The sequence below is a fragment of the Balaenoptera acutorostrata genome, chromosome 17 (assembly GCF_949987535.1).
Source record: "Balaenoptera acutorostrata chromosome 17, mBalAcu1.1, whole genome shotgun sequence".
NCBI lineage: Eukaryota > Metazoa > Chordata > Mammalia > Artiodactyla > Balaenopteridae > Balaenoptera > Balaenoptera acutorostrata.
The window spans coordinates 65,007,398-65,151,576 of record NC_080080.1 but is presented as its reverse complement, the minus strand read 5'-3'; the positions used below and the strand labels follow the sequence as shown (position 1 = coordinate 65,151,576).

Below are 144,179 nucleotides of genomic sequence, written 5' to 3'. Positions count from 1 at the left end.
TGCTTCTAGATGCTAAGAGTCAAAACAAAACAGTGCATCCCATAACATGCGATAAGAATTCCCACTTTGCCATCCTCCCCCCACCCGGCCCCCAACCGGCCAAACTGGCAGTTGTTACAGCATGCTTACAGAACTGGTCTTATTTTATGTTCTGAAAAATGTCATTTCACCTTTCAAGTAGTGTTACGTTGACCCCCATTCCCTGTGGAAAGATTTCATGATCTTAATCTTATAATCGTTAAGATGACACGAAAAAGAATGGGGAGGGTTGTTTTCCCAGTTTTTGTTCTCTCCTGTCTCCCTCTGGTTTTACCTGAGAATAATCTTGGGGACTTTATGGGACCCTGATAGCCCAGGGATGGTCAGTGTGTCCTTGTCATTTCTTAGCCCATCCTTCCCCCAATGTGACTCTGAGTACAGCCTATAGACAGTGCAGGTAACCTGCCCACACGCTGTCTCCCATCCTGCCAACCAGGAAGAGGAGGGGGTGAATGCCCAGGGCCGGCTGTACCACGCCTCTGTAGGTATGTGTATAAGGGACTCGAGCATCCATGGATCTGGGTATTTGTGGTGGTAGGCAAGGGTGGGGTTGTGTGGGGGAGTGCAGTGTCCTGAATCCAGTCCCCAGCGGGTACCGGGGGACTCCTGTAACCCCCTTCACGGACATGGAGGGTTATGGCTCCCCATTGTCCTTGAGGTGTTCCACTATCTATTTCTATTCTGCTTTCTATCTCTTTTCTTCCTCTTCTCTATTTTCTGTTTCCTTCCCCTCCCTCACTCCTTTTGTTCTCTCTCTTCCTGTTTCTATTTGTCTCTCCCTCTCTCTCTCTCTGTCTCTCTTTGTCTCTCTCTCTCTGTCTCTCTTTATCTCTGTCTCTGCCTCTCTCTTTATCTCTGTCTCTGTCTCTGTCTGTTTCTCTCTCTTTGTCTCTGTCTCTCTCTTTGTTTCTGCATCTCTCTCTTTATCTCTGTCTCTGTCTCTCTCGCTGATGATGGGACAGCATTCTGGACATGGATCTAGAGAACAGAGATAAAATGTTGCAGCAGCAGAAGGAGTACAGAACATGGGGCTAAGGTTCAGGAAACCTGGATTCCCTCCCTGACTTTGTCATTAATATTTGTGACAGGATGAGATGAAAGATGTGAACGTGCTTTGAAAAATAACTCACAGTACAATTGTCCATTCTTCCCCAGCTCCTGCTCTCAAAGTGAGATGAGGACACCCAACGACCATAAGAAGTCTCGTCAGCCACCCTTGCTGTGCCTGGCGTTGGTTCGGGGACTCCATTCAGCATGTAGAACTATTTTTGAGTTTTGAAAGGCCCAACTTAGAGTGAGAAGAGCTGAAGAATTTGTACAATCCCAGACACGGGTGAAACCTGAGAATGCAGTAAGTCCTGAGCTCAGCTGAAAGTCCAGATCAATATCGTCATTCTGGAGTCGCTGTTCATTGAGCTCCACGCGGAGGATTATGGTCACGGTGAGTGATGGGACTGTGGGGTCCAGCTCCGTACCATGAAGAGCATGACACAGACACACGTCGTTACCCCTAATTACATTCTTTTCTTAAATTTATTTTAATTGAAGCATAGTTGATTTACAATGTTGTACTAATCTCCGCTGCACAGCAGTGACTCTGTTACACACATATACACACTCTTTTTTATATTCTTTTCCATTATGATTTGTATTAGGATATTGAATACAGTTCCATGTGCTATGCAGTAGGTCCTTGTTGTTTATCCAGTCTATATGTAATAGTTTGCATCTACTAGCCCCAAACTCCCACTCCATCCCTCCCCCATCCCCCCAACCCCCTTGGCAACCACAAGTCTGTTCTGTGAGTCTGTTTCTGTTTCGTAGATATGCTCATTTGTGCCATATTTCAGATTCCACATGTAAGTGATATCATATGGTATTTGTCTCTCTTTCTGACTTACTTCACTTAGTATGATAATCTCTAGGTCTATCCGTGTTGCTGCAAATGGCATTATTTCATTCTTTTTTATGGCTGAGTAGTATTCCATTGTATATATGTACTACATCTTCTTTAACCATTCATCTGTTGATGGATGTTTAGGTTGTTTCCATGTCTTGGCTATTGTGAATAGTGCTGCTATGAATATACGGGTGCATGTATCTTTCTGAATTATAGTTTTGCCCAAATATATGCCCAGGAGTAGGATTGCTGGATCATATGGTAGTTCTATTTTTAGTTTTCTGAAGAACCTCCTTACTGTTCTCCATAGTGGCTGCACAAACTTACATTCACACCAACAGTGTAGGAGGGTTCCCTTTTCTCCACATCTTCTCCAGCATTTGTTATTTATAGACTTTTAAAATCATGGCCATTCTGACCGGTGTGAGGTGGTACCTCATTGGAGTTTTGATTTGCATTTCTCTAATAATTAGTGATGTTGAGCAACTTGTGTCTACTGGCCATCTATATGTCTTCTTTGGAGAAATATTTATTTAGATCTTCTGTTCATTTTTCGATTGGGTTTTTTTGTACTGTTGTTGTTGAGCTGTCTAATTACATTCCTGAATGGGTCACTACTGATCTCTCTGATACGGGCCTATCCCCAAACACATGCCACAGGGAATGAAAGTAACTTTTATAAACTGCTGTGTGCATGCTTACTGTAATCATTCCTTCATTATCCCCATACATTCAAGTCCTCTTTTCACTCTCGAATTTCTCAAGCCAACGGGTACAAATAAATAAAATGGGACACTTCGGAAGCTGAATGACCTGCTGCAGTTTAGGGCTTCAGTGAGATAAAGCAGAAGTTGTCAAAGTGTCCACCAGCATCAGCATTTCCTGGGAACTTATTATATAGTAAGTCCCCTACATACGAACCTTCAAGTTGTGAACTTTCAAAGATGTGAACATGCTCAGAGAAAGGACGAAGAGAGACAAGAGGAAGAAGAAATAACTGAAGAACTGAAGAGATTCACAACGCAGGAAATGGCAAGGGGATTTTCTTTATTTGAGGAGGCACTGTTAGTTTCTGAGGCACAGGACCCGAATGTAGAACAGTACACGAAGTTTGCAGCAGCCATTCAGAATGCAGTTCGTGTCATCTATGACGAGAAAAAAAGAGCTACTACCCAGACATCACTGGATCCCTTTTTCAAGAGGGTAGATAGAATTGAATCCATCAAGAAACCAGAACCTGTGCCATCAACGTCAGGCATGAGTGAAATTGCAGCTTGGCCTCCGTCTCCTATTGCTGACGATCCTTCAGCCCTACCATCTCCCACCAATCAATAGCTCCTACCATCTCCTCCCTCCGATCAGTAACTCTTCTGGTCTCTTCACTCGATGTCAGCCCCTGGATGCCAGCTGTTGTACTGTACTACTGTACTTTTCAAAGTACTGTACTGTAAGATTAAAAATGTTTTCTTTATTTTTTGTGTTTGTTTTTTATGTATTATTTTTATTTATATATTACAGTATAGTACTATGTAGCCGATTGTGTTAGTTAGGTACGTAGGCTAACTTTGTTGGACTTACGAACAAATTGGACTTATGAACTTGCTCTCAGAATGGAACTCGTTCATACGTAGGGGACTTACTGTAAATGCAAATTATCAGGCCTCAATCAAGACCTACTGAGTCAGAAGCTTTGGGAGATGAGCTCCAGCAATCTGGAGTTTATTCAGCCTGCCAGGCGGTCCTATGCACATAAAGCGTATTCATTTTCTATCACTGCTGCAACAAATTCCCACAGATGCAGTGGCTTAAGCAATACCTATGTGTTATCTTGCAGTTTTACAGGTCAGAAGTCTGACATGGGTCTCATCAGGCTGAAATCAAGGTGTTATGCAGCAAGGGCTGCATTCCTTTCTGGAGGCTGTAGGGAAGAAACTGTTCCCTTGCCTTTTCCAGCTTCTAGAGGCTGCCTGCATTCCTTGACTCATGACCCCTTTCCACCATTTTCAAAGCTAGGGACAGTGGATCCAGTCCTGAGATGGCAGGTCCTCTGACCCTTCTCCCACTTTTAAAGATTCATGTGATTAGATTAAGCCCGCCCAGAAAATCCAGATGACTCTCTCATCTCAAAGTCAGCTCATTAACAAACTTAGTTGTATCTGCAGACTTAATACCTTTTTGCCATGTTATGTAACATATCCACAGGTTCCAGGGATTAGGATGTGGACATCTTGGGGAGGGCATTATTCTGCCCACTACAGTCCACCCCTCTAGCCTCCAAAGATCCACGTCTGTCCCACATCCAAAATGCATTAACTCCTTCCCAGGTCCCCCTAAGTCTCAACACAGTGCAGCATCAACTCAAAGTTTAAAATCTCATCTAGATCTCATCAGCACAAAAGTCCCAAATCTCACCATCTAAATCATCTAAATAAGGTATGGGTGAGCCTCTGGGTATAATCCATCCAGGGGCACAATTTTTTTCTATCTGTGGACCTGTAAAGCTAAAGAAGCTTTGTATTTACTCCTAAAATACAATGGTAGGACAGGCATAGGGTAGCAGTTATAGATGGTCTCATTCAAAAAAGGAGAAAAGGAAGGAAAAAAGGAATCCCAGATCTCAAGCAATTTTAAAATCCAGCTGGGCTTCAAAACTCCCCTCGGTTTCAGGACCTTGGAATAATTCTCTGTGGCTCACTGCTCTGCTCTTTAGGTCATACCTTCCTTTTTGTAGCATGTCTTTGTAGCCGAGTAGCTTTATCAGCCTGTGTCCTGGATTTTGGAGGACCAACAGGCTTCTTTCATCTCATAATCTCTCTGTCCCTTTCAGTCCAAGCTGGGAGTGTTTCCGCTGGTATAAAATTCTCAGGAACCTGGGTCTTCCATGTAAGTCATGGTGATTCACTCCATTAGACAAGAGGATCCTCCAAGAGGATCCACCTCAGATGGGTGGAATTCTTTGTACTTAGACTTTGACTTGGACAGGTTGAAAATGTGTCTCAGACCAGACAGCTGGCACTATGGTAGAGCATCTAGCCCAATGCTTAGAATCCAATAGGAGCCTAATAAATACTCATTGTAGGTAGATATGACTGAAATTTGTATTGCTGGCAAAGAGAAGATTGAAATATAAACACTATGAACACAAAGACAAATACAAAGAGATAAAAGCAATTAGAATATGATAACTATAGAAGACAAAGATGTTCCAGCATAAGAATAAGTGGTATCCCTGAATTAGACAGTCTGATACATGGATTAGTAAAAGTATCCTAAGATATTCGATGGGGAAATTTTCCTGAATTGGAGGATAAACTGAGTCTGCAGATCAAAAGTTCATATCATATGCCAAGAAAAATGCATACCAAACAATGAAAATGAGATATACTCTGGTTAAGTTATTGAAACTCACAAATTAAAATCTCTAGGGATCCAGGAAGAAGAAGACAATCGCCTACAAGGGGAAAAATTAGATACTGAAAAATATTTTTAAAAAAGAGAATAAATGTAAGAGAAAAATCTCAACATGAAATAACTCAGGTAATATTGTTTTTTGATCCCTGCTTTAAAAATATCTGATGAAATTCAGGTATCTGAAAAAGAAATCAAAATAAAGAACACAGAAATGGAAAAGCCATAACAAAAACACTATTGTTGAACTTTGCTCCATTTAAGTATACAGTTAAGACAAATATTTAGGGTATTTGGGGTTGCAAAATGGATATAAATGCTATGAACTCTGCCTAACAAAATAAAAATAATGTCACAAAATCGGGGGGTGGGAAGTGAGAACTTTGAAGACATTTTCATAGTAAAGCAATGACTGATACTGCCTAAAACTTTAAATGTAATTACAAAGAAAATAAAGACCCAAACTTCTAAGTGTTAAGAATGGCACACCAGACCCACCCTTAGAAGGTTCACAATATACCTGAAGGTTTTAAAGGAGCTGAGTAGCCACAGTAAACGAGCAGAACAGAGTTTCTCAAATTAACCACAGAATACTTTTTCATGGGATGTTCCAGAGAACATACTTCCAAGAATGCAGCTCTAGTCACAAGTAGATGAGATCCAGCAGGAATTATGCAGAGAAGTGGGGCTGTGTGATCCAAAAAAAAGGAAAATGGAGCAATCATAGTCTTCAAGTCTGTGACGGATTATTGTTAATAAGAGAGTCTGGATGGTCTCTATATATACTAATAAAGCAAGAAGAAATAGACTACACTATCCAATCAAGTATTTATTGAACGTCAATCATGTACTCAGAACAAGGTGAGCACCTCGGGAGGTGAAGAAGTAGGGGAAAAGATCCACGGTTAAGGCATTCTCACCAGGAAATAAAACAAGCCTCGAGAAACACTGTAAAGCCACATAAAGTGGTGTCATTAAACTCCCTGTTTCTTGTGAAAACATAATGCGATAAAGATCATGGGGGTGGGGTGTGGGAAGGGAGAGCAGTGGGAGGGGTGATATCAGGGGAGCTTTGTGGAGGGGAGGGACCTGAATGGGGCTTTTGAGTGAGAACATGGGCACCCAATGGGAGGGGAGCAGGTGGAGGGCATTCAGGGTAAGAAGAGCAAGAGGTAGGTCTTGAGAATGAATAAGGCCCTTCCTTGTGCAGGGCATCCTGACTAATAAGACAAAGATAAAGCCAGAAATATTTGGGCTGAATAGCAGGGAAACTGGATTTAAATTCTTTAACAGCAAGGACCGCATCTTACTCACCATCTCGTCTCTAATATTCAGTGAAGTCCCTGCCGCTGAAACAGCACCCAATAAATACAGGTGGGATGACTGGAGCTTTCTTAAACCTAGGGCTTGCTGGCTTTTAAACTGTTAACAAGGAAGTTGTAACAGCCATCAGTCAGTATATCTTGAGTGTCTACAACGTGCTGGGCTCTCTGATAGGTATGAGAAAACAGTGGAGGCAGGTAAGGATCCCACCTGCAGGGGACCCTATTGAAGTGGAGATGTTTGCCTGGAAAACTTGATGTGTCCACTGACACGGGTGAGTTAAACACAGCTTTGACTGATGTCGGAGGGGTGAATTACATCCTCTTCCACCCGTGAGAGTCTACAGCCAACCCTGGATGGTATGAATGTTCTGTGCACTTAGCAAAATGCCTGAAGAAATGCTATCATAGCTTGGTCAGGTGAGGGACAGACCCACCCTGACCCTGGAGGAGACCTATGAGCATCCATCCCATCGATGACAACATCCCAAGTCAGGTTGGGCGGGTCCGCCTGACCGCAGATAGCTCTGTGTGCATCGCGGAATCCAGTGAAGGCGCACCCAGAATGACCCATGTGTTAAGCACCGTGATGGTCTGGCGCCCTGCTGGTGACCCTCGTGATTTGTGGGGGACTGTGGACAACACTAGCCCCCATGGAATGGTTTCTGAAAAGTTTTGTTTTTGTTTTAAAATAAATGTTAAGACCAGAATCAGTGAAGATATGTCTTAAGGGGGGAGGGGTCGGAGGGAGGTACTTAGATAAGCACTCAGGGGCTTTCAGAATATTCCAGTCCTCTCTGCAGGAGTTTCAAAGTTGAACCTTGTGCTGATTTATGTCCTATAAAAGGATTCAATGTGCTTTGAACTCACAGAGCCAAATTTCATCATAATTTTTTCCCTAGATTAACATTCAATTAAATATGATGATGGAGAAGATATCCTTCAAAGTTTTATCAGTTGCCTCATCTTTCTCCTCCCACCTCCCTCCTGCCCCTTGTCCCCTCCCTTCTCGACTTAAAAGTTGGAGGATCTGAGTACATTAGAAAACGTTAGTTAGTGACATGTTTCCTTTACATGTGTCTTGAGTCAATAAGCATTGGATCATGGTAAAATAAAATACTTGGAAGGAAAACAAGCCCAATTCTGTGTCTTCATGTTATTTAATTGTTTAAATTCCTTTTCCAAATCTACCATATCTATATATCATATCTGCGTACATAACACCATGCTAAACACGCAATGCCATAAATCAAATCAATTGTTGATTTCAGTTCATTGCTTTCTGTTCTTTTCATACAGATGATAAATCAGCTCCTGAATATTTGCCCAAGAATTATCCACCTTGTGAATCATCTTATTTTCAAGAACCACTTCCTCTACTCATTTGGCATTAGCAAACACTGTGTAAGGAAGTTCGTGTTGGAGAATCTTTAGAAATAACTGAATTAAGGTTGGTGCTAAAATCCAGACTGAGAATCCAGCAATTCCACTTCTAAGAATATATCCAAAGGAAACAAAAACACTATGTTGAACAGATATCTGCACCCATGGATGAACCTTGAAGGCATTATGCTAAGTAAAATAAGTCAGACAGAGAAAGACAAATACTGTATGATCTCTCTTATATGTGGAATCTAAAAAAACCCCCCAAACTCATAGAAACAAAACAGATGGGTGGTTCCCAGAGGCGGGGGCAGGGGGTGGGTGAAATGGGTGTAGGTGGTGAAGAGGTACAGACTTCTAGGTATAAGATAAATTCCAAGGCTGCAATGTACAGCATGGTGACTACAGTTAACTTACTGTACTGTATATTTGAAAGTTAAGTGAGTAAATCTTAAAAGCTCTCATCACAAGAAAAAAATTTGTATTTATACAAGATGATGTATGTTAACTTACTTTGGTAATCATTTTGCAATATATATATATCAAATCACTATGTTGTACACTTTAAAGTAATACAACGTTATATGTCATTTATGTCTTTTTTTTTTAGTGATTCGGTTATATATCTATATATATACATTCCTTTTTTTTCAATTCTTTTCCATTATAGGTTATTACAAGATATTGAGTATAGCTCCCTGCGGTATACAGTAAATCCTCGTTGCTTATCTATTCTATATATAGTGTTGCGTATCTGTTAATCCCATATGCCTAATTTATCCCTCCCCCCCCTTACCCTTTGGTAATCATAAGTTTGTTTTCTATGTCTATGAGTCTGTTTCTATTTTGTAAATAACTTCACTTGTACTACTTTTTAAATTCCACATATAAGTGCTATCATATAATATTTGTCTTTCTCTGTCTGCCTTACTTCACTTAGTATAATAATCTCTAGGTCCATCCATGTTGCTGCAAATGGCATTATTTCATTCTTTTTTGTGGCTGAGTAATATTCCAGTGTGTGTGTGTGTGTGTGTGTGTGTGTGTGTATGTATCACATCTTCTTTATCCATTCATCTGCTGATGGACACTTACCTTGCTTCCATGTCCTGGCTGTTGTGAATAGAGCTGCTGTGAACTAAAACAACAACAGCAACAACAAAAGCAAGACCTTGCATGTAAGATCACAACACTTGCAGCCTACACAAATTTACTACCAGGAAATTTCTTAGAGAGTCCCAGTAATAAAATAAATGAGGTTAACATTTTTACAAGTTGCTTAGATCAAATGTCACTCACCTAAAGCCATTGTGACCAAACACTTATTTCCAAGGTGTCATTCCTTCGAATCTGGCATCAACAGATTGTAAGCTGGTCCTATGAAGAAGCTGGGTGGCATGCAGTGTTTTCATAGAAGTTCTAAACTACTGACAGAATGCATGTCAACGTGGAAATACTCTTTTGAAAAAAGAAGTATTTTTCTTCTACAATGATAGAAACAAGGTTGTTTCCTCCAGCAACTGGTAAGATGTTCAGTACAAAAGGTTGAGAACCATTGCCCTGATAGCCACCCAGAGAATATTGTAATCTATCCAAAGGATCAGTTCTCAGGAGTTTCTGCATTTTGGAAATAGGGCACAATACTGCGGCAAGTGGCAGCTTAATGCAGAGCAAATTTTGATGTGACAAATTCCTTTGAAAATGTGAGTCCATGATGGAAATACGTAAACCCTGAGACCTCAGGAGACTTCAGAGATCAATGAGGGGGAAAAGGACATAGCAAAAGAAGGTACAAGTTTCCCCTCCTTAATATGGATTTTTGTTCTGTTTTGATTTTGTATCCAAACAGTATTCTTTACTCGAGAGCAGATGTTCAGTAGGAACTGGAAATAGTAAGTTCAATCAACGGTGCCATTTGCTTTGTGTTCAACACACATAGTCAAAACAAAAACAAAAAAAGAGGCCTCCAGAGAGTCTTCCTTGTATGACTGCTCTCTCTTTCCAGGTGACATGAAACGAACACAGCCGCCCACACCAGCTGAGCCCTGCATCCTGAGGAAGGCGGTTCCGCCTTACGTGGGCGGGAGCGTCCAGTCTCCCACAGAGGGAAGGGGGGGGAGGTTTGCGCTGCATCTCCAGACGCTGTTTTCACAAAATGTGAGGACTGCTTTATACGAACTCCTCTTCTTAGTAAACTCAGTTCCAACGGGAATCCATCAAGCTTCACTCTTCTTTTTAAAAAGAATCCTGGGGCTTCCCTGGTGGCGCAGTGGTTGAGAATCTGCCTGCCAATGCAGGGGACACGGGTTCGAGCCCTGTTCTGGGAAGATCCCACATGCCGCGGAGCAACTGGGCCCGTGAGCCACAACTACTGAGCCTGCGCGTCTGGAGCCTGTGCTCCGCAACAAGAGAGGCCGCGATAGTGAAGAGGCCCGCGCACCGCGATGAAGAGTGGCCCCCGCTTGCCGCAACTAGAGAAAGCCCTCGCACAGAAACGAAGACCCAACACAGCCATAAATAAATAAATAAATTTATTTTTTTAAAAAAAGAACTTAACTCACAACTCTCACATTGTGCATTTTTTTTAGTCAATATATATATATATATATATATATATATATATATATATATATATATAATCTTTTTCAGATCCTTTTCCATTATAGGTTATTACAAGATATTGACTCTACTTACCTGTGCTATCCAGAAGGTCACTGTTGTTAATCTATTTTATATATAGTAGTGTGTATATGTTAATCCCAAACTCTGAATTTATCCCCTCCCCCTTTTCCCCTTTGGTAACAGTAAGTTTTCTTTCTATGTCTGTGAGTCTATTTGAATCACCTTTTGAGGATATAGCCCTCCTTCAGAAGATTGGTATGAATAATCTATGAACACAAACTATATGATGACACACCTGGAGGGTTCAGAAGAGATACTCAGAGTAGCCAAGACGGTTTCTTCTGAAAAGCACTAAAAAAGTACCTAAAAAGCTTCCTTGTGTTGGAAGTCCAAATGAGAACCGTGGTCCACCTCATCTCAGGCAAAGCATCTCAGCTCTCTAACCCTCAGTCTCCTTATGATAAAATCCTTTCCCAGAGAAAATTGTATTAGGTCCTTAATAAATCAGAAACTGTGGAGGGTCTGAGATTTTACCCCACTTGCAAGCTAACAAGTTAGCCTACCACATCACAGGTTTATGTTTATACCAACAGAAGACACAAGACCTCTGTATCTCTGGGTCAGAGACAAAGACCATTTCTTACAGCAGAAGCAGCAGCCAGAGCAATATCTCGCTTTGGTTCGCCAACGTGACAAGGACCGGATGATAGCTGCACATGCAGTGGGGTATATCAGAGGAGAGGAACTCTGAAGTTAGGAAAATCTGATTTTATATAGGGCTGCTGGTAACCTGCCCATCCTCCCCTCTAAAGAGAGAGATTACTTATTACTTGGGAATGTAAGCTAAGCTCCTCCAGGGAGCAAAAGAAAAGAGAGTTATCTTTATTACCCTGGGATGTCTCCAGAGAAAAAGAGAGACATCTCTAAGCTTTGCTATCCTGGAATGTCTCCCTCCTCATGCAAACAATGGCTATAAATGCCTTTGCTCAGAGGACCTCAAACATGTAGCATGTAGGAGCACGAGGAATCCATAGATAAATATCCCCCAGCAATCACTCGCTTGCTTACAACCCTCCACGGATTTCCTCTGTAACTAGAATAATATCCAACCCTGCCTTGTCATAACCTAGGAGGGCGACTTGATCTGGTCCCTTCCTATCCAGTCTCATCTCATTCATCTCCACTGGTCTCGTTTGTGTCTCTTGGACATATCAAGTTGATTTTCTTTCTCTCTTTTTCTTTAAATTTTTATTGGGGTATAGTTGATTTACAATGTTGTGTTAGTTTCAGGTGTACAGCAAAGTGAATCTGTTATACAAATACATATATCCACTCTTTTTTAGATTCTTTTCCCATATAGGCCATTACAGAGTATTGAGTAGCCTATCAAGTTGATTTTCACCTTGAAGTTCTTGAACTTGCCACTCCCTCTGTCTGGAACCCTATTCCCTGGGATCTTCCTGTGACTGATTTCTGATCTCCATCAAGGACACAGCTCAATTGTGACCTCCTCAGAGAAGACTTTCCTCTCCCCAACACCAGTCCCTCTCTGTCACATCACCATCTCATTGTCTTCATAGCCTGTATCATTATCTACTGTTTCGTTCTCTGTTTACTGTCCGTCTGCCCTGCAAGAATGTTAGGTCCTATCAGGGTAGAGAACTTTGTACTCAGTTCTTAACCTAGTAGCTAGAATAGTATCTGGCTTATTTCCGTAAATATTTGTTGAATGAAGGTTGAATCTGTAGAATGGAGATAATCATAGTTATTCCATAGAAGTTTAGATAAGTTATTGAATGTGAACATGCTTTGTAAACTGTAGATAAATATAAGGGAAATGTACTAATATTGGCTCCAATCATGTAGGGATTGAGGGCAGGGTATGATATAAGAGTTAGCCCTACACTGTACTCTAAATAGTCATCAGTCTACCCTAGAACATAACGTCCTCTGGCAGAGGACATATATCAAATTCAAATCAATTCAAAAACCAGTAAAGATTTGGTGCTCGTTTGTATATGCATTTTACTTTTGATTTATTTGTGAAAAACCAGGAATGGATAAACGAATTTGATGCAGCCATATTTTAAAAATTTCTTTAGAACTTTACCCAGTAGGGGACTAGACACTCAGTAAATGTAAACTAAAATGAATTGAATTAATAATCCAATATGTAAATAAAGGTTATTTTCTTCATTCAACAAATATTTATTGAGAATTTTCTGTTAACAGGATGCTGTATTAGGCTTTGGGGATCCACCAATGAAAGCGAGTTTCTGTTTTCAAGGAGCTATTTATTATCAGGTAGAGATGGATGAATGAAATTGCCAAATCTAAGGTAATATCACTATCTAGTACCATTGACTGAAGCAGAAAATTCATATTCTTTTTCTGATTTGGCTCATGACTTATCCTCTCAATGGTTCTGTTTCCCCGTATGTAAAATGGGTAGCCCTTGACGGGCTGCGTGTGTTGAAGGGTGAAAACATGCTGATCCAGACTGTCTTAATGTCCTTCTTCCAGATCCTCTTCCTTTATGAGGATAAAGGCTTCCTTCTCAGCTGTCAAGAGCTTCCATCAATGGGGAGAATAGGACCTGCCATATTTCTCAGTGCTAAGATCAAATGAGACTATATGCAAAACAAATTGTTTTATAAACCCTAAACTTCCATAAAAATGTAAATCATGGGAATTCCCTGGTGGTCCAGTGGTTGAGACTTGGCACTCTCACTGCCGGGGCCACAGGTTTGATCCCTGGTTGGGTAACTAAGATCCCGCAAGCAGGGCGGTGCGGTGAAAAAAATTTTTTTAAGTAAAAAATACACAAAAAACAAAGTCCCAACATATATAAAATTATATTTATTTTAAAAAATGTAAATCATTGTTATCCACCAGCTCCTCATCACCCGGTAATCACTGAGTACCTGTTAAGTGTGGGACACTGTGCTGGGCCCTGGAGCCGCAGTAAGAATGTCTTTTAGTAGAGTGTCAGAGACAACTTGGAAATGAGGATGGGGATCAGATTGCAGCGTGCATTGAAGTCTGAACAAGGGAATTCAGACTGATCCAGTAAGGAAATGGGAGTCATGAAAGATTTACCAGGCACAGAAGAGTGATGTGGGCAGACCATGGTGGCAGTTTTGCTATTTGCCAGGAGTCAGTGGGAGGGCCCGCATGCAGCTTGCCTGTGGTCCTGGTGGGAGGTGGTTAGAATCCAAAGTGGGGAAGTAATAGTGAGAATGAGGAAGAGGGATGGATATAAGCATTACTAGAAAAAGAATTGGATGCCAACTCATCGCTTATAATATACTACTAGTTACATGCGTGGGATCTTGGAATTGGCTTGCCTGAGTTCAAATTTTGGCTCCACCACTTACTAAGGTTGTGCATGTGAGCAATTAACTCAATCTTTCAGTTTCTTCATCTATAAAATGGGGATAATATTAATATAGGGTTGGCCAAAAAGTTCATTTGGGTTTTTCTGTAACATCTTCCAAATGAAATTTTTGGCCAACCCAATACCTACCCCATAGGGTTTAAGTACATACAAAGACCTTAGAACTGTGCCTAGAAACACATAAGCACCCAGTGAAGATTAGTAATTACCATCATTAAAGTCTTCAGAGATGGTTCACAGATTCCCATTACACTCAATTCCTCTCATGAACCTGGGAGACTTACATGTACATTGCAGATATAATGCCCTTGCCTGGACATTTCCATACTTTCTCAGTTTAATGATCTCTTTAACTTTAATGATCTTTATCTCTATATCTATATATTTCTAGGACCACACCTGCCATCTTATTATCAAAAGTAGAACTGTTTTCATATCAGAAATCTTAAGCTGCAACATTCTACTATCTGCACAATGTAGCTCTCTCAAAAACTCATTTCTACCACACCAGTTCTTCAACCCCAAAAATCTCTAGTCTCTTTGCCCTCTATTTTCTCCCAGTTGATGAACTCCTTCCTGGTATCTCTTCTTTCTCTCCTCCATCTGGACCCCATTGTGTTCTTTTGTTTTGTTTTGTTTTTTGTTTTGTTTTGGGGTTTTTTTTGGGGCCACCTCATGCGGCATGCAGGATCCTAGTTCCTTGACCAGAGATCCAACCTGCACCCCCTACAGTGGCAGCACGGAGTCTCAACCACTGGACCGCCAGGGAAGTCCCTGGACCCCATTGTTGAAAGTGTGAGCGTCTCTCTCTCCTCTCTTTCCCTAGCATCCCTGTACAGAAAGTCCCCTACATACAAACCTTCAAGCTGCAAACTTTCAAAGATGCGAATGTGTGTTCACATGTTCAATCACGTAAGTTAGTTCACGTGTCTGGCGTACATTGTCACTTGCATTCATCTACTACAAGTGGCTGTGCTTTTGTGTACTTTACTGTACAGTACTGTATAGAGTACAGTAGTATAGTATCTTTATTTCAAGCCCAGGATGTCTGGAAGCAAGTGTAAAAGCAGCGGTGTATAGCCAGTTGTGTTAGTTGGGTACCTAGGCTAACTTTGTTGGACTTATGAACAAAATTGGGCTTACAAAAGCGTTCTCAGAATGGAACTCCTTCGTACGTAGGGGACTTACTGTAATTCTGGGGCTGGTGCCCACCAAGCCTAGATCCAGGTCATAACTCCTCTTTCTAAGGCTACCCCCAGTCTGCTCGGTGCTGCTGGGGAAAAGTCACACTCTGAGGATGGATGTTGGTTGTGTTGCACTTGCTCTTGGTCGGCTCCCTCCCCCAACTTCTCAAAGATGGTCCTTAGCCTTCATCACTCTCCACAGGCTTCTTCATGAAGCCCTCTTTTCTCAGCTGATGACCTCCACTGAGGAAACAGAGATCTTCAAGGGCAATCTGTTTTAACCTCTTGCTCTCCTGGCTGCCAATTTGTCTCCAGCCATACGCATTCTTACCTATGCCAGTCTCAGAGGATGAAGAGTCAGGAAGAGTTGTTCAAGACCAAAATCTCCTCCTGTATCCTTAATGTCTTCCCATCATCTCCTCAAAAATCTGCTTCCATTGAACAACCTAGCCTAGCTCCTGAATTTTTTAAACCTTTCTCTATTTAGTGACTTTCCCCTTCAGCCTCCTCTGAAGAAGATTCTTTCAGACTCAGAGAAAAATAACATCTCTTTCAACTCCAGGTTCCCCTCTGGTTACTGTCAAATTTCTCTCTCTTCTCTTTCTCATGCAAACTCCTTGAAAGAGTAATCTACATTCACTGATTCTAAGTTTCGGCTCCTGTTTCCCCCTCAAGGCCTTGTAGTGTGACTTCTGCCATTACTCAGCCATAAGAAAGAATGAAATAATGCTTCCCCTACTCTTCTCTCTCTCTCTCTCTCTCCAATGAAGTTCTGTCAAAGCTGATGAACATTTTTCAGATTACTTTATGGGCCTCTCCTCCATTGAATACTCTTGTTCTCACTCTCCTTGAGACATTTCCCTCCCGTACTGTTCACAGTGATGTCTTCTTCAATTGTTTTCATGCTCCTCTTACCATTATTTCCTGTCTTCTTCATGGGCTTTCTTTTGCTCTAGCCATCCTTTATTTATTTCTTTTTAAATATTATTTATTTATTTATTTATTTAGGCTGCGCCGGGTCTTAGTTGAGGCATGCAGACTTCTTAGTTGTGGCATGTGAACTCTTAGTTGCGGCATGCATGCAGGATCTAGTTCCCCAACCAGGGATCGAGCCCGGGCCCCCTGCACTGGGAGTGTGGAGCCTTAGCCACTGGACCACCAGGGAAGTCCCTCTAGCCATCCTTTAGATGTTGCTGTTTTTAAGGTCTCTTCCTTAGCTGACTGCTTCTCTTATTCTACATAATTTCCCAGAGCAGTCACAGGTGATTTTATTCTTTTTTAGGGTGTTAATTACTACATATCACATGCCAATAACTCAAAAATCTACCTCTTCAGATCCTTCTCTCAAGCACCAGACTTATACACCCAACTGCCTCTGGACACCTCTACCCCATACTCCACTGACATTTGAACTCAAAGTGTCCAAAATGCAGCTCACTCTGCTTCTTTCTGAACCAGTTTATCTGCCTCCCCCCCACCCCAGCCCAGCCCTGCCCTTAGTTTGTAGCACACCTTTTATTCTGTCACACAAACTAGAAACTTGGTAGTTATCTTAGATACCACCCACAGCTTTCCTTCCCCTCATGTCCAACAATCATTTACGCTTGCCAATTTTACTCTCTAAATATTTCTCGGCTCTATTCCCTCCTCACCACTCTAGTTTGGGCTCTCACTTTCTCTTACTTCTCTTGGACCACTGTAATCATCTCTTCATTGCTTTCTCTGCCTTCAATCCTGGATCCCACAAGTCTGTTCTCTTTTCTTATTGAATCAAATCCAGGCTCTTTAATACGGCACAGAAATGTCTCCATGATCTGGCACTTGACAAATTCCCTAACTTCATTTTATTCTTTCCTGTCTCACAATTCACACTCTAGATATGATGACCTGGTTTTACTCTCTAACCTTACTCTCTTATTTCAGACTTCTAGTCTTTGCTTGGCCTAGGCTCACTGACCAGAAAGCCTTGAGCACACTTCTCTCCTACACACACCCCGCTTCACCTACTCAGGTTCACTTTGCTGGAAGGCAGTCCCTGATGGATCTTCAACCCCCCTTTATTTTGGCTTTTGTCTGTGCTCCTTGTATATGTCTCAGTCACTGCACTTACATTCTTTTATGATTTTCTCTTTGCATATCTGCTTTCTCCACTGTACTCACCTCCTCTGTGAGAAACTGTGTCTGAATGATTCTTTCATCTCCAACATCTAATCTGTTATAATTATGACAGATTAGGTGCTCAAATAATATTTTTTGAAGAAAAGACAGAAAGAAAGAAGGGAGGGAGGGAGAAATGGAAGAAGAAAGGAAGAAACAAAAGGAGGAAGGATCATTTTTGTAGTGGAAAAAAAGGTCACTTTCAAATACAACTGTTGATTAAACACAGTGATGATAAAATAGAGACATAAACACTTTGATTCTGTCTTGGTTAAAACTGGAAGAAATTATAGGTTAGCATCAACTGGATGTCTTGGGGGCAAAATCCTCTTATGTCAAGTACTAGTCATTAATAGACAGGTGGGCTGAACAACTTTTCATCCCTATAATCTCAGCAGTATAAAGAACAAAGAAATCAGACAGAGGGAAAATGTCTTATTTATGTTTGAATGATATGGGCCATGACCATTGCTACATTTCCTAAGAAGAAACAAGAAGTTTCCTGAAATATTCACAAGTTCTTCATGGGTTTTTCTGTCTAGGATGGTCCTAAAATTTAAGTACAAAATTTCTGGAATGTAAACTTTAATCTCAAAGCATGTAAAACAGGGAATTGTTTATTTGATCTATAGAACATGTTTGTTTCAGGGACTGGAATTTGCTCACTTAAATGGTAAATTAACTGTTAATCTGACTCATTATTATATAAATTGTGTGGAATTATTTGTTCACTAGAGAAAATTATTCAGGTCCCTGGGTCTAGTTTTCCTCTATGCCAATTTTGCAATGCATAAAAAAAATAAGAAAGTCTTATAACTAACTTAAACCCAAACACCATGAGAAGTCTAGTATCTTTGCAAACATATTATCCCTTTAAAATTTATTTTATTTTATTTATTTATATTTTTGGCTGCATTGGGTCTTTGTTGCTGCACGCAGGTTTTTTCTAGATGCGGTGAGCAGGGGCTACTCTTCGTTGCGGTGTGTGGGCTTTTTCGTGTGGTGGCTTCTCTTGCTGTGAAGCATGGGCTCTAGGCTTGCGGGTTTCAGTAGTTGCAGCACGCGGGCTCAGTAGTTGCGGTGCATGGGCTCAGTAGCTGTGGCTCACGGGCTTAGTTGCTCCACGGCATGTGGGATCTTCCCGGACCAGGGCTCGAACCCATGTCCCCTGCACCGGCAGGCAGATTCTTAACTACTGCGCCACCAGGGAAGTCTCCATGTTATCCCTTTTTCCCACCACACACTGTTATGGATTCAGGTTTCTAAAAAACATTACTGGAGGTCCAGTCTTTATAGTCTCTGCACAGAAATTTCTTTCAAAATGTTACAGTCTTTGTTTATTTTTAAACTTTTTAAATGTAAAAAATAATACAAATACCTTCTACTCTGCCCTGGTTGGAATTTCCCAAACATTGGAAGCAATTTGAAGTCATTCCTCTATCATTTTTTTCCACTTCAGTAATATTTTCCCCATTCCTCTTAAGGAAAAGATTAAGATTATTTTCCATTTTATGGCTTAGCTGCTAATAACAGGGCATTTAAGAACAGATATCAGGAAAAAATTAAAGAGCTGGGGAGTAGGACACCGCCGAGAGCAGGTCCCCATTCACTGTCTAATTACGTTATCATGGATGCAAAATGAAATTGCTTCTCTCCAAGAAGCATGGCCTGGTGATGACCCAATTATTAGGGGCACAGGGGAAGGAGACACCTGAGCGCTGGTCTCAGGAAGCTGTACGGAGCAGGACTCCGATTCTGTGGATTGTGTGGCAGGCGTGTGGCACGGCTCATCTGTGCTACAGTGACCACCTGAGACCGCAGCAGGCCTGGGCCAGTGGGCAGGCATCTTGCTGTGTGTTTACACCCATTAGATGAATGGCCAGTTACACAAATGATGGGCTATTCAGTTGGAAGTGGCCTTAGGAAAAATAAATAACAAATAGCTGCCTTTCTAACATCTCCGCTCTTTTGTAGAAAGGAAAGACTTAGCCTCATCGTTCTCTTTTGAAATTAGTAGATTTTAAAGATGTCTTTGATAAATTTCTTGGATTTAGGAGTAAGAATTATGATATGATTAGCTGCAATTTATTGGGCTCTTACTGTATGCTGCACACTTTACATTTATTTTCTCAACGAACCCCCTCAGTAACCCAATGAATGTTATTGCTCCCTTTCACACAGCTAATAAATGGCAGATCCAGGTCTGAACCCCCAATCTGTCTGACTCCAAAGCCCTTGCCTTGACCACAACCTACGGCACTTGCCAGATTTTAAGCCAAGTAGAAGACAAGCATATCTTCTGATCAGGCTGGCCAGCCTTGGAAATAAGCAGTCACCAGGACCATAGCTCCTAAGGAGTCTCCCAAATGCCTGCCGCCAAGTCCGGAAGATAAAGTGAAGGTGAGCCATGATGGTGGCAGGAAGGAGGCAGAACCTGTGGGACTTGGTGATTGTGTGAGCCAAGGACGACTCCCAGGTTTCTAACTGGAAGGGGTGGGGCGGTGGTGGTGCCATTCGCTGACATTGGAAACAGAGGAAGAGTAGAAGGTTCGTGATGCTGGGTTCAGACTGGGATGTGTTGGGTTTGAGATGCCTGTTGATAGTCAGGTGAACACAGACAATTAAATCTGGAGCTAAGGAGAGAGGTACACATTGGAAAATAGAAATGTGGATGTCACCAACTTATTGGGACATATGAGGTCAGAACTATGGATAAGATTGTCCTAAGAGAGCCTGGGGAATAAGAATGGGAGCCTTGGTCTGGACACCCGAATGCTACCAACGTGTACAGAATGAATAGAGGAAGTGAAACTATGAAAAGAGATGGACTGGGAATGACCAGAGAGAGGGAAAACCAAGGGGCATTATTCTAGAAACCAAAAGAAGTGAAAATGTCAAGGGAACTTGCCCACCCATCTCAAACACTACAGACAGGTCAGTAGATGCACTCTGTGCTCCCAAACACCTGCCCAAGCCTTTATTATGTCTTAACACTGTTTGTTTACCTGTGTCTCTAATTCAGGGTCAACAAGATCTTCAAGGGCAGGGCCTGGTTGTTTGTCTCTGTATTCCCAGGATCTAAAATATGTTCAGTGACTTGGGCAACTGAGAGCAGTTTCAATGAAAGTGTAGGGGTGGAATTCTGGTTGGAATGAATGGGGGAAGAGGAATTTAAAATGTGGCTAAATCTCAATTATCCACACTGAGGGAACAGAACAGAAATGTGGGTGAAACACAGAAAAAGAGATAAGCTCAAAAGTTACACTTGACTTTGAACACAGACTCCATAGAGAGCTTATATTCTTTCAGAGATCCAGGCAATCCCTCCTCCAGTCCTAGCCCTCCTGTGATGTGGCCCTGATGTCTGCAGTTGAAACCCTCCCAGGAAGAGGAAAGAGACAGTCAACACCTCAAAGGGGATGAGTCCATGATTAAGTGAGAACTGACTAGTATGGAAGGGGCATAGAAGAATGAAGCTTCGTGTAGGTAAAACTCTGCTGCTGTAGATAACAGATAACCATAAGGTGTATCATCCCTATTTTCATGATAAACAGAAGGTCTGAGTGTTTGCAAGCCAGTAAAACATTTTCAAGCCTTGAAGATTTTCAAGTACTTTAAGATTTTGGACTAATGTCATTCAGAGAGTGTTTCCTTTATAAAGGTATCATTACAATAATGAATGTTTTGCATTTGGGGAAGTGGTGTCATATTTAGAATGTTCAGCCAAAGGGGAAAAGATTAGCAGCTAGTTTTAATGACCTCTGGAGAACATGAGAATTTTCGTTTCTTGAGTCTTCTTTTTTTTTTTTCACCCCAAAGTCAAATGAAGGGTGGCGTAAGGAAAAATTGAAAACAGAAACAAGTGAGCTGGTTTGATCATAATAATTAAAAAAGTACTTCATGTACATATCAGTCTGTTTTTTAAAGTACTTCCACAGGCATTATTGGATTTGATGGATATGTATAAACAAACAAACAAATGCAGTTAGCTGTGATAATCCTCATGAAAGACATGAGGAAACTGAGGATCAGATATAGCTTCATCTTCAGTAGCACCGTGTTTGTTTGTTTGTTTGTTTGTTTTGAGAAAATGCCCAAACCAGCATTCTCTTCCTGGTATATAATGATCTTGCCACCTGCCTGCCCTCCCTCCCTTTCTACTTTCTTTTTCTTCCTTCATTCCTTCCTTTTTTCCTCCCTCCCTCCCACCCTCCTTTCCTTCCTTCAGAAAACCATTAATTGAATACTCTGCCATTGTGATATTGTGATATAATAAGAAGTATATATTTTGTTCTTCATCCCTGGCTCCTGAAACAGCTCCAGACTAATAAAGGTGAAAGGAGCATCTTTTGTTATTCATTAGCCGCTTTCCACCACACCCCAGTTTATGTTAATGAGGTGACTTTTGGAAAGGCCCAAAGGAGAGGGGAGGTGGGTGGAGGGCTGGTTTCCAGGGCAACCAACCACCTGATTAGAGGGTTGGAATTTTCAAACCCACGTTTGGCATCAGAAGTAGTAGCAGGAGAGAGGGAAATGGAGTTTTCTTTTTAGTGGAGAACTATACAGGGCACTGAATCTCATAAATATCTTACTATAACCTGTGCTCCCAAGTTCTTCTATCTTCAAATAGACGTTCTTCCCGGAAGATGTGAGCGTTCATGGTAGTCCAGGGCATGGCCCTGGGTCCACTGACAAGTTCTTTGACCTTGGGCCAGTTGATTAAACTTTGTGTGCCTCAGTTTCCTCACGAGTAAAACAATACTTCCCTCAGAGGGTTGTTAGGAGTTTGAAATGAGTTAGTATTTGTCAAGTGCCTACCTGGCACGCAATAAACATTAAGTGTGTGTTTAATAAATAAATGAGCTGGGTTAGCTCAACACTCCTTTGTGGGAGAAGAATTACCCTTTATTCCTATTGCTCAGCAACTTGTTCACACAATAGAACCCATCTCCGAATACATGGGAGCGAGATATTCTCTTTATTCTTTCTTTCCAGCAACTAGAAGAAATTCCATAAATGAAAGTTTATGAGAACCAAATGCATATAACCAAACATCTCTCCTAAGGGCTCGGATCCAATGCCTACTTAAGGAAGAAAGTCTGACTCCTTCATAGGGAGTGCCCTTTATGCAAATCCCAGGGGGCTTTCCGTATCTGAAATGGAGAGGTTGATGATTCCAAGAGACCACTTTTTGAGATTGTTGAAGTGATTTCATCAGTTTATGCCCTTTGTGGGTGGCTGGGAAGATTTTACAATCTGCAACCAATTCTTTCCAACTGCTGGAGAAGAGGAATATTCACTCATGGTTGTTTCTACTCAGGTCCTGAGGTCACGGCATGATTTTTTTTCTTTTGTCCTTACAAGGAAATCTTGAAAACTTTCTTCAGACAGGGAACCAAAAATAGTGACAAGGAAGAAGCGTTGCCAAAGATGTGTCCTTTATCCCCCCCCCCCACTTTATTTCATTTATAGTAAAATCTTAAATCTATGAGAGTGGTTTTGCACATCCCTCCCACTAGACACTGTTTATCTCGAGGGGTAATTCATGCCCCATTTACTTCATAGCTCTCAGGATCTCTTATGTTTAAACACCTACAGCAGCTACTACTCCTTTCTGTTCATTTTTACTTACCAATAATTTCTCAGAACTTTACACTCAACCTCTTTCTGTCTCTGCCAAATTTCACCATATTTCTATAATCCCTAAGAGAGGCAGCATTGGATAAATGCTAAATCAGATAAATGCTAAATGCAAATCAGAGCACCACGGGCTCTGGGGGCAGAACATGGATTCAAGTTCTGCATCCACCACTGGCTTTGAACTTGGGAAAATCATCTGTCCTATTTCCTCACTTTTTTTTTTTTTATAAGATATTTAAAAATATATTTATTTTATTTATTATTATTTATTTTTGGCTCCACTGGGTCTTCGTTACTGCGCTCGGGTTTTCTCTAGTTGTGGCAAGCAGGGGCTACTCTTTGTTGCGGTGTGAGGGCTTCTCATTGTGGTGGCTTCTCTTGTTGTGGAGCACCAGCTCTAGGCGCACAGGCTCAGTAGCTGTGGCACGCGGGCTCAGTAGTTGTGGCTCGCGGGCTCTAGAGTGCAGGCTCAGTAGTTGTGGCACATGGGCTCATTTGCTCCGCGGCATGTGAGATCTTCCCGGACCAGGGCTCGAACCCTGGATTCAATGTGTCCCCTGCATTGGCATGCGGATTCTTAACCACTGGGCCACTAGGGAAGCCCCTTATTTCCTCACTTAACAAATGTAGGTAACAATACGGATGGCTGCCCTTCCTTCCCCACAGAGCTATTGAGAAGGTCAAGTGAAATGATGTAGAAGCACTCAAAAGCTCTATTTAAAAATAAGTTACATTTATGCTTTATGCATTTTTACGTCTGTACAGCCAATTGGGCACTTAGCAAATGCCACGTGAAATTTAAAAATATTTGTTCTACTGCAATGTGAGCGCCTTGAGTTCAGACATATCATTGGTGCTTAATAAATGCTGATGGATGATATCATGTTCATTTAGCAGTTTACAATTTCTTTTAGTAGACATGAATTGGGCACCTCCTGAATGCCTTGCACTCTATTGAGCACTAGTGGGGAGAAAAGGTGAGTAAGACTCGGACTCAGCTGGAGGAACAGAAGTGCAAACAAATCATAGTTATTCAAGATTACATATGCTAGTAAAGAGCTTAGAGAAAGCATTAGACTAGAGGCTACTGACTTATCCTGGTAAAGTTGAAGCCGACTTCACAGAAGAAGCAGTGCTCTAGAAAAAATGTGGGTGGGAGCCATTCACACACATTCCATCAGTGGCCCTTCACAAACTCTTGGGAAGTAGGCAGGGCAGTTACTATATCCCCACTTTACATGAAAAACTGGGAGCAGAACATGTCAGAGGTTTGCCCAGGAGCTCCTGGCTATGGAGAGAAACAAAGTGGGCACAGAACTGGCTCCTAATCCAGTTCTGTTTCTACCATGCCTCATGGCTTCCCTAAGTAACGTCCATGACCATGAGTTCAGCCCTGGAGGAGGTCAGGTGTTTCTTATTTTCTCAGTTAGAATGAGTCAAGCAACCCAATTCATTTAATTTATTGCATTTTCTCCTTCCATTTTTCATAATTCTCTTATTTATGAGGCCAGAGTTCTGAGTGATTCCCCTTCCAGGAATCTTCCCTAAGGAAACAGTCAGAGAGTCAGACATAGATTTATGAACAAAAACTTTCCTTGCAGAGCTATTTATAATGACAGAAAATAGGAAACAACTGAAATTTCCAACAAAAACAGACTAGTGGGCAGCCCCTAAACAGCTTTCCATGTATTTTATAATGACATTTTTAAAGTGCTTACAATTAATGCTATTTTTAAAAAAAGAAGACAGGATAAAGACTCATGATCCCAGTTTTGTTGGGTATACCTGCCAACACATGCATAGCAAAAAAGAGAGGGGCTCTCAGCAAGATGTTTACAGTGGCCATCTTGGAACTATTTGTATTTTCAATACAGTGTGCACTTTATCATAAAAAAAACCCAATAAAAATTGTTTAATAAAATGTAAAATTCACCAAGAGGGCAATAAAACAGAGACCAGATTTCTGTATTATTCATGGTTCTCCAGAGAAATAGAAAAAATAGAATTATACATATACATTTATATACATATATATATAGAGAGAGAGAGAGAGAGAGAGAGAAAGAGAGAGAGAGAGAGAGAGAGAGAGAGAGTGAGAGAGATTGATTTTAAGGAATTGGCTCATGTGACTGTGAAGGCTGGCAAGTCCAAAATTTACAGGAAACCCAGGAAAGAGTTGACACTACAGTTCAATCCAAGGCTATCTGCTGGCAGAATTCCATCTTAATCAGAGGTCAGTCTTTTTCTATTAAGGCCGTCAACTGATTGGATGAGGCCCACCCACATGATGGAGGGTAATCTGCTTTACTGAAAGTCTACTGGTCTAAATGTCAATTTCATCTAAAAAAATACCTTCACAGAAATATCTATTGTAGAATAATATTTGACCAAATACCTGAACGCTGTAGCCTAGCCAAGTTGACATATAAAAGTAACCATCACCTTTCCCCAACCACTTAAGATTTCTCACCAGTTGACCCAACTGTGTGAAGACAGGCCCTGTCTCCTCTCTGTCTTCCTGTTGTTCTGTACAGGTCTGGCTCATGGTTGAGCAGGTGTTGGGATTAGTGTGTGGGTGAGTGAGGGACCGATCTGCTAAGAAGTTAGGCAACAATACTACAAAATTATCTGCTCAGAATGTCCCAAATCTACAGCCAGGGTCACTTAAACTGGGACCAGGCCAGCCATGCCAGAGGAAGCCATGTCACACTATAAGGGCAGGCTCCAGCCACCATGATGAACCCAAACCCTACTCTACCCTTGTTTGTAGACCTACGAAAAACTCGCCCTGAGCCCAGAGACTACTGAGGACATGCAGTCTCCCCAGTGTTGTTGTCCTGCCAAAAGCAATGGTCAGGTGGAGGCAAGTGGTCTTCAGGACCAGAGATGTGGACCCTCTGGGGGCTGCCTGAATACAGGGTCCCCCCTGGTTGGCCTCCATTGTCTCAGTCCAGGCAGTGAAGAGAAGCTCTTCACTGTGCGCTACAGCCGGACAGAGTTTCCTGCTGCCTCAGCCCCTGATGAGAGTATATAGCTTCTCCAGACACCAGGAAGTTCTCGCCCATCTTTTGATATGGGCTTTGTCCCTTCAGGGCTTCTTGTTTTACTGATTAGGTCGACTCTTGGGTTGGGCTAGAATCTTCCCTGCAGCCATAGAGCCCCAGAGCTTCTGACCCTCTGCTGTTCCACCTCCATCTGGAGCCTCAGAAGGGCTGGACTCCGGGTGCCCAGTCAGTTCAGAACAGCCTGGATTGGTAAAGACGTTTCAATAGCTATAGTTACCAGAGCGCTAAGGCCAGGAAATTCAGGAGGCTGATAAAGTGATTTGAAAGAAGAATCAAAGAGCAAGGTTGGTTTCCGTATACTATGGGTGGATAAAAATCTTCTATTTAATGAAGTGATCTTGTTCTAGTTGTACAAAAGGTATTTTTTTATTTTGAAAAATCTACTACAAGGAACAAGTTCTAAGATCTCACGTATTTCATAGGAAAATTCAGACATGAGTCCTTATTAATCAACTATACTTCAATAACATAAATTTTTTTAAAAGAAAGAGTCCTTATGGAGGGAAGGAGACTATACTTTCGTTTAGGGATGGGGATAGAGGTTGTGGTTGGTAGACGTCTGACCATGTCAGTGCCCCAGTCAGTGGCACGTTTGAGGTGGAGGTGAGGGGAGCAGGCATCGCCCTGTGACGGAAGGGACCTATTAGATGGGCTGGTCCCTTTTTAAGCACAAAAGTGCTAGCATACAATCTGGATGGGAGGGTTTTAGCTCCATGTACAGTAGGTGAGCATGCCTGGCGGGCAGGTATCCCAGAAAACCAACAGCTTGAAAAGTATGGGTCACAGCTTCTGTCTGATGTGATAACAGCACACCTTGATGGGGCATTTACCAACAGCTAGGCACAGTTCCAAGTGCTTTGCATAGATAATCTCATTTAATCCTCACAATGTCCCTATGCCGTAGCTACTAAAATTCTCCCACTTTATAACTAAGGAATCTGGAGCCTAGAGAGATGGCATGATTTGATTTGCCCAGAGGGCTCAACCAGTAAGTGATGGAGCTGGGAGTTCTTCCAGCAGTGTGATCCCACAACTGTCACTCTTAAACTGTATGCTACACATACACACACACTCACATACATACACATACACAGATTTCTTGGGATGCTAAAGTCAGATGCTTTTTCTTTTCCCCTTGTGCATAAAAATGACATGCACACTACTCACTTTCCTTCCTTCCCAATCCTAGCCTGAAGCAAGTTTCTGACCCCTACCCCTGTTCCACCTCACCCCAAAATTCCAGTTGCAAATCTAAGCAGCTGTGTTCAGGTCTTGAGCTTTCCTTCTTTATGTTCCCTGCTGTGAAAGCTCTGGGCTAGGAAGTCACCACGTATTAGGATGAATGGGTGCTCTAAGCCCGTTAGATGGCTGCCCTTGGACACGTGTTTCTCTGGTGTTGGCTGAGGGGAGCAGTGTGGAGGAGAAGCAGGTGAGCCCTGGGGTCTGGAGACCTCAACTCTGCCTCCAAACAACCAACAAGGATTCTTCTCTCTAAACTGAAGAAACTGGTCTCAGCCATCTCTAAGACACTAACAAATGGTGCCTCGATGGTCTCTTTCCAGGTGTGTAAGACTGGTCAGTCTTCCTTTTGTAGCCACCAGGCTTTCCCAGGGAGCTTGATGGTCTATCTTTGGGCAGGAATGAAACACAAAGAGGTTAATTTTAGGAAACTGGCCATCCACACACACAAAGTATTCATCGTGTCCTTTGGGGCATAAAAAAGCAAGACCCAAACACTGACAGTGAATGCATCTTTGCCAAGTCTTGGAGGGGAGCTTCCTGATTTACAGGTTCAAGTTCATTCCTCAATCCAGAACAACTTGTTCCTCTTCCTCTCCTTTCAGGATATTTGTGGAGGCGAATTCTAGGAATACCTAGTCATTCAGTGAACATAAAAATGGTGTGAGACTAAATGACTAACCTTTTTAGATCCATAAGAGTTTCCTGAGACCTATCTTTGAGAAAGGTAAATACTTGCTGTTTATCTATTCTGTGCATTAAACAGCATTAGGAAAGCACCAAAGAACAAAAATAACTTCTGGGAGGCAGGCAGGTGCCCAGAGGCATTGAGTTGGAGCCAGGGGGCCATGTATAGTTAGGGAAACCACTCCTCACAGAGCTAGAAGATAGCCAGTTTTGGTTTGATGCACCACCCTAGCCTTTGGGATTTGCTGAACCTTCCTTAGAATGGCAGGATTAATGCTGTGATCTAATCCTCTTTCAGACTCTGCTGGGGTCATCCAAACCAAGAGAGAAAATAAATATGGTTAGTGGCTTGGCAGCCAGTAAGGTGGGTGGGGGGCTGATATTGTGTCATTCCTGACTAGCTGGTTTCTTGCGTTATGAAGCCCTCCTTCTCAAGCTAGGAACCCCCCAAAACTATACTTTCCAGCTTCACTCATACCTATAGTATAGACATGTAACCAGAGCCAACTATGTTATTTGTGGGGTACAGTGAAAATGGAAAATGTGTGGTCCTTTATTAAAAAAGTAGGAGTAAAAGGTACAGTTCAAGGCACTAAAATATAATTCATTTTTCTTTAAAAATATTTTATTACTCATAAAATGTACTGTGGGGTAATAGTGATACATTAATACCTACATAAATTTATAAATTGCAAAAAAAATTGTGCCATAATTTTAAATAATATTATAAGGAAAATACTTTATTAATGTAATATCTTGACTGATCTTAAGATTTTTCTAACTTGTTTTTCTAAAAATTCACCTATTAGATTCTCAGAATGTATGCTTTTAACAACATGATTTCAATCAATATTATCAAAATGAAGTTAGTTGCTCTTAGCAAATGTAAGATCACATATAACTTTTCATAATTTTTAATTTTGAGAAGGACTTTTCTGATGCCACTGCTATTGGCGTTGTTAAGAGTATTTTGTAGTCTCCGACAACACTGGGATAAATTTTTGATAAATTTTTTTGAAATACAAATTTTAGTACATCTAGAGTTGACGATTCTTGCAGAACGAATTTTCTAAAAAGGTTTAACTCCTCATACAAATCAGTTTTGTGTAAGTCTGAAATTAATTTTAAATGCAAATTTATACAATGACATTTTGATGTTTCCTCTGACAATTCCTATAACTTGTTGAGGTCATACAGGAAACCGAAAGTGGTCCCATGATTTGTGCATAATTCAAAACACACCTGTTTATACAGTCTGTCACGGTATCTTCAAATACAGAGAAAAATTAATCATAAAATTATCTTCCTTGTTAATAATTGGTTCATCCAAAGCTTCATATGAAAAGAATTTTCTTTTCCATCAAATATGGCAATCTTAAAAATTTTTAACTTTCCTCTCTAACCCTGTGGCAATTTGCTTTGCAATGTTGCAGCAGTTTTAAAAACCAGATTCTAAATTCTTTGAAGAATTCCAATGATTTCCTAATATGCTTTATTGCAATGTCTATGTGTACATAGCTTTTATTTTGAAAAAACTTAATAAGCACTAGCAGTTCCCATCCTGGCTCTCAGGCGGGAGAATCTAGATTCGATTCGATTCACTGTATAAATATTTGTATAGATGCTGCAAGAGTGCACAGACCGCCTGGTTTCCCACCATAATCCCTGCCCTACTCCATATGGATCTCTCTCCTTCTCCCAGGGAGCGGCCACTGCCACCACAGTTGCTGCTTCTTTTACTGTCGCTGTTGCCATCACCACCACCAATCTGGGCCCAGGTCCCTGCCCGGCTCCCACCGGGGAATTTCATAGTACCCAGGACTGTCCCCAGGTGAGGCCACAGACACTGGGCATCCCAGCCAACTGCTCAGGTTACACACTTCCCTCATGCCTGAGCCCATGTGTGCATATGCTGCCGCCCAGAGCGTCTCCTCTGCACTTGCACGTGCTCCATCGCCCCAGCAGACTTCACATACGAAACCAAGTTCAAAGATAAGATTATTCAGAATTTCAAGACAGCAGCAGCAGTAGACCATTAAACCAAGCATGGGCCGCTTCTGAGAGGGGAGCCCTGTGCACGAACTTGCCCAGGTCACGCACCATAGAGCCACCGTGCATGTAAACACGGGGATCTGACACACCCCTGAGAGAGTTTGATTCAGGAGTGAGCTGAGCAGAGAAACAGGTGTGGCAGGGGGCCTTCTGCTTTGCCAACACAGTTGCCCATGGAAGCAGTATGTTTCTGGGGTAGACAGTATTTCCACACCACTGCAACTAGAATGGTAGGGTAGAGGTAGCAATGCCTCGATCAAGTCCATGAGGGAGCATTATTCTGGGAGGGACTCCTGGAAATGTACCCTGGAGCCCATTTCTCTAGATCCTCTGGGGTCCTATGGGCCATCTACTATCTCTTAATAAATCTCTTTCTGCTTAAACTAGGTTGAGAGAATTCTTGTTTGCAACTAAGAACCCTGATATTCTGGTAAATGTTTTCTCCATTTTGCAAATGAAGAAACTAGCGTTCAGAGAGAATTTGTCTATGGCCCATAGAACTAGTGAATGGTACAGTAAAGGTTCAGACCCAAAGCCTGGGATCTTAGCTACTGCATTGCATCAGTTCTTCTTCATACAACATCAGAGAGCTCACTAAATCATCCTCTATACTGCATCATAACTTTGTACCGAATATTCGTTAATTTTTTCCTTGAATAACATCTTTTTTAAAAAATAAATTTATTTATTTTTGGCTGTGTCGGGTCTTCATTGCTGCGCGCGGGCTTTCTCTAGTTGCCGTGAGCGGGGCTACTCTTCGATGCGGTGCGCGGGCTTCTCATTGTCGTGGCTTCTCTTGTTGCGGAGCACGGGCTCTAGGTGCGCAGGCTTCAGTAGTTGTGGCACGTGGGCTCAGTAGTTGTGGCTTGTAGGCTCTAGGGCTCAGGCTCAGTAGCTGTGGAGCACAGGCTTAGTTGCTCCGTGGCATGTGGGATCTTCTGGGGCCAGGGCTCGAACCCGTGTCCCTTGCATTGGCAGGCGGATTCTTAACCACTGTGCCACCAGGGAAGCCCCCTGGATAACATCTTTTCCTTGGGGGAAACTGCCTCTTCTGCCCTTGAAGGTACTGTCAATCACATGCCTTGACTCCTCCCTCAGTGAATGGGAGGTATGTGATACAGTCTGGGCCAATCAGAATATCCCATCTTCCTAAACACAATAATGGGTCCAGTGCTGGACTTTTGACTCAAGCAAGGTCATTCAGAGTCCACTTTGGAGGACTAATATGCAAGTTAGTTGGGGTCATTTTTCTATCCAAATGGAGTAAGAAAGTAACAGAAAAAAGCAGAGCCGAAAGACACTCCTGATGATATCATTTGAGCCCCTGGATCTAGCCATTCCTAAGGCTTAGTAAGTGAGCTGATAAATTATTTTTACCTGTGCTACTTTGAATTGGTTTTCTTGTCTCTAAACATTAGATACTTCGTATAGCAGAAGGGGCAGCAGGCTTGAATCATACTCTTGGCTACCACCTGCTGCCTGCTTCCATAAATGCTTCCATAAGACTTACACTCTGACCCAAATAGCTCCTCACCAGGGGCCATTTCTCTCCCATTGTTTATTTTCCATTTCTGTTCACAGTGGAGGTCACATTGAGCAGAAATTACTGCTACAACCATCCACTCTACATATAATTCATGTATCCTTTCTTCTCTTTACCCTCTCTCCCCAGCCGTGCCTGACTCTCAAATAAAAGGCATTACCAACCCTTGTCAGAGACAGAGAAAGGTATGAAGAACTTCTCTTTAGATTTTTGACTGTCTATTCAACCTCTGGTAGCACCAGAAACAACATGAAATAGTGCAGATGATGTGATTCATTATAGATCATGTGACTTGGTCAAAACCAGTGTCTGGCTTTCTTCAGAAATATAAACTAAAAGGTACTAAAAGGAACCACAGAAGTGATCTCTTTCAGTCTCAGTCAGTGTCAGTGTGGGTGCCTCTCACTGGGATACAAGAGACAGTTTCACAGGAACATGGACATGGAGTTAACTAGCACGGAATCAGAATTCTGCCCATCTTTCCCAAATCTAATAAGAGGAAGCATCAGACAACCAGGAATTAAGGGTCAGTCTACAAAGTCACTAGTCTGCATTCTTCAAGAATGTCAGTGTCATGAAATGCAAAGAAAGGCTGAGGAACTGTTCCAGATTAAAGAAGAGTAAAGAGAAATGACCACTAAATGCAGTACGTGATCTGAACCGGTGCCTATACTGGGGGAAAAAATGCTATAAATGTCATTACTGGGTCAATTGATAAAATCGAATTATAGCCTGCAGTTTGATAGAAAAATTGCAGCCATGTTAAGTTTCCTGCATGTGATTATTTTACCGTGATTATAACAGAGACTATCCTTCTTCTTCCCTCCCTCCCTCAGTGATTCATTATATTATGAATTTCCCTCAGGGAAATACATAATGAAGTAGAAAGGGCATGGTTGATACAACCTACTCAGTGGCTGAAAAAAAAATATTATAAGCATATATAGAGAGGGTAAATGTGGCCAATATTCAAAGCTGGTAAATGTGGATAAAAGCTCCACTGGAGTTCTTTTGTACAATTCTTACACCTTTTTTTATAAGTTTGAAATTATTTCCAAATAGAAAGTTTTCTTACAAAAGAGTAAGCCAGTCTTTCAATTTTCTTTCAACCCTCATGATTATGTCAAAGAGAAAGTATCAGTTTGGGATTAATATATCTTTAAGACTTTTCTAACACTTGCTAATCTCCCTTTTTAATAAAGAGAGCGCAAGCCTCTCGGGCTCAGTCTTTGGCAAGCAACAGTTACCAGCTAGAATTTAATACCTTAGTTTTCTTTTCATAGTATTTATTTTCTATTTATGGGAAGTGGGGTAGCTGTCCTTGCATGGTAAGATATACAACTACCTTTTAAGTAGATTTATATAATTAGAAATGAGTTAATATAAAGAAATATTTGTGTTTCATTTTAATGTAAAGTTAATAAATATTAATATAAAAGAGCAGGTAGCATTTGGAGGGTAAAGATAGGACGTTTAATCACAAATTGCCGGACATTTAGTATGCACTAATGTTTCTATTCTTGGTCTATTCTGGGTCTATTGTAATAGCTTCATCTTACAGGAAGGGAAACTGGAACTATGAACGTTGGGTGACTGCTCTACAATGACACAGTCCCTAGTGATGATGGTGGGGCAGGTATGCAAATGAGGGAGCCCTCCTGGCCACTGCCCATTCCACCACCCATTGCCATGTGACTCATGACACAGGAGTGCCAAGACCAGCTCTACAATAAGAAACACAGCTCAGCAAGGTATCATTTACCATTTACACACATGTGCGCAAACTAGTCAGCCATATTGCAAGTCAGGTAACTCACAGCCAAAGCAACCCTCACTGTTGGCTTAGACCTTTGACCTTGAAACAGTCTTGTCTCTTCTATTCTCATTTTCCAAGCGCCCAATGGAACAGAAGGAGTCATTCCTATATAGTTTATGGACAAACTCAAACATTCTCTTTCCAAAGCAGTGATATGATCCTAGGATCCTGGAAGCTTGAAATAAGAGCCAGTTCACTCTTGTCAGTGGCTACAGAAATAGTTGAGTGGGGACTTCCCTGGTAGCGCAGTGGTTAAGAATCCGCCTGCCAATTCAGGGACACAGGTTCGAGCCCTGGTCCAGGAAGATCCCACATGCCGTGGAACAACTAAGCTGGAGTGCCACAACTACTGAGCCTGCACTCTAGAGCCCGCGTGCTGCAACTACTGAGCCCCTGAGCCACAACTACTGAAGCCTGTGCACCTAGAGCCTGTGCTCCGCAACAAGAGAAGCCACCGCAATGAGAAGCCCGCGCACCTCAATGAAGAGTAGCCCTTGCTCGCCGCAACTAGATAAAGCCCGCACACAGCAACGAAGACCCAACCACCCACAAATAAATAAATAAATTAATTAATTAATTTTAAAAAGGAAAAGAAAGAAATAGTTGAGGGAAGCAAAGCTGGGTGTTCCCATGTCCTGAGGCCCCAGCCCTGTCCCCAGCTCTCACACTCAAAATTCCTGGAGCTGACAGCTAAAATACTTCCTTTTTTTCTCGTGTTCTTGCTCTCACACAATGCTATTTTCCATAAATCTGTAGGTGGGTTTTAGTTGCCCTTTGGTGAAAAAGCAGAGCTACTGGGGTTGAGTCAATGTGTATGTATGATCTAGTCCCTCCGCTGCTGTCATCATGGAATTCAACCTCACGAGCAAGAGGAGAATTCCCTCTGCTTACAGGGGTCCCAGAGGAAGGCGTGTGACAGCTTCCTTGGTCTCATCCCGGGCTTGACCACTCTGACTAGCCTCCCTCAGGCCACCTGAATCCACCTGGGCACGAGTGTGTGTGTGCCTCTTCTGTTCCTTCCTCCGTGGACAGCAAATGTCCTCCAGTCTTTGTAAAATAATCTTTATGTGTTTGAAGGTGATCACTAATCCTCCTCCTCAACTATCTCTCCTCAAAGTGAATGTACCCACTTTTTCCATCTTCATGCATAAAATAACACTTTCCAACCTATTCATCATCCTCATGGCTCACCTCTGAGCTTCTGTGTTGTTTTCTCCTGTCACTCTAAAGTTGTGGAATCCAGAACAGAATACAGTGTCTTGAGGGTATGTGCAGTCAGTGCGAAAATGCTCAACATTCCTGCTTCCTTGGGAGGACTGACCCTCCTCTGGTCTGCAGGTCCCTCTGGACTCTCCAGGCCTGAGCAAATCTGTTCTGGGGGCTTTGGTTGTTCAAGTTCCATCCACGCAGCATTTTAAGTAAGAGGTAGTGTAGGAGGGTCCTCAGAGATACACCCTATAACTTCGTAAGTGGGGAGTCCAGTTTAGTACCAGGTCACTGCTAAAAGGCTGACCAGACCTAATGCTCCCCTAGAGAATCAAACTAAGGGAAAATCAGGCATTCAGGTCATTCTGGAACTTGACAAACTCCTACCAAAGTAGCCTATTTATGGGAGGCTGTTATGCGGAATGATATTAGGGACATTAAAAAAATCACAAAGATGCCCCTCTCCCCAGCACTAGGGGAGAAATTCTACACTGTGCCTGAAAATTTCAATTTACTGAACACATATGAGCTTCTTTTTTTTTTTTTTAACATCTTTATTGGAGTATAATTGCTTTACAATGATGTGTTAGTTTCTGCTGTAAAACAAAGTGAATCAGCTAAATGTATACATATATCCCCATATCTCCTCCCTCCCTCTTGTGTCTCCCTCCCACCCTCCCTATCCCACCCCTCCAGGTGGTCACAAAGCACCAAGCTGATCTCCCCATGTGATGCCGCTGCTTCACTAGCTATCTATTTTACATTTGGTAGCGTATATATGTCCATGCCACCCTCTCACTTCGTCCCAGCTTATCCTTCCCCCTCCCCATGCCCTCAAGTCCATTCTCTATGTCTGCGTCTTTATTCCTGTCCTGCCCCTAGGTTCATCAGAACCATTTGAACACATATGAGCTTCTTTTAGCAATTCCATGTAAGAATCTTGCCCTGCCCACCTTGCAGGAATGCACTAATATATGGTGATATCCTTTAAAAACTGTAAAAGCAGAGAGAGGAGAGAGGGAGGTGGGGGTAGAGCGAATTTTTACACAATCTGTGTCTGAGGTCATCTCAGAACTGCCCCAGCCCCTGGCTGTCATAAGGCAAGTTCAAGGACCCAAGGACTCACCTAGCAGGGTTAAAGATTCAGCCCCAGGACTTCCCTGTGGTTCAGTGGTTAGGAATACGCCTTCCAATGCAGGGGACATGGGTTTGATCCCTGGTCAGGGAACTAAGATCCCACATGCTTCAGGGCAACTAAGCCTGTGTGCTGCAACTAGAGCCTGTGCACTGCAACAAAAATCCCACATGCTGCAATGAAGATCCCATGTGCTGCAACTAAGGCCAGACACAGCCAAATAAATAAATAAATATTAAATAAATAAATAAATATTAAAAAATAAATAAAAATAAACTGAGTTAATTTAAAAATAAACAAATAACAGGGAAAAAGAGAGGGGTTTAAAAAAAAAAAAAAAGATTCAGCCCCAAAGTTCCCAGACTCCCTCAGGGTTGAAGTGGGGTTGTCAAATGGCTGCATATTAGACAGTCTACCCAAAAGGCAGGAAAAATATCTTTTAAACAGAGTTTTATGCTTGTCATTGGAGGCCAGTGAGTCTAGACTTCTCACTTTTTGCATGGGGAAACAACCCAGAGAGAGTGACTGGCCCAGGAGCATGCAACAAGTAGTGGCAGAGCCAGGACTAAAATTGACCTCTCTTTCCTTGGTCATTTTGGCCCTCTTTGAAAATACTAGAGCAGCAAACCACTAAGTAGAATGGGAGAAATTCCTTCGTCTCTCTACCTGGACATTTGAGATAGATGGGGCGTGCCAACCACAATTTTCTGGTTCAGCTCAGATGGCAGATGCAGGATGGGTAAGTGGGAGGCAGGGTTGAACCCTGTGTGTGTACATTCTGACTTCTCTCTTTGCATTTTGGTTCCATTTAACAATGTGTTACCTCTTCACAGAGTAGTTTATATCATTGCAGGATGCCAAGAATGACATCAACATCTATTAAAACCTAATGTTTCACATTCTCAACTGTAAACATTAACATTGCTTAGTTTCCAGATATAAACTCACAGGCATTCTGAAGTTGGATGGTTTCTTTCCAAGAAAGTTGATGTTACTGTAATGAAATTTACCTAATTAATCTCCTTAAGGAGGGAAGGAATCCAATGATGACTGTTAGTAAAGACCTCAACGTTCTTCTTGTAATCAGAGCAAAGCAATCTGTGGATTCATTTTGGGAGAGACCATAACTTTCCAAATAAATATTAGTAAAGCTCTGCAGACAGGGTTCTTGAGCTATTTCCCCACTTGGCTGGCTTACTTTCAGCTTAACGAGCCCTGTGTAAACTTCTATAGAACCTCTGGATATATTTATATTCACCTGTGACGTTGGACCTCAACATCTAGGGTATTGTTCTTGGTGCCAAGAACTCATATGAAAGGTAAATTTGAACCAGTCATTGATGGAAACTCTTGGTTTGCCAGACTTCAAAGCCATCCCCTACCTGGGGCATCATCTGCATGCCGTGTGCCTGGACCCACCTCTTGATACCTACACAATATTTTGGCTGCACCAAGCAGTGAATATGAAGAACAGCAGCAGTCAGCCTCTGCCAGGGTCTTCCCTGGACCCCGATGGAGCCATCTACATATATGTAATCAAGAATCTCTCCTTTTGGGGCTTCCCTGGTGGTCCAGTGGTTAAGACTCCACGCTCCCAATGCAGGGGGCCTGGGTTCAATCCTTGGTCAGGGAACTAGATCCTGTATGCCACAACTAAGAGCCCACATGCAGTAACTAAAAATCTCACATGCCACAACTAAAGGTCCAGCATGCCGCAACGAAGATCCCGTGTGCCACAAATAAGACCCGGTGCAGCATACGATGTCACACCAGGGTATAGGAAGCCACAGTGGGGAGTAAGGAGAACATTCCCTGGTCTCCCGGTCCTGAGTTCAAGAGGGCGGCAGAAGTGGCACCCACAAGAAAGAGTCTTCTGAGAGACAGCCTCTGTGAAGATGTTGAGGGAATGGTGGTGTTTATGAACCCTGGGGCTGGGGGTCTAACAGGTATGAAGGGAATCACTGGGTTGGAATCTTGGGATGTTAGGTCAGAGCACTATGGGTGTGATGGTATGGAAGGGTTTGGAAGGTTATAGAAAAAGCTTAGGAATGTGGCAGGAATCCAGTTTTTAAAATTGGGACAGCTGGTCATGGAGAGACAAATAGCCAAGGGTAACTTGATCTTCAGCACCCGAATACGGAGCTGGATCTGTTTAAGTCCTTGCTGATTCAGGACCTGACCGGACTGGGAAGGGAGGTGGGGCTGGGTTTACAGGTGGCAGGTGGGACAAAGGGTGTCAAGGCAGGTAACCTGCCAGGCCTGACACTATCTCGGCAAAGAAGGCCAGAGAGTCTCAGAAGGCTGGTGACCTGAGTAGAATTTTGAAGAACAGAATCTCTCCGCCACTCCCCACCCCATCCAGGGAAAAATATTGTTTAGGTCTTGCTATGGTAACATCCTGGAGTAATTCATCCTATGGCAGTCATCCTATGCTCTCTGCAGCCTCCACTATCCTTGTGAGGGCCCTGAAATCTGGGACTGGGCTCAGCCTTTATTGTAATTTCTGGTCTCATCATTTATATCCCAAGTGGGATTGTAAGCTCCATGAGGGCAGGGAACAGATCTATTTCCATAGATCAAGTTCCAGCACAATGCTGGCACTCAGTAAGTATTTAGAGAAAGAATGACTAACTCTGGCAGGTAACATTATTATGCTCAAGTATTCAATTCCTCCTTCCTTAGAGCACAACCGTTTGGGATTGGCCATGTGACTTGCTTTGTCCAACAAAATTCAAGTGGGCATGACACACGCCATTTCCGAGCAGCGGACTGAAGGAAGAGTGCATGGCTTGGCTCAGCCTCTTGTGCTTCTGTTCTCTGTCACAGGGCTGCGGGTTGCAGGTAGGGGTTGCTCCTGCAGCCCGAGTCCCAGAACAGGAAGATGCTAGAAGCCACCCCATAGTCAGCCCACAGCCTAGTGCAGAGCTGTGGCCATTCCACAGCATGATGGAGAAGTCAACGTTTGTAAGCCACCGAGTCTGGGAGTTGTTACCATGACAAAAGCCCTGAGGTTGGGGGAATAAACTATCTCCTGTTTGATTTCTCCCGAGTGCTGTCACAGCTGCCTTCAATTCCTCCATCTTGCCAAAGCTGAGAACAGATGGCAAATGCACCTGCCTTGCCCCCCATACCGTCAAGCGAGCAGTCTTTCCGCTGTCCTCTCCAAAAGAACACAAGCTTCCACCATCCCAGAGAAACCTAATGGTTAACTGTCAAGGCTGCCTACCATGAAAAGTGGCCTGAAAGCAAGTTTACATATCATATTTTAAACATTTACACAGTTTTAAAATAAATACAAGACTGAAGCTGGCTCCAGCCCCCTTCCTGTCTTCACCTGCCAGTGAAGCATGTTCTCTCCAGTTCTTCAAAAAGCCAGAGTGGTACTCAGGGGCTGGAGGTGGAGTGTTGTCTGCAAGTGATGTGATTGAAAGCTCAGTGTCTTCTCCCTCTGCACCAGGCTTCGAGTTATCTTGGGAAGAACTTGGAATATAAAATGTACACAGACTTTGCACAGAAGGAAAGGCAGACCCAAAGAAATCCTGGAGACACCGTACTCTTCTCAGTTCTCTTATTACTCCCTGGAGCTACCGCTACCTATTTTGAAGAGAGGTGAAAAAAATGCAGACAGAGCTATAAGAAACTAAATAGCTAAACATTTGGGAACTAAACAAAATGGTTCGTGTTTTTATCAGACTCTGTAATGACATCCCCCTTCCTGGTCTCAGCCTCCACCAATGTGCTGATAATTTCAAACTCTACCTTTCCAACCTCGACTTTTCCCACAGGGTGCAGATCCTTAGAGCCACTTGGCTGTCCACAATACTTCAAATGCAATATGTTTGAAATGAAACCTTGGGCATCCCCTTGAGCATGGGCTTCTTTCTCTTCAGTTTCCCTATTGACTGATGGTACCCCATCCACCTACTTGTCCAAGCCAGAAACTGGGGATCTTGTTGAATGCTTTTCTCTCCCTCAGCCCCTGAATTCATCTCATTATCAAGTCCTACGGTTCTACCCCAAATCCTTTGTGGGAGAAAGCTGGCTATAAATAATTCATACCTCCATATATAAATAAAGGCCCTACTTACATTATCTCTGAAATGTCCCTAAAACTCCTTACCCCTATCCTACTGTTAAGGAGGAAGAAAACTTTCCTCTACCCTTCTAGGTTCTTCTGGTTGGTGTAAGACTTAATTCGACATGAGACAGAGTAACAGGAGAAAATTAGATTTAATTTTGCACATACAGAAACCCCACACACATGAGAGGGTCAGAGACAGAAAGGTAAAATGAGGTCTATATGCCACCTGAGTGAGAAATGGTATAGGAGCCTGGGGCTTCCAAGGAAAGAAGGTCCCTCACAGGACGATAAGAGGAAGAGCAGATGCTTGGTAACTAGATATTTGCCCTGCCATACAGATGGGACCACTTGGATAGAATTTATCTCCGGTAATAACTCTTGGCTGGGAAAAATCCCCAATTTAAATTCTTGTAGGTAGTTAGGGGAGGGGCAGTAGTTTCTCTTGAACCCACAGGGTCTCGATTGCCTTTAGTTCAAAATAATCCTCATGCAAGAGTGATACATTTGGGGGAGGCTCGTTCTGAACCCCATATCACTCAGGGTCCCTCACCCTAACTGTCTCAGTTCATCTCAACTCCTGCAAAAATCTCCTAACTGGTCTCTGCCTCCAATCTGGCTGGCTGCTGCCCCCCTGACCTGTAGTCTATCCTTCAGACCAGAGTCCTCTTCCTAAAACACAAATCTAATGGTATCATTCCCTTCCTGGAAAGCTCACTGTGGCTTTCCATTGGCTAGAGAATAAAGCTCCACCTTTGACTGGCTCATGGAGAACTTTGCAACCGGCCTCTGGGTATTTTCCAGGCTCATTTCTTACAGTGTCCAAGCTCTGAGCATTGGGCACACGCTGTGTTCTTTCTTCCTGGGGATGCTGTGTTTACCTAGAGGACCCCTGCTTATCGTTTATGCCTCCACCCAAGAATCCTGTCCTCTGCAAAGGCTGTCTTACTGCTCTCACCCCTCAAAGACTTGGGCAGCACCCTTTCTCCCCCAACTGTCCAAAGCTCTGCTACATTCACAACAGGATTGCTTCTCGTGTTGTGTTCACACGTCTGCCTCTCGTATCGAGCTGTGAGTGATGTGAAGGTGGCACACTTGCCTGAGTTATCGCTCTAAACTCAGGGCCAGGCACGCTGCATACATGCTGTCAACATCACAGAATAAATGGAGGAATGAATGTAGGAGTAAGTTCTCTAGTCATAGGCTAAGTGTCCTCATGCGGATAAATGACTTAGCATATTAATTTTCCTATCTGAAATTGAAAGTCAGAATGAGAATCAACAAGTCAGGGCTTTTGCTTTTTTTAAGCAATGTTCCAAATAGAAGGACAAAAAATTATGCTATTGCAGCATGGTTTCTAGAAGGACGATGGCATTTGTTATAGGATCAGAACATGAGAATACAGATACGCTGGCACATAGCATTGATGTCCCAGGGCAGTAATGTTAAAGGGGAGATATTAGGTGTTTAGAACCTAAGCTTGTTCCTTTGTCATGAGAAAGCATAAAAGCTTATTTGGCAGGGCTCCCCAGACTTCTCTTTTGTGAGGAGTATCGTCCCTAAGAGCATGAACTTTGGAGCCCAAACTCTCAAGGTTTGAGTCTCAGCTCCAGTACTTATTAGATCTGTGACTTTAGGTGAGTAACTTAAACTCTCCGTACCTCGATTTTCCTGTCTGTAAAATTAGTATGTTAATAGCACCTACCTCGGGACTTCCCTGGTGGCGCGGTGGTTAAGAATCCGCCTGCCAATGCAGGGGACACGGGTTCAAGCCCTGGTCCGGGAAGATCCCACATGCCGCGGAGCAACTAAGCCCGTGCGCCACAACTACTGAGCCTGCGCTCTAGAGCCCACGAGCCACAGCTACTGAAGCCCGCGCGCCTAGAGCCCGTGCTCCGCAACAAGAGAAGCCACCGCAGTGAGAAGCCCGGGCGCCGCAACAAAGAGTAGCCCCCTGCTCGCCGCAACTAGAGCATCAACGAAGACCCAACGCAGCCATAAGTAAATAAATAAATTTGTAAAAAAGAAAAAAAATAGCACCTACCTCATAAGTTACTATAAGGATTAATGGAATGAATGCAGATAAAGTACTTACTACTTGGGATAACACAAGAGCTAGTTAAGCCATATATTTTCCCCAAGATGTTAGGATGCATTTTCAAAGTATCAGAGATGGTTAGATCCCCTTTCTATGGCATTTCTCCTACATAATCAAGGCTTTTGGGTATTTTTATCATTCTTCATCATTAATTATTGTCCACAGTTTTACAAAATCCACACAATTTTCACAATGGCTATATGAAGATTTAGAGAAATAGAGCCAAGATACAGAACTTCAAGGAGTTTATCCCCAGCTCCCCTTCTTAACTAGCCTCCAACTTTTGTTCAAGAGGGATCAGGCCCGGAACAGTGAGTGCAGGACACCCAGAGGCGCACCACGACGTGTGTGCCAGTGTCACTGTGCCATCTAGTGGACGCAGGGTTTAGCCACTGTTTTGAAGCCCTCCCAGAAGAGCTGGATTCCAGGGAAGGGTTTAGCCATAACTGTTCTGGTCCATCTGGCCAGCTTCCAGGTGATCTCATAACACCGCTCCCTTGATGTGCACCATCAGCGCTAATCATGTGGGACGTCCGGAATCCCTCGTCTAAGGTGACAGCTCTACCAATGCATTCAGCTTGTCCATCCCCCGTCACAACCATCTTTGCAGAAGTGGGCAGAGAAGAAAGGAATGAAAACGGACAGGACAGTATTTATAACAGTGAGAAAGAAGCCAGCCAACATTCACCTATGTTTTAATAAGGATCTACCAAACAAGCCAGCCAGCAAGACATGCCAACGCTTAGTAACTTTTTGACCTTCATTTCTGGCTTCAATGCATCTTGGCACAAGGCAGCCTGGGGCTGACAAGGGCTGAGCCAACTAAGGCCTGAATCCCAATTTATTGAAGTGTTTTTAGAGGCGGCCAACTGCTCTCTGCAGGTGATTAAAAGCTTATCCCCAGAAGGCTAGTAAACACTCCCCCACCAATAACTCAGCTCTGGCATGCAGGGCAAGGGGTATTGAACACCATAATGGAAGAGAATATCCACATAAAAACCCAATCAAAGGCAAGGTTTGCCTTTGAGGGGCACTTGGAGGCCAATAATCCACCTCGTCTTTATTTTCTATTCAGAGTTCTTGGCCACCATGGCCAGGCGGACCAATATTAAACTTGAAAGACAATAGGTTTGATATCAACAGCTAACTGAAATCACTTGCTTGGGCCTGTTCAACACATTCTGGCAACAGACATGGCAACGGGTGGGTTTGGCTGTGCCTTGTCCAGAATGCAGGTACTTTGGGCGTTCCATTTATTTCATGGTCCTTCAAAATTTTAATACTATCATGAGAAAGAAGAAAGTCTCTGGGACACTATTTATCCCAGAAAAATTCCAAATCAAGGAGAGGATTTAAGTAGGAAAAATCTAAAAATATTTCAAAAGAAAAGTTTAAAAGAAAAGGGAGTATGTAGTGAGACATATAGTACAAGGACAAAGTCTGGACTTGTAGGCAGAGCCCCATTTTCCCCCTTTTTTGCTAGTCCCCAAGTTTAAAGCTTGTTCTTTTTAAAGGCCAATTAGAGAAAATAAACTGAGTCAAGGCACCATTTCTTAAAAATGCCAAAGAGAAGCAGCTACTGAACGATGTCGTTCATACTGCAGAAGTTGAGAGGAGGGAGCAAAGTCTTGTCCCATCTCTTGTGACTAGCTGTCCTGAGCAAGGAAGGTCCGTTTAGGCTCTGCTGGTTGGCCCTATGTGGACACATGTCCTTGAGCATCTAGAACCCAGAGAGTAGGACCTCAGTCCACACACCCCAACCCCCAACCCTTCACTCTACCCAACAAACAATGCAGGTCCTGGAGAGGTCAAGGTCCCTCAGCTAGTGAGTGGCAGAGTTGGGATTCAAGGTTCCAAAGCACATGTTCTTAACTTCATTTCATTGCTTTTGCAACAGGAACCTGTTCTGGAGGAAATTCATTCATTCAAAAAATTTTGAGCGCCCACAAAATGGGAATCCCTAAAATTTTGCAAAACCAACAGGTTTGCTAGAGGAGACATCAGCAGAATACTCAGCACATGATCAGAGAGAGCTTGGAGTATTGCCATATTGGCTAAGAGAGGGCCTGGCATGTTGGTTATGTTTGGAGTCAGATCCTTTTGGATGCAAGTCCCAGCTTCAGGATCAAACAGCCATGTGACCTTGGGAACAGCAGTCAAATCTCCATTTCCTCATCTGTAAAATGAAGCTGATAAAAGTACCTAATAAGAGTGATTTGTAAAAATCCAAATAACAAATGCTGGAGAGGATGTGGAGAAAAGGGAACCCTCTTACACTGCTGGTGAGAATGTAAACTGGTGCAGCCACTATGGAGAACAGTCTAGAGGTTCCTCAAAAAACTAAAAATAGAGTTGCCATACGATCCAGCAATCCCACTCCTGGGCATATATCCAGACATAACTCTAATTCAAAAAGATACATGCACCCCAATGTTCAGAGCAGCACTATTCACAATAGCCAAGACATGGAAACAAACTAAATGTCCACTGGCAGACGAATGGATGAAGAACATATAGTACATATGTACAATGGAATATTACTCATAAAAAAGAATGAAATAATGCCATTTGCAGCAACATGAATGGACCTAGAGATTATCATACTAACTGAAGTTAAGCCAAAGACAAATATTACATGATATCACTTGTATGTGGAATCTAAAATGTGACACAAATGAACTTATCTACGAAACAGAAACAGACTCACAGATATAGAGAACAGGCCTGTTGTTGCCAAGGGGGAGGGGGGGTGGGGGAGGGAAGGATTGGGAGTTTGGGATTAGCAGATGCAAACTATTATATAGAGAATGGATAAACAACAGGTCCTACTGTATAGCACAGGGAACTATATTCAATATCCTGTACTAAACCATAATGGAAAAGAATATGAAAAAGAATATATATATATATATATATATATATATATATATATATATACACTTTGCTGAGTCACTTTGTTGTACAGTAGCAATTAACACAACATTGTAAATAAACCATACTTCAATAAAGTAAAATTTTTTAAAAAGAGTGACTTGTAAAAATTGAGTGAGATAAAGCATATACTGTGCTTAATGCATGGCCCTGGCCCACTGCAGGTATCCAAAAATATTAGCTGTTATCATTTTAATAAGTACATGTGAGTAGTAATGATTAAAAACAAAATCATAGGAAAAAACGTCTCTGCCTCTAAGTAGTTAGTGTCTCCAGCCACTCTAGGGTTGGCCAGGAGTGAGGTATTTTTAGCTGTGGGCATGAGACAGAACTGACCCAGTGCAAACGCAAAGTACAAGAGGAGACTCCAGCTTTCTGGCCACACACCATGAACTCTTGCTTGATAAAAGGCAAACTTTAGTTGTGCCTGCTTTTTGTGGGGTTTTTTAATAAATTTATTTATCTTGGCTGCGTTGGGTCTTCGTTGCTGCGTTGCTGCGCGCGGGCTTTCTCTATTTGCGGCGAGCAGGGGCTACTCTTCGTTGTGATGCGCAGGCTTCTCGTTGCGGTGGCTTCTCCTGTTGTGGAGCGTGGACTCTAGGCGCGGGGGCTTCGGTAGTTGTGGCTCACGGGCTCTAGAGCGCAGGCTCAGTAGTTGTGGCACACGGGCTTAGTTGCTCCGCGGCATGTGGGATCTTCCCAGACCAGGGCTCAAACCCATGTCTCCTGCATTGGCAGGCGGATTCTTAACCACTGCACCACCAGGGAAGTCCCAGTTGTGCCTGGTTTTTCGTTATCAGTGTGTCCTGAGAGATTGCAGTGAAACCAAACTTTATACACAATCATGTTTTAAATGCATAAGGGAATTTTCCTTTTTAATAGACTCTTTACAATAAGTTCTTTTATACTATAAGTTATTATAGGTTTTTAAAATGCAAGTGATTGTTCAGTTTCTTTAAAACAGGACATCCTGAAAGATTTTAAAATTGCCATTACATCAACAGCAGTTTTACAGATGTAACAGAGTGGGGGAAATGGTCATCTTAACATCTGGCCCCAGTACTCTAAACACATTGATAAGCCATTTGGGCATGGAAAATGAGACCCTGAAGATTCAACCAAGTAAGAGAAGTGGCCAAACTTCACAGGGTTATAAATTAGCAGGCATTTGGGGTGGGCAGAGAGACGGGGTTATTAAGCAGCTTTTTGCAGTAGAAAAAGAGTTTTGAAAACTAGGGTGGCCATTAATTTTATGTGTCAACTTGGCTGAGCCATGAGGTTCCCAAATATGTGGTCAAACATTATTCTGGATGTCTCTGTGATGGTGTTTTGCATAGATTAACATTTAAATCAGTGGACTTTAAGGAAGGCAGATAGCCCACCATAATGTGGATGGGTCTCATTCAATCAGTTGAAGACCTGACTAGAACAAAAGACTGACACGCCCTCCCCCGACACACCCCAACAAGAGGAAATTGTGCCAGCAGGTGGCCTTGGGACTTGAATTGCCACACAAGCTCTTTCTTTGGTCTCCAGTCTGTCAGCCGTCAGACTCAAACTGCAGACTTAGGACTTACCAGTCTCCATAATCATGAGTCAATTCCTTAAAGTCAATCTCTAGATAGATAGACAGATTATAGATTATAGATTATAGATATATAGATCAATCTCTATCTTTTTCTCTCTTTCCACACACACACATACACCCACGCACACACACATACACCCACGCACACACACATTCTATTGGTTCTGTTTCTCTGGAGAATCCTGAATAATTCAAACAGGATGTCTAATATTAAATGTGAAGTTGTAGTGCCCTGAAGTCTATCTCTATGCCAATCAAACACATTCAGCCTGCAACTCACCCACACGTCTCCTTCAAGTGGTTTTGTGTGTGTGCATGTGTGTGAACTAAAGAAAGGGGCTAAGTTCCATGTCTGGCTTGTCACAGCACAGAACAAAAATAACACTTGTAGATGGCAAGACGACCCTCAACTTGAACCAGGTCAGGAGAAGCAGGAATGGGGAGCCAGAAGAGTCCCTTTCTTCCACCTCCCCGGGAATTTGCACACCGTTGGGGAGAGCAATAGATTTCCACAACGTTCAAGCCAAACTCAAGGAGCTTCTAAGAGATGGAGCAGGGAATTGCCCTCCCCACCCTTCCCCATCCCCACCAACAGGGACATCCGAGTTCCATAAAAACCAAAACATTTTTTCTTTTAAATTCCGATTTCAGCCAACACTCATAGAAGCAAAGCCAAACGATAAAACTTTGCTAGCGATCAGAGTTTGCTTCTAATTATTCATACTTCTCTCAGAGATTAAGAAAAAAAGAAAAACACCAAATAAACCAAAACAAATAAAATAAAATACTAAGAGAGGCAATACACAAAAGAATAAGTGAAGCATCTTGATTCTGTAGAAAATGGAAAATGCCTCCCAATGTGGTTCCACTGCCTGTGCTACATTCCCACGGGGTGCATCACTGGTTCCTCTTCCTGGGCAGGAATGGAAGGACAGAGCGGGGAGAAGAGCCATCTTGGGAAATTAACTGCTGGTGTGGATGCCGCCCAGCACCAGGCTGGCATGGTTGTCCATTCCCTGGAATTAGCAGAGAGAACCAAGGTCCTTAAGATGGCACAAGATGACAAAGATACTCAAACTAACCAAAAATAATTGAAAAAAATTACATTCTAAGTACCTAGGGGAGGGATAAAGATCAAGGTGAATTTCAAATTTCTGTGTCTTCAGGGAGGAAAAAATGATCACTTGGACTATCCCTGTAGTCCAACAGAATTCATTTCTAAAGTGTTTATTGACAGGTGCTTGGATTAGACTTCAGTATACTAGGTGTGTATTGAAACGGTGGTCTTTTATAGTTGCTGGGAAACAGAAGTAGAATTGATGGTGTTTGGTGCTCTCAGACAAAAACTCACCCTCCTCCATCCAGCTTTTCTCATCATTCTCTCAGTCAGAAAGTTTGCGAGGGGCGTAATATTATTCTCAACTGCCTGAAAAAAAACCCATACTCACACTAATTTTTTTCCTTCGAAACCCTGTTACACAGTGCAAGTCTGTATGTGATTCAGGGGGCAAATGAAGGAAATGTGAGATTTATTAAAAATAAATGTATTTATTTATTGTTTATTTATTTGTTTATTTATTTATTTTTGGCTGCGTTGGGTCTTCGTTGCTGCGCTCGTGCTTCCTCTAGCTGCGGCGAGCGGGGGTTACTCTTCGTTGCGGTGCACTGGCTTCTCACTGTGGTGGCTTCTCTTGTTGCGGAGCACGGGCTCTAGGCATGTGGGCTTCAGTAGTTGTGGCTCACAAGCTCCAGAGCGCAGGCTCAGTCGTTGTGGCGTACGGGCTTAGTTGCTCTGCGGCATGTGGGATCTTCCCGGACCAGGGCTCGAATCCGTGTCCCCTGCATTGGCAGGCGGATTCTTAACTACTGCGCCACCAGGGAAGTCCCTATGATTTATTTTAAAACCCAAAACAACATATTCTCAGGGGTAAGTAGAAAGGTCACCACCAATAAAAACATCTAATCAGCCTCATTATTATGTTCCTTTAGCCACATTTCTCTTACTTAATAGAGCATGTCTCCTCTGAAGAAGCATTAAATTTCACAATAACACATGCAAAGACCAAGAAAGGAATCTGTGTGATGCAGCCAGGACCCAACAGGCCAGGAGCATCTGCCTCAGAGGGAGAAAAAGGAGAGGGAAAAATTTAAAGAGGACGATCAAGACTCTGATATGTGCACATATCTGCCAAGCTTAATAAAGTTTCTCTAAGCTACCCATGCATGGAACTACAAGAAACCTTGTTATTGAGCATCCCCATACCTCCCAGCAGTGGCAGACTCCTGCCTGGGATCAATGAAAGATCTTAGGCCCAAGATTCCAGAAGCAATTGGCAGTCTTATTTACCTAATAATCAAAAGAGTTAATAGAGTTGTACTATCTCAAGTTTCTCTTGAATGAAACACAGTGTTTTTGTGACTTATGGATTCCTACCAAGGCTAGATTAAAATCTTCCTTCAAGGGATTATTAAAGTCTTTCCTCTGTGTCCTTGGCCACTGCTTCTCTGTCTCCTTTATGCTCCCTCCTCCATCCTATGTCAAATGGGTGACTTTTTCTATCATCTCCTTTCCCTGGGTAACCTCGTCCAGTCCCAGGACTTTAAATATCATTTCCACACTGTTAACTCTCACAGGTAAATTGTCAGCCCAGAACTCTCCTCTGAGCTCTGGACTTGAGGATCCAACTTCTGACTTGATACCTCTACATGATCGAGGACCTCACATCTCCAACATAGAAGTCGATTTGCCCCCAGATCTGTTTTTCTATCAGTAAGTGGCCCCAACATTCATTCCTTTGCTCAAACTAAGCCTAGGAGTCATCCTTGAGTCTTCCCCCTCCTCATTCAGTCCATCATCAAATCGTCTTAGTTTACTTCTAAAATATGTCCCAAATCCCTCTTTCCCCTCCGGCACCACCCTTGTCCAGGCCACCGTTCTCTCGTGACTAAACTGCTTTGTTAGTCTCCTCAATGGTCTCCCCACTTCCACTCCTACCCACCCTAGAATGCATTCTCCACATAGCAGCCAGTGAGAGCTTTTAAAAATGTAAATCAGATAATATCACTTGGTTGCTTAAAACCCTCCAGGAAGCTTCTGCTTCTGCTTAGGATGCAAGAGAACATAGCTTCCCCAGCAATGAGAAAATGGCAGATAATCTACAAAATCATAATTTTCTTGAACACATCAAGGAGTTGAGGTCACAAGGCAACTGTAAGGATACAGATATTGTTTTGGGCAAAGAAGGAAGAGGTGGCTGCCATACAAGTGGGTAGAAAGAAATTATCTAACATTTTGACATATTCTTAAAAGCCAGTGTGGGCTAGCTGATCAGTTTGGAATAGGTAGGATCACCAGACGCAAGAGAACTCTGCACTTGCAAGCTCTTTACCACTGGCCTGTAGCCAGAGCTGATGACAAAGATTGGAGAAAGAGCAAGAGACCAGAGAGAGACCCTCTTAGTGGTACAGGTGTAGCTACAGCCCAAGTAAAAGGCTAAGATTCTCAGACTGGATTAAAAAACAAGACCCAGTGGACTTCCCTGGTGGCACAGTGGTTAACAATCCACCTGCCAAGGCAGGGGACACGGGTTCGAGCCCTGGTCCAGGAAGGTCCCACATGCCGCAGAGCAACAAAGCCTGTGGGCCACAACTACTGAGCCTGCACTCTAGAGCCCAGGAGCCACAACTACTGAGCCTGTGAGCCACAACTACTGAAGCTTGCGTGCCTAGAGCCTGTGCTCCACAAGAGAAGCCACCGTGATGAGAGGCCCGCACACCGCAACGAAGAGTAGCCCCCGCTCGCCGCAACTAGAGAAAGCCCACGGGCAGCAATGAAGACCCAATGCAGCCAAAAATAAATAAATAAAAAATAAATTAATTAAAAAAAAAAAAAAACAAGACCCAAGTATAATGTTGTCCATCAGAACCCCACTTTAAAAATAGGGAAACACAAAACTGGTTCAAAGTGAAAAGATAGAGAGAAGATATGCCATGAAATTACTACTCAAAATAAAGCATAAGAGGGTACATTAATATCAGACAATGTGGATTTCAGAAAAAAAGGAATATTACCAATGATAAAGGGAGACATTGCATAATGATGAAGTGGTCAATTCATCAAAAAGATGTAATGATCCTCCATGTGCATGCACCTAACAGAGCTTCAAAATATGTGAAAGCATAAACTGATTGAACAAAAAAATATACATAAATATACAATTATAATTGGAAATTTTGGTACTTCTCTCTCATTAATTGATAGACAAGTAGACAGGAAATCAATAAGCTATAGTAACCAACGCTATTAACAAATTGACCTAATTGACATTTAGGGAACACTTTAACCAACAGCTGCGGAATACACATTCACTTGATATGCTTATGAAACATTTGCCAGGATAGACCACATTCTGAGTCATAAAAAAAGCCTCCATGATTTTTTAAAAATTAAAATCACACAAAAAGTCTGTTCTCTGACCACAATAGGTTAAAACTAGAAATCAATAACAGAAGCACAGCTAGAAAAATCACTCAATACTTCCTATTAAACAACATCCTTCTAAATAATCTTTGGTTAAAAGAAGAATTCACAAGAGATATTAGAAAATATTTTTAATAAGGTGAAAAAGAAACTGTAACATACCAAAATTAGAGGGATGCTACTAAAGCAGTTCTTAGAGGGAAATTTATAACACGAAATGCTTATATTAGAAAATAAAAAGATCTCAAGTCAATAATGTAAGTTTCAACTACGTAAGAAATTAGAGAAAGAAAAGTAAATCAAACTCAAGCAAGCAGAAGGAAGGAAAGTGCTTCATGATTTTATTATTATTCTCTTATTGCTGGAGCCAAATATTGGTGTGACGGTGCTCAGGCCAATGTTTTTACGTGAGTGATAATGTTCATAAACATCATTTAAAAACTTCAATTCCAGAGACTTCCCTGGTAGTGCAGTGGTTAAGAATCCGCCTGCCAATGCAGGGGACATGGGTTCGAGCCCTGGTCTGGGAAGATCCCACATGCCATGGAACAACTAAGCCCGTGCACCACAACTACTGAGCCTGCGCTCTAGGGCCCGCGAGCCACAACTACTGAGCTCGCGTGCCACAACTACTGAAGCCCGTGGACCTAGAGCCCGTGCTCCTCAACAAAGAGAAGCCACCGCAATGAGAAACCCGTGCACCGCAACAAAGAGTAGCCCCCGCTCGCCGCAACTAGAGAAAGCCAGCACGCAGCAACGAAGACCCAACACAGCCATAAATAAATAAATTTATATTAAAAAAAAAACAAAAACCTTCAATTCCAGACTCATTGCATGTACATTTGCCTGACTTGCTACCTATGGGTCCCTAAAGAAAAGTATCTCCAACATCCATCTCAGAGAAAGGTATAAGTAGACTGTTAAGAAATATGTGAAGAATTGAAGTGAATTTCTCACATTTTTATATAAGGAATGTATCTAAAGACTAAAGAACAGATTCAGATCAATTAAAAAGAATTTATTAGGATCTGTAATCTGAAACCTTTTAAGGAAAGGTTTAGGTTCTTTCACTCTGACAAAACTAAAGTGTGCGTTTTAAGAAATGAATAAATAAGATGTTTGCACTTTTACTTTCCACACTAATTATCACTTTAATTAAAGTCTTCTGCCTTCTACAAAAGTATGAACAATAACTCCTAAGTCTTTTAGTCAATATTTTCATATTCCAACAAAAGCAAGCAGGATCTGGGGGTTTGTTTCACACTTGATTATCAAAATCTGATTCATAAATTTGCTACCAAGTCTTTCCTATGGTAGATACTACCTTTTGTTTTGACTTCAACTTTGGCTCTTCATTCATTCTAACGTGTCCACGAGGGCAGGGTGTTTGCTAAAGGACTGAATGGAGGCCAGGCCTTGTAGGGCATAGATACTGTCAGTAAAAATTCTACCCATTCAGACACATGGGGGACAAGTTTAACCATGCCGTGAATGTGGTACATCCTAGTGATTAAAAGTCCTGGGTTTGGAATCAGGAGGACTCATGTTTGAATCCCAGCTCTGCCACTCACTTGCTGTGTGAGCTGAGGCAAGTTACTTAACTTCTCTGAATTTCATCTGCAATATCATATTTATACTTACATCACAGGGCTGGTGAAAAATTTTAAAAGATGATGGATATAAAGCATTTAGCATCCTAATAAAATATGGGCTTAATAAATGATAGCTATTATTAAGTACTTATTGAAGGGAAAAGTTTGTGGAATTTTTTTATTATATATTTATTACTTTAATATACATTTATTAACTAAACTACACATGATGACTATCATAATGTTAGACAGAATTATCAACAGACATTTCTGAAAACCTGTTTAATTTAGGGTACTCTGTGCCCTAGGCTAAAGAAGGGGTGAATAACTAGTTGAAGAAACAGGGTTTTTTTTCTTTAATTTTACTTTCACGTATTCTTTCTCTGATGCTCTTCCTTTCTTTATGTAGATCCAAGTATCTGATCTATATTGTTTTCCTTCTCTCTCAAGAACTTCTTTTAATATTTCTCACAAGGCAAATCTACTGGCAACAATTTCCCTCATTTTTTGTTTGTCTAAGAAGGTCTTTATTTCCCCTTCACTTTTGAAGAATAATTTCATGCGGTGTAGAGTTCTAGGTTCGTGTTTTTTCCTCTTGACACTTTATTTTTTCTTCTTTTTGCGGGGGCGGGCACTGCACTGCGCACAGGCTCTTAGTTCCCCAACCAGGGATCAAACCTGTGCCCCTTGCAGTGGAAGCGCGGAGTCTTAACCACCAGACCACCCGGGAAGTCCCGAAACAACTCTTAATATAACCTAGTAAACATCTTGAAAGGATCTCCTTGAATGACCATGTAAAAATGACTTGAATTAGCATTTCAGTTGTTTGTCTTTCTGCTAGATCTTATAAGTATTTGGAAAAAATTTTTTCCTGAGTATTTTACTTATAATCTCTGTTATACTACTAAGGGCCTATGAAAACTCATCTTATTGCAGAGAGTACAAAATTAAATTCTAACTAGTATCTGTGTGAATGGCACAACATTTCAAATGAGCACGGTCTGAGTGATGTGTGTTTTCTCTTCATGTGCGTGTGTATGTACGCAGCGTGATGTTTATACACAGCACACGCGGAGACATGACAGAGTCCTCGTAGGAGATCCACGCACCTTGGGGTCAGTCACTTTTAATCAAATTAATGTCAACTTAGCGCAACAAAACCTTCTCCACTGGGTAAAGGTATGTGCTAAAGGCTGGTGGGCCCAGGGGCTACTCAAATTAGAGACACCCTTCATGCATTTTACAGTTGCACCATCTTAGTTCCCCGACCAGGGGTTGACGGTGGAAGTGCAGAGTCCTAACTACTGGACCATCAGGGAATTCCCTGCTAATTAATGTTTTGGACGTATAGAGCTCTGGCAAAGAGGCTGATTCTCACGGAGCGTTCTCTGGTGGACAGCTTGGGGCAAGACACGGGCTCAGAAAATGGACCTTTTTCAAAATTCTGGGTTATGGTTGACTATTGACTGCCCCAGGATGAATAATATGGAGCTGGGCCCGCTGCAGTTTATTTTGTCAATCCCCTGGCATGATCCCCCTCCTGCGGGTAGAGTCAGTAATTAGGAATACAAGTCAGGGCAGAATTAGGTATTCATGAGGATTGGAGGAGGCAGCGGCTCAGAGGACCTTCAAACACAGTCTCATGACTGAAACACCAGGAGGGAGCCTGGCTGACTAACAGAGAACAGCCTTGACCTTTCAACCCTACAAATTCAAATGCAATTTGTCATCCAATGTAAAATGAATTTGGCCATGTGTAGTCCTGTGGGAGGGAGAGATCTTGTCCCAGAAAAACTCAAGAAACATGAAAGAGGGGCATTGAAAACTAAAATCCACAAAATGGTTGAGAACACACATCATTATGCTCATAATACATTCCTTTTCCAAGATAATGGCCAGCCCTGTGATTCCTTGGGCAGTACAGACTCTGTTAACACAGAAGGGGCCCAAGTGGGGAACTGATGCTAATTTTCATCTCTCCTTGGAATTGGAATTATGTTTTTGTATTTATGTTTCATTATCTCCTCTTGTCATTTAAATTAAGCCATTCTGTTATGAGTACGTGCTCTACCTCTCGTTGTGATCGCCAAAGAGGAAAGGTTGAATTGCCAACAGTCTTTCTTTTATTCCAGAAACTTGTTCTTTCTTTGAGGACCTTTCTGAGTGGGTCAGGAGCCAGAACTGGATAGAACTCATCCTCTGGGAGAGGCTCAGAGAACCAAACTTGAAATTGACACACCAAATCACTCAAACTCTGTGAGGAGATGTCCTGGGGGTTCCAGAACCTCCACCGTTTTTTCAACCGCTCTAGCATTAGCCCAAAGCGCATTCTCAAATTAAGTTTCCTTTTTTTTGCCATAGTTTCTGATTTGCTTAAGTGTCGTCATTAACTGAGTAGCAGATACAAAGACTGGAACGGACTGGAAGCCCTATGACTTACGACACGCATTAAGTTTTCCATTTGGCATTTGGAGTTCATTATTAATGTCCATTTGAAAGCTTACAACTATGAAATAGAGCAACCTTGAAAATAGCTAGAAATAATTTTCCAGTGGATTCTTTGCACGCACATACTAATTCATGGAAGTTATTTGAATGATTAAGAGTAAAGAAACAAAAACTTCTGTGGATTTACTCTTTGTCCTATCTATTTTATCTTGAAGTGTTTTTTTAAAATTTCTTTCCTCCCAAGATCAAGAAAATATTCAAGAGTCCCACCTCCATTTGCCAGAGAGCCTTCTTATAAATGATCACCAGTCTTGCCTCTATGTAATTGTAAAAAGAAGATCCTTCTACTTTCTAGAGTTCTGCTTGAATGGGGAGCTCAGTGTCCAGAAATTGACCATGACCCAAAGGAATTATTACGCTCTTGAATATTTGGAAAGATAAAGCTTTTTCTAAAAAGAGTGGTCATGAACATTATATTGCCGTGCTTTCTTTCCTACTTTTACTGATATGAAGTTGTGTTTAAACTATAACACGAAGAGATTTGCTGCATATCTTTGTCATAAACCCTTTTTATGGGGGGGGTCCCCAACTTCCTCACCTCCCCATACACATCTCATGCCTTGGTCACAAATTACTCACTATCCCGCAGTAATGACCCACACGGTCAGACCTCCAAGCCGTTGAATATACTGTTCCCTGGACATGACCTCTTCTTCTCTTCTCTATGCGCAAAGCCTCCTCCCAAAGTTGAGACTCTCCTCGAAGTCTTACAAGCAAAATTAGCCCTTCTCACTTCTGTGCTCACACGGAACCTTGTGCACACTCCCATTTCTGCACGTGGACTTCAGGATTAGAACTGTTTGCTTGTGGGTCTGGCTTTCCCTCCATGAAGGGACAAAGGAACAAAGCATCTCTGCGTTCCTCACCCCTGTCGCAGTGCCTATCCTGCTACCACCCATAACACAGCTAGTGCTGAATCGTGGAAGTGAATCTGCAATCATCAGGGGAACCCATCCTTCCGTCACGCTATGGGCCCGCAACGTGGCCACCCCTGGAGAAAACAGTGCTCTTCATTCGATAAAAATATTGGGATTTGCTTGCAACAGCTCACAAATCACATCTTTTTTTTTTTTTTTTTTTGTGGCTGCACCGCGTGGCTTGTGGGATCTTATTTCCCCAACCAGGGACAGAACACGGGCCCTCTGCAGTGAAAGTGCATGCCCAGCCCACCCCTGTCCCCAGGCTGTCTCCTCATCTGGTAGCACCGCGCTGAGTCTGTCATTTGTGCTTACGGGGTAAATGTTCCCGTCTCCATCTCCATGCGACTGCCTGTGCGGAAAGTGAGCCTCAATCACATTGGGACCTGAGTCTACCAGTGCGACTCTTCCCTCATGTGACAAAATCAGATGCTACGTATGTTCTGTTTGGTAAACAAATAGTGACGATGCATTAAGATACAGCATCAAGACACAATGACGTGCATTCCAGATCGTTCTAGACTATAAGCTGCTTGAGTAGAGTGTAACCTCACAAAGGGTCCTGCATCCTGGCGTGATTAAGAGCATGGGCTTTGGTGTAAGACAGACATGGGTTCAAATACTAGTTCTAGCATTAACCAGCTATGAGACCTCAAGAAAGTTACCTAATCTCTCTGAGCCTCATTGAAAAATGGGGATAATAATAATAACAATCATACCTGGCTCATTGGGCCGCTGTGAGGAATAAATGAAACAATGTTGGTTAAATACTTAGCATCTGACATCGACAGGGCAGACGACAGCAGTAGTTACTAATCTGCGCATCTTCTAAACGTCACCTGCTTTGGACCCATCCTCAGCTCACAGGCCTCCAAGGAGATGTCACACTTCTTCTTAGCAATCTAACAACTCTTAAGGTTTGCTGTTCTCAGACTTCTAGTAATATTTCCTTGGCAACTAGGGGAGTGGGGGTGAGGGAGGAGACAGCAAAAGTTGTTGTTTTCAAGACAGAGGCAGAATATAGTAAGTCACTCAGTGACTGGCAATTTCAAGTGCACTGGTCATACGTGTCTTTCTTGTATCAGGGTTAAGCACTGGGCAATAGGGCTGTGAATAAAGGGAAAAAACAAATAAACAAAAACATTGTAAGGAGGAGAAAGCCACTAGAGGGCTGCCAGAAGGGGTGTGTGGGAAGGAATCCTAGATCCTCTGCTGTCTTCTTGAACCAAAATAGTAACAAGAGTTGGATATTGCTGTTCTTTACATGGAAAGTGAAGGCGAAAAGAAGGGGCCAATGTAAAAGTTCATTTAAGAGAATGTGTATCAACACTTAAACTCTGATATGAGCATTTACTTATTATCTTTCAAACACAGAGCTAGGGACATACTCACTTTCCCCTGAGTTCACAATTGTGAACAGGTCATTTAAGAAATCAGAGCCACAAGCCTGGCGGGAGAGCTCAGGAATGCTCAGAAAAGTCTCCCCCAACGCACTTGTACCACCACCCCCATCTTACCATCAGCAGTTATCAAGAGGACTCGAGTTGGGTTCCTCTCCCCTGCCTGTGCCCCAGAGGGCAAGCCATGTCTCAGTGGGAAGCACCAGAGTCTCCCTTCCCTGTGGATTCCTTAATCTGATTCCTTAAGATGATCCAGAGGTGTGAACACACAGCGGTAGCCTGTGATTTTCTTTGTTGTCAGGAGCCTGCAAGCCTCCTTTCATCTTATTAAAATTATACCCTTTCTGCCAAGATTGAAAAGAAAATCAGGAATTGGTAATTGTATCCCACTCAACCCCTTCCAAATTGGGGAGAGCGTCTGATCAGCCCTTCTCGGGTTACCGTGCTGTTCACGTAGGCCGTCTGTTTCCACACCACCCCTGACACTCCAAGGTGGGAACCATCCCCAAGGATTAAAATAACATAATTAAACACCAAGTTGCAGACATGGGGTTCGGAGCTTTACATATATTATTTAACTCTCCCAATACCCCCAAGAAGTAGGTATTGTTATTATTCTGGATTGTTTTTTTTTTTTACATCCCCCTTTTCCAGGTGACACTTGGGGAGGCAAAGATACCTGACAGTTAAACAGCTAGCAAGTTTCAGAGTGGGGATTTGACCCCAGGCAGCCTGACATCAGATGCCACGTGGTTAACCCGTATTCTCACATGACTCTCAGAACTCCATCCAGCTGGGCAAAGCTACTCACCATGTTGCTGGGAGGTCAAAGGCCCAGGATACTGCACATTCCCCAACTGCTCTGACAGCAACACAGGTGGCACCCAGCAACCAGTCGGCCATGCGGGGCTTCAGTCTGGCCCCCAAGGCCCTCTCCCTGACCCTCGGCTGGATCTCAGGAGGCACTAGAAGTTATTTCAGGCCATAGCCACACCCTACGGCTTGGCTTGCCAAGAAGTAGAAAGGGGTAGATGAGTTCACCTGCAGGGTTGACAAATGTTCTCAGGCAACTGAAGCTTTAACTATTGCATCTTAAAGAGGCAGCTATCAGTTTCAGCCATAGCAGAGCCATCACTGAGACGGTGGGTGGCGATACCTCTGGACTCTTGGCGGACGATCTTCCTTCCTCTGCCCTTTCTTGCACTGCCCTTTTCCCCCTTCCGCTGCCTTCCCCTCCGTCCCCTGTCCACCCAAGCACTGCAGGGTTAGGCCCATCACTTCTTCAACAACTTCAGTGATCCGGATGCTCCAGGGTCCAAAGGATCCTGAGAAGTTCCACCCAAGAAAGGGATGCAGACACCCAGGGGGACCAGATGCTTCTCCTTACACTGTATTGTCAGTGGCGGTCAGTTTCCCCTTCCCGTGTGTCAGACTCTCAAGGACACGGACTGTGCTCATTCTTCTTTGGATTTCCAGTCACTAACTTAGGGCCTGATACATGCGAAATCAATACATATTGAAGTAAACTGATTAATTAGTAATTTTCCTTGAAGATTTCCTCATAACTGTATTTCATTTATTGGTTTCATATACCCTCCATACCAGAAGGGAAGTCTCAAAGAAAGTTAGTGCTGTGTATTTACCTAAGTTTACAACATTTATGCCATCCCATCACACAGCTATCCACGCTCACCCATCTGCATTAGCGTGTAAAATCCTTGAAGGCAAGAGCTGTATCCTGCTTCCCTTTAAATGTCCTCTGCTGTGCTTTGCACATGGTCAGCTTGGCGGTTGTCGAGTTGATTTAAATAATCTCTAATAAGCGGAAACCCTATGCTTAGATGGAAATGCTCACCCAAGGCCATCTACAACTTATGCTAAAGTTGTATAGGAGTAGACTTCTAATTTTACCAAATTATAAAAAAGACTCCTTAAACAGCTTTCACAGGAATTCAGGGGATTGAACTACATTGTAACAGGAGTGTCCTGTCTTCCTCTCTTGGAAGGCTCCATTCCCAAAGTGGAGGCCACATCTTGCCACTGTGTGTGGAGTTCCCACCGCAGTGCGTGACCAGGACTCTGCTTTCAGCCCTATTCAGTCTATGTACACATATCAGAGTGCCTGCATTTCCCTGAGAGCCTGCAACTCTTTCTCTAAGACCAATTTCCATCATTGTTGAAGTCAGGTTTTGACTAGATATCCTGCCAGGGGTACCATGTGGATCATTCATTTTTCGCTTTTGTACAAAGTGTCAGAATTTTTTGCCTATGGGTTAGGATGGCCAGAGTCAAGCCAAGAAGAGAGAAGTGAAGTAGGAGAGAAGAAAGGAAGTCAGTCCTAAACAAAACACCAAGAGAATGCAAGATTGTCGATGACAGGGTATTAATGCCACTGAATTGAACACTTAAAATATGTATATGTATAACTGATACATTTTGCTGTACAGCAGAAACTAACGCAACATTGTAAATCAACTATAATAAAAAAAGATATTAAAAAAGAAAAAAAAAAACTTCCAAAAATACTGAATCATCAAAATGTTGGTGTTTCCTCTTTCTGCCATTCACTAGAAAGGGAATTTTAGTTGTAGAAATGCATACATTGAATCTGCATGGTTTTAATGAATGGGATTGAAAATTTAATGTATATTAAACTTAATAAAATTGAGACAGGATGTGTGCTAAAAAAAAATGGCTAAGATAGTAAACTTCACGTTATGTGTATTTTACCACACACACAGAAAGACTGTCCAAACAAGACCTGTAGTGGGGGGATGGATAGCTGCCCAGAATTGTTTCCAGTGTATGTGCCGAATCTTCTAACGTGTAAATCAATTTGTGAATGTATTTAATCTGCTAAAATACATTTGCAGTAAATGAAATTGACCTGACATGCGCCAGAGATGTCTTGTCTTTTCTTCCGTCTTTTCTTCCATCTTTCTGTTGTTGCCAAAACACCACTCCATAAGAATGGACTTTAAGTCTGTCATATCCCTCAGAGTTACCAATTTTAGGATAAGGTCCCTGGTGGCCTTATTTGACCAGATTCAGTTTTTTGGAAGATAGGATTTTGGTTTCTTTTCATGAGCACATTATCTCAGCTTATACTCAGGTTTGTGGAGTTGTAGAAAAATTACAGACTGATATCTCTTTAGTTTCAGATTAAAAATGTAACACAAGAAAAACACGCCATGAATCAAAAGCATTCTTCTCCTCACATGTCCATTTTATGTAGGTATCAACTTGTATTCCGAGGAAGGTAAATTATGCCTGTAACTGTGAACTCATACATTTTCTATGTTTAGCTGAGTAGTTTGATGGAATCACCAGGCACTGGTGGCAATTTCTATACTTCTTTAAACACAGGCATCAGTCAGGACACAGACCGTAAGCATTCTGAAAAAGCCATACATTAAGAGGGAAGAACTGCTCGAGGAATCACAAATATTTATTCTAAAGCAGGTCTTAGTTCACCTTTCTTCTGACTCGGGGTGTCTGCTGACATCAGTCATTTATTCAACACCCCAAACCCATTCCAATAGGAGCCAGTTCGTAATTCCAATTGGCAGTCCACCCTTATTTTCAAAGGAGAAAAATCCAGATGGAAAAAACAAATAAATGTCAAGCACTTGAAATTATATGGCTGATTACATGAGTCTACAATGGACCTAAAGGAGATTTAGACAGTGTTTCTGATGGCAAGGTACAGTGGAGCTGCCTGTCAGTAAGCGTGTGGCACCAAGGGAACCCTCTGCTATCCTCATCCATGAAATCATCCATATGTAACATCCCTGTGTAACCTCATCTTCCAAGGTGCTAATGAAATTGTGTGAGTGTAAGGGCTTTGTAATCCATAAATCACTATATAGATGCCAGTGATTATTTAAATTTTAAACTGTTCCTTAGGGTTCTATAATATTTCTATTTATTTTCTGAGGTGGGAAAGCTAGACTGTCACTCTGAAGCTTCATGCCCTACATGGCGTGAGGAAGGAGGAATTAACGACAGTCGACAATGTCCCCACAGCCCTCATCTAGCACCCAGCACAAATGGCCCATCCATTAAATGTTGCCGATGGGTGAGTCTGAGTAGGGCAGGCAGGGACCTGCCCACAAGCACTTTTTGAATTGGAAGGACATTCAAGATGACATTTTCAAAGAGGGTTGTACTGTGACGGAGAAAGCAGGGACCTGGGATTCAGGTAAACCCAGGTTCAAACCTGGGCTCTGGGACCTGTGAGCTGTGGAAACTTGGGTAAGTTATTAAATCACAATTTCTTTGTCTATAAAATGGGAAAATAATACCTTCACCTTGCCGGGCACAGTGGAGAATAGCTGACCTAGAAGAAACACTAAAATCATCAACAGCCAACACAGCTAGGGGAGAAAAAATAATTCCACAGATTAATCAGAAAGAAAATAGAGGGGCTTCCCTGGTGGCGCAGTGGTTGAGAATCTGCCTGCTAATGCAGGGGACACAGGTTCGAGCCCTGGTCTGGGAAGATCTCACATGCCGCGGAGCAACTAGGCCCGTGAGCCACAATTACTGAGCCTGCGCGTCTGGAGCCTGTGCCCCGCAACAAGAGAGGCCGTGATAGTGAGAGGCCCGCGCACAGCGATGAAGAGTGGCCCCCGCTTGCCACAACTAGAGAAAGCCCTCGCACAGAAACGAAGACCCAACACAGCCATAAATAAAAAATAATAAATTAATTAATTAATTTTTTTAAAAAAGGTAAAACTAACATAATTAAAAAAAAAAGAAAATAGAAAAATATTGACAAATCTTATTTTCTGACTCGCCAGATACTGAAAACAGATAAAGATGATCTCAGGCATGTCTGGTGTTCCTGAAGTAGAGAATTCAAAAATATGGGACAGAAGGAGTAAGTATTCAAAGATACAATGAAAGAAAAAATTTCCCAAAAATGTAGAAAAAATGGAATATGCAGCTTTGAAAGAACATACTATGTTCCAGGAAATTTTGATCTAGGACAACACACAGTGAGTCATACTCTGATTCAGTTTCAAGAATCAAGAAAATCTTTAGACATCCAGGCAGAAATGGCAAATAATCTACAAGGGATTAAAAAATGGTGAAGAATCAGATTTCTCCACAGCAACAACTAATGCCGGGAGACAATGTAATAGTGTCCATAAAGCTCTGAATAGAAGGAAAAAGGTTATTTCAATTTCTTGATATTTTTCATAATCTCTCAACATTTCAATGGTAATCCTCAGACCTAGTTGCACATTAGGATCCCTGGGGAGATTTTAAAATTTACCCATGTTCAGTGGCCACCCCAAACCAGCTAGATCAGATTCTCTGGGAGTAGAGCCTGGACTATGGTGTGTCTCAAAAATGCACCAGGTAACTCTAAGTGCAGGTGATTCTCAGGCAGGCTACTCAAAGTGTGATCCGGGGATCAGAGTATCAGCATCACCTGGGAGCTTGTTAGATGTGCAAATTCTCAAACCCACCCCAGACCTATAAGAATCTGTATTTTAACAAGCTCTCCAGATCTGGATGCACGCTTAACTTTGAAAAACCTTACAGAAGAATCTCTCTCTCTCTTTCTCTCTCAACATTTTGTTCACTTTATTAATGTTATAAAGATTTGCTGGTTCTGCAAAGGGGTTAATTATCTTTGGGTGCGGTGACTTATTGTCCCATAGAAGACCCTTTATAAGTGTGAGTGACTAAGTGAAACAGAGACCAACCCTAGTGGAGAATGCAGTTCAAGTCCCAAAGTCTCTGTGTAGTACTTATGCTTAAGTTTCCCTTGCAACAAAGGCAGTATCTGGAAACTTTTTAAACTCATCTTTAGAAGACTAGGTAGGTTTTTCTAAGTTGACAAATGTTTTCGACCAGAACCAGTAGTTTCTTGAAGAGGAATATTTTAGGAAAAAAAAAAATCTCTTTTAGGAAAGAAGATCTAGACCTATATTATAAAATATTTTAAAATTAATAACATTTGGATTTTAGCAATGACTTCAGTTTCACTTATTTCTTTTACAAGAGTAAAATTAACTTTATTTAAACATAGGATGCACAGAATGATCTGTTTTAATACAGGTATTTCTGTATCTATCTGCATATATGCAGAGAAAGATGTTTACCTGATGTTATTTATGAGTGGGTGAGATTTGAAGTGCTTTGTAAACTTTTTATTTGTACTTTTCTACGTTGCTGACATTCCTAAAAATGTATACTATTTTCCCAAAAATACTAAAGTTATTTTTCTAGTAAAAAACAAAAACCCTCATTTCATTAATTTGCCCAGGATGATCAGGATCTGTGTACCAATTCACATCAACCAAATTCACAGAGACTGTGAATCAGAATCACAAGATATTAATTAACATACCCATTCCTTAATCTAAGACATGGCATCTGCTTCATGGTGACTATATGTACTCAGGAGTCTAAATTACATATTAAAATGTTGCTTGATGAACAATGTCTTCTCAGGAAATGTCTTCAGAACTATCATTGACTAATGATTTGTCCTTCACTGAAGTAATCATTCTTTGTAAAGAACTGTTTTCTCATCCTAAAATCAGGACTCTATTCTCCCATCCTAAATATTTATCGTAAGGTCTAGTTTCCCCAAATTGTGACTGATATTGCTTACACTGGAGGAATTTCCAAATCACAAATGCAAAAGGGTCACGCTGGCAACACTGTCTTCATCCCAAGCATAAAATTAACATCCACGGTAGCTACAATATCAGAAGTTGGCATCTTATCCTTATGTCTAAATCTTGGGTCTGCTCAACTGGGGATGATTTGAGCCTTCTGAGCACCAAATACACGTTGGTTTTTCTAAAAAGTTCATGAGGAACAAAAAGAGTAAATGCAGTGTAAGGAAGTAGAGCCTGTGTTGTTGGTTTTTTTTTTTAAGATTTAATGAAAAACATGTTAAGTTCAATCCCAAGATGATTAATTATCATTAGCATATCTCACTTATTAAAAAGAAATAAACATTCCACTCCTTTCTTGAATTGGCTTCAGTTGAACTCTTTCATAGGGGAGATGGGGGAGGGGTCTTTCTACTCTACTGGTATAAACGTTCCAAGATATGTTAGTGTCATAAGTCAGGAACTCAACTCAATACTAGGAGATATTTTTTTCTGTGCAAGTATTTACTATATTGCTCTAAATTTTAAGTAATTAAACCATGCTGTATCAACTAAGTTTAAGTTTTAAAACAACTATTATTCTACTGATTTTATGTATATGGGCTTTAAATCCTAGTAGGTTAGAATTCTAGTTCTGTTTCTAGCTGGAGACCAAGTGTAAAACAATCCTCAATCTACTTATTTTATAAAATAGGAATAATATCACCTACCTACTTTTTAGGGTTTTCATAAGGTTTACAAAAATATTAAATGTTTAGAGTACATGTAGGAGCTCAATATATGAAATCCATCTGATAATCAAAGGTGTTTAGAAGCGCCTATCCACAAAATATTCTCTGACATAAATTGTACCATGTTCTTAGAATGTATATATATGCGTAACTGAATCACTTTGCTGTACAGTAGAAATTAACACAACATTGTAAATCAACTATACTTCAATAAATTTTTTAAAAAGTTCATCAAATTTTTGTTTGAGAAAACCTTTTCTCCCACTTCTCATTTCTTAAATCATTGGCCACACTTGGAGGAGGTGGTCAGAACATAGAAAAGGTACAGGTAATATCTAAATCATTCTCCATCAAAATTCAATGTAGGCAGAAACACATCCACTTAAGTTTATTTGGTTATTTCCCTAGGAACTAATGCATCATGTAATGCATATAAACACACATTAATAGTGTCTTTTATACATTAATATAGAGCATGCAAGGACATAGAATATGTTCATTCTCCTACATCTGTGATAGTTTATTTTTCTTCTTCTCCTTCTCCTTCTTCATTTGTCTTCTACCTATTTCCTCTCATCCCTTATAAATTTGGGTTCTTTTCTCTCTCTACTCTTTCATTGGGGAAAACACAGCCTTGGTTATGCAAATGTTTCTCAAAGTTTTAACTCTAGTCAGTATCTTTTTCTGGAACTACACATCTGCTTTCAACTACCTGCTTGGCATCTCTCTGTGGATGTCCTGATGGCACATTAAACTGAATATACCCAAAGTTGCACTCATCCTCATTTCCCCCCAAACTAGCATCTCCTGAGAATCTTATGTCTAAGACCAGAAATAAGCTGGTTTTGATTCTTCCTCTCCTGATAGCCTATATCTAATCAAAGGATCTTAAATCCTTTGCCTTGATGTCCTAATTATCTTAATCTGTCCTTCCCATTCCTGTTTCTACATTTCTACTGAGAGATTCTTACCTCAATTTTTATAAAAACCTCCTGACTGGTTTCCCTATCTCCAGTCTCCTCCCACTACAATCTAGCCTACAAATTAAACCTGGATGAATCTTCCTAAATCACAAAAGCAATAATTTACTTTCATTGCCAAAATTTTCCATTGTGAAACAGAGAAAATACAGACTCATGCTTGGCATCTGAAGGTTCTCTACCAGATGTGATCAAGTTATGCTTTGAGCCCTATCGCCTCTAGTCCTTTGATCCCGAGGATGCATAAATAAATGACCCCACAGGGACTTCCCTGGTGGCACAGTGGTTAAGAATCCGCCTGCCAGTGCAGGGGACACGGGTCTGAGCCCTGGTCCGGGAAGATTTCATATGCCGCGGAGCAACTAAGCCCATGTGCCACAACTACTGAGCCCGTGTGCCGCAACTACTGAAGCCCGTGCGCCTAGAGCCTGTGCTCCGCAACAAGAGAAGCCACCGCAATGAAGAGCCCACGCACCACAATGAAGAGTAGCCCCCGCTCACCGCAACTAGAGAAAGCCCGCATGCAGTGAAGACCCAACACAGCCCAAAATAAATAAATACATAAATAAATAAACAAATTTAAATAAATAAATAGCCCCACAAAGCCAGATCTGGCTTGCCCATGTAATTTTCTTTGGCTTGCACAATGGCTTTATAAATTTTTAATTATAAGTTGCTTATTTTGAATTAGTTGCTAATATTTACACATCAGAAGATTTCACAAAAATCCAGATTCTGGCTTCTCATGAAAAGTTAGAATATCTGGCAACTTTGGGTCCACATTCCCACACGACAAGAGGGCTGAAGCTAGGCAGTGAATGCCTGTTTATGAATGGAGAAACATGCCCCAGGTCACCACAGCCTTCATCTGATTGGTATCATTCAATGTGCTACTGGCTTGGTGTCTGAAGGCACCTGAATTGATGAAGTTTGCCCTATATCACCTAGTGCTCCAGCCAAGTACATCGTTCCCAAACGCATAGTATGTCCTTGCTATGTTATTCCATCTTTCTAGAAATGCCCTCTCCCTCCATCTTTCATGTCTTTAAGGCCCATTTCTAACACTGCATCTTCCGTGAAGCTTTCTCTGACCTCCCTGTTGGACGTTACTGCCTCATTTTCGTTCCTCTGTTAACACTCTGTTGTTCTCTTATGGCCCATTTCTCATGCTCTGCTGGATCAGCCATTGGTGTCCTTGATTTCTCCCTGTTTTTCAGGGACTTGCATTGACAAACACTTCTCCCCCACTCCTCAGGCTTTCTTGAGGAGGGGTTTTTCCTCTTGACCTAGACCTTCGTCCTCCTCCCCTAGAGATTGAGCGAGTCTCTCTTCCCACCCACTTTCCCCTCAGGGATCTGCCTGTCTACACAGTAGAGATGTATTGTTCTGCTTGGTAGTAAAGGCCTGATTCAGCAGGTGAGCCTGAGGTGAGCAATACCTGAGTGTGTACATTTGCCCAATTCTGAAGTTCAGTGTTAGGAAGCCCACTGTTGCCACACATCTAAGCCAGGATTTCCCTTCCAGGTTTTATCAGCAAACAAAACTAATATTTTCATTTTCATCTGCTTGAATACTTATCTCACAACTGCTTTCAAGCTCAAGCAGGGAAAAGAAAGGGTTCTCATTGGGAGCCTTCTAACCCTAACAATGAGGACTCATTCTTGAATCTTCTGCAGCTCCTAGCAAACGTCATTGTACAGATAGATACTCAAAAAACATTTATCAAATTGAATCAAAAGATATAACCAATGTGCATAAAATTCATAGAATATAATTTTTCTTATGCTTATGTCCCCATATATAAACTATATAAATAATAACTTAAATGTCTGTAAGATTAACAAAATATAACATATGCTGTATATAACAGAAAATATTTGTTTCCTATTTACATTTCCATTGTATGTAAATCATTACACATCATATCATATATCAAAAAAGAAAAGAAAAAGGGAAAAGAAAGGAAAAAGACAAACCTTAAAAGTCAGTGAAGAAAGCATCACACCAAAGGACAATCAGCAGTCTCAAAGCTCTTGTTTCTTGCTCTTTTTTAATTTTCTGGTTGTTTCTTGACGAATGGTATCATACTCCAAAATGGCCATTTTAGAAAGTCTCTGTAAGTACTGAGATGGTGCTCCAGCAAGAGGATCGCTGAAGGCAGAACCTGTAAAGAAAAAAAACAAAAACTGTTATTACAATTAAATCAAGCACACATGAATGATATTCTCTAAAAGAGTATACACCAAATATCTGTTCCTCAAATCACCATGAAACACCACTAGTTCTTCATATAACACATTCTTTGAAGTAGAAATGAAAGCTACTTAACTTTCTAAAGTGACTGGGATGGCAAGTCACCTCAAAAAATATTTAACTAAAAAATGCTTAATGTTTATATTTAATGATATAAAATTAAATCTGAGTCTGTCATGTGCTTCTTAAAACACGGGATGGCTGTGGAATTTATTCCAAAATAAAAGGCATGATCTCCATTAATAACTCATTTCATACCTTACATGCTTATCAAGTTACTGTCTCCAAACAAAACGATTTCTCATAAACGTTGAGGTAAAAGAGTAAAATTATAAAGTAAAATAAGTCACTCACTAACTGAAACAGCATTAATCAAGCTTCTATTTTGAAGGATAGTAATAACAATAATAACATAACAATTATTGAATGATCTCTCTATTTCAAGTATTCTTCATCTATATCATCCACACAACAATACTATGAAGTAGGTAACTAGTACTATCTTGGATTACAGATTTAAAAAAGAGTTTAGACATTGTTAGAGGCAGGATTTAAACCCAGATGCATCAATTCGGAGTTCCCATGTAATCACAAATATTGCCCTAAATACGTAATATGTATAAATACTTCTATTTAGAAGCATACAGGCTTTGAAAATAATACACTGATCCGTATTGCTTTAAAATACTATTGTTTAACTTCAATTTCAAGTGCCAAAAATAAAAATTGACCTCAATTCTCCAGTGTGGTTGGTATTTTTGTTTGTTTGTTTTATTTGGGTGTGTAATGAGAGTGGGAATTTCAGACAGAGAGTAGAAGGGAAGAATCAATCAGGATTCCAGTTCTTAGCAGTAAGATGGACTTGACACTTAGACTCTCTGGCTACAAAATAACTAGATTCTAAGCATTAAGCAAACCTCAAAAAACTTTAAAGAATTGGTATCATACAGACCAATACAATTAAGTTGGAAGTTGTTAATAATAAGTCTTAAAATTCTCAAATATTTAGAAATGTATACACACATTCTAAATTATTCATCCATCAAAAAAAGAAATTGTAATAAACATTAAAAATACTTGTAACTAAATGATAAAGAAAATATTACAAAACTTGTGCAATGCAACAAAAGTTGTACATAGAGGGGTTTATACCCTAAAATTCCTGTGTTAGAAAAGAAGACTGAAAATTAGTAAGCTAGGTATAAGATATATGTTAGGAAAGGGATAACCCAAAGAACATGGAAGACAATACAGGAAAGAGGAGAAATCAATGAAGTAGAAAACAAACTTACAATTAGAAAGATTTTTAAAAAGACAAGAGTTCTTCACTGAAAAGACTAATAATAAAGGAAAACTTCCAGTTAATTAAAAAAAAAGGCAGAAGGCCCAAATAAATAATATGAGGAGAAGCATAGGTAGAGCAAAGACTAAACTTTATGCCAATAAATTTGAAAACTTAGACAAAATGCAAAACATTCTAGAAGATATAACTTATCAAAATTGATGGAAGGAGAATTAGAATGCCTTAAGAGTCCTAAAATTAAAATAACTGAATTAATATTAAAAGATTCCTCCAAAGAAAACAAGTGATCCAAATGATTTTACAAATGAACTCTATCAGACTTTCAAGGGAGAGATCATTCCAATTTTAGGTCATATCCTTCAGAGAATAGAAAAAGCAGAATACTCCCCAGTTCATTCCATGAGGCCATTACAGTCTTGACACTGAATCCAGACAAGGAGAGGACGGAAAGGAAAATTAGTGGTAATCTCACTCATCAACATAGATTTTAAAACCCAATAAAATATTAGCATATTAAATATGGCAGTACACAAAAAAGATAATACATCATGCCTTCAATGGGGGTATCCAAGGAATGTAAGAGTAGCTTAACATTACAAAATCTACAAATGTTATTTTTCACATTAGAAAATTAAACAGGGGACTTTCCTGGTGGTCCAGTGGCTAAGACTCCGTGCTCCCAATGCAGGGGGACTGGATTCGATCCCTGGTCAGGGAACTAGAGCCCACATGCTGCAGCTAAGAGTTTGCATGCCGCAACTAAAAAGATCCCGCGTGCTGCAACTAAGACCCCCGCATAGCCAAATAAATAAATATTTTTAAAAATATGAGAAATTTATTTTAAAAAGTTAAACAGAAAATCACAAGATTATCTCAATCAATTCAGAAAAATGTTTGATAAAACTAAACTTTCATTTATATTTAAAAAAACCCAAAACTCTCAGCAAATTAAAGGTTAAAGGGAACTTCTTTACCTTGATAAAGGATATCTACCCAAAACATACATCAAGCATCATTCTTTATGAGAAGACATTAAAAGCATTTCCTTTAAAATCAGAAACAAGTCAAAGATGCCGACTTTTCATTTCTCTTCACTATTGCATTGGTGGTTCTAACCAGCTTAGAAAAATCAGAAAAATAAAGGCATAGGATTTGGAAAGAAAGAATAAAACTGACATTATTCACATATGATTATGATAATCTACATAGAGAACTCAAAAATGTATATATACCATATATAATATGTATGTATACACAGTATAAAATGTATTATATCAAGAAATAATAAGGGACTTCAGCAATGTGGCTCAAATTGCAAAAATTAACTATATTTCCAAATATCTGTAATAGAATGTTAGAAATTTTAATTATAAAAGAATTATGGCAGACTACTAATGATCTTTTCAAAACTTTTTACTCCTTCTTCCAAAACAGAATTTTACTGAGCACAAGGTCATCCAGGTAGAGATTACATTTCTCAGCTTGCTTCAGAGCTAAGTAGAGCTTTGTTAATAAGTATGAACCAATAAGATATGAGCAAATGTGCAACTTTCTGGTCATCTTTAAATTATAATCCTCTTACCCTAGATTTCTGGGCTTTTTTGTTTTCGTTGGGATGTTTTTGATAACTGCTTCCATCTCCTCACTAGTTATAGGTCTGTTCAGTTTTTTATTTGTTCATGATTTAGTCTTGGTAGGTTGTATATTTCTATACATTTATCCATTTTTTCTAGGTTACCCAATTTGTTGATATATAATTGTTCACAGTAGCCTCTTATAATCCTTTTTATTTCTGTGATCAGTTATAATGTCTCCTTTTTCATTCCCAATTTTAGCTATTTGAGTCTTCTGTTTTTTTTTCTTAGTCTAACCAAGGATTTGTCAACTTTGCTGATCTTTTCTAAAAACTAAATCTTCATTCTGTTGATTTGTTTTCCATTCTCTATTTCATTTATCTCTTCTCTAATCGTATTATTTCCTTCCTTCTTCTAAGTTTGGGCTTAGTTTATTCTTTTTTTTCTAGTTCCTTGAGGTATAAGTTTATGTTGTTCATTCAAGATCTTTTCCCTTTTTTTATGTGTTTACACACACATAAATTACATTACCATAAATTTCTCTCTTAGCACTGCTTTTGCTGCACTCTATAGGTATGTTGCATTTCTGTTTTCATTTGTCCCCAGATATTTTCTAAATTCCCTTGTGATTTCTTCTTTGACTCATTAATTGTTTAAGAGTGTACTGTTTACTGTAGGATTTTTAAAAAAGATAATCTGTATCAAATTAGGAAAGTTCCCTTCTCATAGTTTGCTAAAAATATTTTTAATCATGAATATTGAATTTCATTAAAATATCTTTTGCAATTATTAAAGTGAACATATGACATTTCTCCTTTATTCTATTAATAAGATGAATGACACCGATTGCTTTTCTAACGTTAAATCAATCTCGCATGCCTTAGATAAATCTGATATGATTGTGTTGCATTATCCTTCTTATATATCGCTGAATTTGAATTGGTAATGTCTTGTTTAGAATTTTTACTTCTATTTTATAGGAAAAATTGGTCTATAATTTTACTTTCTCATAACGTCAAAGCTAGGTTTTAGAATCAAGGTTAGAGACCTCATAAAATGGGTTTTTAAGTGTTCCCTCTTTTCCTATTTTCTGGAATAATTTACGTAACATAGATTTTTTTTTTTTAATGTTGGAAGAATTCACCAGTGTCAATTCTGTATCAATTCTAAGTTGTGTTTTCTCTTTTTTTATATAATATTGGTAATTTCTCTCTCTCTCTGTCTCTCTCTTTCTCTCTCTCTCATCAGCCTTGCTACACATTTATTAATTTTATTCACATTTTCAAAAAACTAACTTTTGGCTCTGTTGATTTTCTCTACTGAATATTTGTTTTCTACTTCATTGATTTCTGCTCTTTATTATTTCTTCCTTTTATTTTCTTTGAATTTAATATGCTGTTCTTTTGTTACCTTCTTGAGATGAATTTTAAAATCATTGATGTTAAGCCTTTCACCTTTTCTAATACAGGTACTTCATGCTGTAAGTTTCCCTAAAAGCTATGTTTTTACTGCATCCCACAAGTTTTGACGTATCATACTTTCATCATCATTCAGTTCAAAATAATATGTAATTTCCACTGTATTTCTTCTTTGACTCGTGAGTTATTTAAAAGTACATTTCTTAATATCCAAACCTCTGTGGCATTTTATAATTATCTTTAATTACTGATTTCTAGTTTAATTCCACTGCAGAAAATATGTGCTGTATGATTTCACTTATTTGATATTTGTTTAAAAATATCTCATGATTATGCATTTGCCTATTTCCCTTTTCATTCCATTACACTTATCTTTATGTAGTTTAAGTTTATGTTAATATAGCATAAAAATTTAGGATGGTTAAATCTTTCTGTTGTATTAGCCCTTTGTCACTATGAATAATCACTCTATTGATCATAACACTTCCTGCTTTGAAGTCTATTTTGTTTGATGTTAGTGTAGCTACAAGCTTTCTTTTGATTACTGTTTGGATGGTTTATATTTTTCCATCCTCATACTTTTGATCTTTCTTGCTCTTATTTTTAAGGTGTGCTTCTTGTAAGCAGCAAATAGTTATTTTTATTAGTCTGATGGGCTTTGTTTTTTAGTTGCAATATTTAGTCCACTTATATCTAATGTATTTATTATGTTTAATTTTAAATCTTTAATATTGCAAGTTGTTTTCTATTTGCCCTGTTTTATGTTCCTTTTTACTCCTTTTTTAAAAAATTAATTAATTAATTAATTTAATTTTGGCTGCATTAGGTCTCCATTGCTGCGCACAGGCTTTCTCTACTTGCAGCAAGCAGGCGTTACTCTCTGTTGCGGTGCACGGGTTTCTCATTGCAGTGGCTTCTCTTGTTGCAGAGCACGGGCTCTAGGCTTGAGGGCTTCAGTAGTTGTGGCATGCAGGCTCAGTAGCTGTGGCTTGCAGGCTCTAGAGTGCAGGCTCAGTAGTTGTGGTGCACCGGCTTAGTTGCTCCACATGTGGGATCTTCCCGGACCAGGGATCGAACCCATGTCCCTTGCATTGGCAGGCGGATTCTTAACCACTGTGCCACCAGGGAAGTCCCCCTTTCTTGCTTTCTTTTGAAATGATTAAGTATTTTTTTTACTATACTATTTCCCCTATAAGCTTGTTACTTGTATTCTTTTCTTTTGGTGATTACCATACAGATTATCATGTTTCTTTGACATATTACAATCTACTTTAGTTATTTTACTGTTTTTCAGATAATGCAAGGATGTTACAGCATTTTAACTATATGTATGCCCCATCCTACCTCTGTGGTATTATTGTAGTTTATTTCTACATATATTTTAAACTTCATAAGACAATACTACTGCTACTGCTTCTCTTTCCTTCACAAGTTGTGCTTTCATCTTGTATCATTATTTCTTTAATATTTCTTTTAGTGCATCTCTACTGACAATTAATTCTCTCAAGTTCCATTTGAATAAGGTCTTTATTTCACCTTTACTTTTAAGGATATTTTCATTGAGCATAAAAATCAAGTTTGCCAGTTACTTTCCTTTGGCACTAGAAAATGCCATTCCACTGTCTTCTTGCTTCCATTGTCTAAATTGGAAAGTCTGTTGTATGTCTTACCACTGCTCCCTTGAAGGGACCATATATTTTTTGTTTTTTTAATATTTAGTCTTTTTACTATGATGTGCCTAGCTGTGGTTTTCTTTGTTTCTCTCCTGCTGAAGTTTCATAGAACTTTTTGTATTCATTGCTTGGTATTTTTCAATCTGTTTGGGAAATTCTCAGCCAGTACGTAAGTACTGCTTGTCCCACTCTTCTCTTGCTCCTCTTATTCTGAAATTAGAATTACACATGTGTGAAGTAGTTTTATCTTGTCACATATTGTCTTTGCACATTCTGTCTGTATTACCTGTCTTTTTTCTCTCTTCACTTTAACTGGGTATTTTTCTAATGACTTATCTTTCATTTTACTAATCCTATCATCTATTGTTTTCCATTTTTTCCCAACTTTATTGAGGCATATATGACAAATCAAAATTGTATATGTTTTTTTTTTTAGTATTTATTTATTTATTTATTTATTTATTTATTTATTTATTTTTGGCTGTGTTGGGTCTTCGTTTCTGTGCGAGGGCTTTCTCTAGTTGTGGCAAGTGGGGGCCACTCTTCATCGCAGTGCGCGGGCCTCTCACTATCGTGGCCTCTCTTGTTGCGGAGCACAGGCTCCAGACGCGCAGGCTCAGTAGTTGTGGCTCACGGGCCTAGTTCTCCGTGGCATGTGGGATCTTCCCAGACCAGGGCTCGAACTCGTGTCCCCTGCATTGGCAGGCAGATTCTCAACCACTGCGCCACCAGGGAAGCCCTAAAAATTGTATATGTTTAAGGTATACCACCGATGACTTGATATACATATACATTGTAAAATGATTACCACAGTTAAGTTAATTAACACATCAATGATCTCACATAGTTACCTTTTGTGGGGAGGGGAGAGAAGAACACTTAAAATCTACTCTCTCAGCAAACTTCGGTAAACCATATAGTATTATTATTACTATTATCTTGGTTGTGCCGTGCAGCATATGGGATGCAGGATCTTACTTCCCCAACCAGGGATCGAACCCATGGCCCCTGCAGTGGAAGCACAAAGTCTTAACCACTGGATCACCAGGGAAGTCCCAAGCGTATAGTTTTATTAACTTTAGTCACCATGCTGTACATTATGTCTCCAGAACACCTCCCCATTTGCCTCAGCCCCCACTTTCTAGTAACCACCATTCTACTCTGTTTCTGTTTGACTTTTTTTTTAGATTCTACGTATAAGCAATACCATGCAGTAATTGTCTCTCTAACTTATTTCACTTAGCATAATGCCCTCTGGGTTCATCCATGTTGTCACAAATGGCAGGATTTTCTTTTTTATGGCTAAATAATATTCCATTGGGTATATATATCTATCACATTTTCTTTATCCATTTATCTGTCAATGGACACTTAGATTGCTTCCATATCTTGGCTGTTGTGAACAATGCTGCAGTGAACATGGGAATTCAGATATCTCTTTGAGATTTGTATTTCATTTCTTTTTTTAAAAAATTAATTTATTTGTTTATTTTTGGCTGTGTTGGCTCTTTGTTGCTGCATGCAGGCTTTCTCTAGTTGCAGCGAGCAGGGGCTACTCTTCGTTGCGGTGCACGGGCTTCTCATTGCGGTGACTTCTCTTGTTGCGGAGCATGGGCTCTAGGTGCACGGGCTTCAGTAGTTGTGGCTCACAGGCTCTAGAGCATAGGCTCAGTAATTGTGGTGCATGGGCTTAACTGCTCCGTGGCACATGGGATCTTCCCAGACCAGGGATCGAACCTGTGTCCCCTGCATTGACAGGCAGGTTCTTAACCACTGTGCCACAAGGGAAGCCCCTGGATTTCATTTCTTTTGGATATATATCCAATACTGGGATTGCTGGATTATATGGTAGTTTTATTTTTAATTTTTTGAGGAAACTTCATACTGTTTTCCATAGTGGCTGCCCCAACTTACATTTCCACCAAAAAGGGTTCCCTTTCCTTCACACCCTCACCAACACTTGTTATCTCTTGTCTTTTGGATAACAGCCATCCAACCAGGTGTGAGGTGATATCTCATTGTGGTTTTAATTTGCATTTCCCTGATGACAAGTGATGTTATGCATCTTTTCCTGTATCTGCTGACCATTTGTATGTCTTCTTTGGAAAAATGTCTACTTAGGTCCTTTGCCCATTTTTAAATTGGGTTATTTGGTTTTTTGCTATCGAGTTGTAGGAGTTCCTTATATATTTTGGATATTAACCCCTTATAAAATATATGGTTTGCAAATTTTTCTCCCATTCCATATGCTGCCTTTTCATTTTGTTAATTGTTTCCTTTTGCTGTGCAAAAGTCTGTAGGTTTGATATATCCTACTTGTTTATTTTGCTTTTGTTGCCTATGCCCTATCATCTGTTAAATCTAATCTATTATTGTATTTTTCAGCTCAATAATTTCTATTTATTTTTTATAGATTCTAATTCTCTGATATAATTTTTCATCATTTTCTCTATTTTCTTGAATATATTAAATATAGTTTTTTAAATCCCTGTCAAATAATTCCTATTTGGGTCTTTTGTAGGTCTGCTGCTGTTGTCTGTTTCTTCTCTTGGTTTGTGTCATTCTTTTATGACTGATGAGTTGTATTTTTTAAAATTTATTTATTTATTTATTTATTTATTTATTTATTTATTTATGGCTGCATTGGGTCTTCACTGCTGCATGTGGGCTTTCTCTAGTTGTGGCGAGCGGTGGCTACTCTTCGTTGCGGTGTGTAGGCTTCTCATTTCAGTGGCTTCTCTTGTTGTGGAGCACAGGCTCTAGGTGCGCAGGTTTCAGTAATTGTGGCATGCAGGCTCAACAGTTGTGGTACACGGGCTTAGTCGCTCTGCGGCATGTGGGATCTTCCCAGACCAGGGCTTGAACCCGTGTCCCCTGCATTGGCAGATGGATTCTTAACCACTGCGCCACCAGGGAAGTCCAAGGTGTATTTTTTTTAATGTCTGGTAAGTTTTGATTGAATGCTTGAGACTGTGTACACAAACCTGTAAGGCTCTGGTTTATCTTATAGTTTCCAAAGAGAATTTAATTTTCTTCTGGTAGGCATATCACTTTAATCCAGTCAAAACTGGGTTTTAACACAATAAATCGAAAATGTAAAAGGATGAGCTAAAGATGAAATAAATAGCATGTCAAATGTCAAAAAAAAAATTGGGTTTTAGGCTTCTTTAAAAGCTAGTCTATTGTATGCCGTTATTATAGTGTGTAGCTCTTCAACAGTTTCAACTGAAAGCTTGTGTTTTCCAAGGGCTTTCCATCTTGACAAGCCTTAAACTCCCTTCAACTCCCACCTCTGTCTCCCCAGCAAATGCTAAGTTCTGAAATCTCTGCTCAGTCCTTTAGCCTCCAAGAAGCTATTTTCTGCTTCATGTCCTAAAATATTACCCAGCATACATGTCACTTAGAAACAGGCAAACACCTGTTGGGGAATTTGCTCACAGATATTTGGGCTCAGTTCTCTGCAGTTATTCCTTCAGAATCTCAGCCTTTTGAGTTGGAAATGATTGCTCTTGACACCTGAAAACATTGTTTTTAAAATACTTTTATATTTTTTAAAAAAATGTTTTTACTGTATATTAATATATATGTAATATATTACTTTTATACTTATTTTATATATCATAAAATATATTTAAATTATTTTTTATGATTAGCTCTTATGCGAATTCTTGTTAGTAAAGTTGGTCTGGTATAAGTTATTCCATCATAATCAGAGATGGAAGTTCTCTGGGCCATTTTTTTGAAAGGTGTGACCACATGATCCCTTCAAAATTTAAATCAGATCACATTAAAATCATTCTTTTGTTAAAATCATGTAATGGCTCCTCATTTCAATCAAAGTTAAATATAAAGTCCCTTTCAGGGCCCCACATGGTCAGATACTCCATTACCTTTCTTACCTCATCTTCCACCCTCTGAGATTAGCCATACTTGACTCCTGATGTTTTTTCCAACAGGTCAGGTACCATCCTGCCTTGGGACCTTTGCTGGCCTCAAGAGAATAACTTTTTCCCAGAGTTTAACTCCCTCACCTCTTTCAAATCTTTGCCCAAATATTACTGTCACCCACCCTATTTAAAACTGTAAATCATCCTTCTCTCCCCAGATCTCCTGATCTACCTTACCCTGTTCTATTTTTTGTTGCTGTTTCTACTGCACTTCCACCTTTTAAAATACTATGAATTGGGCCTTCCCTGGTGGCACAGTGTTTAAGGATCCGCCTGCCAATGCAGGGGACATGGGTTCGATCCCTGGTCTGGGAAGATCCCACATGCCGTGGAGCAACTAAGCCCACGTGCCACAATTACTGAGCCTGCGCTCTAGAGCCCGCGAGCCACAACTACTGAGCCCACATGCTGCAACTACTGAAGCTCATGCACCTAGAGCCCGTGCTCTGCAACAAGAGAAGCCACTGCAATGAGAAGCCCACGCACTGCAACGAAGAGTAGCCCCCCGCTCACCGCAAGTGGAGAAAGCCTGCGCACAGCAACGAAGACCCAACACAACCAGAAATAATAAAAATAAAATAAAATAAAAATTTTTAAAATAAGTTTAAAAAAATACTATGCATTTTAATATACTGTGTGATGGATTTGTTTATTATATTTAATGTTTGTTGGCTATATTCTCTCAGTAGAATGTAAGCTCCACAAGGGCAGGGATCTTTGTTTTGTTGAGAGATGTACTCTAAGCCTAAGAACTAGAACAATGAATGGCACAGAGTAGATGCTAAATTCATGTTTGGTCAATGAATGAATGAATGAACTGCCTTCTTATATGACTCTGAAGGAAAAGCAACAAGTATTGATATTTACTGAAGACTCCATATGTTGTAGGATTGGTACAGGCACTACAGAGATACAAAGGTGAATAAGACATAGTACCCAGCCCAAAAGAACCATAAAGTTGGCCTACTGGAAAATAGGCAGGCAAATATTCATTTGGGCCAAGATGCAAAACAAATGTCTTTTGTTCTAATTAACATTTATATTTTTATTTCATATTACCTGTTGATTACAGAAGTTGTTTATAGCTTATGGAAATTCAGATAAAGGAAATATCCAAGAAGTTCATGAACATTTAACTTTATGAACTTCCACAGACTAAACTTACAAAGCTGCTAACAAATCAATCTGACTGCCACTGACAATCTCAATATAAGTCTTACTTAGTAATTTTCATTTTTGTTGTTTGTTTGGAGGTGCTCTATTAACTCCATTACTCCATAAGTGCAAAATCATGGAAGTGATGAATGTACTATAAGAAGACAACTATGATTATGACAAAAATTAAAAATAAGTAAGGTTTAAAACATGTTATGCTGGTAAGGAAATAACTGTTGTGCACAGGTAAAGGATGAAACGTTTGATAGTCTGAAGGACAAGTGACAGATAACACATAATGTTAAAGATGTGATGCTTAAAACAGTGGTTCTCAATTGAGGGTGGTTTTGCCACCCCAAGGACATTGGGCAACATCTGGAGACATTTTTGATTACCACACCTTGGGAGGTGCTAGTGGCATCTAGTGAGTAAAGGTCATGGATGTTGTTAAACATCCTACAATGCACAGGACAGACCCCCACAGCAGAATTATCCAGTCCAAAATGTTAATACTGTCACTGTTGAAAAATCCTATTTAGATAATAATCAACAGAAGGTAAGAAAATATAATGACAAAATGAAAAATGTTTGACTATACAGCTCAAGAATCTTCACCATTGACTTTGGGTAAAATTACTTCAGGAAATGGCTAAGAATTTATTGGAGAACATAAATGCTAGACAAATGCACTATGTCACTTGCCATAAATAGTTCTTTTAGTATGTCGCCCCATGAATCTGTAACACGTGAAGCAAGGAATGAGGCAGTAAGTATAGATATCAGAGCTGCCAGGAAATTCTCCAAAATCTTGTAGGCATCATTAAAAGTGTAACTAACTGACTCAACAGTGTCTGTTTTTGAAAAACAAAATTCTGATTAAATGTATCAGAAAGGTGGAAGTGAGAATGTCTGATTTTAAAGCTTCAAAGGACAAACTCATACTCCAAATAGGTGGAAATGCTCCTTGGTGCTGTAAAGTCTCTTAGTCACCATGGAGTAGTTTTTTGGAACTGGAACTGTTGGCATATAGATAGGTTTTTGTAGTTGGATGTTATAGGTACACAGGTTCATGAAAAAATTAATTAGAAGATAAGACTAGAAAGGAAAGTTAGGGGAAGACGGTAAAGAGTTCAAGGCCAAGCTAAGGAGTTCATACTTTAGTCTGTAGGTAACAAGTTGTTTTTGAAGAAGGGAGTGATGTGATTAGAGGCCAAGTTTTAGGCTTTTGTTGTAGTGTTAAAGGACTTCCAAGGTCAGAAACTCTAAAGCAAGACCATTTTGCAGGTTATGCAATGGTCCACATGAGAGATGATGAGGGCCTATCCCAGGGTCCTGAGAGGTATGCCTGTTAGCATAACTGATGCCATCTTGGGTCCACACAGTTTCTCCTGTCCTCCCACTGACCTTACCCGGGACTGTACTGTGCAGTGAATCACTTCTCTGTTGTCAAGGGCTTTGTAGTTAATAGATATTGCTTAATAATCATTAGGACCAGATGACCTCTATGCTCTGTTAGCCTCCAAACAATGATGAAGACCTTCCCTGACATATTCCTGGCATCCATGAGAATAGTTACCCATTCATAAATCTTGACTTAGGACTACACTTCCTGTTTTCAAGCACATACTCCCCATGCCCTAGGGTTAACTATAAAGTTGTCCCAGTGGCCCCTCGGCAGTGTGGCGTGTGACTACACATGTTTCCAGATCGCTGTCTGCTCAATCCCACCCTGTGAGTAAGTTACCATATAATAAGCGGATCCATTGATTACATGGAGCTGCCTGCCTCGGCTTTCGGTCTCAAGATGCCTTCTCAGTTCGGTAGGCACTTTTTGTTCCCTCCATCCTCCAGCATGAGATAATAATGGTATGTATATATTGAACACAACATCCACTAAGTTTATAAACAAAGCTTAAAAGAAACATTAACAAAACAAAGACAATTAAGTCAATGGAAAGAAAGGAAGTTTAAAAAAAGGTAACTATGGAATAGTTAATAAGACATGTGGTAGGAGAAAAAGATGATCCAGCCTACCTTTTGATTTCTCCTGAAGCGGTGCCACAGTACATGTTGGCTTAGTCTTCTTTAACCTAAAATTATAGATTATCATAAATTCACTCTTACATAAATCCAGGGTACATTAATTTTTTTAAATACAGTAAGAGATAAGAAGCTTGCTTTCAGTGAAATTCACTTGTTGAAGGACATCATATGAAAATTAAATAAACGTTAAAGGAAGGAAACTCCTTCCATCACAAATAATCCAATCAGAAGCAGATACGAACCAACTCACTATCTCGATTTTTGTTAATAAATTTTGCCAGTGGATGAGTGTTAGGTCTGACTTTTCCCACCTTTATCTTATCACTAATCATGATTCAGGAAATGCTAGAGGAAGGGACTCAAGATTAGATGAACAGGGTATCTAGATATGCCAGATACCAATTATCAGTTATTTGTGCTCTTTTTACCTATTAATTACCACAATCTGAGTTTTGTCATAATTAACGTTTGTTCCTATTGGAATAGATCTAGATAATGAGTAGGTTATTAGAGGAAATATGTCACGATTGAATCTGCTGTGGGCGAGATAACCCATAAGAATTCCAAATTTCTTGCAACTTCATTAAACTTTAGAAGTCAGCTATAACTTTTTTTTTTGTTCTCTATTCAATCAAAACATATATTAGTTCTTAATCCATGTGATACAGTTTAATGAAGTCAGCTTACACGGCTGCTTGGAGGTATCCTAGCAACTTAGTACCATGGCAACATCACATTTCCTAGTTGTCAAATATGGGTACAGTCAAGATGAGCCGACCTAGTATTCACACTGAGGTTTGGAACTCAAGACCAGCCTTAATGATTGTTATGTGATAAGGTTTTAGTGGTCCCTAGGGACACTCCTCAGATTCTCTTCCACCTACTGACTGATAACTGAAATTCTACGATTCATCTCCTTAGCGTGAAGGGCTTTTTGTCCTTCAAAAAACATAGAACATCCATTTTTTTAAAACAGTGTCCAATATCAGAACAAATATCTTTGTGTATTGGCTGCATGGAACTTTTAAAGATAACACTGGCGAGTTGAGAGGTCATATTGCTTCAGTTTCATAATATTAATTTAAGGGAATTAAACTCACAAATCATCGTTTCAGGTCTGCTAGCCTGCCAGCTAGAGGCAGTTTGTCATACCGCAGGATAGTCAGCTGTAATTTTTAAATGCACTTCACCTCTAAGACTATTTTCAGTTATATTACCAAAGTATGCCTTGAGATTCAATGAAAAATTTTATCATTTAAGAAATTTAAAAACACATTAAACTTTTATCAGAGTTTTTAAATCAAATATCCACATATGGAGATTAAAAAAAAAAAGGATACGGGGTTATATACAAGACAGACAAAAATTAGTACTTCCCTGCTTTGCCAAGACTGTTCTTTCACAGGGCGTTGTTCAATATGCAGAGGAGAATAAAATACTTGTAGGCAACCCAACATGTTCTCAGTAGAATGGCTAAAATAAAGACACAGGGAAAAGAACCAACACTTACGTTCGCCAAGCAGTTCATAAGCAGTGTGACACTCAGCCACCACTCTTCCACTTTGTGTCTGAAGAACACTTGTCATAACACGAATATAATATAGTCAAATTATTCTTCATTAAATTAAGTAAATTCACACTCAAGTCAACATAAAATATTAAGGGATCATTTCACAAACAGCCAAATTGCAAATGAAAAAAATAATGAACTGAAATTGGATGAAAAAGGAAGCAAATCGAAGACTTAAAATCTAGAGGCCCAATGGGTTAATTGTTGGTGCTTTCCGGGTTTCCAGTTTCTTTAAGATGATCATATGCATTGAAAGAAGGGTAGCAACACTGGTCTGTACTGAGACAAGTCCATAGCCATAGGCAGCCCTACATACTTTTGCCCGGAGGTCAAGATTGAGCTGAGCGTCAGGGATACAGGTGTCTCGGTAACAATGGAAACTCACTGTACTTAAGTAGGTTTCATATTCATGTTTCCAATAGTGTCTCTTCTTTCTACATCCCTGCCATCCCTCCTCTTTAACTGCTACCATCTACTCCACTAGCAACTCACAATCTCTCTTCCACCATCTCTGATTCTGCCTTATTTCATCATAACCTCACTTCAGAAAGAGTAATTTTGCTTTTTATATTTTTATAGCTTGACAATCTGTCCTCGAATGATATTAAAAATGATGGGAAAAGCTTTATGTATGTTATTGTTCATTATGGTGTTATTTGCAAAACCAAAAAATGGTCAAAGCAACTTGAAAGTCCAACAATAGGGAAATTAAATAAAATTAAATAAACTATGGCTCTAACAATGAAATATAATGTGGCCAGTAAAGACTCTTTGAAGATTATGTCGTAACATGAAAAAAATGCATACGTGTAATATTAAGTAAAAAAGGGCAGAATAAAAAATTGTAAGTACACTAAAATCACAACTCCAATAAAAATCCAAAATGAAGGAGGATAGAAGAGAACCTCCAACAATAAAAATGGATATGTTAGGATGGATAAATTATCGAATAATTATTTTTATTTTTTCCCCAAATTTTCTACAAAGTTCTTATTTATTTTCATAATTTAGATGTAAACTATCCAAAACTTTTCATTTTCAGTATATTCTAATTATTTATTTATATTACCAAAATTTGTTTCCAGAGTAATTAACAAGACCAATAATACTAGTGGAAAACTCAAGAAATATATTCTGAAATTCCAATATGTGTGTGCTATGTATAACTAGATGACTTTAAAGCACACTATGGCAGGAGATAATATGAAAATATACATCCTCCCCTAAAGAGAGTTACAACTCAGACTGCTATAAATGCTTCATCTTTTTTTAGGCTGGCAAAATGAATTAGTACTAGGCATTCAATAAATACTTGATGAATAAATAAATAAATCAAAGCAGAAACCAAATAGGATATGAGACTGTCTTATTAACTTACAGGTCCCTTTGGAGAAAGAAGTTTTCTTTTAATGCTATGTCAGGCAATCTGATTTATAGTAGGAAAGGTGTTTATCATAATGTGTTTAAATGCCAGTACTCAAAGTCAATGGGACTTTTCTGGCTGACAAACTCATTTCATCTGATAGCAATGCAAGGTCTTCATTAGGCTGACATCTCATTCAGGATCTCCCCTCACACCACTTCAGTCAAACTAGAAATGAAACACAAGGTTCTCTATTCAGGGTACAGAAACCTGTTAATATTGCAAAGAGTTCATTTATTTATATTGCTAAAAATTCCAATATTCTCTTGAGCAATCTATGCTAGAGCAATAAAGATTTGTTTAAGTCCTTAAATTCCTTCTGGCAATGTCACTTGAAAACAGAAAAAAGTACCTACTGGTCAAACTGAATAAAATCGCTAATTGAGATTTTTAAAAATTAAATCCTTTATGCAAAAAATAGTAGGCAAGAAAGAATTAGATTCACTAGCCAGAAAAACCTCTACATTCAGCAGTGTTACTGTAAATAAATATTCAACAAAAGAGAATCGAAAAGAAATGACCTACCTGACAGGAGGCATCTCGGTATCAGCATGCAGGAGTCTTTTATGAACCTCTAGCGGAGTGGAACTTACACTTTTCTGGCAATTTGGCAATCCTGGTAAATATGGCATTTTGACACATTCTTTGAATTCTTCTAGACCAAATGCTGTGGTGTATTCTAATTAAAAATAGTATAATGACCATCTGTATTACTTCTTAATTAAATGTATATAATTTTTTTTACTATATACTAAAATGTATAATAAATATACCAAATCAGTCATTCAGAAAATAAAATTAAGCTACTGTAATTGAGCTAGCATCTTTCCCAAGAGAATACCTTTCAATTCCGAGGATAGGGATTGCAGGCAAGAGCTGATTAAGGGGCTAAGAACTATTAGAAGAAGGAAGAAGGCAGCTTCACAGATCTCCCATAGTCATCACTGTCCATCATTATTTTGTTTAATCAGAATTCCCAGAACATTAGATACATTCACATTGAAAGACAGGTTAAAAGCACTTTCAAGAATCTTGTAATATCTGCTACTTTAAATCCTTTCACCTTCCTGCTTTTGTGTAGATAATCAAGAGGTACAAATACATGATTATCGGAGCTAGCAGTGAGAGAGAAAAGAATTCCATTTCAGGCATTGATTTTAACTCTCACGCTGCAAAATCCCACATCAAATCTACAAACAGCAACATCTGAAGCATCAGGAGGGCTTCTTCTACTGACCTCAGGTATCACTGGTATAAGAGGTTGTTCAAATTATTCTTTTTTTAAAAAAAACTTCAAAATGAAGACAGTAAATGGAAAAATAAGATTAAGAGATTAAAGGTTTGGATGATTTTTAAACAGAATTGTTTTCTAAGCTTTCCCTACTAAGTAAATCTAGCATAGCAATAGAAATAGTATTTAATGGGACTAGAGTAATATTAAATGCTCAAAATGCTATTTTTCAACCTTTGATTATTCTTTTTTGGAAAAAATAGTTTCTCTTGATCAAAATCATGTAGAGTTTCTTTTCAGTAATTAGATTTGGAGGTAGGAGAACAGATAAACTGGTGTATCTTTAATAGGAATCTAGTAAAAACGTCGAAAAAATACAGTAACACACTCAAAACCAGGAGTGATGAAATGGCTGGGGAGTTTGAAATTTGCTGCTTTCAAGAATTCTATCTCCATTAATAAAGCCAAAGGCAAAACTCAGTATAAACAAGAAATACAATTATAATTTGAAATTAAGGGGGAAAGTTATTACACTCGTATACAAGTCAAAAGTTCTGAAATTAGTCTTTATTGAGCAACTATAAGATATAAGATATTTTCCACATAGCTCACTCAAAAAATAAAGTTTGGGTTAGAATTATTAATACAAAAAGGTGCTGTTAAAGATTTGGGTTTCTTAAAATATAAATACCAACTTGAGGTATTTAAAAACAAACATGACTTACAAAAATAAGTATGATCCAACAGAGGTAGCACTACACTGATATCAAGAGTAGTTCTTTAGAATTTGTTTTTTATCATGAGTTATAGAATTACCTTAAGTAAATTATTCCTAATCTGCTTCCATTTTTCTTTTCCATAAGCCTACGGTATTATCCTTCTTACCTAAATGTTACAAAAATTATTTAATGTCTCTTGACTGATTAAAAAAGTACATGTAAATTCAAGGTACTACTTCTATATTTTTGTAAGTAAAATAAGAGTAAAATGAAGTTACCTTTCCTCATCTTTTGTGTTTCTAAAACTCCTTTCCTCCAACTTCTCTCAAAAAGAAAACAACTGTCAAGGGAATTTCTGGTGACATTAGAAGGTTCAAATTTGATTTCAGGAGGCAGCATTGGCATTTTTTCTTCTTTTTTCAACAGTGCTGATGAAAGTAAGATGCTGCACCAGATTCAGGACACAAAATACAGAAAAACAAATTGTTTTCCATCATACAAATTAAATACTAACATAGATTTAAATGAAAAGTTTACTTATAACATGTAAATACATATTCTTGGGATTTTAAAGCAAGAGGCCTTTAAGAACATAGCTAAAATAAGTTGTAAGACTTTTTTCTTTTAAATATTTTATATTTTAATGAATTCTTTCAAATTTGAGGTTACAGATATTTGGCAATATAAAAAAATCTAAAGTTCAACAGCAAATTATCATGTACATGACAATGTAATGCTTAGGATTCTCTCAAAAATATTACCATTATGCACCATGACCAAGTGAGATTTATCTCTGGGATGCAAGGATGGTTCAACATACAAAAATTAGTTAATATGATATACCACATTACAGAATGAAAGATTAAAAAATCACATGTTCATCTCAATAGATGCAGAAAAAGCTTTTGATAAAATTCAACATACTTTCATAATAAAAACTTTCAACAAACTAGGAACTGAGAGAAATTATCTCAACATATAAAAGGCTATATATGAAAAGCCCATAGCTAACATAATCAAGGGTAAAAATTGAAAGCACTCCTCTAAGATCAGGAGCAAGGCAAGGATACCCACTCTCACAACTTCCATTCAACATAGTATTGGCAGTCCTAGCCAGAGCAATTAGAAAGAAAAGGCGGGCTTCCCTGGTGGCGCAGTGGTTGAGAATCTGCCTGCTAATGCAGGAGACACGGGTTCGAGCCCTGGTCTGGGAAGATCCCACATGCCACGGAGCGACTGGGCCCGTGAGCCACAGCTGCTGAGCCTGCGCGTCTGGAGCCTGTGCCCCGCAACGGGAGGGGCCGCGATAGTGAAAGGCCCGCACACCGCGATGAAGAGCGGTCCCCGCACCGCGATGAAGAGTGGCCCCCACTTGCCGCAACTAGAGAAAGCCCTCGCACGAACCGAAGACCCAGCACAGCCAAAAATAAATAAATAAATAAATTAAATAAATAAATTTAAAATAAAAAAAAAAAAAAACACACACAACGGAGAAAGTGCCAGGACATATGTAAATATTTCCAGAAATTCAAAGAGCAGAGTTAGCTTAGTTTTAAAAAAAAAAAAAAAAAAAAAAAAGAAAGAAAAGGCATCTAGATTGGAAAGAAAAAAGTAAAACTGTCCCTGTTTTCAAATGGCATAATCTTATATATATCGAAAACTCTAGACTCCACAAAAAAATGTTAGAACTAATAAAGGAATTCAGGAAAGCTGAGGGATACAAAATTAACAAACAAAAGTCACTTGCATTTCTATACGCTAACAACAAACTATCTGAAAAGGAAATTAGTAAAACAATCCAATTTATAATAGCATCGAAAAGAGTAAACTACTTAGGAATAAGCTTAACTAAGGGAGTAAAAGATTTGTATGCTGAAAAACTATAAAACATTGATAAAAGAAATTAAAGAAGATGCATACAAATAGAAAGACATCCCATGCTTATGGATTGGAAAACTTAATATTGTAAAAATATCCACATTACCCAAAAAGATCTACAGAGATTCAATGCAATCCTTATGAAAATGCCAATGCAAAAGAATTAAAAATTTTAGTAAAAACAATTAAAAAATTCATATGGAATGTAAATCAATGAATTTAGAATACTCCCTCACACCATACACAAAAATAAACTCAAAATGGCTTAAAGACTTAAATATAAGACATGACACCATAAAACTCCTAAAAAAGAACATCGGCAAAACATTCTCTGACATAAATTGTAGGAGTTTTTTCTTATATCTGTCTCCCAAGGCAATAGAAATAAAAGCAAAAGTAAACAAATGGAACCTAATCAAACTCATAAACTTTTGCACAGCAAGGGAAACCATAAACAAAACAAAAAGACAACCTACAGACTGGGAGAAAATATTTGCAAATGATGCAACCGACAAGGCTTAATTTCCAAAATACACAAACAGCTCACACAGCTCAACATCAAAAAAACAAACAATCTGATTAAAAACTGGGCAGAAGACCTAAATAGACATTTCTCCAAAGAAGACATACAGATGGCCAACAGGCACATGAAAAGATGCTCAACATCCCTAATTATTAGAGAAATGCAAATCAAAACTACAATGAGGTATCACCTCACACCAGTCAGAATGGCCATCATAAAAAAAGTCTACAAATAATAAATGCTGGAGAGGGTATGGAGAAAAGGGAACCCTCCTACACTGTTGGTGGGAATGTAAATCGGTGCGGTCACTATGGAAAACAGTATGGAGGCTCCTTAAAAAACTAAAAATAGAGGTACCATGTGATCCAGCAATCCCACTCCTGGGCATATATCCAGAGAAAACTCTAATTAGAAAAGATACAGGCACCGCAATGTTCATAGCAGCACTACATACAATAGCCAAGACAAGGAAGCAACCTAAATGTCTATCGACAGATGAATGGATAAAGAAAATGTGGTAAATATATATACAATGGAATATTACTCAGCCATAAAAAAGAATGAAATAATGCCATTTGCAGCAACATGGATGGACCTAGAGATTATCATACTAAGTGAAGTAAGTCAGACAAAGACAAATATTATACCATATCACATATGTGGAATCTAAAAAAAAGTACAGATGAACGTATTTACAAAACAGAAACAGACTCACAGACATAAAAAACAAACATATGGTTACCAAAGGGGAAGGGGGGGAGGGATAAGTTGGGAGTATGGGATTAACAGATGCCCACTACCATATATAAAATAGATAAACAACAAGGATTTACTGTATAGCACAGGGAACTATGTTCAATATCTTGTAATAAACTATAATGGAAATGAACTGAAATAAAAGAATACAGATATATACATTTACATGTATAACTGAGTCACTCTGCTGTACACCTGAAACTAATGCAGTATTGTAAATCAACCATACTTCAATTTAAATAAATAAATAAATAAAAATTAATATGGATCCCAAAGGACCCCAGATAACCAAAATAATCTTGAAAAAGATGAAAGTTGGAGGCATCAAACTTTTTGATTTCAAAATATGTCACAAAGCTAAAGTAATTAAAACAATATAATACTGGCATAAAGACAGACATATAGGTCAATGGAACAGAATAGACTCCAGAAATAAATCCATACATATACAGTAAACAGATTTTTGACAAGAGTGCCAAGAATACACAATAGGGGAAGGATAGTCTCTTTAACAAATGGTGTTGGAAAAACTGGATATCCACATGCAAAAGAATGAAGATGAACCCTTATCTTACACCATAAACAAAAATCAACTCAAAATGAATTAAAGACATAAACTTAAGACCTGAAAGTGTAAAACTCCTAAAAGAAAACATGGGGATTAAAGAAGGTGTGGCCAAGATGGTGGAGTAAGAAGATCCTGACCTCAACCCCTCCCACTGACACACCAAAATCACAACTATTTACAGAGCAACTATTGATGAGAAAGACCAGAAGATTAGCAGAAAAAGATCTACAATTAAAGATATAAAGAAGGAACCACAAGGTGGGTAGGAGGGACAGAGATGTGGTACAGTTGAGACCCCATAACCCCAGGTGGACGACCCACAAATAGGAGGATAATTACAGTTTGCAGAGGTTCTCCCCAGGGAGTGAGGAATCTGAGCCCCACATTGGGCTCCCCAGTGTGGAGGTCCTACACCAGGAAGATGAGCTCCCAGAATGTTTGGCTTTGAAGGCCAGTAGGGCTTAAGTTCAGGAGAACCAGAGAGCTGTGGGAAATAGAGACTCCACTCTTAAAAATCTACACAAAATCTCACACATCCAGGACCCAGGGCAGAAGCAGTAATTTGAAAGGAGCCTGGGTCAGACCCACCTGCTTATCTTGGAGAACCTTCTAGAGAGGCAGGAGTCCCCTGGAGCTCACCCTGGGGACACAACTGATGGGAGCCATTCGGGGATGCTCGTTCTACCACAAGGACAGTGGTGCTGGCAAGTGCCCTTTTGGACTCCTTCCTCTAGTTCATTAGCACTGGGAACCAGCCCTGCCCATCAGCCTTTTGACATCACTACTGGGATGCCTCAGGCCAAGCAACTGGCCAGGCAGGGAAACAACCTCACCCATCAGCAGGCTGGCTGCCTTAAGAACCCCTGAGCCCACAGCTGCCCCAGGACCTGGCTGCACACACCAGCGTACCAGCATTAGCCCTGGGACCAGCCTCACCCACTAGTGGGCAGGCACCAGCCCCAGGACCCCAGGGCCCTGGTCCAACCCACCAGCGGGCCAACACACCAACCCTGGGACACGCAAGGTCCTACAGCCAGAGACCCCAGGACCCAGCTCTGCCCACCAGTGGGCCAGAACTAGGCCTAGGACCCAGACTCACCCACCAGTGGGTGGGCACCAGCCCCAGGATCCTGTTGGCCCCAGCCTGGCCCACCAATAATTCTAAAATGTATACGGAAGCACAAAAGGTCCAAAATAGCCAAAACAATCTTGAGAAAGAAGAACAAAGGTGGAGGTATCATGCTCTCTGACTTCAGATTATACTACAAAGCTACAGTAATCAAAGCAGTATGGTACTGGCACAAAAACAGACATATAGTTCAATGGACCAGAATAGAGAGGCCAGAAATGAGCCCACACTTATATGGGCAATATGCTATAAACATGTAGGTGAAAAGCCCAGAAGGCTGCTTTTTAAAAAGACGATTCTTACCTCTTCACATATCTCTATTCGCCTGGAGAACAGAAGGGGGAACAGAAGAGCTAAAACCTTTCAGCCAGCTCTTGCCTCAGTTAGTATCACTACAGAGTGGGCAAGCAGCCTTCTGGGCTTTTTGGCTACATGTTAATAGCATCCTGTCATTCTCTTCACAGCACTTATCATAGTTTATAATAATGTATTTATATGTCATTATTTATTGTCTGTCTCTGACACTGGTATTGAAATAAAACTCGAAACTCTATTTTGCCAGCTCTTTAGTTTTGCAAACAGAATCCCCTAGGATCTGTTCCCGACCTACCTTTGCAATCTTGTCACTAGACAGTTCCCCCTCTCCCATGCTCTAATTCAGGGGTCAGCAAACTGTCCCCAGGTCAAATCCAGCGTGCTACCTATTTTAGTAAGTAAATTCGCACTGGAACACAGAAACAAATGTCCATTTGTACATATTTTCTATAGCTTCCTTTGGCCTACAAGAGTAGTTGCAACTGAGACTCTATGGCCCACAAAGTCTAAAATATTTACTGTACCTATTTTACTAAAGTTTGCCAGCCCTGGCTCTAATTCATTCAACAAGCATCTACTGAGTACTTACTAGGTGTTATGCTAGGTGAAATTTCTGAAATTTAAAATATATATGTTACAGGAATTCTACTTTCTTTTTCAATGGATCATACCTTGAGGTTCATGCACCCTATTTTAGAGGCCACAGCTATAAACAGTGGGAGCTGTTGAAGGACTAGACCTAAGATTTTAAAATATTGCTTTAACTTTGGCAATATTAGAAGACAGATGGGAATGAGAAGGCCAATTAGGAAACTATTACAATTGTTTAGGGGAATGGTAGTGAGGGCCCAAACCAAAGAAAAAGCAGACTGAGACACAAGCTGGATAGAGGTTAATGTGGTAGCATCTAGAGGACCTGGGAACTGTATATGACTGGCACCATTCATGATGTTAAGAGTTAGGGATGAGGAACCAGCTTGAATGAGAAGAGAAATTCAGCGGTGGATAAAATGAGCTCAAGGTACATGTGGTCCAGAGGTGGGAGTGGGTTTAGCCAAGAGATACAGATTTAGTAGTCATCAGCATAGTTAAAGTTCTGAGAACAGATAAGGCTGTCCAGGGCTAGTGGAGGGTATAAGTGAAAAGTTAAGAATAAGAGAAAGTCCAAGGGCACCAATATTTGAGGGACAGGCAAAGAACAGGTTGACCACAAAGAAGATGGAAAAGGAATGGTTAAAGAGACAGAAGAACCAAGATGGGGTGCTGATAAAAATCAAAGGCAAAGAGAGTTTTAAGAAAAAGGAAGCACTGAACAATTTCATTAGAGAACGACAATGTCTAAAGAGCTATATTTAAACACGAGAGACTCTTGAGCATGGGTATAGTATTTTGAGGATGAAGACAATTAAAAAAGAGACACTGAAAACACAGAAGTTGCAAATAATTGATGAAGCATTTTCCTGGAGGAGATGGAAGAGTAAGAATCAAGAACATCTGCTTTTTAAAATCCAAGATAAAAAATAAAATGTCATCATTAAACAATAGCAGACAGAATAAGGAAACAGAACCAAGAAAACAATAAATATATATTACTTTGTTAGGGTTACAATAACAAAGTATCACAGACTGGGTGGCTTAAAAAACCAGAAATTTATTGTCTTATGTTTCTGGAGGCTAGAAGTTCAAAATCAAGGCATCGACAGGGTTGGTTGCTTCTAAGGGCTGTGAGTGAAGGATCTGTTCCAGGCCTCTCTCCTTCGTTTGCAGATGACTCCCTTCCCCCTGTGTCTTCACACTGTCTTCCCTCTGTACATATTTCTGTGCCCAAATTTCCCCTATTTATAAGGACACTGGTCATATTATATTAGGGCCCACTCTAATGACCTCATATTAATTTGATTACCTCTGTAAAGACCCTATCTCCAAATAAGGTTACATTCCAAGGCTGGGGTTAGGGCTTCAACATATGAATTTGGGGGGCAGAGGCAGAGGGGCACAATTTAACACATAACACATCACAGCCAATATAAAATATGTGTTGGAGACAATTAAGAAATAAAACGCTACTTAAACAAGCAGACATAGGGAATTCCCTGGCGGTCCAGTGGTTAGGATGCAGCCCTTTCACTGCCAGGACCGGAGTTCAATCCCTGGTTGGGGAACTAAGATCCTGCAAGCCACGTGGCACAGCCCAAAAAAAAAAAAACAAGAAACAAGCAGACATAGAATGTATTCACTCCTACCAAACCAATTACTAAAGTAAAAAAAAGAAAGGATAATATAGCTATAATTGGGACCTTCACAATTCTACAGTACAATAATGACTATTGATATTCATAGCAATGTGAAGGAAAGATTCTTAGAGGTCTTTATCAATGAGAAGGCTAAGTTCAATAATATTTTAGTGTTAAATGCATTTACTATACATGAATCCTTTAAAAATTGGAAATCCATGGTAGCTCCTGTATTATTATTATTTTTCTTAACAGCTTCATTGAGATATAAATCACATACCATACAATTCATCCATTTAAAGTGTACAATTCAATGGTTTTTAGTATATTCACTGATGTGTACAACCATCACCACAATTTTATTTTATTTTTTTTGTTTTTTATTCTTGTTTTTGTTTTTTTTAACATCTTTATTGGAGTATAATTGCTTTACAATGTTGTGTTAGTTTCTGCTGTATAACAAAGTGAGTCAGCTATACATATACATATATCCCCATATCCCCTCCCTCTTGCGTCTCCCTCCCACCCTCCCTATCCCACCCCTCTATAGCTCCTGTATTATTTAGCTTCAAATGACAGAAAATCCAAAACAAGTGGCTTAAACAAGAAATTTTCCCTTAAATAAAAGCTTAGACAGACCCCCCCTCTCCCCCCACAGGGATGGTGCCAAGGTATCAGGGACCCAGGCTCCTTTTATCTTACGGCTCCACCACCCTGAACATACAGTATCTTCCTTCAGAGTTCAAGATGGCTGTTTGAATAAATGAACATTCATATCAGTGCTGATGGGAACAAGTATTATCATGTGGAACAAAAAGATACAGATCTAACATCAATATGATAAGTTAAAAACCCCAAAGTCCTAAATATGAATTGGAAGTATCAGTATAAGACTTTTATCTTAAAAGGAAAAAAAACGGTGTTTCTTAGCTCTGTCCACTGAACCTAATAACTAGATTGTGGGCCCATTCCTGACTTAAAAAAAAACCCCAAAACTAAAAACAGCTAGGGCCCCTTGAAGAAATACTTAATTCCAGGTCTGTGACAGGAAATGTACAAGATGAACCTAGTACATCTTTTCACTCCAGAAATCTAGGAATCTAAGATGACTACAATCACGGTAGTCACCAACTTGAAGAGAATCCAACTAACCAAAGCTAAGAGTATAAATATTAATAAGATATTAACTGTAATGAATTGAAATATATTAAATATGTATATGTTATATGAAATATACTTGGAAGGTACACAAATATATTAAATATTTATAATGATACTTTAAAAAAACAACACCTCACTCATCATCTTCAGAGGGTACTAAAGAATCAACTTGATTTGAAACCCGGGTCATATAAGCAAAGAATCAAGCATTTATCCACATGAATGATGATAGGGAAGTTTCTGTTCACAGAGTATCCCAGCTACTAAATGAAGAAATGATAGTATTACAGTGTTATAGTCTTGCAAATCTTAATTAATTAACGGATCTTGGCAACTGTGATGGTTAATTTTATGTGCCAACTTGGTTAGGCTCTAGAACCCAGCTATTGAATTAAACACTAATCTAGGTGTTGCTGTGAAGGTATTTTGTAGATGTGGGGAACACCTACAGCCAGTTGATTTTAAGTAAAGGAGATTACCCTCAAAAATCTAGATGGACCTTGTCTAACCAGCTGAAAGGCTTTAAAACAAAACTGAGTTTTCCCTGAGGAAGGAAATTCTACCTCAAAACTGCAATATTAATTCCTGCCTGAGAGTTTCCAGCCAGCCTGCCCCCATAATCCCATAAGCCAGTTCCTTGAAATCCCTCTCTCTCTCTCTCTCTATATATATACACGTATATATGTATGTGTGTGTGTGTGTGTGTGTGTGTGCGTATATATATATATTTCCGGACAGATACAGCAATGTTTATCAAAGGCAGCTCTTGCCAAAACAAACAAACATGATGCTGACCAAGACTTTAGATCTAACTATCAATTTAGAAAAAAATATAGAGCACAAAGGAACATATTAAATGGCATCACAGGGATGCAATCAGCAACTAACAGATTGTGGAGTTTCGACTTGTGACAAATAATCTTGTTCTTTCAACCAATAAATTGTTATAAATAAATAGAGAGATGGGAGGGATAATATATAGATTAACAGAGACGAGACATAGCAAACAGTCGCAATGTATGGACTTCATTTGGATAAACTGTTAAAAAAAAAAAAGAAGATACTTTATGAGACCATCATGGAAATCTGAGCACTGACTGGATCTTTGGTAACATTAAGGGATTACAATTAATGTTTTAAGGTGTAATAGTGGGTTTTGTTTTGAAAATAGTGGTTTGCGTTTTTAAAAGAATTCTTATCTTTAGAGAGACATACTGAAATATTTATGGATAAAATGATAAAATGTTTGCGATTTGCTTCAATACAACAGGTGTGAGAGGGCGAGGGTGGTGGTGAGAGTAGAGATGAAAGAAGGTCAGCTGTGAGTTGCTAACTGTCACAGCTCAGGGGCTGGGACACTGGATTTTATCATCCACCACCTTCTACCTTTGGATACGCTGGGCACTCTCCACGGTTAAAAAAATACCAAACTGAGCTCCAGCTTACAGAGAGAAGGAAGGGAAGAGAAAGAGGCATTCTCCCTCTCTTTAAAGTCACTTCTCGGAAGTCATACACACAATTCTGCTTACATCCCATTGGTCAGAACGTAGTCACGTGGCCACAGCGAGCTGTAAAAGGAAGTGATAAAATATCTTCCATTCTGGGCATCATGTACCCAGCTGAAAAATCAGGGGTCCTTTTACTAGAAAGACGAGGGAACAGGTGCTGTGAGAAAACTTTAGCAGTCCTGCCACACTGGCTAAGGCAAAATATCTATTTAAACATGTGAACATGTCTTTCCCTCCCTCCATGTCTGATAACATAATACAGGACCTATTTAACAATGGTCCAGCAGAATTTGAGCAAAAGGTATCAGAGTATGACAGATTTTGGGTCGTTATGTCACAACTCTTTAAAAACAGACAATAAGTCGTTGCTCTCCTAAAATTTAAAATCAAGATGAAAACTTACCAGTTAACTATAGGTCAAATACTACTACAATAACCCACATTGTAACCATAGTCTCTGTTATAGTAGAGAATTTTTCCAAGCCCAATAGAAAAATTTGAATAATCCATACAGTAGAATCTATATTGATGGTAAATAGTGGCAAAGCCACAACATCCCCCTCCATTAATGTGGGCCACAGACTCTTCCAGGGACCCTGTCACATGATAAATTCATCCATCCATCAGACCTTTCCGAGGACTTAATATATGTAAGTAGGGGCTTCCCTGGTGGCGCAGTGGTTGAGAATGCGCCTGCCAATGCAGGGGACATGGGTTCGAGCCCTGGTCCGGGAAGATCCCACATGCCACGGAGCAACTAGGCCCATGAGCCACAACTACTGAGCCTGCGCGTCTGGAGCCTGTGCTCCGCAACGAGAGGCCACGACAGTGAAAGGCCCGTGCACCGCGATGAAGAGTGGCCCCCGCTCGCCGCAACTAGAGAAAGCCCTCGCACAGAAACGAAGACCCAACACAGCCAAAAATAAATAAATAAATAAATAAATTTATTAAAAATATATATATATATGTAAGTAGATTTAAAGAATGATCTACTAAGTGTTCCTCTAGACTCTGCCCGCATGTACTACTGCCTCTTTCAATGATGCAACATCAACAATCCAGCTCATTAAGGATCACATGATACAACCACTTAATACAGCACCTGGAACGGAGTAGGCATCAGAAAGCTTTAGCTTTTACTGGATTATTCTTTTAAGATCAGCACTACTCAGCATTTTAAACATACTGCTTTTTTAAAAAATTAAGAATGTATTATATTTTATTTATTGATTGATTGGCCACTCCACACAACACGCAGAACCTTAGTTCCCCGATCAGGGATCGAACCCGTGCCCCCTGCTTTGGAAGCTCAAAGTCTTAACCACTGGACTGCCAGGGAAGTCCCTTAAGCATACTGCTTTTAAAAGCAGAATCCTTAACCAAAATGTTTTAAATGTAATAAAAGGTGGCTTCAACAGAAATCTGGTTAGATCTATCTTTATTTTTGAAAGTACTAAGAAGGTAAGAGGTACCTATTAACAGAGACTGAACACACTGAAGTAACACTAGCATGTTAATGAAAAGTTGCTGAGGTTAATACAGGAACTTTCATTAAGAACCTATAGTATCAAGAAAATCTTTAATTTCTTAGTGATGGAGAATAAAATTGTTCAGTGAAATGAAAAACAACTATTTAAAACCTCTATTTTTAAAAACAGCCTCGGTTGGGAATTCCCTGGCAGTCCAGTGGTTAGGACTCCGGGCTCTCACTGCCTGAGGGCCCGGGTTGAATTCCTGGCTGGGGAAGATCCCACAAGCCGAAGAGTGCAGCCTAAGTAAATAAACAAACAGATAGATAAAAAAATAAAAACAGCCTCGGTCATTGCAGTAAAAATTCATTCTTATGGAAGAATTCCTGGAATTAGAATTGTCCATACTCCCACATCCACAAGCCAAAATCTAAAGACGAGGAAGGAGATAAGTGAAAGTCATTGGAAATTTAGTAGGGTAAGCATAGGTTTTCAGTCATGTCTATACATCTGTATAAAAAGAATATCTTGGGCTTCCCTGGTGGCGCAGTGGTTGAGAATCTGCCTGCCAATGCAGGGGACACGGGTTCGAGCCCTGGTCTGGGAAGATCCCACATGCCACGGAGCAACTGGGCCCGTGAGCCACAATTACTGAGCCTGCGCGTCTGGAGCCTGTGCTCCGCAACAAGAGAGGCCGCGATGGTGAGAGGCCCGCGCACCGCGATGAAGAGTGGTCCCCACTTGCCGCAACTAGAGAAAGCCCTCGCACAGAAACGAAGACTCAACACAGTCATAAATAAATAAATAAATAAATAAATAAAAGAACATGAATTTCTAAAAAAATAAAAAAATAAAAAAAAATAAAAAGAATATCTTACTGCTGTCTGAATTGCAATTCTTACTTGAAAATTAAGGACTGGTTCAACAGAAATCACTGATTTACAGACCAGTAAGAGACCTAATCTTCTAATTTTTGAATTAAACAACTGAGGTTTGGGAGGGTTAAATGCTTTACCTCTAATGTGTATATAACAAGGAACAAAAAATATAACTATTAATTTTATCAAATTCTCGCTTTTTTTTTTTTTAGGAGAGAAGAGAGATGGACAAGGGAAAGCAATTTAAAAAGTATTAAGATTAAGCTCTAGCAAAATTAAAAATAAGAAGCATGCAAAATGCTAGGGAAAGTAACTGCTAAAACTGTATGCAAAGTCCTTATCTGGACACAAGTACTTCCCATTTCCCAAAATTCATAAGCAGTTAATTAGCCCATTTGTGTTTAAATATTCAACTCACTGGAAGAGTTACTTAAGCATTCCCTAAGTTAAGAACACACTAGCCTGTGATTTAAGAAATGAAGAAATAGGGACTTCCCTGGTGGTGCAGTGGTTAAGAATCCGCCTGCCAATGCAGGGGACACGGGTTTGAGCCCTGGTCTGGGAAGATCCCACATGCCGCGGAGCAACTAAGCCCATGCGCCACAACTACTGAGCCTGCTTGCCACAACTACTGAAGCCCGTGCGCCTAGAGCCCGTGCTCCGCAACAAGAGAAGCCACTGCAATGAGAAGCCCGCGCACCATAACGAAGAGTAGCCCCCGCTCGCCACAACTAGAGAAAGCCCGCGCGCAGCAACAAAGACCCAAAGCAGCCAAAAATAAATAAACTAATAAAAAAAAAAAAAAGAAATGAAGATATAAAGAAGCAACAGCTTCTACAATATATCCACACCCACCTATACACCCCAAAGCCCTATGTTCCTTCCCCATGCCTCTCACCCAATCCTGGATGGCAAAAACCCACTTATTTTCTTGTTAACCTTTCTGTGCCTCAGTCTCCCTACCTAGGGAATAATAATCTCTGCCTTACAGAGTTACTGTGAAGTTTAAAGGGAATTTAAGAAAAGCACCTAGTTAAATGCCCAGTACACTGCTCTAATTCTCAAACAAGAATCTTCAGTTCAGACCACAGTAGGGTGTTTTTATACATAGAAACAAACGACAGCTGCTATTATTATCATAATCATCATGACTGTTATTGTTATAGGACAAGAGTCAACTAATACCTGGGGTCCAGGAGGTACTGGTTGACTCAGTGCTTCTTCTTCCCCTGTCAGGGTAAATATGCAGCCCTAGATCTCTCCTGTTCTTACTCATACTGTCCCATTCTTGCCTTACGGTTTCCATTCCTTCCTCTCCTTGAATACTATAAAATTTTTTTCCAAGATGTCTATTATTTTTAGTTTTCCCATTTGCTGCATTCACCAAGTCTCCTTCCTTGTGGTTCCATTTCCTTATATGATTTGTAATCTTTGATTGCGAGCTCATCTTTAGAGAGATTGCTATCTACAGGAGTCCAGTGTTCCCTGAGCTGTGGAAACTGTGCTATACATCTCTCTGTATGCTTCCCATTGGTCTCTGCCTGGCCCTGGGTTTCAGAGGTATCAGGCCAGTTAATATGCCAATTTCTTAGACCGTGGTCCCTGAGTCACATAGTAACGTGAATTCAGACCTCAGACTTGAGCTGGTGCAGGGTACGATGCTCTAATGTCTAGCAGCTGACTCTTTCCTACCATAGTTCAGGTGGACGGCAAGCTTCCTTACAGCCTCCCCAGGCCAATGAGGGGTATTTCTCTAGTTATCATCTCTGTGTCAAGGTACTTATGGCAGCTTGTATTTTCCAAAGAAGGATGCACTAATACATATCATCTCTGCAAGTTCTTCCTTCAATGTGACGTTGACACTCCTCCATCAAGAGGTGAGGTCTGTGTTCCTTTCTCTGAAACTAACTTCCTTAGTCAATAAAATGCAGGGGCTTCCCTGGTGGCGCAGTGGTTAAGAATCCGCTGGCCAATGCAGGGGAGGCAGGTTCGAGCCCTGGTCCGGGAAGATCCCACATGCCGAGGAGCAGCTAAGCCCGTGTGCCACAACTACTGAGCCTGCGCTCTAGAGCCTGTGTGCCACAACTACTGAGCCCACGTGCCACAACTACTGAAGCTCACGTGCCTAGAGCCCGTGCTCCGCAACAAGAGAAGCCACCGCAATGAGAAGCCCATGCACCGCAATGAAGAGTAACCCCCTGCTCACTGCAACTAGAGAAAGCCCGCACGCAGCAACAAAGACCCAACAGCCAAAAATAAATAAATAAATAAATTTATAAATAAATAAATAAATAAATAAAATAAAATGCAGCAGAATTGACAGTGTGATGTTCAAGGCTAGGTCATAAAAGATGATACGATTTCCACTAGCTAGCTCTCTCAGGACACTCACCTTTGAAACCCGGCCACCATTTTCTGAGGAAGCTAAGTGATAGGAAGAGGCCACCGTAGAAAGGTTCCATCTGACATCCACAGCTGAGGTCTCGGTCCACAGCCGGGATCAGCCACCAGACATAGGAGTGAGTGAGCCTGCAGGTTGATTCCAGCCCCGAGCCTTCAAATCTTCCATCTGAGGCCCCAGACATGGTGAAGCAGAGCCAAGCCGTCCCTGCCATTCACTGTCCAAATTCCTGCACCGTCCCACAGAATCCATGAGCACAATAAAGTGTTGTTTTGCGCCACTAAGTTTTGGAGAAGTTTGTGATGCATCCATGGTAACTGGAACAGTACTCCTTTGTGACTCCCAGCTCTCAGCAGATGCTCAGCGCTGCCTTCCTGTGTGAGCATTCCTTCATTTCTGCCACCTGGGGGATTCCTCCTCTTGGTTCCTAGCTCGGCCACATGGTCATAAATTATCTTAATACACCTTACCCTGCATTTGAAATATATGGAAGCAGGATGGAGTTTCTTCCATGTCGGCTTCCTCTGCCACACTGACCAGAAGTTCCCAGAATAACTTTTCAAACGATGACATAAAGAACTGAAGAATTTAATTTCTCTTGTATGTAAAGATACTTAAAAATCAATAGGAATGTGGACCCCAAGATAGTGTGTTTATTAAAGAACAGATAACTCATTACAGAAAAAAAATGGTCAATAAAGTTTGCCCTCACTAATACTCAAAAAAAAGCAAAATAATATAATGAGCTACAACTTTTGCCCTGAAAATAGCAAAAATTTTTTTCTCTACTACTAGACAGTGTAAGATGGGGTTCAAGGAAACAGGTACTCTCATAAGGTTTCAGTGGAAGTATTAGTATATTTCCAGAGAGCAATCTAGCAATACATATGTCCTTATAACTTTATATACTTTTGACCCAGCAATTCCACTTCCAGGAGTTTATCCTAAAGGAACAGTCAATGATACATCCAAATATTTACCTTCAAGGATGTCAAATCCTACATTTTTTATAATAGAAAGGCAAAACGGCTGAAAATAGCCCAACATCAAAGAGCAGATGGTAAGATTATCTTTATTTTTAGCTTTGATTAGACCAAAATAATCATCAAGTGAACATAAAGAAAGGCAAGTTGTAGATTCATTGAGAAAGCTAGTTATTTATATATTTGCAATGCCAGTCATTGTGCTAGGAGGTGAAATACAAAAATGATTATGATGCAAAAGCGTACAGTCTACTGGGGGAACAAAGTAACCAAACAATTATACTTCACTATGATACATATTGATGATAAATCTGTGTTTAGATTTTGTGGGACAACAGGGCCTTTGCTGACCTAACCAGACTGGGGAAGAAGGAGAGTTTTGCTGTTGTTTATGAGCAAGGGTTGTTCAAGCCAAGTCCCACGGGTTTTGATAAACAGAAATGGACTGTGGCAGAGAAGACTGGATGCCCAAACTTCTTGTTCCTCCGGAGAATACAGTTGTTCCTAGAAAGTGGTTACCTCCTTGTGGTTGGAATGGGAGTGAATGCAACGTGTGACACTTTCTGCAAGAAACTTCAGAAGCAGGTCTGCTTTTTTTTTTTCTTTTTTTGAGGTCACGCAGCTTGTGGGATTTTAGTTCCCCGACCAGGGACTGAACCCAGGCCCTACAACAGTGAGAGTCAGGACACTAACCACTGGACCGCCAGGGGATTCCCCCAGGCCTGCTTTCTCCATACTTCCTCCTTCCCATCCTGCTGGCCGCAGTTAGCCGACAGTGAAGCTAATGAATGGCAGAGCCTGGGTCCTACTACCAATGGGAAGAAAGCTGCCTGCTGACCAGGAACACCTGCCTTGGAACCGTTATGTGAGCAAGAACTAAAGTTCTGTATCCTAAATCACTAAAATGTTGGGGACTTGTCGTTAAATGTCGTTATAGCTATCAATACCCTAATACATGCAATTTTTTACTCCCAAGGGTGAATATATTAGCTCGCTTACTCAAATATATTCACTAAGCATACACTATCTGCAAGTCTATGTGCCATGTGCATGACAAATACAAAGGTGAACTAGAGATTCTGCCTTCACAGATTTTTCCAGTCCAAAAGGAAAGACCATAGCCACTCATACAACTATAGTATAAGGCAAAGTGTCACATTACAGCCTTAGGGGAGCTAGATGGACAGATATACAGTATCTCACATCTGAGGAGTTCAAAGGAGGGAGATATAACTTTCACAAGGGGCTTCAAAAAAGACTTGGAAGAAACTAGAAAATGACATTTAGATGGAAATGTGGGTAGAGGCCCTGCTGGAAAAGGTAAAGATGTGAAAGTTGCCCTGGAGAGTGGAGGAGGGGTTCAGCACTGGGGCAGGATCACAGACACATTTGAACGCCAGCCAAAGTGGCTTGTACTTTCTTTTTTAGCAATGAGAAGGCATGAGGGTTTTCGAACAGACGTGTGGCATATTCACAGCCATGCTTTAGGAAGATTAAGATGGCAGAGACTGGAGCCAGATTAAGAGACTACATATAATAGTTCAGAGTGCTTAAATTAGAGTAGTAGAGAGAATTTGACAACACTGACAATTGATTGAATATTGGAGGTTCAGGAAAGAAAAAAGAGTCAAAGATGACTGAGGCTGTGAACTAGGGTGACCAAAAGAATTATGGAACCATGAATTAAATTCAGAGAAAGTGCGAGTCTGGGGGCGGAGGGCAACAGGCAGCTCAGTTCTAGATGAAATTAGTCTAGGACATTCAGGTGGAGATATATAACCTGGATCTAAGCTATAGGAATATTGAAGACTATAGGTTTGGCTGGGAGATGAAGCTTTTAAGAGTTATTGATTTACTGGTGAGAATTAAGGCCAGAGATTGGATAAAGTTGGCAAAGGAGATTTTCCAGGGAGAAGAAAACCAGATTCCCTCACAATATATGCAAGCCAGGAAGATAAAGAAAAGGCAGAAAAGTGACTGGAAAGGCAAATGATCCAGAGGAACCAGAATCGTAGGAAGAACCGGACCATGTCCAATTCTACAGGAGTTAGTAGAGAAAGGAACTACATATTAATAATACTGTAACACCAAACGCACGATCTCATTTAATTCTCAAACAACCCAATGAAACACAATGCCCAGTCAATTACTGACCAGGAATTCAGATCCGACAAAGAACATAAGCATTGAAATTAAATGAACCAGGATTCTAATCTTGGCTCTGCACTTCAATAGCTGCATAACCATGGGGTCATGAAGAAAATAATAGTGCCTCTGACTCTCATAGGGTTAGTGAGGATTAAATTTTAAAATGCATGCAGGATTTTGTGGCTTTGAAAATTACCACAAAAATAAAAAATGCTACTTTTGAAGTTAAAATAAATAAATAAATAAATAAATAAATAAAATGCATGCAGGGGCTTCCCTGGTGGTGCAATGGTTAAGAATCCACCTGCCACTGCAGGGGACACGGGTTTGAGCCCTGGTCCGGGAAGATCCCACATGCCGCGGAGCAACTAAGCCCGTGCACCACAACTACTGAGCCTGCGCTCTAGAGCCTGTGAGCCACAATTACCGAGCCCGCGAGCCACAACTACTGAAGCCCACGCGCCCAGAGCCTGTGCTCCACCACAAGAGAAGCCACCATCATGAGAGGCCCGCGCACTGCAACGAAGAGTAGCCCCCGCTCGCGGCAACCAGAGAAAGCCTGTGCACAGCAACAAAGACACAACACAGCCAAAAACAAATAAATAAAATAAATAAATTTATAAAAGAAAAATAAAAGTAAAATGCATGCAAAGTGTTCAGCACAGTGCTGGGCATGTAATAAACACTCAATTAGTGGGAGATACTGATTTGTTTTTTAGACGATAATAAACACAGGTTTTTTTTCACCACAGCCTGTTGATGGACATGTTAATCACTAAAGACTTTTTGGAAGGCAAGATCCCACCAATTTTTTTTAACGTACATACATCTGACCCAGCAATTCTGCTTCAAGGAATTCACTTTATAGAACTGTTCCCATGTGTAAGAATGTTCATTGTTGCATTGTTTGTAATAAGGAAAAATTGGAACCGATCTTCAGGAGAAATGGTTACATAAATTATGATACATCTATACCATATAATCATACATCTATGTGACACATCTATGAAATATTCAATGAAGACCTAAGTAAATTGCTGTGGAATGTATTCTCCACATCTTAAGTGAAAAAAGCAATTTCTCAAAAGAATCCATATATGATTCCACTGATGACCAAAAACAAATGACAAGAGAATAAATACTAAATTAACTGTAAGAAGTGTTAGAAAGTAAAGAAAGGACTAGAAACTAAAGAGGGCTTTCATTGAGAAAGCTAGTTATTTATATATTTGCAATGCCAGTCATTAAGTCTATATACTCCTGCACCCGAGTCTATATACTCCTGCACCCGAGTCGCCCGCAGCCTCTTAAGTCTATATACTCCTGCACCCGAGTCGCCCGCAGCCTCTGTCAAGTCCTCAGCCCCGGCCTCCCCGCCAGACCCCCCCCCCACAAGAGTATCACGAGGATCCTTGGGGCGACCCGTGTGCGTCACTAGAATAGATGCCCTTCTTGGGAGGGGGCCGAGCCAGCTGACCTAAGGGACCCACCTCCCTTTCAGGCCTGACCCGGCCGCCCCCCGTCCCCTCCAACCCCGGCACGCCCCTGGCCGGGGTTCCCCCGGACCGGTCGCACTCACTGTCCCCGCAGCTCCGCCGTGGAGGGGAGGGGCTTCTCCGGCCTGGCCCGCGGCGGCGGCGCCCAGGTCTGGCGCGGGGACAGCGGGCAGCGCGGGAGCCAGTGGCAGCCCGGCGCTGAGCCGAATCCCCGGCCCAGACCTGCAGAGCCGCGGGGCTGACTGCGGCGGCGCTCGCTTGGGCTCGCTTGGGCGCCGCTCTCGAGACGATCATGCTCGGCGGCCGGCAGCCAGACAACCCTCGGGAGCGCGGCGCGCCCCCAGCTCAGCCCCTCCCCGCCCCGCCCGGCGAGAGGCTGCTGCGGCCGCCGCCCCGCCCGCCCGCCCGATGCGTGCCCGTTGCTAGGCGCCCGGAGCTTCCGGGATGCCTTCCGGGCGGTCACCGGGCGCCGTCCCGCAGGACTCTGGGCGGCAAGTCAGGTTGGCGCGCCAGGATGGTGCCTGGGCGGCGGGGAGACCGCTAGGACTCACTGGACAACTACTGTAGGGGGCCGCCGCAGTCGGAGTCACGGCTGCAGGGGCTGGGGTGGCAGGAGGCTGCGGAAACGAGCCTCAGTCGTGACACCACCCACTGTAGACAGGGTGGGTAGTGGGCAGTTGGACAAGGTTGGTGAGGTTCGGTTCTCTGGGTTGCATTTTTAAGAGTCAAACTAACCAGGCTCTCCAGAGTACTGGTGAGAGTGGACCAGCAGTACCTGACTAGAGCAATCTTCGGCAAGTGACGTAGCCTTCCCGAGTTCCCTCATCGTGCGCTCCCGGATTCCGCGTTCTACGCCTCCACTGTCGAGGTTCTTTGGTGAAAGGCTCGGCACACGTCTCCTCCCTAGCTGGGAAGCCTAGCGGCCTGACTCGGACAGTAGTGGCTTAGCCTATGTATACTCTTGCCAAGTTGTTCCAAACCCTGTCTTCGTTTCTTGACCCCTCCACTAGGGCTGCAAACTTAGCCCTGGTAAGATGGTTTCGGATCCCACAGAACTCCTGAAACTGCTCTCAGCACACCACTTTTGTTTTCATTAAGCTTGATACTAACCTTTCCTAGCTCCTCTGGTTAAGAAAAACTAACTCAAATTAGACCTGGAACCTAACCACTTAGTTGTGTGATCCTGGAAGTCGGGAAAGTTAGCCCCGCGTCTAAAAAATGGGGATAGTGGTATACTTCCCTAATAGAATAGGCTGCACATTAAAAATCACATGGAGACTTTAAAGGGAAAAAGTCTGGGCCCATCCCCAAACCAATTAAGAATTCAGTTCTGGAGTTGCACTCACAGTGGAGAACCACCCACCCAGGATAAGATGGAGTAAGTGTACACTAGCCCTCAATACATGATCAAATGCTTATTATTAAATCGGTCTGTTTTGAGTTTGCTATCCCCTCCTCTTGGCTATCACACCGCCCACTGACACTCTTACCCAACTCTCTGCCTTGGCTCATGCTGTTCTACCTCCAGGTGCCCAAATTCGACCTCCTCTGTGAAACTTCCAGGCAGGAACCATCTCCTATATTCCTCTAACGTATTTTCACATACTATTACCCCTACACGATAAAACTCATTTTCCCGAGTCCTCCTGAGTAAAAAAAAATCTATCTAATCTCTAGAAGCTTCCACTCCTCCTCTCACCATTCCCCCACCCAAACACCCAAAGACTAAAATGTGCTAACACTGGAGATGCAAAATTTTAAATGGCTATTGCCCCATAAAAGGCTTGATTCACTCAATCAAAAAGCAAAGGACCTGCAATGCACCAGGCATTGTTCTAACTGCTGGAATAGAGAAGGCTAAGACTCAAACCTGATACATACTCAAATCCTGAGTGACTGGGAAAAGTAACAGATAACAAGTAAATGGAAAAATTATGATAGTAAAAGATGCTATAAAAAAAAAACAAAACAAAAAACAAGGTTACATGAAGAGGTGTCAGAGATCTTTTTCCAGAATGAAAAAGCCAAGTACACAGACCTCCTCAGGGCTGAGTGCTCCAGACACAAGATTTCAAGTGCCAAGACCCTACATTAGAAGCTTGTCATTTTTGAGGAACAGGAAAAAATATAGCTGGGAGCCATAAATTAAAGATCAAAGAATGGGGGGGGCTTCCCTGGTGGCGCAGTGGTTGAGATTCTGCCTGCCAATGCAGGGGACACGGGTTCGAGCCCTGGTCTGGGAAGATCCCACATGCCGCGGAGCAACTAGGCCCGTGAGCCACAACTACTGAGCCTGCGCGTCTGGACCCTGTGCTCCGCAACAACAGAGGCCACGATAGTGAGAGGCCCGCGCATTGCGATGAAGAGTGGCCCCTGCTTGCCGCAACTGGAGAAAGCCCTCACACAGAAACGAAGACCCAACACAGCCAAAAATGTATAAAATAAATAAATTTTTAAAAAAAAAGATCAAAGAATGGTCCTCTCAAATATCTCCCTGCCCTAATTTCTAGAACCTGTGAATATGCTACCTTATGTAGACTTTGCAGATGTACTTATATTCAGTATTAAGGAATTTGAGGTGGGGCATTATCCTGGATTATCTGCGTGGCCCAACATAATCACAGAAGTCCACAAAAGAGGGAGGCAGGAGGATCAGAGCCAGAGATGATGGAAGGATGGAAACAGAGATTACACTTTGAAGGTGGAGAAGGGGCCACAAGCCAAGAATTGTAAGCAGCTTCTAGAAACTGGAAACAGCAAGGAAACGGATTCTCCCCTAGAGGCTTCGGAAGGCAGGAAGGCCTGCTGACACCTTGGTTTAGCGCAGTGAAACTGATTTTGAACTTCTGACCTTCAAAGCTGTTAAGACAATAAATTTGTTTTAAGTCACTTAAGTTTGTGGTAATTTGTGACAGTAGTGATAAAAAACAAATACTCAGTGCCTACTATATGTTATGTCAGGTACTGGGTAGGATGAAAAAAAGCCCACCTTAAAAAGTTAACTGCTGAAGAGAAGGGAGCACTTGAATGAGAGGCACATATATGTTTTGGCTAGTTTGATACCAAATCTGTAAAGGAAAACAGCGGGAACAGAAAGTTGTCAATCTTCCCCTGCAGGTGGTCCCCAATGACACTTCAACAATCTGTCACATCCTAGACATCCTTGTGTAGCACTTATGATATTTGTGTTAAGTCTATCTTGCCCATTAACGCATGAATGCAGAGGCTATTTTCCTTTGTACACCCCTGCTAAGTGCTCAAGTTACACAACAGACAGCATTTACTTAGCACTGTGGGCCAGGCACTGCCCTAAGCATTTTCCATGACCTGACATATTTAATCTTCACTAAAATCCTATGAAATTAGGTACTACTATTTCCCCCATTTTACTGGTAAGGAACCAGAGATGAAGTAATTTAATGGCTCAAACTATTAAGTGGAAGCTGGATATGAATTCATGCAGTTTGGCTCCAGAGTCAGCATTCTTAATCCAGTTTACCACAAAGGAACCTTCGAAGATAAGCAAGACCAGGAAACACCGGGAACAGACAACTAAACTAGGGTAGCTAGGGGAAGACCTAATAAAGCTAGAACTTTGAAGGGTACAAAAAGGCAATGTACTTATGTGAAGTGAATCTTTGTGTAAGTAGAACCTGGTGGCCCAGACTTTCATCAGAGGTTGGTTAGCCTTCTAGTGGATGTGGATGATCTCTTGTAGAAAGTGACACCACTTTCAGGGGAGTTTTTTAAGTAAAATAAGATATTAAGGTGCATTTCAACAGGTTCTAATAGTTCACAAAATATTCTCATGCTCAGTTTTAATCCTTACGATCAATCCTGTGAAGACAAATGATTATCCCAATTTACTCCCTAGCAATCTGACAGCTGTCACCTGACAGCATGCTTTTTTAATGTTTATCCCCATTGCTTTAGTTCTCTACCTTATTGCCAGATGTCCTCCCCACTTCCAAACTCTCTCATACATTTCCCTATCCTCTGGTCCTCTAGCCGCATTCGGAAACTATGTGGACAGTGAATTTCCAGGACTGCAAACAAATGTGTCTGCAGAGGACATGTACAGCCCCAACACTGTTTCCTTCCCCTCCATATACCTACAGATCTTCCTATCCCCCTCACCAGCTTCAAGAACTTTGCTATTTTGGGTAATGATGTGTCAACATCCATGGACTACAACAAATGTGCCACTCGACGTTGAGAGTGGGGGAGGCTGGCTGTTTAGGGAGGGGCAGGAGGGTATACTGGAACCCTGTACTTTCCACTCTGCTTTGCTGTGAACCTAAAACTGCTCTTAAAAAGTTAATTTTTTTGAAAAAAGCATTATTAAATACCACCATCCCATATATAGAATGCCATTTCTATCACTATTCCAAATCCTACACGCCTAGGTAGTTAGCAATATGCCACCTGAACAACTTTATTACAGTAATTAGACGTTTTCTTCCGAGCCACTCCTACCGTTCAGAATACTGGATATGCAAAGACTCGTGGGCTATACTGTGTAGTTACCTACTAAAGCAGTAAAACAAAACAGGTAATTTCAAAACTTAAAGACTTTTAGGCTCCACCAAGAGATTAATGATTTTGTTATACATTGATCCAACTGTTTACCAAGATATTAAATTTCTTGCAAAACACTAGATACACATGTATACAGGTAACATTGGTTTTAGAAACTAATAACCTTGATTTCCCTCCAGGATTCACTGACCCTAAACTCACTAATCCAAACAGCTTCCAACACCCAAGAATTTAAATGTATTTGTCTAGCAACTTTCAAATACTAAAGAGTGATTCTGGTGCAAGAGAATCAAAAGTATAGGGCATCTATTTCATATGGCATCATACCTTTGGCACAGTCAGTGAGAATCATAAACCTTTTTACTTTTATTATATGTACTTCCCGTTACACTACACTTAAAACTTTCAGGTTTGCTAGCCTAGGTGAGATGATACATAAAAATATATAGGGAATGTTATTTATAAATTCAAGTTTTTGCTCACTAGTATTCTCATGAGTTCTTTAGGTGCTCCAAATAAATTGCATCCATGGGCACATTTCATTTCTTCCTTCTTGATATACACAATATGTAGTGGAATTATTAGGAATTCACGTAAGTATGGGTAGAAGATGCAAAGCAAAAACATAAAAGTGAAATGCAAAAACAAAATGACACATTTACTCACTACTTTATAGGCAAGCCAAAGCCTGAGAAAATGGAATTTCAGCAACGGATTTTTATTTGTAAACTGAACCTTTACTCATGCACAAAGGCCTGTGAAATGGGCTTTCTTAGAATAGACCCATTTTGGCCAACTCAAAAGTGAAAAATGAGGACTTCGTACAGGAAAATCTTCAATAAACCCCAGGAATGTTTTTCACAAGATACAAACTGGACCCTAAGTTTTACACGCAACAGGCTGTTGATCTGACTTAATTGTGTCACACCAAGATTTGCCACAATAGTTAGGGGACGGCAGAAGAAAGATAACAAAAAGTCACCAAGACAACGATACATTTCAATTTGAAAGCAGTCACTATTTATTAACTGACCAAATTACAAAAATAATCATGGTAGATACCTGAAAGGAAGGGAAAAAAAACCCATTAAACATCTTAATAACTAAGAATTAACATAAACCAGGAAGTCGTAAGAACTACCAATTCAGTTTCCATTATTAAGTAGGAAGAAAAAAAAAAAAGGCTTTTTCTTCCCTCCATAAATGTCCTCAAAAGGAGAAACCAAACCAACTGCGATCATATATGATGGTTGATTTCCCACCCCACCCCCCACTAAATACTGCTTAGAACTCAAACCAAACCCTTTTCAGCATCTAAGTCTAAAAACGACTTACTTACTCCAGTATTAAGTAAACTTCTTTCAGGATGTAGTTGCTCACCTTAGTTCATCCTTCTAATAAGTCTGTTGATCTGGTCTTCCCTGTTGCCAGCATCTCCACCTTCTACAAAATGGGTAGTCTTTTTCTTCATTCCACCTCGTGGAGAAGACAACTTGAAGGGCCACAGGAAGTTGTTTGCTTCTTTGAAACGTTTTCCAACAGTATAGATCTCATGAATCAGATCCTCCATGCAGATAATACCGTATTTGCCTGAACATGTTCAAGATGATTTAAGGTTACTAAAACTGTTTATTTTGAGACTATTAAATTTTTAAGGCATTAAAATAGGCTGTGACATAAAGAATTAGAAGTAAATCAAGAATAAAGTAACAAAGAAGGAAATACATGACCTTATTTACAAAGATACAGCTCAAGCCAATGAAATCATACCTTCCATTTTTCATAAATATTGTAGGGAATAAAGGAAGATTCATAATAGTGAGAAAAGTCAGGCAACAAGATGCCAAAAAATATCATTTTATCTGATACAATAACTTTTATAATTAATAATATAATAACTTTTCCCCAAATAGGCAGAACCTACCAAGACATCGAGCAATCAACACGTTATCCGTCAGGGCAATTCGCTTCTTGTTGATTTTGCCATAACCACGCTTGTAGATCAATTCATTTACTGACTTTAGGTTTGGGTACCTAAATATGAAAATACAGATGTAAATGACCAAATAAGACTATCACTGTCAAAACACCTGCCAGCTTACCGAACAGAAATCAAAGACACCTACCCCCATGCAATGTATGGTTCCACAATTCTCAGCATGTTAATTGAAGCCTTGTTGAGCTTCACAAAGGTGCCATTGAAAATCTGACGGAGGCGAAGAAGCTGCAACACCTTTCGAACCTTTGGGCTCACACCATTGATACTGCAATGAAAAAAATACAAAAAATTCATTTAGCTTTTATCAGAATTTTTACTAGTAAAAGACGAGAAACTAACTATTATAATTTTGGGCAACACGTGTCACACCTAAATAAGAATCCTCTCATGTTACAAACACCACTTTTCCCTTTAGTTAGCTGTATTTTATTACCTCTGCCAATTTGCCTCTCCTGCAAGTAAACTGTCTTTTGACACATACCTTTCATACTTAAAACTTTCCCCAACACTCTTATTACTTCTAGTTTTGCATATATCTTTGTCAGAGCACTTATGAGGCTCCAATTTAACTGCTTTTGAAGTGAATCTCCAGGACACTGAACTCAAGTGCTCAATTCGAGAATGAATAGATGCTTTGGGCACAGGGCTTACAATCACTAAAATACTCTCCTCACCACCCAAATATTTTCATTCCAATGTTTTACAACCAAGGTCCCCACGAGTACTGTGAAATTTGGCTGGGATTGTGCAGCTTTCCCTTTAAAACCAGAACGCAGTAAAAACTGAACTTACCCTCTGATCCTGATGACAAATGCCAATTTGGGTTCCGCGGGTACGTAGAAGTTGCCAGCTTTTCTTGCCATCCTAGCCATGCGAATCTCCGTTCTGTACATCTGCCGGTATTCCTTGTGATAGTGCTTGGCTTTTTCATAGATAAGCTTCCTCCTTGCTTTTCGAAGCTGAAAACCAACATCAGTTATTCATCTCCTTTTTAGCTCCCAAACACAATTAGCAATTATCAGTTCTTTCCAAGAAAACCCTTCCCTCGAAGCTTTCTCACCACAATATGCGTTAACATTGCAAGAGGGAAATAACTAACTTCATTTGGAAAGGTGGTTCTAAGTTAACCACGCTCACTGCTACAGCAGCTGAAGTAAACATGCCTTGTTAAAAACATCCACCTTATTTTCAATCATAGGGCCTTTTCTTAACTGGGTGCCTCAAAAAAGTTTACTTACCATCTTCTGGGCAAATTTCTTTCTCAGGCGCTTGATCTTAAGCTCTGCAAAATTCTTTCGCTTTTTCTTAAGGGTTTCTGGCACAGCAGGAACCTTCTTTTTCTTCTCTCTAACATTAGCAGACAGAGCGTTAATTCAGAAAGCTCACAGCACTGCAGCACTCCCATTCTGTACTGAGCGCTCTCTCTTAACACTACTATCGCCACTGACTTCAAACGTACCTTTAACTGCTGTAGCATGCTATGGTGTAAGATGCAGATTTTAGGAAATTCCTATGCCCGTTATCTTTACCTTTAACACGGACCACTTGCTTTAAACGAGTCACAAAAATAACAAATTCACATTTAATCTACGATCACTCCCGGGATCCCACAACAACAAAAATGCCGAGAGCAAACCATGCAGAGTAAAAGGCTGCCGCAGGACACTGATCCCTAGACTATTAGTGAGTGTGAGTCTAAGAGAACTTAAGAGTCTCAAGGAGAAAAAAAAAAAAAAAAAAGTCCCAAACAAACCCCCAAAGACAACCCTGGTTCAAGCCTCAAGCTCCATATGCTGTAAGCAGAGACCTGACGGCAGGGATGCTTCGGACAAATGCCAGCTAAGGAAAAAGAACCTCATTCAGAGATTCTGAGCCTCCTTCAAAAGACGAGGAACTGGACAACCTGTCGGTTCCGCACATATTCAGCTCTCACACCTCGTTCCCGGTAACTCCAAAACCTCCGCCCCAAGGCCTCCTGAAGCCCATTTTAGCCTAAGACCACCAGGAGTGTCACACAACGTCACAAACACACAGGTAAGTCGACAAAGACACAGGTTACAGACGGAACGAGAGAGAGTGAGACAAAAGCCTCTGGTTTCGGGGATGGAGGAGGATTCTCGAGAGGACGAGGAGAAACTTACTCAGCACCCTCCATGGTTCCAGCCGGGAAAGAGGAAGTTGGTGCATGCGCGCTGTCCACTTAAAGATGGCGGGCGTGAAGCCCCACGACTCATAGGTGTCCCAGGATAAGCCAGAAAAGAACTCAGAACTGAGAACTCGTATTGCAGACGCAGAATTAAGAACTGCCTGATTCAGCCGCTTACGATCAAGTTTCAAATAAAATCTGTATGGGAAAAATTAATGCATTGGTTAGACTCTTTAATCAATATGATGAGAGCAAAGAGTGCCGATTCCTTGACTACTCGGGGTCCTAATCCCTGGGCTGCGTTGACAGGATACATCTCGAATTCTACTCAGTAATATATGCAAATGACGCGCGGCCGGGGCGCGAACTACAAATCCCGGCATGCATCACTTTCACGGCCCGCCTGGGGGGAGGGCAACGCTTGACCGGGTCGGTAGGGAACCACGGCGGTGGTGATTCCAGCCGGGGAAATAGAGAGCCTTTAGGCCTACGTTCCAAAGGGCTAGCTACGATTCGAAGTTGCTGCCGGCTTTTGACCGCCTTCTCGGCTCTTTGCCAACGCCAGTAGCAGACCGGCACACCCGTTGCCGCGCTGCCGAGGTCCTTCTCTTCGTTCCTCCAGCCTGCAGGGCTGTCTTCCGCAGCGCCTGATCGCAGGCGGGGCCACCCAGAGCCCCCTGGCTAACGAAAGTGACGAGACGGGGACAAGCGAGGAGCGGACGGCCAAAGGAAGATGGCCGGGGCACTGCCGACCGTCCGGTCTGGCAGGCGGAGGCCGGGACACCCCACGGCAGGGGGCGTGAACCGCGAAGGGAGGTGCGAGGAGGGCTGGAGGCTGCGGCCACGGCCATGTGAGAGGGGCTGCCCCGCCGCGGTTCGGCGGACGGCGAGCGGGCGGGGGGCTGGGCCGGGGGCGGGGTGCGCCCGGGGGCGGGGAGGGCCGAGCCGAGGGAGGGCCGATGCCGCCGCCGGCTCTTCCCGGTCGCGGGTTATATAGCGCGGAGTGTGGAGCCCTCTCAGAGGCGGCTGGGAGCGCTCCGACTTGCAAGCGGCGCTGCGCTTCGGATCTCGGTGCCCGAGTGACAGCCGCGGGGAGTGCAGGGCAGGGGGACACGATACCGCGGAGGCAGCTGCAAGACGTTGGGGAGCGCTCTCCTGCACCGAGCGAGTCGCCCCTTCCTGGCGTTCCCGCTGCCCCGCACCCTACTCTTCCACCCTCTCGCAACTTGGGTCAAGTTGACAACTCCCGCGGCGGCCGGCCGGCCCGTGCAGTCTCCGCTGCGCGCCCCTCCCCCGGAGTGAGAGGGAGCCGCCGCGCCGGCTCCGGGGACACTCGGGTGGCGGCGGCGGCTTGGCCATGAGAGCAGCGCGCGCCGCCTAACTCGCAGCTGTCACCGCCGCTGCAGCGGGACCGGCCGGCGGGGCGGGCGCTCCGGGACAGGCGGGCGGCAGCCGGCAGGAGGCGCCGAGCCGGGCGGCTGCCGCGGCGGGCACAGCCCGGGGCCACCGCGCCGAGCCCGGGCGGGAGTGGCCCCGCGCAAGCGGGGAGCGGCGCTGCGCACTCCAGCCCGGCGGGCACCTCGGGGGCGGGCGCGGGGCGCAGCCTTCTGGTCCCAGCAGCTCTGACAAGCGCCCCCGGGCATCTCGGGGGCTGCGGGGCGCGGGGTGGGCGCGGACGCGGGCGCTGGGCTCGTGCGGGGTCCCGGACGTCGCGATGAACATCGTGGTGGAGTTCTTCGTGGTCACTTTTAAAGTGCTCTGGGCGTTCGTGCTGGCCGCGGCGCGCTGGCTGGTGCGGCCCAAGGAAAAGAGCGTGGCCGGCCAGGTGTGCCTCATTACGGGCGCCGGCAGCGGCCTGGGCCGCCTCTTCGCGCTCGAGTTCGCCCGGCGCCGGGCCCTGCTGGTGCTCTGGGACATCAACACTCAGAGCAACGAGGAGACGGCGGGCATGGTGCGCCACATCTACCGCGACCTGGAGGCGGCGGACGCCGCCGCGCTGCAAGGTAACTGGGACCTGCACCCGAGCATTGTTGGGTCAAGCCTCTTCCCACCCCCGCGCCCTACCCCGGAGGGCCCCGAAACCCCACTGTCACGGTCAACCCTGCTCTCGAGGAAGAGAACCCTCCCCCCCCCAACCCCAGCCCGGTCTTCTGCGAGTGGAATTTGTCCCCTAATAAAGGAACACGATCACCTCTGTATTAGAAGGGAGAAAGTGCGCCAAAGCCTTGTCTTAACGGAGGTCCTGTCCCTTGGAGCACGACTGTGGGGTTTCCCAAGCCCTCGGAGGCTAAGGAAGGCGAGGGAACTTGTTACCACCGGTTTGAATCCTAAAGAAATGTCTCAGTCTCGTTTGCGAATGGGGAACTAGTGTCTTTGGGAAGTTGTTCGCAGACTCTACTGATGCATGTGTATATGTTACTGCGGTCTGAACCGCTGCGACTAGGGCAGTATTGATGATTTCACTATAACTTTAGCCACGGGAAAATAATTAACATTGTTTTACCAGAGATAAGTCAGTACTTTAGTTACATACTCAGCCTGATTGAAAGGTAACCCCCTCTCTTAAGGGAAAACGCTTGAAGGATTCAAGCCCTATTGTAAAATTCATTCCATGTTTTTGATAACCTTAGGAAATCTGCATTTCTGGATATTTATTAACTAACCTGAATCTGAGATTTTTTTTTTTTTTTTTTAAAGCCGAAGTGGAGACCGTAACTGACCATAAGTTTGGGTCTGGGAGATTTGGTAATGGCTCTTGCTTTTTGACAATTTTTTCGTTTCCAGGGAAAACATTGAACTATATCGGGAAGATTAACTTGGGCACCACCCCTCCCCCATATTGATCATTTGTCACCAAAATTATTGGCACTTGCCTTTTAGGTCAGAAAATCAAAGATCAAAACTAGTACGTTTTCACCATTGGTAAGAGGGTAGCAAATACAGATTTTTGTGCTCCCTGCGCAAACCTAGAAGAGAGCAGTCGTTGTTTTCCAGGGAGGGTTTTTTTTGGTTTTTAAATTGAGTTCTTATATGGTAAAATTGCATATTTACCTGTAAACTTGGTTTCTGTAAGGGTGCTTCTTTGGGGAGTTTAGCTACTCCAGTTAGACCAAACCAGTGTGAGTCCCACTTTTTTATGAGAAACTTGGTTGACTTCTTGGCTTTGGATGAATTCAGATCATTAATTACAATTTTGATTTGTGAACCTTGAGGTGAGTTCCCGTTTTGAGGGTGCACATACTAAAGAGTAAGAGCCGTTTCTGGCCACTGTTCCCCCCACAAGAGGAGTGTGCAGTGCCTGTGTTTGGGGGGAGGGGGTGTTACTCTCTGCGCTGAGATCAGTTCGTTCCAGGTGTCTTTAGCTCCGGGAAGCCCATCCCATGAGGTCTGACTTGTATTGGGCTTGTCACAATTACATGATTTTCCCCTAAGCAGAGTTATCCAGTAAATTGCTGTAATTCCCAAAGACTTTTGGGGGAGGAAGGCAGCTGTAAGTTCAGTCATTGGCAAGGCTTACGGTGTTAGAAATTTGAAGCTCACTGTAGTGATTTTTGTTTTGTGTGATCTTTGTCCTGCCGATGGCCACGTGACTCATGTTTTGCACCACCCCCACCCCCGTCCCTTCTCTGTTCCATTTTTTTTTTCTTCATCTGGACTTCTGAGGACAGCTGGGAATGGTGAGGAAGAAATTCTGCCCCACTGTAACCTGCAGGTTTTTACCTACACCTGTGATGTGGGAAAGAGGGAGAATGTCTACCTGACAGCGGAGAGGGTCCGCAAGGAGGTTGGCGAGGTCTCAGTCCTGGTCAATAATGCTGGCGTGGTCTCTGGGCATCACCTTCTGGAATGTCCTGATGAGCTCATTGAGAGAACCATGATGGTCAATTGCCACGCACACTTCTGGGTAAATATAAACATCCTTGTTTTTATTACTGGGCCCTACTCAGCAAGAAGGTTGGGAAGGAGCGAGACTTCAGGACCAGCCTGAAAGCCACCTGCACTCTTTCACCACAAAGCTTACTTCCAATTCACTCTTCCCCCCGGGTGAATTACAACATATGCCGGTTACTATTAAATCGTTGTTTTCTTTTTTTTTCCCCTCCAATTCAGTATTTCTGGAGAGAGTAGAGGACTGAACATTTTGAACTAGTTTGGAAGATTGCCATAAAAATAACAAGAGGGAGCATAAAACCCTGGGTTTGTTTATTTTACTTTCTGTTGAGTTTGTAAAACTTCGGTTGTTCTTATGAATTCCTAAAGTCAGAGTTTAGGCTTCCAAATTACTGCTCAGCCACATTTTAGAAAGTGCCAGAGATTCTGAGATCAGCATTTGTGGTCCCGTGGGAGTGGTCAGGCCACCCTGGCAGTTGCTTACCATCCATTGACTGTCCCCAGGGTCTGTGACATTGTCCTGTTGGGGTATATCTCAGAAGTTTCTCAGCTTAGAGGATGTGTCTCTTCGGAGAACAGAAGTCACCCTCATAGGACCACAGAGTCCCTATGTAGAGGGCAGGGGTGTTGTGAGACCTGGCAAACCAGGGACTTGCACCGTATCCGCTTCTAATCATCAGGGCTATTACATCATCTAAATAGATGAGAGGGGAGGATCTTCTGCTCTGGGGGCAAAACTAACCCCAGTTTTGCAACTGAATTTATCTTCAGTAATGGTAGGTGTGAAGTTCTCCCCTATAACTGTACACTCTTGACCCACTTTTTGCTTTTCTTCCCCCATAGTATTTCCCCTTTTCTTTTGTAGGCAGGTAGGATCCAATAAAGAAAGGGTGAGGAAATAGGTTTGTTGTTTTTCTTTTTTTTTCTCTCCCATAGGCGGCTTAGCCTTCTAACAGAACACAACAAAGAACTGTTTCTCCTAAATAGGTCACATTAAACCTCATTAATTTTTTAGCAACTGTTTTAAAAACTTAATCTAGCTATAGAAGTACTTATTCAAATGTTGCTCCTTGAACATTAAACCATTTTTCTGCCCCTGGAAGAAGCTTATTTTAATGTTGTATTTTTAAACGTGAGCTTTATTTAATTCATTTCCAAAGCTCTAGAAATGAACATTTAAATGACATGAGCTAACTCATATCTGTGTTTTAAACGCATAAGGAGATTACCAAATACAGTTTGGAGGGCTTTGAGTGTGCGTGTGTGTGTGTGTGCACCGGGGGTGGGGAACTGAATTTAAGTCCTTGCTGCCATGGGGTCCATAGGAACAGGCGGCAAGTGACAAAGGGGTGGATCAGGTGAGTAAAAAGCCAGCACAACAGAATAAACTTGGCAATACAGTGTATCAAGAATCTTGTGTGTTTATAATTCTGAGTAAAACAAACAGCCACCACTTGAAATAAAAGATACACATAAATTGCAAGTAGACTGTGGTTTTCATATTTAAAGCCTGGTAAGGATGAGGCTACCAGAGAAACTGCAGCTGATTTCAGTCAGGTTGTCATCCTTAAACAGACATCCAGCCATCAGCTAGTTATGAACCACAGACACCAGTTGTTTTTTTCCAATAGCCTTTGACTGAGATGATGTATGGTTTCCAAAATATGAACTTTTACCTACACAAAATACTCTGAAGTTTAACCATCTTGCCTACCTTCTCTGCATGAACATTTTGCTGAATTGTACAATTTCAAGCATAACAAGATTTTTTTTTTTAAATTTATTTTTGGCTGTGTTAGGTCTTCGTTGCTGCGAGTGGGCTTTCTCTAGTTGCGGCGAGCGGGGGGGCTACTCTCTTTGTTGCAGTGCGTGGGCTTCTTACTGTGGTTGCTTCTCTTGTTGTGGAGTGCAGGCTCTAGGTGTGTGGGCTTCAGTAGTTGTGGCATGTGGGCTCAGTAGTTGTGGCTCGCGGGCTCTAGAGCGCAGGCTCAGTAGTTGTGGCGCATGGGCTTAGTTGCTCCTCGGCATGTGGGATCTTCCCGGACCAGGGATCAAACCTGTGTCCCCTGCATTGGCAGGTGGATTCTTAACCACTGTGCTACCAGGGAAGTCCCAAACATAACGAAATTTTTAAAGAAACTCCATACAATCTGCAATTAGGTACTTGTAAGAGAAAAGAACCTTCATTTTGCTAGACATCCTATAAAAAGAGAGCTAATTAGAGTGTATTAAGCATAGAAAATCCATTGCTTTAGCTTTGAAAATGCACATCAGTTGATATACTTCTAAGTAGAAAATTAAATCAAATTTCCAACGAAAAAATTACTGTGGAACTGAATCTCTATACCAAGGAGGAACATACCACCTTCTCAGAGTCCTTACTTTGCTTAGAGATGTTGCTTAACATCTCTTAACATCAATTTAGGGAGTTCTTGGAAGCTTTGACAGTAATGACGTCACTTCATATTAAAATATGGGAGGCTCCTGAATTCTCCAGCTGTTTTTCCCCTAAGCATCTAAACTTAAGAATTTATTTTCTAAATTGAGTCAAAAAATTCATTTTATAATTGGAATTTCTGGCTTCTTGCCAAGACTTACAGACCTTTTAAGAAGAGCTCTAGCAACCAAAATTTAAAAGAAGACTTACTATAATTTTATAGTGATTTATTTTGTGTGTTTTGAGGGGCGAGGTTTAAGTGGTACAAGTTACCACCTGAATTCAACTTCCCTTCCAGTAGTCCGCTTAGGTGAAAATGTTCATGGTAACTGTTCCAAGATGTATTGGCATGTGCTCTTTTCCTTCCAGAAAAAATAACCAGCACGTCTTTTTACTGCATCTGGGTGGGGAAAAGAAGTTGCCCCATACATTTTAAAGAGTGGATCAGCTGAGCAAAGACTTGTTCATCATTTGAACAGATCATCTTTAACCAGCCTTTTAAGTAGCAGTTGGTGTCTGTTTTCATAACAGAATAAACAGCGTGTTGATCCTGACCCAGAGTTAAAGTCATAGGCAGTGAACTAGAAACCATGCGGACATCCACTGAAGAGCTATGCGGGCTCCTACTTCGAACCATCCCTCGTACCACTCCCCCGGCCTGGAGGGCCCTCTTCTCCGCTCCACATATCTTTTGAGGCCTGGCTCAAGTTCTTCATATAACCTCCATCCCCACTCCAGCCCTTTTCTGGCATTTTTGCATATCAGAGCCGTAGGGATCCTTAGAGACCGTCTTGTGCAGCCCCTTGTTTTCTGACGAAGCTGCAGTTAAATGACTTGCCTCTTCTTTCCCTTGATCTCTCGCAGTGTTTGTTGTCACCCCCATCCTTTGTGCATAGTATGTGCTCTTTGGTGTAACTTTTGATTCGTTGTGCCCTGAGATCCCCAAGTAGATGGCAAGCTGTCTGTAGGCAGTTTGTTATGGACGTCTGTTTGTTTTCCCCTGCCAAGAACAGAACTCTTACTCCTAGTCGCTCAGTAAATGTTTGATAGTATAGGCTAAGCTTCTGCTTATATATTTAGAAGATAACCTATTCAGAGAATGCTCACATGGGTCTGGCTTCTGTAGTTTCAAAAGGTAAGCTGTATGTTGGACTAATTCAAGCTGCGTAAGATTGACGGGATCTCAAAGTGAGGCTGTCTCACGTTCGTTATTGTGTCTGTCTCCTTTTGTTTTCCTCCACAACTTTTCCATTCTCCCTGCCCTACCTGTAAGCTTGTTTTTTACTATAGTATATTGACTCTGCTCATTGGTGCGAGGCTAGCGACTTTGAGAAGGCTGGTGTTGATAGACCAGTTTGAATCAGCTCCATTTGAATATACGGCAGTCATTCATGTTTGCCAGTGGCCGAGCCTCAAGGAGAGGATTCCTGCTGCAGTTCCTTCCTTGCTTCTTAACCTCGAAACTATCTGCATACACGTTAGAAGCTTTTGCAGTACTTGGCGTTATTCTGCACGGCCCCCCAGTCTGCTGTGATACTTTATCATCCAGTGTTCTCCTATCACCAGCAGCTCTCCTAGGAACCTCCTCTTGGTCACCAGTCAAGAAGTGATAGATTTGAGGTAGGTTCTAATCAGCATAATCTGTTGTGCAACATTCACAGTTAGGACAGGAACGTGAGAATGTGTACAATACAGTGCACTTGAATTTTGGCATAAATCAGAGAAACAATCCACTCAGGTTCTCTCTGTATCTGGGTGAGATGCAGAAGCTTGAAAATACCTCTCTAGTATCCTTTGAAATATGGAGAGTTGGCCTCCGTATAGGAACTGCAAACCCATGTTTCCCCCAAAACATTAAATATTGCTTCATTTGTTATTTTTTAAGAGGAATCTTAAAAAAAAAAAAGAAAGAAAGAAATATGTGCTTGCCATTTCTAAAAGACAAAGTTTATCTGTAGATCCTTTTTGACCAAAGAGCTGCATTTGGCATTTATACGTGAGCAGCAAATTGATCCCCGATTAACCAAAAGGGGGAAGCAAAAGCATTTAACTACAGGCCTTTTATGTTCTGAAGAAGTTTTGCATGGTAAAGGACTAAATCTGTCAAATTGCTAGTCGGTAATTTACTTCTATTGATATGATAGTCAGACAAGATAATTGGTAGTTAATTAATAGACCACTTAACTTAAAAGGTTTCACAGTTTTAAAATAACTAATTACTGAATTAGGCATTTATCTATATCCAAGTGTCTAAAGTCTATTTAGTTAAAATCCATCCAGGAAAAGTAAAAGCCCACCAGCTAGATCTGAGTAATGTAGCACTTAAAGACATTAGTGCTATGGTTGTACCTAATATCTCATGAATGGTCCCTAATCATTAATGTTTAAGTTCTTATGTGATTTACTGGTTTTTAATCTCAAATACTATATTCCTCTGTTCTCTGGTTAGAGAAATCTAGTTGTGGTCAAGGCTTCTTAGATTTAGAATTAAAAAAAAAAAAATTCTATCCTTATAAAATTATTTGGCTGATACTTCCTCCTCCAAAGCATAATATTAAGAATTCTATAGAGTATTGTTTTCCCTACTAAAAACTTGAAATTCATGGTGTATTTTCAAGTCTGTACTAGAGCTGGCTTTTGTTATTAAATGAATTCGCATGCATAAAAATCAAATGTTTGAGCTTCAGAAATAAACTTTTTGTGTCTTGAACCAAACTGTAAATTGACATAGGGTCGGCATACTTTATCTTATTAATTCTCATGGTCACAGTTAAAAACCGGGTAAAACATCTCTTTAGATGTCAACTGCTTGGGTACTTGGAACTCTATACCTGTCAGGGTCATTTCACAGCCTTCTTTCCTAACGTAAAATAAGATCACATGCTCACTGAGCTTTAAGTTTCTATATTTGATATATTACATGCTGGACCCAAATCTAGTGCTACTAGAAATAAACATCTATGACATGATAAACCGTCACTTTACATAACTGGTGTGAGCAGGGAACCATCCTATAAAAATCTTCCCAACACCTTTGATATATGTTGTAATCTGTGTCTGGTTATCTGAGTTGTTTAGAAAATATTGCTAAGTAACCAATGTCATATGAAAAAATAGCAGGGGCTTGCTTAATGGCCAAATCCAATGTGTGACGTGACCTTTCTACAGAACGTGAGCCTGTTGACCATCTCTTTGAAACGCTGGTGCTCTAACTTCCATGATAAGCCCCCTTTCTCCTGCTTCTCTTCCTGTCTTCCCAATCCTCTGAGACTCCCTACATCCGAGATACGATGGCTGTTTAGTATGGCATGCGCAGACCTCTTCTCATTGCGCACCTCTAGTTCAGTAATCTGTTGACTTCGGTGGCTTCAACTGTGATTCCTAAGAGTTCCCAAGTTCATACAACTGTCTCGGCTCTTCCACGCATTCCCTGAAACCAGCGAACCTCAAAACTGAAAGAATTCCTCTTCGCCCCTTCTTGAACTCCCTGTTGTGGCCAGTACCAGGCTTGGAAACATCAGCAGTGTCTTTAATTCTCCATCCCACACGCATTCATGGGTCACCAAATCCTGACTGATCTGTTGCTATCATGTACTTTGATCCCTTCCTTTCCATTCCCGCATCCTCCTTCGTGCTTCTTTCACCCCTTGCCTGGTCTCTACAGAGAATCTCTGAACTTCTCTCCCATTTGCAGCCTTTGCTGTCCAACCCAGGGTTATCTAAGCAGACTTGAGTTTGTTATATGCCTGCTCTAAGATCATGCTGACTAGAACCTACCCCAAGCCCTGTGTGACCACATTGTTCACAGCGTGAAGTTCAGGCTTGTGCACATGGCAGCTTAGGCCTTCCAGCACTGCTTTCCACCTGCCTTCCAAGCTCATCACCTATTACACCCCTTGGTAGACTGTAAACACTAGACGGGCTGGACACCACGCTGGGCCTGAAGGGGCCCGGCACACTCAGCTCTTCTGCCATTTGGGTCCTGTCTTACTGGGAGACAAAAGTTGAATAGTTCAGACAAAATGTATCACTACTCCTGAGAAAGAAAAACGAATACATTCAAAATCTCTTCATGTTGACTTCATAGTGTCTTTATATATTAAGGGGGCAGTCCTTGTAGAATAGTGTCAAGTTCCTGGTTCAGGGAATGGCCCTCTCTTGTTTGATTATGTGCTGTTTATCTTGATTCCTGGAAGCAAACTTGGTATTTGTTCTTTTCTCCCTCATTATTTCTACATCCAGGGCTTTATCCAGTATCTGCCCAGGTAGAAATTAATCTATACGGCATGTCAAAGTGGAAGCATCCGTTAACCTGCGCTAAGGCTAACACTGCTGGAACAGCTTTTTCAGAAAGACTGAGTGGAAAATGCCTGGCAGAGCCCTCAGCCCCTGGATCCGATGCGTGATCGGGTCACTGCGGCCCAGAGGAGGGCTACAGACCCTATGGTTAAATGCTTAACTGCTCACATTCTCAACTTATTCTCTTTCTTTATGTTTGTTTTTACCCTAACCATTTTTCAGATGTTTCAAGATCTATGGCAAATTCTAGTGAATTGACTTGAGTAACTTGAACATACCTGAGATGTGACAATCAGAAAACACTTTCCAAGCAATTTAATAACCTCACTGGGGAGGTGGAATAATTTTTTTAAAGTAGGAAACCCCTTTTTATTTAAGTTTTTTTCTTGAGTTGAGGAATATTAATAGCAGATTCATCTAAAATTTCTGTTCTAGTTCTTTCAGAAACTAAAATTAAAGCCTATTTCAATTAAGGTAAGTAGGCAACTTGCCTCTGTCTAACCCCGCTGTCTGCCTGCGTGGCTGGATGCAGAGAGGACGTGAGCGGTTTGCTAGCTTGGGTTGGAGCGCTCGGGGAAGGAGGCTCCTGACCGCGGCGCAGCTACAGACACTGCACTTGGAAAAGTGCACTCGAGCCTGTGTTAAGTCCTAAATCCCCGGGATGGTTTTGGACCCCCAAGTTGTACTACGTTGAAATTCCACTAGGGGGTGTGCTGGCAGGGTGGATTTGTATCTTATTTCCTTCCGCACACAGCCAGTAATTGTCCCAAGATAAAGGGCCTTTTGTCGTTAATCTTTGGCGTATGACAAACTGATAGTCCTTAAGAAATAGGGACCTATTCCCTGCCTCAACTGAATGGGTTAAATCCAGTGTTTTGAGCCTGTAACTCTAGGAATCAGATTAAAACGTGTGAATCTCTCTTGGTTTAATTAGTTGATTTCTTATCTCAGAAGTTACTATATTCAAAGAACTAACCCCTTCTTATAGTTCTATTAACTGAGCTAAAAACTCCTTTTAGGCGGAGACCCCTTTGTAAGCATAACCAGAAAATAACTTGGAGGATGGAGTCTTTTAATTCATTCTTTGAAAATATATGGTAGGCAGGTAAAGCATACAGCTGGGCCCTGTAATAGGGCCACCTTAGAGAACCTCCCTGTATTGTGACCTAACCCTGTTCAGACACCATTGTTTAGAGTAAAGGTTGTCAGAGCACGGCCTTAGGACCTAATCTCGTTTACCCTGACACACTTGGCCAGGCGCTTCCCATCACCTGGACCTCTGGGTTTACGCAGGCTTATACCATCACAGTACTGACAGGCATGCCTTCCAACAGAAGGATGCCAACATCTCTTACTTGCTCTTACCCAGCATGGCCCGTTCTTGAGTTTCTTTTTCTTTTTTACTTTATTTGTCAATTCCCTCAAAACTCAAGTTCACACCTGTCAGGGACCATTTTCCTAAATGCTCTGAAGCTAAAATTAAGTGAACCACAGGGAAAAAAAAAAAGAATATCCTCTCATAATGATGATAAAACTTTCAACACCGCAGCAAGTGCTGCTAGAATATTTAACAAGGAAGGGCAATTACTGCTGCAACCTTGAGTGCTGTCAAATGAGCCCAACTGACAAGCCACTTACAGTGAATTCACATTCGGAAACACAACGTGACTTGGTCTGTGAAACTTTCAAAGATCGCGCAAAGATGTGTGAAAGGTGACAACGGTGTTAACATCGTGAACATTGGCGTTTTGGGGGTTTGGGGAAACCACAGTGTTTCTCTCTCATTTGCTGCTTGCATAAAAATGTGAATTTCTTGCCTTTCCTTCAAATGGCTTAGTACTGGAATTTCTGAGTATTAACACGGTTCAGCTTCTTAGTGTTATTCTAAACAATGGGGCTCAAAATAACACTTCCAAGTCAGTGTAACTGGGAAAATATTTGTGGTGTAACTTATGTAAGCACATGGGTATTTTGAGGACAAGTGCAACTTAAAATTCAAAGCCTGAATTTTTTTCCCACCTGCAAATTGTAATTAACATACTGCCCCCTACTGATTTCTCAAGGATTTTTTTAAATGGGGATAGTTCTACAGTCTCTTGGGAAAGAGAAACATCAGGTGTAATAAATTATTTTTAAATAGTTCTGTACTAACTTTTAGTATTTTTGCATTTGCTGGACTCTTCTCCGTCAAGCAGTGTAATTTGTATTTTTAAGCATTGATTTTCTGACCCCAGTAGAACAGAACTAAAGAAAAGGATTCGAGGAATGGTGTTACTGGAAAGTGTCGGTTGTTTCCCAGCATCTCCCAGGATTCCGGAGGAAGGGGGCAGGCAGCTGTTAGCCCTGTGTTTGTGAGGCTGCTTCTAGTGGTCAGGTCCTGGGTTTTTGCCGGAAGTGTGGTCTGACACTACGTGGAAGGCAGGGAGGCTTGCGGGCCCCACATAGTAAGAACCAGGAATTGCGGGAACTTGAAGAAACGACATAACCAAAAATAGATAGCACTTCTAACCCAAATAGCCTATAAATATATGCTTAATTAGCCTTGGATACATTTACTCTACTTTTACATAGCACTTAAATTTTACAAAGCCCTTTCATAAACACTCTTCTCTCATTTGCTCCTCATAGCAACTCTGAATTAAGTAGAGCCATATCCCCATTTTTATGGATGAGGAAACAAACCGAGAGAGGTTATGGGACTTGCCTAAGGTCACCACTGGGGAAGGAAGAAGCTAGGACCCAGACCCTCAGCCTAGGGCTTAGTTTAGAAGCTCTACATATACTTATCTGGGCTACATGTTCAAAGCTCCTGGTAGATTCTCCTAGGAGTCACTTATGCTTGTGCCCTGTGGTATAATGTAAGAATCCAGCTTCAACTGTTGATTTTTTTTTTTTATTAGCACGGTTAGTTTAGCAATGACTAATTAACCCTAGCTTAATATCCCCAGAAAGTTTGCTCCATAAATTAGACAAACATGTAAAATTCTAAAGACCCAATACCACACTAGAATTTTATTACCAAAGCCCAATTCATGTGTTTTTCTGTCCCTTTATTGTAATTTTCTATGGTCTGTGTCTGAGGTGGTTACTTCATTGACAAGAGTGTGGTGTATCCTTGGTCACTCAGCTTCCTTCTCTTCCTAGTTTGCATGTCAACATTGACAGGACAGACATAAAAAGTAATGAAAAAAAAGGGCTCTTCTACAAAGACTGCCTGAACAAAGTTCTATAAATACTTGGAACTGAAATGGCAATAACAGTGTGGTTTTAGTTTAGGCTTTTGTTTGTTTTAAGCTTATCTCCTGGAAAATATAAAACCTTTATTCTGTTACATAATATTCTTTTGAGAGCAGAATTCCAGGTAACTCCACGAGCTTTGCTTTGGAAATGCTAATCATGGATTCTCAAAATTGTGCAGTTTTGGCCAGCTGATGGTGTCCAAACTTGTGGCCCAAGTATCTGACTTTTAAAGGGGTAACTTTTTCCTAGGTAGGGTTTTCTCACAGGCTTACCAAAGCGTGAAAACTTCAGAAAGGTAAATGTGGAAAATTAAAAAGCTAAATGCTGAGGCTAAAAGGGTCTAAATTCCGTGTCTTGAAAGCTAAGCCCTCAAAGCCTCTGTGGGTAAGGGGGAAGGATTTTGAAATCTTCTAGGTCTCTTTTTGAGAGCTTGTTCTAATGGGGTCAGGGGTGTCTTAGTCCATTTGGGCAGCTCTAGCAGAATACCATGGACCGAGTGGCTTATAAACTACAGGCATTTATTGCTCACAATTCTGGAGGCTGAAAGTCGAAGGTCAAGTCTCCGGGAGATGTGGTGTCTGGTGAGGACCCACTCCCTGGTTCGTAGACAGCCGTCTTTGCTGTAACCTCACACGGTGGAAGGGGGTGAGGATCTCTCTTGGGTCTCTTTTATAAGGACACTTATCCCATTCATGAGGGCTCCACCCTCCTGACCTAACAGCATCACATTGGGCATTAGGTTTCAACATGAATTTTGGAGGGACACAAACATTCAAACCACAGCAGAGGGGCTTGCTAGTGCTAAAAATGGATCCAAGGCAAATATACATACAGTCAGTCTGTAAACTCCCATAGTTGTCCATACAAAGCTCCCAGGGATCTTGACATCACTTTGAACTGGCATTTGTCTGATAAACATTACTGGAGAAAGGATGTGGGGAGTGGAGAATGGGGCCTCTCAACCCCTAATAAATACTCTGGTTCAGAGAACACAGGTAGGATAGAGGGCAGAGAAATTAGTCTGCCTTTATTTGCTGAATTTCTAGGAGAAATTGATCTGAAGCCACTTGAGGTTTAGAGTAGACATTACCTGGCTCAGGCTACAACCTTATGCTCAGCCTGTGGCCCAGAACAGCAGCAATAGCATCACCCCATCAGGCTGCATGTTAGCAAAGCAAACTCTCAGGCCCTCTCCTCTCCCAGACCTACTGGATCAGAGTCTGCATGTGATTCAGATCCCAGGTAATTCTTGTGCACATCAAAGTTTGAGGAGGAATGGCTCTTGAGCACGTATTTCCCTTCCCACTTTCTCAATATTCTCTGCTTTTTTTTTTTTTTTCTAATTCCCTGAGCTAATTAGCCCTTTAGGAATTTTGTAGACTAGGAAAATACTAGACCATGCACTCTAGGGTCCGCCTTGTCTAGGTGTTGTTTTTGTTTTTTTATTTGGGCTCCAGGCCATTGTTAAAGGAGGAGCCCAGGTGCTCTCTTGCTCACTATTCCCCTTGGTTGCTGTGCCCAGGATGGAGTTTCCAAAGCCATAAACATCATGGTACAGAGTCAAGGCTGTGCATTGAAGGGATATGTTCTTCCTGCCCAGGACCAAACAGCTGTCTGGAAGTAAGTTGCAGGAGGGCAGAGACCTTGCCTCTTGTGCACCCTGCTTCTCTGCTCCTAGCCCCTGCAGATTGTCAGCATTATCTCCCTTCAGTGGTATATCTGAATTTAGTGGTAGAGTGGTGGTTTGAAGGTATTGGCATGTAAACTACAATGGGCTTTTGAGCCCATATTTAAGTTGTGAAATTTTTTTAAACCTAGAATGTCTTGCAAAGCTAGAAAATGTCATTACAATATGAGACTTAGAGCTTAGAAAAAATCATCACGGGACTATATGGAACTTGATTTGCTAATGTTCACGTTCCTTCTAAAGAGTGGTTCTCATGGGGCTCTTTTCCCCTCAGGGGCATCTGGCCACACCTGAAGACATTTCCCCTTGTCAGAACTGGTGGAGTTGTTACTGGCATCTAGTGGGTAGAGGCCGGGGACGCTGCTAAACACCGTACAACGCACAGGACAGTCCCCACAATGTGAAATTACCCAGCAGAAAATGTCCATGGGGCTGAGGCTGAGATGCTGTCTTCTAGAACACTGGCTCTCAATCGTGGCTGCATCGCCGAGTCACCTGGGGAGTGTTGCCTTCCGGGGCCAGATTCCCTCCCGGGTGTAACTGGGCCTCAGAGGGGGGTGTGCCTGGGCCTCAGAAGGAGCACCTCCCCCGGATAATTCCAACGTGTAGCATAGTTTGAGAACTGATTTCTAGAAAAGGTGGCTTTTTACAATCCTTAAGTGTCTTTAAGAGGTTTGTGAAGTTTTTGTTTGTTTTGTTTTTTTAACAGTGCCTAGCACAATACAGGTACCTCATAGACCCCCTTACACAGTGAGTAAGTTCTAAGTTGTTATGGTGCATGCCTAAGAATAAAGTGAGTTTTCGGGAGTAACCTCTTGATTTTATGTATCTGGAGTTTAGGTAAAGATTTAATTTTCTATAAAGCCTCCACAGTAAGCACACTGGAAAGCAGAGAAGAATTTGAACTCTTTGCACGTATGAAATACGAAGGGTGGCGGAAAGAGATCACGGGGGCCTTGCTGGGCTGTGGCATTTGGGTTGGGGCGGGCTGGGTCCTGCCGCTTCAGATGGCCTAAGCAGTGGCTGAGCTCACACGCATGTGGTTATGCCTCATGGAAGTAGTCGCCAGTCACCAGAGCAGAACCGAAGCCTCTGCCCTGTGGAAGGTCTGTTTTTATTACAGTTTCGGCGATGCGATTTGAGTTTGGGGCAAAGCAGAAGGATTAATGACAACCTGTTGTTTAGCAGACTATTTGGCTGCAATTTTGTGGGCTATTTTCACTATTCTGTAAAGAGTTACTAAATCGGGTCAGGGGCTTGGGGAACACTCCTTTGATCATCTAGGACTCAGCCAGGGGGAGGGTCAGGGAAAGCAGCCTTTCAGAACCAGTGTGCAGCATTCATCGTTCCTTTTAAAACATTGAGCTTCCATGGACTCAAGTAAAAGACAGAAAAACGATGATTGTAGTTTTTTTTAATATGTAAGAGGCATGGATTCGCATTACATTATTTTAAAAGGCACAGCCATGACGACATATAAATGTTTAATGAATAGATATTTTTACTGCTCACCAGATGCTGGCAACTGCACTAATGGAGTTGATACCTTATTGAGTCATTTACGAAAGTCTTAGGCAACTAATACCTCTGTGTTACGACTTGTGTATTGAACGTGTGGTAAGAATCAAAGAACGAATTATTGGATATAAGCCGTCGTAACATTTTTGAGCTAAGAAACCTTGGAGATCTCCTTTTTGTCTCACAAATGAGTTAAGCCAAGAGAGATCAAGTAACAAGGAAGGTTAAGTGATTGACAGTCAGGACCATGTGGTTTCTGGACTCTAAAGGCCAGTGTACTTTCCAGACAGATTGAGTTTTAAGTCCCCTCCTTTCTGGTATTTCTGCACAGGGAACTCCGAAGTGTCAGGGAACGTTGATATCTGAGTTGCTGCCTTGGGGTAGATTCATCCCATGTTTTAACAGTGGGAAGGCAAGTTAATGAAGCATTTATTTTTGCTAAATAACGACTGGTGTCATCATCTAGGCGTTCATTTGAAAAGCCTCGCTCTTTTATTAGCTTCTTGGTTGCAAGGCAACTGTATACTCGTGCATGTGTGTTAAGTATTAACTGCTGATGCCTCTAAATGTTAAACCAATCCCTGGGGCCTCAAAATAATAACAAAAAGGACAGTAGATGTAACATTGATATGAATTTGATGTTTATGACGTATTCTTCTCTGTAGCTAGAGAGAGAACATTTTGTGTCAAGCAGGTAGAGATTTTGATGAACATTTTGTTAAGTCTGAGAGTCGTTCCAGGTTTCAGTATCTTGGGGCTCTATTGCACAATTTGTCTGGAGACCTTTCTTGTCTCTACAAACACACCCAAATAGGAAACAAACAAACAAACAAAAAGCCATCATCGAATTACATAAATTTCAGAATTTGTGCTGTCAACTGCAACTAAAGTATTTAAAGTCAGTATATTGCTAGCAAATACAGATTTGGGTTTTACTTCCTAGTTGAAGACAGTTTTGTAATGAAAAATTTCAAGTTACACTTTCTGTGGTCAAAGTGAAGTTTCTAGAGTTTGGTGCTCAGTACGTTGATTAAGCAGATACCTGTAAATCTACTGGATTAAGAATACTTAGCCATGGGTTCCTTTCCCAGATTATCTTGGGAGTATGTCACCCTTTTTTTAATCTTTGAGCACACTAATGATTTACCCTATTAAATAGCCTTTTAAACCCAGTTCCCTGTATTTTCAGCACCTTCAATAGTTTGTACTCTTGAATCATCGTTTTCCAGGAGAAGTGACTGAATTTTCATAGAAGAGTGCCACCAGATGTCATTTTAGCCTTGTAAATAAGCAGTATGTTCCTCTGTGATTCCGATAAAGATAAGTTACTCTCACAGCGGCAGGCAGAAACAGCAAAAAACACCAAGGAGAGTCGCTGAACCATTTGGAGGTGTATCATAGGAATGTCTAGTTAAACGTTCTTTGTTCAATGGAGTCTTGATTGTATTTTTTCCAGATCATATATATTGCTGCTATTTGGAGATTCTGAAAATCCTTAAATACATCAGAAAACTGTACTGTATATGTGCTCATGGTGTTAAGCCTTTTCCCATTGTAATATGATTTTTGGTCCCCTTTAGAAATGAAAGTTTTCTGTTTCTTGGACATTCAAATGAGAGAAACACTTCAAAATGATTCTTTTAAAAAGATGCCTTTTCTTGAACTGACCACAGGACAGTCATGCAAATGCACAAAAATAGAGTTTGAGGCCTTTTCCTAACGGTGAGAAATTAGCTTTGCTTTTCCCTTAGTATCCATTAACCTTGAATAGCTTGCAAATATGGAAAACATTCTGAGTGTTTTACCTATACCTTTAAAATGTCATCAATCTTGAAATTTCAAAAGTCGGCCTTTGCCGGATACCACATTTCTTCACGTTCTCTTTTGTTTAACTTCAGGTTAATTTGTCCTGACGGTGCAGCTGCAGGCTCTGCGTTGCTGTCTGTCATTAAGAGCACCAGGAATGATCTGGAGGGTTGGAACTGTTGGGAGTTAATTTGGCGTAAACCTAACATGCAAAGATTCCTCAAGATACGGCATGTCATGTCTATGTCCAGTCACACTTCTGTTTAAGAAGTTCTTGTTTATATTATAAATATGACCTTTACAGTTATCTTTCAAAGTGCCCAGTGCTTTGAAGAGGGACCCCGAGGAGCTATGGAGATATTAAACTTGTGAAGCATGTTTCATAGGGATGTCAGTGTCTGTTTGAATATCCTCTTCCTTCTTCCCTTCCTTCCTTCCTTCCTTCCTTCCTTTTTCTTAATTTTTAGTCACTTAGCAATCCTGTCAGCTTGGCAGCTTATGGAATTGGAGTCTTGTGATAAAATTAATCACAGGTTATCAAAGGTCTATCATCACACTTTTTAGCCAGGATCCATTACTGAAGGAGTTTTCTCTTTTGCAGATAAAATAATCCCTGGGTCCCTTCCAGTTCTAAATTGTCTCACTGGACATACAAATCGGTTGCTGACTCTGAGACCCGCCCCCCGCCCCAGGTCAGGAGTCAACCACATTTTCCTGATGACGATCTAGATGTCCTCCCCTGTGTCTCAGACATTTGAATAAGAGGACAGCTCAGAGTGCGGGTCTCTTGACTTAAGACTAAACATCTAGCTAACCTTGCCACCCACTGTTGGGGCCAGCTAACTCTGGTGACTGATCAAATGTACTTCCTTTAGCAACCCCTTTACTAGCTGGTAACTCCCGATCTGGATAATTCGTCCTTACAGTAAGAGAACACAGTGGTCCCGGTGTTCGGCGGAGCTGCCCCTCTCAGATTCACTGCCGGCAGCACGTGCGTGAATTTACACTCAAGCCGTTTGGGCGTGTGCCGCAGATTTGCTCGTTATGTTCTTCTAACGAGTCTGAGACAAAGATCACGAACCTGAGCTTGAACTGACTGGTGTCATGGCAACTAGCACTTCACCTCTTGCTGGTCCCCATTTCATACGTGCTACAATATTTGTGCACATTAATAATTCATCACAAAGTGCCAGATTTCTTTGTGCTGTCAAACTGCGTCAAGGACAGATTGTGCTGTGCTATCTCAGATGTCACCCACCAGACTGTTGAGGGCAAGAGTAATTAGAAAAGAAAACTCGTCGGGTTACTCGGGAAAGTTCCCAAGAGCGTGATGCTTTCTCACCACCCATTTACAGCACTTTTTCTCACAACGTAAGGACTAGACTTCGTGTTGATCAAAGTTTATTTGGTAATGTGCCCCAGACACAAGGCAGGGGTTTGGTTGTGGAAAGAAGGCCCGGGCGGTAATTGCTCGCCTCCATTCAGGCAGCAAAGGAAATGATTAACAGCCTCAGTGCTCAGTCACGTGGATCAGCCTCCAGCCTGAGCCCTGCAAACTCGGGTTTAAAAGGAAACCTGAGCGTCCCTGGTATGAACGCTCTTCCCCCAGGCTTGCCTTCCGCCCGGCATCCAGTAGGAGCTGAGCGGTGGCCACCAGCTTTGGAAGACAACCAGTCTGGGTCCCAAGGCCGCCCGGCCCTTGGATGGCTTACCTCCCCTCCCAGTTTCCTCAGCACCTTGTTTGGTGTTTCCGACATTGCTAGTAGTTGTAATAACTGTAGTATTAGACGTATTAAGTGGTGAGCCTTTCTAAATAAAGAGCATAGACCTTTGTCTTGGAATGTAGAAAGTACAGTGGCACGCTGGATTTTGTTTCTACAGAAGGCCAAATTTGTCCCGGATGAGGCAGGGCAGGCACAGATTTTATTAAAAAGGTTGACCTGCCACAGCCCTTTTTTAAAAAAATCAACCCCTTCCTCTTAAAAGAAAGCTTCATACTAAAAGAGACAAACCTGTGCCACACTTTACTAGCAGCTTAAAGTGAAGCCTATTTCCCTAAAAAATATGTTTACAACCCACAGTTGGAAAAGACTTTAGCCACATAGCTATATTTGGATTCTTTTGTTTCTCTCTTTCTTTTTTCTTATTTCCTTTAAGTGCAAAACCAGTAGCTTAAATGTCCCTCCAGACTACTTTGGTGGGGGGGTGAGGGGAAGGAAGCGGGCCCAAATCACAGTTTTTAGAATATGTAGCTATAGTACCCTGCTTTTGTAAAGGATAAACTAAAACTGTTGTATGTTTCATGTACTGATGTAACACAGTTAGATGCTGGTGAGGATAACTTCTGCTTAGAGACGGGAATGAGACCTGCTCCCATGTTACCTGTCATCGCTTGGCCAGATCATAATACAAGACCTGCATATAGTAGGTGTTCAGGAAATACTTGTTGAATGAATAAGCTAATTCTGCCAGGTCAGGAGGGGACATGAATCCGTTTCAGAACTTTGCAAGAAATTAAACTTAAAAACAGTGAGGAGGGGCTTCCCTGGTGGCGCAGTGGTTGAGAATCTGCCTGCTAATGCAGGGGACACGGGTTCGAGCCCTGGTCTGGGAAGATCCCACATGCCACGGAGCAACTGGGCCCGTGAGCCACAATTGCTGAGCCTGCGCGTCTGGAGCCTGTGCCCCGCAACGGGAGGGGCCGCGATAGAGAAAGGCCCGCGCACCGCGATGAAGAGCGGTCCCCGCACCGCGATGAAGAGTGGCCCCCGCTTGCCGCAACTGGAGAAAGCCCTCGCACGAACCGAAGACCCAATACAGACAAAAATAATAAACAAATAAATAAATAAATAAATAAAAAGAAAATCCTTTAAAAAAAAAAAAAAAAAAGCAAAAGATGACTTCAAGAGCAGTCACACAGTTTTAAAAAAAAAAAAAAAAAAAACAGTGAGGAGGGACTTCGCTGGCGGTCCTGTGGTTGAGACTTTGCCTTCCAATGCAGGGGGTGCGGGTTCGATCCATGGTCCGGGAGCTAAGATCCCACGTGCCTTGCAGCCAAAAGACCAAAACATAAAACAGAAGCAATATTGTAACAAATTCAATAAAGGCTTAAAAAAATAAAATCAAAACAGTGAGGAATTTGGTAATCTCCTATCACCTACCTTCATATGTGCTGGGGATCTGGATTAGTCATTTAACACCTGCAGGCACCAACATGGAACACGAACATGGAGAAGTCATTAGAGCCAGCCCACTGGGTGTCTGGGTTTCTAGTCAGGGCTGGCCACCGGGTAGAGTTAGTGTGGAAACAGGCTGGGAACGAGCACGGCCAGCGATTTGGATTTGTCAGGTAACCAAGTAGAAAATTCCTTTTGGTATTCTGTACTGTGTGTAATTTCTTAGGATGTACTCTTGAGTCCTTCTACTTACTTAACTTAAAAATAAGACCTTCATACTAAATCTATCCCTCTCTTTCAAGACTAGGCAAACTTTTAAAACTTAGAAGTGGTCTCGATAATGTCAAGACTAAATTTTATACTTTTTAGCTAATTGAGGAACAATTAATTATAATCAGATATGTAAAAGAAGACTTACAGGCATGATTACTTAAGGATGTGTTTTGTAGTTTAGATTGGAATAGATAAGCTTCCTTGTGATGTTACTTTCTTGTAATTCTGTCCCTATATATAAGCTATACAGCCTGAAGTTTCCAGGTGCTGTAGACTGAAAGGACAAAACAAAACAAAGCACCACAGAACATAATTATATGTTACAGTGAATGATACTGATTATATGTCTTAAAGAAATATGGACAAAGTCAAGGTGAATAGAATAATATTAGATAAAGGCTTAATACGGTAACTACCTGTGATAGAGAATTATTGAGAGACTCTGGTGCCGTAATTAACTTAAAGCACTTTGAAAAGCATGAGAGGCTATGTAAATATGTGATGAATATTGCACTTTGAATTATATAGGAGGGCGTCGGGGTAGATTGTCAGAGAAGAGTTGAGCTCATGGGTAAAACCTTACAGGTGAGAATAAGCGTGACACAGGTAACAGCAGTGAGGAGGCCCAGACACATGGATATAAGTGGGGACCAGGGGGTTATGTGATGATCAGCAGTCAGACTGGGGAAGACCTTGGGGTATTTCACAAAGATTCATCTGGCAACCGAATGCATCATGGATTGGGAGATGGAAAAATTTCAAAATTAATGGAATGACTGTTTGATCTTGAATGTGCAGAAGCTATCAAAACAAATAAGATCTGTATGCAAAAATTCAGTGATCTCTTAGCTGGGAAATACTCTGAGAAGGGAATGCAACTCTCCTTTAAGTCCACTGGTTAGTGTTTGGGTTTTTTTAACTTCATAAATCACGGGAAGCTGTGTTGGCAGTGGGATATAACTCAGCAGTGGACAGATTGCTCTTTGCTGCTTTCTTTTAAGAAGCAGGTTATAAAACTGTTGGGAGCCTGGTGGAGTAGTTAATAGATCATCTTAAGCAATTTGAAGTAATTAAAAAAAAAAAAAATAACAGCCTTGCGTCTGGAAGGCAAGAAAGCTAGAGAGAAAAGAGAAGTTCAGTGAATGAGAAATCGATGCCGCCTTTTGGGTCCACTGCCCTGGAGCTTCTGCCACGTGCTCTGCCCCCTGAGTGGCCAGTCACCTGCCTCCGTGGGGCAGTCACCCCCCCAGTAAACCCCACAGTGGAGTGTGGTCATTCAAATGCTATAAATTGTCACAGCAGAGTTAGTGTTAGGACACATTTTTCATGAAAATAATTCTGTACTTTACCCTCCTTTTTTACACCTAAAATACTCTACCTCCTGTGAGCATACTTTGATAATACAGCTTGGATGCTGGAAGATGCTGCTGGAATATCTCTTCATTCACGGGTCTGTTGCTGTGTAGACACAGCCATGAGGTACACGTTACACGAGGCTTCTATTCGTGGTTAAGCGGGAGGTCCCTCACAGACCATGAGATGTTGCACTGAAGTGTCAGGAGCATGAAGAGATCTCTGACCTGGGAGTAGTTTAGATTAGCAGATAACTAGCACTTGAAAGGTGATAAAGAGCCTTCTCCTAATGGCTTTCTTTTCATCTCTGGACATTGTCCCCGAAAGCTCTTGTGTTACAGTCTTGTTGGTCACGGCTTATAACAGGCCTGCCATGCCAATGATACGGTGCTAAGTGAACCAGACGCCTAAAGGATCTTCTCTTTTTGATAAATGTAAAATATTTTCAAACAGATTGGGGAAATGTAACATTATGTGGGTAAAACTTTGTTTCGTGATCTTGGGTTTGTGGGGTTTTTGTTTGTTTTTTGTTGTTGTTGTTTTTTAGATGAAACCCATAATGTCAGTTCTAAAGCTTGAATCTTCCTTTTCTTTCAGACCACTAAGGCTTTTCTTCCTACCATGCTGGAGATTAATCATGGTCATATTGTGACAGTTGCAAGTTCCTTGGGATTGTTCAGTACTGCTGGAGTTGAGGTTTGTCATTATAAAGCATTTCCTTCTTTCAGTCGGTTTATCTCGTGAGGAATACACCAAAGTCCTAGGAAGGGTACCTGCTGCCCACATATTCCTGAAAGGCCATGAAAGCACGCTACCTGTGTGCTGCTTGTGGAATGCTCCCCAGCAACCCACGTGGCTCTACATCTTCTGCCATAAAGTCACTTATACTAGTTTGACAAAGCAGCAGCAGTAGAAGAAGTAGGTGGGCCCGTCCTCAGTATGGCCCCATTTTCATTAGCAGTTTTGCTTGACAATAGTGGGAAGGCACAGGGTCAGGATGAAACTGGAGGGCAGTGGCAGTGCCACAGGGAACAGATAAATGAGGCCAAAGGTTGACATTCTGTTTTGGTCAACTTGCCAAAAGCAAGCTATCTTGTGTTAGCTCATCAGATGAGAGGGTTAGGGCTGATGTGAGGTGTCTGCATTGTAAGTCTGTAGAACTGGGCTTAATCAGACCCTGTCCTTCACCAAATTCCAGTTACAAAGCGTGTATATGTATGTTGCTCTGTGCTGTTTGTCCCATGGGTGCCTGTAGCGGAAAATTGAAAACATCATCCCATGCAAATATGCAAAAGGATGCAGAAGAGACGGCTTCTACATTCTACATTTCAACTCCTAATTTTAAAGTTGGGTAATGGAGAAGAACTTTCTTTCTCTACCGTGAGTCCTTAGGTTAAGTTCTAGTTTAACTTTACGAGGTAGAGTTATCATTTCCATTTTCACTTGGCCCTAAAAAGAAAATTGGATCATAACAGCTTATAACCCCAGCTAAACTTGCCTTTGTTCTCCTAGCATTAATTTAAACAAACTGGTTTTTCAGTCTCCTTTACTGAACAAGAGACCATTTGTAAATTTTCCAGACACTTCAAAGTGAGCCTCTTTCCATTTTTAACTCCAGCTTGTTAGCTTTCATAGAGTCCTTTGTGGTAACTTCCCCAAAGTAATCTGATACTTCGTTGATGTGGCAAAAAGTGTTCATCTGTTTCTGCTGTTACTTTGAAAATATTATTTCTGCACCAAACCACATCAGATATCTGTCTTTTAAAATGCTCTCCTTTTCTTTGCTTAGTCACCTGTAACCTTTTATATCAAACATGTAACCGGAGTAACGGGACCAGGGCAGCTTGGGATTGGTCAGGGATGTGAACATGTACTGAGTATTTCTCCTCTTTCCCCTCTGCCTCAGGATTACTGCGCCAGTAAATTTGGAGTCGTGGGTTTTCATGAATCCCTGAGCCATGAGTTAAAGGCTGCGGAGAAGGATGGAATTAAAACCACGCTGGTTTGCCCTTACCTTGTAGACACTGGCATGTTCAGGGGCTGCCGAATCAGGTCAGTAAGGACCCGCCTTCATACTGACAAGAAGCGGTTCTAACAAATCATCTTTCCATCTTGGGAGAATATGTGGACTCAATCAGATCTCCAGCCATAATCCACCTTGCACTTCACTATCTGTCATTTGGCAGTTCACTTGTAGCTTTCGTTGGTCAAGGTCTGTAAAGTTGAGGCACGTACGATTGGCGAGCAAGGACTGGTATTAGCTCGCGGAAAGTGGCCTGTGTGCATCAGTAGGAAACGGCTTCTCTGCGCCTTCAAGGAGCAAATACTCAGGATTTTCCTTAGAAGCTACTTCTTTAGGAGTGATTTCCTTTCTTTAATATTAATGTTAGTACATAAATGCGACTTTGGTTTGGATACGAAACAATGTCACTGCCATAGAAGAGGGTGGTCTTTCTTCCAAAAAGACCCTTGAATGAGACACCCCAGGTTTGGGAACTTCCTTTTCGCAGAGAGTGTATGTAGCTAGATTCACTCTGACAGAACGAGAAGAAACGTTGAGATTTTCTAAAAATGAAATGAAATACCACCACACTTTGGAAGGAGGAGGCACGTGGGAATAGCCATGTCAAGTCACATCTGACTTGAGCTAAGCGGAGTAAACAAAGCCGTGACTCATCAAGAGGACACTTGTTAAGACATGCTGACTGTGAGATCTTTGCCTGGACGAATTTGACAGGCAAAGCAAGAGAACCAAACGAGTTCCCCATGGGTCAGGGCCGATCTTGACACATCCTGAACCTGGCTGGAGGTGAATAGGTGGAGGTGACTTGAGTCATTTCCATCTCAGGCTGACTCCAAGTCTGGACCAGGAGCGGACTCAGCCCTGCCTCTTTTCCTGTGTGTGGGCGGGGTGTGTGTTGGTTTGCTTTTTGCCTCTTACGAACTTAGGAACGGGTTGCTGCCGGTCTGAGGAGCGCTGTTTCCTGTTTAGCATCACAGCAGGTGTCCAGAGCTGTGGGGGGAATGATGAAAAGTAAAAAGAATAAATTATATTAAGTTATTTCAGTGGGTGCCTGGATGAATTCAGCTGAAGGTAGGATGTCTCTGTGCACTTCACTTCAGAGACCCCCGGAGAAAATGCCACGGCTTTCCCTCTCCAGGCACCCGGGAAAGCACACAGCTGACTTACATTTCACTCAGAAAGGTTATGTTGGTGTTTACACACCATCATTTGAACTACACTTAATACTTAAAAGTTTGGCATCTTGTTTGGGTTTAGTGTCTGTTATGCCAGACACCCTCTCCTTTTTCAATTGAAAGAAAAAAAAAAAGTAATTTGAAATACATTTCAAGGCATTTTGAAAACACGACTTTCTCACTTTACAGAAAAGCAGACCAATTCTGCTTTTTTTTTTGTAACTTGTTTTCCAGACTGTGCAAATAAAATGTGTTCATAGTAGGAAAATTTAGAAAATACAGAAAAAGCACAACGAAGTAAACAAAACGAATTCCGAATCCCGTTGCTCAGATAACGTCATCCTTCATGTTTTGATGTGTATTTCCAGTCTTCCCTATTTTGTGTTAATTCTTCATTTCGTCTTTTGAATGTGTAACCCTCAGGAAAGAAATTGAGCCTTTCCTGCCCCCTCTGAAGCCCGATTACTGCGTGAAGCAGGCTATGAAGGCCATCCTCACCGACCAGCCCATGATCTGCACCCCCCGCCTCATGTACATCGTGACTTTCATGAAGAGGTAAGTGTGAGGGGGCTCCCTCCTCGGCAGGTCTTCCCTGTCCGCCCCGTAACGTCAGGAACACGCCACGCCTCACGGTGGCTAACTGTGACGTTTCCTTTTCAGCATCCTCCCTTTCGAAGCAGTTGTGTGTATGTATCGGTTCCTAGGAGCGGACAAGTGTATGTACCCCTTTATCGCTCAGAGAAAACAAGCCACAAACAATAACGAAGCAAAAAACGGAATCTAAGGATCTTTTTTGTATGGAATATCATTTCTACCAGAAGACGATCAAGATATCTCACTCCGACCCACATCAGCATGACTGATACTCTCTGGATTCTAAATCCGCATTGACTTTTTTTTTTTTTTTTCAAATCAACTTTTTAAAAAAATAAAGTGTAAATTAACCGAATAGAGTGCTCAGAAAATGTGATCAGCGTAAGTGAGCTTAAGTTGTTGCCGATGGGGTCCTTTTCAGGCAGAACCCTAAAACCAGTCTTATCTTTTAGACAAGCGCTGTGTGATGTCTCCAGGCTACCATTATTTTTTCTGAATGAGCAGGAAGTCTCGAGATGATAGCGACAGTGTGTTTCATGTGTGTGGTTTTTCTTAATTCCCATAGAGTTTATTAATTCTTGTAATTAATCTCTAGCCAATTGACACCCTTGCAACTTCAAGGACTGATAGTGCTATATTTTCTCATGTTTTCGAAGTTTCAGTTTTGCAAAGCCTGTGTGGCTCTTTAATTGTGTTTGTATGTACAGCTCTTTTAAAATGGCATTTTGAAATCTCTATCAATTGGAAGTAGATGATGATGTCTGATTGTTACAGTAAAGGTGATCAGGTCTCTTTGTTAAAGTCATAACGACTACAGTGTTGGCCGAATTTTAAAATGAGTCTCTGAGATCTTTCCTTGAGTATCTCTTCCCCTGGAGACCTATTTATCCAAAAAAAGATCATACATTTTCTACCTATGAATTTTGCTGCATACAGAAAGTGCCCTTTCCTCAGGAAGTTGCTGTGTTTCATTTCTTTGGATGGACTTTGATCTAGAATACATAGCAGCTCTGCAAAGAAACAGTTTCTAAAAATGGGAACTTCTGCATTTAAAAACGTCCCCATTTTTGTGCCAACTATGATTAGCAAGGGGGAAAAAAATCTTATACTATGGAGTACATATGGAAGGGTGTAAAGATTCTTTTGAAAGTTTTATTCACATTGTAGAACAGCAAATGACATTTTTACAGTATTTTTTTGTAAAGCAAACTATTTTGTGCCTTGAATTTGGTAAATGTGTATTAGTGAAACGTTGTAAAAGTGAACTTCTACCTCTGTATCTAAATGTATACCATCCACTTGTAAATTACTATAAACTATTATGTGATTGCTTTTTTTTTTTTAGAATGTCCTGTTTAAATAGTGACCAATGTTTTAGGCTATTAAAATAAGCCATCTTTTACTAATTAATTGGGAAATTTTATAAAGGACTGATTAAATTTAAAGAAAACTTACATACAAATGACTGTGTGATTATTAGTTATCAGCAGTGTTGCAGGGACATTGTGTTCTTTTTTCTCTCCATGCCATATCACACCCTAAAGAGAAATGTTTGAATGGGATAGTGTTCAGGAACATTGATAGCTTTGGGTGCCCTACACTCAAATTTCCAATGTTCCCATCTTCTTAGATTAGAGACTTTATCAGGAGCTTGTTGGTAGTGAAAGTGGGAGGATAGAAAGAATCCCAGTACCTGTGTGTTGTCTGGCTGCACCCCAGCTCAAATCTGCACTGTATCCACATACAGGAAGAATAGTGCTGGCTCACTGCTAGGGTCCCCAACACTGGTCTTAAGGAACAGCTTCATTCTGTGTTTGAATTTCTTTTTATAAATGACAACTAAACCTGAAGCCATTATAACACTGGCACTGGCCGCCTCTTATTTTCCATTTTGGATTTTAAGAACAGTTGACCCTTGGGCTTCCCTGGTGGCGCAGTGGTTGGGAATCTGCCTGCCAATGCAGGGGACACGGGTTCGAGCCCTGGTCTGGGAAGATCCCACATGCCGCGGAGCAGCTGGGCCCGTGAGCCACAATTGCTGAGCCTGCGCGACTGGAGCCTGTGCTCCGCAACAGGAGAGGCCGCGATAGTGAGAGGCCCGCGCACCGCGATGAAGAGTGGCCCCCACTTGCCGCAACTAGAGAAAGCCCTCGCACAGAAACGAAGACCCAACACAGCCACAAATAAAAAAAAAAAAAAAAAAAAAAAAAACCAGAAGGAATTATAGACTTAGAAAAATGACCTTAACAGTTGACCCTTGAACAACACGGGGGTTAGAGCCCCAACTTCCGTGTAGTCAAAAATCCATGTGTAACTTATAGTCAGCCCTCCGTATCCGTGGTTCCTCCTTAACCGCAATTCCCCATCTGCTGATTCAACCAACCTTGGATTGTGTAGTACTGTAGTATTTACTACTGAAAAAAATTCATGTATACGTGGACCTGTGCATTTCAAACCTGTGTTGTTCAAGGGTCAACTGTACTTTGAAGTAACCTCATAACAATGGGGTGGAGACTTATTTTCAGGGGTTC

The 144,179-nt window shown here is 41.3% G+C and overlaps 3 protein-coding genes across 6 annotated transcripts; 1 reads left to right on the top strand and 2 right to left on the bottom strand.

Moving 5' to 3' along the window:
- Positions 1 to 47,090: 47,090 nt before the first annotated feature.
- Positions 47,091 to 105,824, bottom strand: C17H8orf89 (chromosome 17 C8orf89 homolog). Of its 4 annotated transcripts, none has more exons than XM_057531678.1 (7): positions 105,576 to 105,824; positions 86,324 to 86,490; positions 84,621 to 84,774; positions 82,482 to 82,575; positions 81,094 to 81,151; positions 67,713 to 67,900; positions 47,091 to 47,506 (listed from the first exon to the last, which is right to left on the bottom strand). In XM_057531678.1, exons 2-6 carry the CDS (start codon positions 86,448 to 86,450, stop codon positions 67,761 to 67,763), a joined length of 573 nt encoding a protein of 190 aa, XP_057387661.1. In that variant the 5' UTR covers positions 86,451 to 86,490; positions 105,576 to 105,824; the 3' UTR covers positions 47,091 to 47,506; positions 67,713 to 67,760. The 4 variants fall into 4 exon arrangements, with proteins under 4 accessions (XP_057387661.1, XP_057387659.1, XP_057387660.1 ...); XM_057531676.1 differs by lacking the exon at positions 105,576 to 105,824 and adding an exon at positions 100,857 to 100,954; XM_057531677.1 differs by lacking the exons at positions 47,091 to 47,506; positions 105,576 to 105,824 and adding exons at positions 48,284 to 48,329; positions 100,857 to 100,954.
- Positions 105,825 to 111,028: 5,204 nt separating this feature from the next.
- On the bottom strand, positions 111,029 to 114,312 carry RPL7 (ribosomal protein L7). Its single transcript, XM_007185046.2, has 7 exons — positions 114,172 to 114,312; positions 113,269 to 113,377; positions 112,823 to 112,989; positions 112,158 to 112,295; positions 111,956 to 112,065; positions 111,412 to 111,621; positions 111,029 to 111,093 (listed from the first exon to the last, which is right to left on the bottom strand). Exons 1-6 carry the CDS (start codon positions 114,183 to 114,185, stop codon positions 111,413 to 111,415), a joined length of 747 nt encoding a protein of 248 aa, XP_007185108.1. The 5' UTR covers positions 114,186 to 114,312; the 3' UTR covers positions 111,029 to 111,093; position 111,412.
- A 1,563-nt stretch (positions 114,313 to 115,875) lies between these two features.
- Positions 115,876 to 143,121, top strand: RDH10 (retinol dehydrogenase 10). Its single transcript, XM_007185047.3, has 6 exons — positions 115,876 to 116,179; positions 117,845 to 118,080; positions 138,454 to 138,552; positions 139,763 to 139,908; positions 141,478 to 141,609; positions 141,715 to 143,121. Exons 1-6 carry the CDS (start codon positions 115,891 to 115,893, stop codon positions 141,836 to 141,838), a joined length of 1,026 nt encoding a protein of 341 aa, XP_007185109.1. The 5' UTR covers positions 115,876 to 115,890; the 3' UTR covers positions 141,839 to 143,121.
- The last annotated feature ends 1,058 nt before the right edge of the window (positions 143,122 to 144,179 follow it).

Coding starts and splice junctions, on each gene's coding strand:
- RPL7 (XM_007185046.2), bottom strand. Junction 112,990..113,268: donor AGAAATTTGCCCAGAAGATG/GTAAGTAAACTT, acceptor GTTGGTTTTCAG/CTTCGAAAAGCAAGGAGGAA. Junction 112,066..112,157: donor GAACCATACATTGCATGGGG/GTAGGTGTCTTT, acceptor TTTCATATTTAG/GTACCCAAACCTAAAGTCAG.
- C17H8orf89 (XM_057531676.1), bottom strand. CDS start 100,876: ATGGTGGCCGGGTTTCAAAG. Junction 84,775..86,323: donor AACACAAAAGATGAGGAAAG/GTAACTTCATTT, acceptor ATTTTTAATTAG/AATACACCACAGCATTTGGT. Junction 67,901..81,093: donor GCTTCAGGAGAAATCAAAAG/GTAGGCTGGATC, acceptor TTTTCTTTACAG/GTTCTGCCTTCAGCGATCCT.
- RDH10 (XM_007185047.3), top strand. CDS start 115,891: ATGAACATCGTGGTGGAGTTCTTCGTGGTCACTTTTAAAGTGCTCTGG. Junction 116,180..117,844: donor GGACGCCGCCGCGCTGCAAG/GTAACTGGGACC, acceptor TTCTGAGGACAG/CTGGGAATGGTGAGGAAGAA. Junction 139,909..141,477: donor TTCAGGGGCTGCCGAATCAG/GTCAGTAAGGAC, acceptor TGTAACCCTCAG/GAAAGAAATTGAGCCTTTCC.